The sequence below is a fragment of the Cygnus olor genome, chromosome 2 (assembly GCF_009769625.2).
Source record: "Cygnus olor isolate bCygOlo1 chromosome 2, bCygOlo1.pri.v2, whole genome shotgun sequence".
NCBI lineage: Eukaryota > Metazoa > Chordata > Aves > Anseriformes > Anatidae > Cygnus > Cygnus olor.
In genome coordinates, this window is record NC_049170.1 from 35,397,841 (window position 1) to 35,541,182 (window position 143,342).

At 41.3% G+C, this 143,342-nt stretch overlaps 3 protein-coding genes and 4 long non-coding RNA genes across 44 annotated transcripts; 4 read left to right on the plus strand and 3 right to left on the minus strand.

Annotated features, from left to right (window-relative positions):
- Positions 1-15,293: 15,293 nt before the first annotated feature.
- On the minus strand, positions 15,294-19,149 carry LOC121065976. Its single transcript, XR_005817444.1, has 3 exons — positions 17,201-19,149; positions 16,750-16,842; positions 15,294-16,014 (listed from the first exon to the last, which is right to left on the minus strand). It is a non-coding gene; the product is annotated as an uncharacterized LOC121065976 (long non-coding RNA).
- LOC121065973 lies at positions 18,989-30,215 on the plus strand. Its single transcript, XR_005817441.1, has 3 exons — positions 18,989-19,154; positions 19,272-19,380; positions 29,578-30,215. It is a non-coding gene; the product is annotated as an uncharacterized LOC121065973 (long non-coding RNA).
- A 493-nt stretch (positions 30,216-30,708) lies between these two features.
- LOC121065975 lies at positions 30,709-34,595 on the plus strand. The gene is made up of 2 exons (XR_005817443.1): positions 30,709-31,950; positions 32,072-34,595. It is a non-coding gene; the product is annotated as an uncharacterized LOC121065975 (long non-coding RNA).
- Positions 34,596-39,157: 4,562 nt separating this feature from the next.
- Positions 39,158-52,353, minus strand: HNRNPA2B1 (heterogeneous nuclear ribonucleoprotein A2/B1). Of its 29 annotated transcripts, none has more exons than XR_005817437.1 (12): positions 52,094-52,351; positions 47,475-47,585; positions 46,514-46,660; positions 44,808-45,018; positions 44,397-44,498; positions 44,226-44,306; positions 43,594-43,656; positions 42,990-43,109; positions 42,605-42,727; positions 41,803-41,885; positions 40,352-40,482; positions 39,158-39,507 (listed from the first exon to the last, which is right to left on the minus strand). XR_005817437.1 is itself a non-coding variant. In XM_040549178.1 (12 exons), exons 2-11 carry the CDS (start codon positions 50,082-50,084, stop codon positions 41,824-41,826), a joined length of 1,047 nt encoding a protein of 348 aa, XP_040405112.1. In that variant the 5' UTR covers positions 50,085-50,092; positions 50,999-51,128; the 3' UTR covers positions 41,175-41,650; positions 41,803-41,823. The 29 variants fall into 29 exon arrangements, 23 of the variants coding, with proteins under 23 accessions (XP_040405108.1, XP_040405109.1, XP_040405106.1 ...); XR_005817436.1 differs by having other exon boundaries at positions 44,217-44,306; XR_005817439.1 differs by lacking the exon at positions 52,094-52,351 and adding an exon at positions 51,136-51,521.
- CBX3 (chromobox 3) lies at positions 51,722-63,331 on the plus strand. 6 transcript variants are annotated; one of them, XM_040549199.1, is made up of 7 exons: positions 51,722-51,902; positions 53,901-53,951; positions 54,457-54,525; positions 57,816-57,958; positions 59,380-59,545; positions 60,939-61,033; positions 62,688-63,331. In XM_040549199.1, the coding sequence occupies exons 2-7, from the start codon at positions 53,928-53,930 to the stop codon at positions 62,812-62,814; spliced, it is 624 nt and encodes a 207-aa protein (XP_040405133.1). In that variant the 5' UTR covers positions 51,722-51,902; positions 53,901-53,927; the 3' UTR covers positions 62,815-63,331. The 6 variants fall into 6 exon arrangements, with proteins under 6 accessions (XP_040405133.1, XP_040405135.1, XP_040405136.1 ...); XM_040549198.1 differs by lacking the exon at positions 51,722-51,902 and adding an exon at positions 52,437-52,531; XM_040549201.1 differs by lacking the exon at positions 54,457-54,525 and having other exon boundaries at positions 51,731-51,902.
- A 1,126-nt stretch (positions 63,332-64,457) lies between these two features.
- LOC121065974 lies at positions 64,458-79,612 on the minus strand. Its single transcript, XR_005817442.1, has 3 exons — positions 79,562-79,612; positions 69,351-73,080; positions 64,458-69,081 (listed from the first exon to the last, which is right to left on the minus strand). It is a non-coding gene; the product is annotated as an uncharacterized LOC121065974 (long non-coding RNA).
- A 14-nt stretch (positions 79,613-79,626) lies between these two features.
- SNX10 (sorting nexin 10) lies at positions 79,627-116,145 on the plus strand. 5 transcript variants are annotated; one of them, XM_040549204.1, is made up of 7 exons: positions 79,627-79,870; positions 95,944-95,999; positions 104,277-104,363; positions 106,363-106,463; positions 107,140-107,238; positions 115,061-115,276; positions 115,716-116,145. In XM_040549204.1, the coding sequence occupies exons 2-7, from the start codon at positions 95,976-95,978 to the stop codon at positions 115,792-115,794; spliced, it is 606 nt and encodes a 201-aa protein (XP_040405138.1). In that variant the 5' UTR covers positions 79,627-79,870; positions 95,944-95,975; the 3' UTR covers positions 115,795-116,145. The 5 variants fall into 5 exon arrangements, with proteins under 5 accessions (XP_040405138.1, XP_040405139.1, XP_040405140.1 ...); XM_040549205.1 differs by having other exon boundaries at positions 79,746-79,865; XM_040549206.1 differs by having other exon boundaries at positions 79,754-79,870; positions 107,144-107,238.
- The last annotated feature ends 27,197 nt before the right edge of the window (positions 116,146-143,342 follow it).

The window sequence follows — 143,342 nt, forward strand, 5'->3', positions numbered from 1 at the left end:
TTCTGTAAATATTTATAAGTGCACAAACTGTGCACAAAAGAAGCATAAAACATTCCCCTTGTGAGCCGAGAGCCTTTTACATTCATTTTGCATGGGTCTGCATGACTCCACAAGTTTAGGAGCAAAGAACAGCAAGAGCAGAGCCTGAACACAATTCAGAGATAGGTAGAGGGTACAAAGGTGGTTAGTGGTACATATAGATCACATGTAGCACATATAGATCATGAGTCCAGAGAGAAAAAAATGAAGGAAGGAAAGGTAGGGAAGAGTACGGTAGAATCTGGAGAGAAGTGAAAATGAATGATGCCCAAGGACCAATTTCTAGTAAGAAATAGTTTCAAGAAAACTGTCATCTCATTGTGAACAATTTGCAAACAAAGGAGGTCTTGGATAAATTATTCATTATTCACCAAGCTCTAATTAGAAGACACCCCCACACGAGTGAAAGGGTTTGGATTGTATTTTTTTTTTTTTCTTTTCCGGCTTCTTATAAGCAGTTTTCCACCTAATGAAATGTTATAGTGGAATGCCAAAGCAAAAAACAAGGTGCCCCAAGACTTGTCTCAGACTGAAGCTTTGTTAGGATGTTTATCTCATCAAACAGTTTTGAGGGTATCCTCCCAGTGCCAAAAAAATAGACAATAATTCCCATAACAATGGAATATGGCATCCTACGTGTTGAACTGCTAATTACAGTTATGTACTTCTTGATGACCAATTATGGAATAACTTACTAGGTGTACACCTCAAGAAAAAAAAAAAAAAAGAAAAAAAAAAGAAAAAAAGGAAAAAAAAAAAAAAAGGAAAAGCTTAACAATTGCAGTCCTTTAGTGCCTGCCAGGAGAGCTGGATGCCTCAGGATGCATTCAAATAGCACTGATTCAGTAGTGCCACATACAATCCATCTGTCCAGAGACTCTATAACACAAATTTATCATTCAAGTCCAGCTTTTTGAAGATCATATTCCAAAAATCATTGCTAGACTAATATTTAATTGATAGTCTTATCTGGCAGCAGTCTTACAGCAGACTGCCTAGGCAGACTTTGAGTCAATCAGTTACCATGAGATTTGGTCTCCTATTCTGTTGATGCCTTGGCTTTTTATTTATTTATTTTTTAATTATTTTTCTTTTTTATTTTTTGATGATGCCTCTCCCTATTATACCTGCACGTGGAGAGCCACATGCATAAATGTTCCAAAAAGAGGTGTTAAGCATTTGCAATGGCTTGATTAGTATATGCAAGCAAACTAATTGCAATCAGACTTAATTTCTCTCAAAAACATGTCCAAAATTCATGCAGAAAATAAAACAAAACAATAGGTTCTAGACAATAAAATGGGATTTGGAGATTTCATAGAATCATAGAATGGCTAGGGTTGGAAGGGACCTTAAAGACCATCTAGTTCCAACCCCCTGCCATGGGCAGGGATGTTACCCACTAGATCAGGTTGCCCAGGGCCTTGTCTAACCTGGCCTTGAACACCTCCAAGGATGGGGCATTCACGACTTCTCTGGGCAGCCTGTTTCAGTGCCTCACCGCCCTCTGAGTGAAGACTTTCCTCCTAACGTCTCATCTAAATCTCCCTTCTTTTAGTTTAAAACCATTCCCCCTTGGAATGGTTTTAGGGAGGTACTTGGTGCTAGAGAACCCGAGGTGGCTGGGCACGATGTTGGTAATGTTCTTGTGCTTTAACTGTCTTAATTATGAGGCTCTGAAGAGCATTTGACCGTGACAGGTTTCGTATTCTGTTCAGGTCATAAGGCTGTGGGTGAAATAAAGTGTTTATGACATTAGCAACAGAAATATCAATGACAAACCTCTTCCAGGAGTGACACGTCACTTTGAGAAGCTTTGGAAAGAGACATTCAACTATGTGGTCAATTTTAAATAATTTAGTATTCAAATTGAAGTCTTGTTTCACCAGCACAAAGATCTCAGCCATGAGAATGTGGGCACTCGCAGAGCCAAGTCCAGCAAGTCCCCTCATGGGCCTCTGCCATGCTACCAGGGAGTTAAACTGATAGAAGCTCTCCATGTGAACAAGGGCGAGCAGCTCTATTTTCCTTCAAATCCAGTTGTGTATATTCAGGTTTTGCATTAAGAATCATCTGTATATCTGCTTAACTTTGAGAATGAACAGTCTCTTCAAAACGCATGCCCTAAGGCTCTACCGTCTTTATCATGCAAGCAAGCTACCCCTGCCTTTTCCTATACAAGCCATGAAAGGATAATGTATTCTTTTTTTTTTTTCCCCTTCATCTCATAGTGATATGTTTATACAGTGATTATAATCTTTGCAGGTAACAGATGCACTGGTTTTAAGGTTCTTAACTTGAAAAAAAATTCATCTTCTATCTGCCTCTTTCTGATATAGTCAGATATGAAAGCTTTTCTTTCAGTTATTGAAGGAGAAAGTTTTCCTCTGCTTGTCTTCTACATCACTGTCTTTTGAATAATTGAATCCCTTCTGGGGAAAAGAAGCAGAGCGTTTTCCTCTACATGCTGATCACTTCTGGAGGCAAGATACAAGGTTTGATGGACCAAAATTCCTTTTAGATCTGCATGACAAGGGCTGATCCTCTAAATTAATTAATTCCTAGTAACAAATAGCAGCCCCTCTGGCACAACATTTATTGGACTAAAACAATGCTTTATTTTGCTTTGTGGAGGAAGTGCAGAAACCACCTATGAAGAAACACCTAAGACACTGATAGAAGACTTAGAAAGGTATGCATAATTTAAGGATTACAGTAATTGACATGCCTCCTATTCTTAGACTCCTTTCAAGTCAGGGGTGTGTTTGGTAGACTTGGCTGTTAAATGGTAATGTGTGTGAATTAGCTGTTCATTCCTGTATCTAGATCTTTGCAAATCATAACACATTTATGGAAAGCAATCTCCTCCCGTGTTCTAATTGCTGAGCTTGGAGTGAGAGGGTTGGGGGGGTTGCATCTGGAGATTACACTGATAGATTTTAAATGGCGGTATCAGTTTGCTTATCCAACAGCAAAATTGCAGCTGAAATTTCAGAACAGAATTTGAAAACGTTTTCTTCTTGGCTTTTATTCTGCTAGTTCTGCAGTACTGGACATGAAAACATCCATTTTTAAGGGTGTAGGAAGCAAGATCCCTGCCCCAAGAAGAAGATAATTTAATCCAAATATAGAGGATAAGAATGAAAAGATCAAGGTGGTTGCAGATAGTGCCAAAGGGCATACCGAGTGAAGTCTAAATGGAAGGAAGACATTTGAAGAGAGTTTTGAAAGCAAAGAAGGAATTAGCTTAATGAAGGGGTGGCTGATCCAAGTGCAAAATGTTGCTTGAGGATAGATAGGACATGAGGAGAAGAGGGAAGAGACAGAGAGCATTAAGAGAGAATTAGGTGAATGCTACACCTCATCCCCATTAAAAGAGATTTGCTAGTATAACTTATGCCAATAAAAAGCGTGTGTTGCCTTTTTTATTTTTTATTTTTTGCTTGTTAATACATCAGTTCAGGAATCGATGAACAAACATCTTTACACAGATACACACACACACACACACAAACAATTATATCTACAAAACATTTGGGGTCAAAATAAGATTACAAAGACAAAAAGCAATCTTACAGTGCTAAAGACCCATGAAAGTTTTTGTGCAGACCTGGCCAAAATTATCCCAGAAGGCAGTAGAATGGACAGAAGACACCTTGCTGAAAGACTTTTCCTTCAATGCAGAAGTGTAGGCAGCCAAAGGATGATGCTGTCTTGAAAAGACAGGGCATTTATTTGAATCCCACATGTAAAAGAAGTGGAACCAAGGATGCAGGAGAAAAAAATGATTGTCAGAAGGGTAAGAGAGAAGGAGAAATAAGCTGTGAAGTCTGTGACCCAAACCATTGTGTATAGCATGTTCAAGCTGTCAACAGAGGAATATGGGCTCCAATGACATAATTTTTGTTGAAAAAATCTACTAATTCTGAAGAATGCAGAATTTTGGGTTAAAAAAAAAACACAAAGGACGTATACAGTGAAAGAATGTCATTAGCTCTTCCATTTGAAAAATGTGTGACTGTTTCAACCCACTTTTGTTTGCAAAACTGATGTGCTAGCTTTCGTGCTGGATGTGGTGCTTCATTTAATTTTAGTGCTCTCACTCACATTTATCCCTGCCCTTACAAAATTTATCTTTTTCAGCTCTGCTCCTTCTTCATCTCCTTATCAGTAAAAATAATGTTGATTACTTCACCGAGCTTCTGCTGATACTTAGAATAATGTAATCTATTTGAACAACAATAATAACCCACTAGTAAATACCTAATAATGCTGGCCAATCGTGCATTATGGATTGCATAGATTGGCATTACACTTCTGTTTAGCAGCACTGATGAAGAACTGCCACAGCCAGCACAGCTCAGGAACCAGAGTATCGTAGAATTAGGAATCAGACCTGTTTGGGGCTAGACGCTGTAGTGACCTAAATTCAAAAGCTAATCCCTCTCTCAAGGAGTTTGCGCTATAGATTATACACATGACAATGATTGTGGAAGGGGAGATTATGACTTATCTTCACAAAGCCACTTCTCCACTTTGCAAATGAGTCTTTCTGGAAAGCTATCATCAAATAAGAACATTATTTATTTATACAGCTCCCAAAAGTATGTTCAGAATTTGAGTGCACAAGCAGGCAGGATGTAAAGCAGAGGCATTTTTAAGCCTGACAGAACCAAGACTTTTCACTTCAACTGTTAATTTCCCTTTTTTTTTGTTGTCAGTTCATACAGCACAGTATGCTCGCTGTTCTTTATCTCTTGGCAGTGAAGACTGGCAGGTACTGCTAGGTGCTGTTTTAAAGGCACAGAGCATGACTACAGTATGCCAATTCAAAAAATATTAATAACTTCTTCCACTGCAGGGCCTCCAGTGTTTTATTTGAGAGGAAATGTAGTCTAGAGCATCCCATTTAATGCAAGAAAATAGCTCAGAAATTACATTCATAGATCTCTTGTAAGCCTGCCTACAAATGCTGCTTTGTTTACTGACAGACACTTAAGGCATTGCATTGACATGAGTTTATTTATCTATTTGTAAAAAAATAAAAAGTAAAAAAGGAACAACAGACATATTTCATTCTGAAATGGTACCACATGGTCCTGTAATTAATTGGGCTCAACTGCTCTGTGATTTCATTTGTTCATATTAATGCAGAGGCTTGTCAGAGCTTATAGAAAGTTAATCACTGACACTAAGACATAGAAGATATTATACAGCACAGTGCATCATTTCCCTGTTTGTGCTGAATACAAATTACTGTGCTGGGAGAAACATGAATGATGCCCCAGATGCCTCTCACCTTTGAGTGCAAATGTGCATCATTTTGACGTGTAGTGCAATGAATTAACTCATTGCTATGTGTCAGCTTGGTGGAGTTACACTGGGGATGAGTTTGACCCACTCCATGCCCAGCACAGGATGGGTCTGGTGCCCTGCTCCAGCTCACAGGCAGCTGGGCAGCTGGAATATCCCCAGCCTGACTCCCAGACAGCAGGACAGACAGGGAGGAGAACTCACTGAGAGCAGCCCTGTGGAGAGAGCTTGGGGGTTCTGGTGGACAAATGGCAGGGGGGAGTGGAACTTAGATGATTGTTAAGGTCCCTTCCAACCCGAGCCGTTCCATGATTCCATGTCTCACCTCCTCCCCATACACAGACTTATAACCAGGTGAGCTAAAGCAGGAGCTGCCATCTCTCTTTTGCATGCAGCCAAATGAGGCTGAAGATTTCCCTTCTTGTCCTACACAGGGTTCAAATTTCTCTCTTTTATAGTCAGGAAAGTACCTGGCTGCTGGCTGTGCTGGGTGGTTTGCTCAGCCTTTGAAGCCACGCCGCCGTGCAGCACTGAATGAACCACAGGTAACGCCAGCACCTGGAACACAAGGCTCCCGCCGCCCTGCTCAGTGCCGGGTGAGAGCGGCTGGCTCCCCATCAAGGTGTCATTTATTTATGCCTGTGTACTGGTCATTAAGGTGTTCTCCAAGAGACAGAAGGTTAAACCTCTTTCTAATGGGGAAGAAGGTCCGAAATTCATGTCTGCTCAGGGTGGATGTCTTAACCAAGCCAACCGTTAAATTAAAGGTAATTTAACCGCACCCACCCACACTCCTCTTTTAGTAAAATAAATGAATAAATAAAAATATGTATTCCCTGTGTTGGAAGAAGGGAATACTTCCCCACATCTGCTGATCCCAGTCTGCGGTTTTGGGGTGGCTGGCAGTGCAGACGGGCTGTCTGGAGGGGGGCAAAGGCAAGATCCGCAGGCTGGAGCTGGCCCTGCTCCTGAGATTACAGGCAGAGCAAGTAAGAGAGGAGACACAGAGAGGGGGCTTCTCTGGGGGACGTGGGCAGGGAGCAGCTCAGCACCCAGACAGAGGAGTGGAGGCTTCTCAGAATTTTGGGGCAGAAGCTGGCTCTTCAGACTGCCTTAAAACACCCTTGTGTGCAGAGAAAGCTCCCTATAAACACAGTGCCCTTTCCAGCTGGGATTTTTGCCAGGATTCTTTGCTGGAGACTGGTGTAATTGAGGACTGCAATTCCCGGCAGCCCCTGAGTTATTTTTTTTCCTGTGGCAGCTGAAAGGAAAGTAGCTGTTAACCCGCTCTGCTCGTGGGGCTCCCACTATGTTCCTTACGAGCAGAGATGGATGCAAAAAGGGATTTGTTTTTTTCCATAGTCATTCCCGGCAGCACTGCTGCTTCTCCCATGCCTGATCCCCCAACCCCTCACTTCTTCTCGTTAAAAAATAAATTATCACTGAACCTGAGGGTGCTTGTCCATGAAAGTTCCCTCCATCCTTAAAGGGCCGCACAAGACTGGCATAGGGGCAGCATGCTGCATTTTGTGTTAAACTTGCCTGCTGAGGGAAAGAGGACCTGACATGCACAGAGCAGCATTTCTGGGTGTGAGTACTGGCTGTGCTGGCTGGAGAACAGTCAGGTGAATGGGGGGAATCACGAGGACTCCATTAGATAATCACTTGGAGACCTCTTGCAGTGAAAGGCAGCAACTCCGGTGCGCCTGATCTATTTTTGACAGCTGCGAGTCTTCCCAAAGTCGCAGAAAATATTAATGCCATAGGAGGGATAATGAAAGCACAAAGGCCTAATATGATTTTCCTCGAGGTTGTCATGAATTACTTATGAAGCCAGCACTGTCCCTTCTGGTGGAGAGCAGCAGATGTTTGCTGAATCCTGTTTGTGCACACAGATGTGGTTCTGCTCATCAGGTATATTTAAAATCTAGAAGGACCCCGTGTTTCCCACAGGGATTCAGCATGAAGCATCTGCAGGTCCTTCATGCCCAATCTGCAGAAATACAATTAAAACGTAACAGAATATCATGATAATGATATGGCTAAAAACAAACAAAATTATGGCAAGTATTCAATGCTGTGTTAAGTCATAGGGTTATCAAATATTTTAATAAGCCTCACTGTTATGGTTTTCTGCCTAGTGGAAGATGTCATCATGCCTTTGCTGTATGCAAGACCTCGCTGACTCATACTGCAATAATAGCACCTTCAGTCGTCATCACTAACAGCTGGCAGATGGCCCATCTCCCAGTAAAGATATTGCACTGGGCAACAGCACAAAGCCCTGCATTTCTAAGCATTAATTATTTTACAAGATATATTACAAGGTATCACGGCCCGCAGTGGTCAGCAGTGCCAGCATTTGCGGTTTGAACTCAGTTTGGGTTCTGCCAAGTTTTGGGAGTTCCCTGCACCGCTGTGCCGATGCTCTGTACCATGACCAGCCTCATCTGCCACTGTCCCCAGGGAGGTGACTGATGCCCCGGGCTGGGGCTGCTCCCCTCACTGCTCTCCCCTGGCTGGCGATGGGACAGATCCTGCCTGTGTGGTCCTGCCCATCCCACCCCGCTGGCCCCCACAGCACCCTGGCAATTACTGTGCACTGACCATGGACTTTTATTATAGTGACTCGTTCCATAAATACTGAAAAATAATTACACCCGATTTTTTTCTGAATTGCAGTGAGGAAAAAAAAAAAAAGAAAAAAAGATTATTTGCAGCAGTGCTTTGTTGCTCGTGCAAACTAGCCTAATTCTAGACAGCCATTACTGCAGCAAAAGGATGCATGAAGGCAAACTGAGCTGGCTTTGTCCTAAAGCAGTGCACAAAACTGGGGAAATCTACAACAGTAACAACTGTTGAAGGAACCCTCCCAGATTCCTGGTAGTCAGCTCTCCTGTTAGCAATGAAGTGTAACCTGACCAAATAAAGGCACATAAAACCCAGCAGCGTTTACTACTGAATAGCTCAGGTTTGTGTACATCCCTCAGGTCTGTGTATATCCCCAAATACTTATTTTTGTCCCTCCTACAACCGCCTGATTTCAGCAGGGTAGGTGTCTGAAGGTTTGGGCTGAGAGCTCCATAGCAGTATGACAACCACAGCAAAAGCAAATAAGGAATGTTTTCTTACTCTTTGTCATAACTCAGATCATATGATATAAGGGACAATTAATAAAATTATCAGGCAGCAGACAGCCCCAAACAGTATGGGAGAACATTGGGGAGATCTAAAGTGCAAATGGGTTGAAAAGAGAATTTAATAAATTCATAGGAAATAGACCCATGAGCAGCTGATAAACATGATGGCCCAGACACAGCTTTTGGCAATGGGAAACCCTATGCTCTGCATTGCCAGAGCTGGAAGGGCTCAGCAGAGGAAGGATCCTGCCCGGCTGCCTACACTCTTTCCACCAGTGCTGGAAATAAGTAGATGTAATAAATGATATAGCTCCAGTTTATAGGCTGCAGCCATCCAAACACTAAATAACAGCAGCTGAAAGCCCTCTTATTATTAGAAATAGTAGTGAGAATGTGAATTAGAGCTTTTTTTTTCTGACGGAGCTCCAGAAAGACACTTCCCTGCAGAACCTTCTGCAGGAAGCTCCATGCAGAGGCATGTGTTGTGACACCTGGGCGAGTGCTACAAGCAAGGCCTGGGAGGTTCATCACCACTTTGGAGCAATGCTGAATGTTTTCCAGTCCTTCTCTGAGACATGTAACTCTTTCCTTCACCACTAAAGAAATACTTTCCTTTGTGTACGAATTTTTGTATAAATTTTTCACAAGTTGTTTATAAGACAGATGGATTACTTGAGTCAGTCCTTTTTTTTTTTTTAATAGTAAAATGTGATTTTTTTTCAGAAATTGAAAGAATAATTTTGATAGCTCTTCCATGAGGTCTCCTATATAGCTGAATAAAAGGATCAGAATCACACCCTATATAAGACCAGCAAAACAGTCCATTCTAGAAGAAGAGTATTTCTGACTTTAGCTGTCAGGACAGTTGTTTCAAATTTAGCTATTGCATTAACAAAAATCTGTATAATACCATATACAAATGCAGATTATAAATAGCCACATTTGGGAAAGTGTCTTTATTCCTCATTTATCTAGGGCATATGGACTAGTGTGATGATAAACTCAGTACATGCACATTCAGGATCTCTGGTTAGGCCAAATGTTTGCCTGATTCAGCATAGCATGCTTTAATAATGTAATTCAATTCTTCCTCATTTTTAATGTTATTTCAGCCCGTTAATATAATTTGGTGAGCTATTATAGTTGTTACAGCTGCTAGTTTTGCCCTTAATACTGATTTCACTTATGACCTCAGTCAGAACTAGATTTAAAGTTTGAGATGATGTAAGTGAATAAGGATTATTAGATTTATTCATATGGCAATTTAAATAAGAAACTGCCTGGCTTAGAATAAACGGTAAATGAAAAATGCATGTGATTTATAGACCTGTCCATTTTAAAGATTTATACGTGGAGTAGGATGATTAAGTAAGAGACAGACCTGATTATATGAAATATGTAATTTTTGTAATGCAATATTGGAAGCAAGCTGCTAAACAGCACCAGCATAACAATGATTGCCCAAACAGCTTTTATTACAATATTACTGTACAGCTGGTATGCAGTCATGTAAACACAAGCAGCAGGCCTCCGACCATTGCTTTTCCTTGATGACTGGTAGATGGTGTTATGTTCCCGTGAAAAGCATCATCCTCGCTCAGTCACTGCCTTGCAACCTCCCTGAAGCAGGCTCTGGGCTTTGTCTATCCCTCCTCTTCAGGAGTACAGGGGCTTCATATGTATCTCTGCTTTCATGGGAATGTGCATTCAAGTACTCCCAAAGCTGCATGCCAGGATTACTGACCTTCTTGCATTAAACTCTCCCATATCAGAAATATAGAGAGGTTTCTGAAAGCTAGCAGGAGCAATCACACCTCTCCCACAGGACCTGAGAAGGTCCAGACGCATCATCACAGAAACAACAGGACTGGCAAAAATCATTCCACTCCTACTACATACGAGAAAGGGCAAGCTATTCTTTTGCTCTCTGTTAAACTTGAAGAGCAGAAGAGAAAAAAAGAAAAAAAAAAAAAGCAGCACACCTATATTTCCTCCCATGTGTTTTAAGGCTAGAGGAAGCTGATGTACTTATTTATTCTCCCTACCTGTATGATGCAAGCCACAGACCTCCATTCCTCTTTGGTTTAGGACTGAATTAAGTCCTAATTCTTCACCACTAATAGTAAAAGGCTCTGTGAATAACACAGATGAATGGTGCTTTAACACTCTCTAGTTAGAGCATTACTGCAACCTGTTGTGTCTCCTAAGACATAGTCTGATCATGTAAGAATAAAACAGCAATGCTACTTGTGGTTATTGCGGCATTTTTATGTGTACAGATGTGGAGATTTGAAGACCGCATGGGAAATTGTGTGTAGGGATACTAGGCTCTGCCATTCTACATGAATTAATACACTTTTTATGAGAAAGCTTAATAAATGTGTTCCAAACCAGGGGGTCTTCCATAACATAATTTGCATGAAACAGAATTGACCCAGAAAATTTTAATCTAAATCCCAATCTGATTTGTATAAAGTAATTTAATTTCCCCCCTCGTAGTTATATGGATTTTATCAATTATACCAATTAAATTGTCAAGCAGATTTATTGACCAGTCATCTACAAGACACTTTCTTTGATGTACTATTCTTGTATCATCAGCTGGTCATGCATGTGTAGCCTTGGTTTTGGGTGTCATCATGTGCAGCTGAATACTCAGACGAGAAGGTTCTAATAAATGAGTTGTGTGAACCAAATTTTGAAATAGGAACGAGAATGGAAAGCTCCTTGTTTTTAAATGTAGGCACAAAACTACAGGTAATGGCAGATACGATCAGATGCTTAGCCATCCTATGTGGAAAATACACATTTGATTTCTGACCTCAGATTTGGACCTCCATGCTCTTATCTAAATGTAATCATTCTTGCTAGAATGCACATCCAGTTAATTTTAAATGTAAAAAGTGAGCCATAAAATTAAAGGTTGGCTTTGAACTTGGTAACCTCTGTTTTTCAGTCCGTTTGATTTTCTCTATTGCCTGGGTTCTAGATAAGTGGCAAATCTTTCTGAAATAACCTTATTATCCATCCTGATTAATTTTGTTATTAAAATAAATTTTAATTTGTCAGAACAAATTACTAGAATCAGACATCTTGCTTCCACTGAGGGAATCAGAGTGCAACTTCTGATTTCCTCATAACCTTTTCCTAATTTCCTTCTACAAGTTTGCCAAGAAAATGAGGATAATACTGAAAGAAGAGTAAACAAGTTACAGATCTTTATAGTCAATGAAAAAAAAAACAACCAAACAAACAAACAAAAAATACCCACAAATATATAGCTGCTAAATAGGAGGACTGCTGTGGGGCAGATTCAAAAGTCTAAAGAAAAAAGCAAATGTGAGTAATGAATTTGACTCCAGTGGGAGTGCTTGGGTCCACATTTGGTAAAAGCAGGTAGGGAATGCACAGTGGCATGCAGGCTCCTTTCCCACTGCTGGTCCAGAAAACATGGGAGATACCCAACAGTGGTTTGGTGTCCTGGGATATACTTCTAGAGTTGACTTTTTTAGAAATACTAAGCACTCAACATGAATAAGAGAATATACGGTTGTATATATCTGTATATGTCTGAGAATATACATCAATGTATATTGATGTGGTGTTGGTTACAGGGACCCCCAAATCTGGCGGTTTGTGTTATCTTCCTTTACAGCCAAAGCTAAAATTTTGTTTTTCACTGTTGGCATAGGAAGTCTGAATTTTTGGTTCATGTCACTGTAATGCTCAAACTCTATTCCTAAAATGTTTCAAGACATTTGTCAAAAGCAATAAGTGGCATGATATGGTAAACAGAGCTGACATGAAAGACAAAGACCTTGTTAAGCATTGAAGAGCCACTTGGACTATTTCTGAAATACTTGGCTGCATGCATCATCTCAGTATTTTTGGTAAGCATGCCCATGAATGTATGCTTTGGCCAACAGCTCTGTATCACTCTAGTGAGTGATGTAATGAAAGATATCTCATGATGAATATGAAACATAAGTAACAGCTAGCTATGTTAGTGCCAAACACAGAGCAAATATGCCTCCTTAGCTGCCTGATGGCTTGGAACTGTTTCCTCTTTTAAATCCGCAGCATTTCTTTGGCCTTTACACCCATTTAAAAAATAAAGAATAAGGGAAACAAAATGTTAATGCACAAGCTACCTCTCGCAAAGAGTGTGTGAGATTCATAGAATCATTTAGGTTGGAAAAGACCTTTATTATCACCAACTCCAACCATCCACCTACCACTACGAGTCCATTACCAAGCTTCCTCTTTGGACAAGCCAGCTGTGGCTGGGGGCTGACCATTGTTACAGCAGTCTGCTGGTGTCCAGCACAGCAAATACGGCTCCTGCAGGGACTATCCTGAAGGCAATAGCACCGAGGTTGGGCTGCATCAAAGCTGTGCTGAAGAGGTTAGGAAACAGGAGAAAAACATGACAACCAACCAGACCCCCGTTTTTCCTTCATAGGACTTCAGCCACCAGGCTGGTCTCCAGTACAGAGTAGGTATTTAATTCAGAGGTGTGCAGGGCAGGAAGAAGTCACACTTGCGCCTAAACACAAAAGAGCCATTATAACACGTATATTCTGTGTGGTTCCCTCCAATTTGCCAACTATTTTGTGTAGCTGGAGCAGCACAGAGCAGAAGAAGTAGAGGGTACCTCTGTGCCTGTGCTGGGGCACAAAGCAGATGCAATACGATGGGATTACTATTATTAGTTCCCATCCAGCCTAGGAATCCTTTACATACTTCAGGCTGCAGAAACTTAAGTAGCAGACAGGCAGTGACTACAATTCCCTTGTTTCTGACTCAGACATCTCACCTTGAGTAAGGCAGAAATGTTTTTACTGGGTAGTTTTATGAGACTTTCCTTCTAAAGTTCAGGGGCAAAGCCAAAGCATACACGTCAAAACGCAGGGAGCAGCTGAGCTCTTGTCATGCAGAAATCCAGGCGCTGTTTCAGGGACAACAGAACCAAAAGTGTTATTAACCTAGCTGGAGGATGCCCTGCCAGAAAAATAATGCTTTTCATTATGAAGATGACAGTGTAACACCCGTAATGGTAGGGAATATTATTATTATTTTTTAATCTACTGCAGTTGAATACTGCAATAGGTTTGATTTCAGTGAGTGCAAATGAAAGAGAATATGGCCTTCAGTGCTTAGCCTAGCTGTAATTACATGGGGCTGTGATTTAGGAGACAGTGTCTCATTCCTTTCTCCTCATCTAAGAGTAGCATAAAAAACTATATATTATTTAAAATGAAGTCAAGAACACCCTGGTATCATTTAAATGACCTGAGCAGCAGATACGGCAGGCAAGAAAGAATTATTATTAAATTAACAGTTTCATAAGGTGGTTCAGCATCAGACAGAGTTGGAAGAGGGAAGCAAAATCAGGAGGGAGGTTTCAAGAATTGTTCAAGCAGCTGACAATAATATAACTGCAGCTTAAGTAAGAAACCTCAGAGCTGAAATCTTCTTTCCAGGCATAACAAAATATTTTCTGACAGGTGTGGATTCCTAAATGCTGAAGAATCGGTCTTTAGACCCAGGAGTGTGCCTCTGCCTAAAAGAAATCATCACTTTCCAGTTGAAATCTTCAGTCTAAACTAAGCTCCTAAAATTGCTAACTCATTTAAGACTGAAGAAAGTTTCAGAGCTATGTAACTCTTCTTGTTCCAGCAAATCAACTTGAGTCAAAATGTATTTGTCATTTAGCTGTGAACACGATTGCCAGCTGGATACTGTCTTTCTAACTGCTGTGGCTGCAAAACACAATCCAATCTCCCCCTTAAACCCTGCACCATCTTGTCTTTCAATCCTGAGTTTCTGCGGTCTTGGTGATAAATTGTTCTTGGCATACCACTGCATCAATAAGTAAAATGAAAAAATATATTAAAAAGTCTTGTTTCTTCCAAGAGCTTTAGATGTAAAGCAAGCAGACCTTGAAAGCATCAAGTCTTTCTTATTTTCCTGTACTTTGGTAGTTAGTAACCAACAGTATGACAGTGCCTCAGGCTACCAAGATTATCGAGACATTGACTGCCTCCAAAAAATATCCAGACCTCTTATCACGTTAAATATCCTTGGATCCCACAGATGTTGCTACCATGAAAGTAACTGCTTCATCTGAAAAAGAAACAAAAGAAATGGAAATGTATTGATTTCTACCTATGAGTGCAAACCACATGAAGCAATGCCTTTTGTCTTCTCCCCCTCCCGACTCCCAGGCAAAATCAACCCATTCCTGCTACCTCTATCAAGGGGTTTTATTTTCTGCATTTTGGCCTATTTTGTTCTGGTTGAGATTGTTTTGAGGATTTCCTCCTTGGATTTGTGTGTGTGTGTGTATATCTTCTTTTCCTTGGCTTTCAGCTAGTGTCCCTGCTGGGAGTTTAATGTTGCTGGGTTTTGGTGGCTTAAATGTATTTATTTATTTATTTTATGGGAGAATTGGTCACTTCTCATTTATCACCTTTCCTAGGAAGACAGCAAGTGTTCCTCAGGTCTCAGCTGTTATTTCCACTAGCTCTGTACTCCAAGTGTGTCTGTGCACAGTTTCCTTCACACATGCCATTGGGACTGCATTGGTAGGAGGAATTCCCGCTGAGCTGCAGCCTCATCTGGCCCCCAACTACTATGTGAAAAAGGAAGAAAGCATTAAAGCACAGATTCAAAAAAAGCAAGCAGGTGCCTAACGCCGATCTGTAAAGAGCCACCAACTGTCCTTATACTGAAATCAGTCGATGTAAATTAAAAATACCCACAGAAGAAGAAAGGGTGTATTTTCCTGCACGAAGAACACTGGGCAAGGACAAGTGGCCTCCCTCACAGACGATGAATTGGGAGCTGGATGTTGAACTTTGGAGATCTGCTGGTTTTTGCAATTTTTGTAAAGGAAGGAACATAATACCTTCTTAGTTTTAAAATGAATTCACATTTATTTTCTTTTTTTCTGGATGATAGGGAGAAATACACAAAGTAGGTGGGCAAAGGTATCAGTTGAAAGAGAAAACCTGGGTCCATCACTTTGTGGGAGCCTGCTGTGCATCTACAGGTTGCCAGCCAGAGGAAGGGAGGGAGTTCAGGTAAGGACTTGGAGAAAGAGAGTCAACGGCTTCAGTTATCAGGATGAACTGCAAAAAGTGAGTTACAGCTTCATGTTACTTCTTGTTGCACACTTAACTAGTTGAATCTGAGTGGCTGACCTGATGTCCAGGGGACAAAGCATTTTACTTTTTCAGTATATGGAATTATGCCATTATATGTTGAGAAACAATTGACTTCCCACCCCTGAGTATAGATATTTGTGTATATCCTAGCCAACAATCAGTCGTTTACCTGTTTCTGCTATTGAGATTACCTGCCAGAGATGGCAAGGGGACAAACTGGGGGATGAGGCACCGAAGCATGTGTGCATTACATACCCGTATGGTATGAGAGAATTTAACGAGCCTCCCTTATGATCTGTGTCCAGCTCTATAAACTGTGGCCTCCAAAGCACTAATGCAGCTATTTCAGGCTCCTGCCAAAGGATTTGTACTAAGAGCTTAGTAAGATACATGATCCATCCAGGTACTTATGTGATGATTTCACTGGTGTAGTAACTGTGTATCTAACATAAACGAGAGCTGGATCAAGTCATGGGGTAAAAGTGTGAAATGTAGGAAAGTGGGTCCCAGGAGTATGATCAGCTTGTGTCATTTAATTCAGAATACACCAGATCTGGCCGCTGCAGATTCATTCTCTTTTTCTCCTTCCTATCCATGCAAACACCCTTAAGAAATTAAACTTACTCAAAGCAAGGAGCAAAAAATTGGCAACAAATTAACTAAGAATATATTTTTTCTATGTATGTGTTTTGATAGCTAACACTGTTAAGCCTGATAATTGATGCCTTTAAGCTTGGAAGGATTTTCAAGAGAGTGGTTATAGTACCAGTTATAGAATCTCTTGTCCTTAAAGAAGGATGAAGTAAAATTAAAAGAGGGGCACCCATTAGAAAAGTAATAAAAATGTTGCTACTTGGTCACAGTCAGAATGACAAGCAAATGGGATGGTGAGAAACCAGTCAGATAATAAAGTAGTAAAGTGATTATAGTCTAAAACCAGGAGACAAATTCTTGACATTCATATGTTTGTGACTGTCAGTACCTGCCTGCTCTGAATAAGAGCCTGAACTTAACACTTGCATTACTGTAGATACCTGCTGCAAAAGATCTCTACTCAGTTGCTTGGCCTCCGTTGTGAACGCTCTTACCCTGAAGAGGCCATTCCTCCTTTTCAACACTGGAAGGAAGCAAAAAGGCATGCTGGGGAGTAATGCACCCATCTAATGCAGCAGAATCAATACCTAGAAATTAAGTACCATACTTATTAATGCTAATGCCTCTCTGAGAGACAATTTTCTATAAATTACTTATCCTGATTAAAAATATGTTTCAAAGGAAGTGTATTTATAAATTGAAACAATCAAAAATGGTTCATGAAATGTCACATGGAAGAAAATTTCCTGATATGTTATTAAACAAAACAAATTATTATCAAAAGTTAGCAATAAGGAAAGAAAAAAACAAACCTCATATCTATATACTAGATTGTCTGTATTTAAGACTAGCAGAACACTTGAAATTGTTAAGAGTCTCCTTTGGAATAAACGACTACAAATGCATTTAAGAGCTGTAAATGGCTGAAATATAACCTAGCCTCACCTGCTGCTCCCAATCCTGACCCCCATGCAGCCTTTGGTGATTCAGAGCTTGGTGCTCACCCAGGCTGCATGCCCTGCTTCTCTTTCTGCAAGGATGAGTCTGGGAGACCAGATACCACAGGGACCAAGCCTCCTTTCCACATGAGTAACTCAGGAGCAACTCTTGTGAAGTTACTCTACTGCAAACCTGAAGACAGAGGTCTTCATTTTTGCTTCAGAACGTTTTTACTAATTCAGATCAAGCCTTTAGTCAGGATTAAAAAAGTTGTTTGTCTCTTCTCCCTAGTAAATGAGCTGCCAGACCACAGCAAACTGCTATCAGCTGTCACATTTGCTGTTGTGCTGAACTTGATTAAGAGGTTGGGGGAGATCTTTTGATTAAGGGATTTGGGCTAAAAGAATCATGCTACAATATCATCTATATAGTGGGATTTGCATTGATTTATTAGCAAACATGCACAGAAATAACACTGACTTTGCAAATCAGGATGAGGGGGGATGACTTTTCTGTGGCCAGTGTTTGCCATGCAGAATGGCTGACAGGACACACAAGATCTCTGATGCTGAAACCTCCTCTGTGGGATGCATTTTGAGTATAAGATTTTGGAGTCCTGAATTTTGGGAGCCAAAGAAACCTGAATACCATCCCTAAATCTACCATACAATATTCTCTGTGTGAAGTTTATTTCCAACCAAAGTTAACTGGGAGAGCCTAACAGAGGTTTTGGTCCCTCTTCAGTTACTCCTGTGTACTGCTGAGGACTAGGACTCAAAACTCAGCTCAGATAAAACACTACCAGCCAAAAACAACCGTACAGAGCTTCTGTACCCTGATAACCATTTTAAATCTACCACTTTGTTAAAGGAAAATATTAAGTGATTAAATGGGCCTACTAATGTAAAGTACATCGTTGTACTGGTTTACGGTGGCCCCAAAGAGGCTCTTGTCTCCTTTGAGGTGAGATGTGCCAAACCACACACCAAGGGCTGGGCCAGGCAGAAGAGTGCCATGTGCTGTGATACAAATAACCCTCAGGTGGTACTGGAGATTCTGCGTATTGCCAATAAAAAGTTGCGGAATGTAAGGACCGGTTCTAGTAATGTCTGTCTTTGCATTTGTCCTGTGAAACGTAATGTGAAGTCCCCTGTATTTGGGTTGAGACACACAATTTATTTTTACAATAGCAAAATAAGCATTGTTCCCTTTGGTTATACTTCTAGTTAAAAATACAGAGATGCGTGGAAAAGAAGGTGACAACAGAATCTGACTATTAGATTCCAGTTACTTTCAATTCTTGAAAGAAAATTATTTTTTTGGCATTCAAGAAATAAGGTGCAAGAGAGCACCAAGAGCATTGTAACACACCCATTGCATAGCATCGCATAGGGTAAGATGAAAAGACAAGATGTCATCTGTGACGACAGAAAACTGAGGGACTGCGTCTGTTATATATGCAGATGTTGCCGAAGAAGTGACACTGCCCAGACAGCCTCACACCTTGCAAACACCAAAACCAGTGTGAGACGCCCCGATAATCTGAAGTGGCAAGAAGCAGCAAACGGCCTTTTCAGATGATGGAGGAGACAAAAAGTTTAGTTACAGAAATAGACGGAGAACCTCTTATGCATTTTTATCTTTATTTCCCCCCAAGCTAACGAACTTCCTAACGTGTCTCCTTCACTCGCCGCCCCGGGGCTCCCCACAGCCCCCCCAAGGGCGCTGAGGCGGCGGCGACCCCCGCAGCTCCCCTCGCCTCTCCTCGCCTCAGGGCGCCGCGCCCGCGAGCAGCCGTTGGGGAGCGACCGTTAGGGGGCGGCCGTTGGAGGGCGGCCGTTGGGGGGCGGCCATTTGGGGGCGGCTATGAGGGGGCGGCCCCGGGCTCTGCGCCCCCTCAGGAGCGGTGGTGGGGCGGCCGGGGGAGGAAGAGGAGGGAGGCGGCAGCCCCATGGTGGAGGTAAGGGAGGCGGCGGGGCTGGGGCTGCGCCCCGCGGGAGGGCTCCGGAGCAACGTGCTGTCACTGCCACGGAGAGGGAGCGGGTTTGTGCCCTGAAGTAACGTTTTGCCAACCCAGGGGGTGGTTTTCGAGGCGCAGGAGCAGCGAGGGTTCGCTCCGAGCCCCCCTTGTGAGGGCACTCCCGTGTCCCGAATGCGGTGTGTGATCGGCAGGTCGGGATTGCAAGGTGAGGACTTCCGCTTTTACTCGGCATTTCCTCCTGAATTGCCTTCCTTTTCTACATGTGGGGCATACAGGCAGCTCAGGAATGTGAAATAGTTGCAGAAATACGGCTTCTCCACAGCGCGTCACAACTGTCGACTTAACCACACAGATCACCTCTTGAAGGGCACATGTATGTCACCGTCCTGTATTTACACTTGCCAGTAACATTTCTCAGTGTCACTCTAGACTTATTACGGTGCTGTGACTAAACTTTAGTCTCATTTCATGTGCCTGCATTATCAGCGTGGCACCTTGAAAAAATAAGGTAGGCAATGAATGCCTGGTGGTGATGGCCAGTTTCAGTTGTAGAGGATGCAGTCTTTACTGCACGTCTGTCTGCTTGCCCCCACTCAGACCCCACGCCTGTGGAAGTATTGTGCACATCTGTAACTTTAAAGGAGATCGGCAGAGCCATTCAGCTGCAGGGACTGCTTTTCTGGATCGAGTCACTGGCAGGCACAGAGTTTCGTTATGCCTGAATAATTTATGATCTAATGTACGATCTGATACTTTTGTGATACCCTCTGCAGATAGAAAATATGCAGTAATGCCAAGATGGTGGTTTTGTGACTTAGAAGGATAATCAGTATGTCTTGAAAGCTCAAATTGAGCTACTGAGATTTTTCAAGTTGATTTTGAATGATTACGAATACCTGTTCTTATTATGAATTACAGGACCTGCATCAACTAATACTTGCTAAATTTGTCTTGTATAGTAGATTTTCATTTTTTCCTTCCTTTTCTTTTTCCTCTCTTTTTCTTTTTTTTTTTTTCTTTTTCTATTTCCCCATGTGTTCACTTGGCTGTTTTTTTGAAAGGTAGTTGCAAAATTAGTTTCCATGCCCTAACTGTAAGGGATCACTTGTTTCCGTAGAGAGATGATGAATTTCTTTGCTAAATGTAGGTCTGGACCCCTCTCTTAATGTTTTGTTTAAGTTGAAAGAGTGATTGGACCAAGGCAAGGCAGTGTTAAGTTCTTGAGCTAAGACATAAATGGACTTCTAAGTGAAAACTACCATGTCTGTCCCACTAGACTTCTTTCGAAGTGCATGACAGGTCCAAAAAAAGAAATACAAAGGGAAAAGTTGATCTTAGTTTTAAAGCTGACCTCTGTAAGTTTGAATAAGTCTACTTGTGCTGTCAAAATGTTATTGCAACAGAGGAATGAATTTTGAAGTGTTCTTGCTGATTTATAACCTTTATTTTGCCTTTTGTAAAAATATACCAGAGGTATTATTAGCCTTTCTTTTATCTCTAATAGATCAGGACCAGACTTAGGGCTATGTGTAAACAGATCAAAGTGATGGCTTTGTTCTGCTTGTTATTGTGTGATTGCTAACTTATCAAAGCTTTACACAATCAGATTAATCCACTCCCAGATTCATTTCATTCATTGGGCTCCTGAGAATGTTGTTGGCAACACCATACGAGCTGGTGATTCTCATCCTTAGGGAACTGGTATTTCAAATGACTCTGCAAGATGAATGCAGATGAAAAAGAAAATGAATTCAGTGGCTGAAATATGCAGTTTGGGCATGCTGAAGTGTGTGGGATTGCTTTACTTTTTTTTTTTTTTTCCGTGCTGAGACGTAACACAGTGTTATAAAAGTTTGAGCACTTAGTCTGACAATGAGTAAAGCTAACAGGTGTGTTTCTGCATTTGGCTTGCTGCCCAACAGACTGAGATCAGCTCTCACCTTTGGATTAACTGTTTTAATCAAACTATTTCATTCAGCCCACTTCTGTAATAGAAGTTTGCTAATAAAATGTAAACTCTGCAATCTTTTTTATTACCTTGGTAATAAAAATAACAAAATACATTTATTCTGAAATATACCTTTTAACCAGAAAAATAAACATATGATCTCAGAGTCTTGCTGGCTGTTTTCTTAGAAGGATGTATTTAACAGGATCAGGAAAGAGTGTTTGTACCAAAGCTGAGACAGAATTAAAAACAGTTTTTTATTCTGAATTCTATACTTAATTCACTGTCCTACATTACTGCAGGTCATAGCACATGGTTTGTAGATGTGCTCATAGGGCTCAGGGTATTAGTTTAGTGGCTCCATGCGTTCCATTTTACAGATTTGATTCTCACGGATGCGTAAGATTGAGACTAAGGTACCAGGGTTCCTGCATGGGAGCCATGAGTTACATCCTTGCGGGGGGGAAAAAAAAGTGGTAAACTTGATTTGAATAAGCCAGGAAAGCATGCATCAGTTCATGCAAGGCATCTTGCAATGGAAGAACAGCATCTGTAGTAATGAAAGCTGACCTAGGTCATACCGTTTGCAGAATGCCCCAGCCCATGATATTAGGTTCCAGTGGTCATGTTTGCTAGGAAAGTAGATTAAAAAGGGTGGGTATGAACCTTATGTCTGTGCTGATTACTTCTCATTGTACTTTTTTCCTGATACAGCAGTGTTCATTACTTAGTCGTCTTCTTCATAGTTGGCTGAAAAAATAGACTGTGGTCTTGTTTTTTTAAGAAAGAATTTAACATGGAACTGCTTACTCCTTAAATGCTGACAATGTATTCTCTCTGTTTGAATTCTACTGTTGAAAACCTGTTTTTGTTGCTTGCTCACACAAGGAGGTCACATTGGGTAGGTTATTGACCTACTCATACAGGTAAAGATAGGGAAAAAATAACCAGACATTCCTGTGTGCTTGCAAATTATTATTGGATTGCTCAAGGAATGAGTTTTAATGAAAATACTAAATGGAGACACTGTGGGGATGTACATTTTAAAGCTTTAAATGTAGAAAAAGCAGTAAAACAGGAAAAAAAACAATAAAAGCAATAATAAAATAAAAATAATAAATAATAAAAACAATAAAACAGGAAAAAAAAAAAAAGGACATGCAGCTGACACGGGATGTAGGTGTGATACCAATGGGAAAAAGAGATAAGCCATCCCCCAAGCATGCAATCTGGGATGCGGTCCATACCCCACTGTGCCAAAAGAAGGCTGTGATTTCCTTAGGCTTCCCACTGTAAATCTGCCCTGACAACGCTTCTAGAAGCTGGCAGGTTGAGCCACAGGCCTGTATGCAAAATGAACAAGACGGGTTTTCCAGAGCACCTTAAAAACTGTGCGTGTGGAAGTAGTAAGCCATGGTGCTACAAGATGTGTGTAGCATAGATATAGGTCCAGTGTAAATGGTAGTAGTATTAGCAAATCCATAGAAGGTCTCAAGGAGCTTGTAGTACAGCATCTTGGCCAAAGACCTTGCAAGAGTGAAGAGCTGCCGTGCTTGATTCAATACTTTTTTTTTTCCCTATCAATCTGTGTATAGATACTTCATGTGTATATTAATATGTCTGTATATTTATGCAGACATGACGTGAAGAAAGGGAGGATAAAATTTGGATGAGTTCTTTATCTCTCAAGGAATACACACGGGGAATAATTTAGATTACTAGGGATGGACCGTGGAGCTCTTCACTTTATCTGTGGCCTGAATCTCATAGGAAAAACATTTTTATTTTCCAAATTGCATGAACCCCCCAAACACTGATGCTGTCCATAGCAGCAGATGAGCCAGTGTCTGAATGAGGGCAGCAGTTGCAGTGCTGGGTCATCAAGCAGTACGTAGGGCAGGCTCCAGCTTGGGGTGGGACAGAGAAGGAAGTCTCTGCCCCCATCCAAACCAAAAATGTTTGTCATGTGTGGATGCATTACATTCTGTACAACAGATCCTGAAGCCCTTTATAAGGGCTGAACTCCGGTGCTAGGTTAAATACTGTCTGGTGTATTTAATACTTAACAGCATAACATTGCTGTTGTTTATAAACTGAAAAAGTTAAGGAAGAAAATGTACGGTGGATAATTCTTATTGTTTGCACTGTAATCACTATGTTTGTATTTTGGCAGGGCATTTTGGAGCACGATATTTAAGACCTCTTACAAGCACAGCTTTTTGAACACTGCGCAAAGGCAGAATTTCACAGTATTAAAAATGCATTGGATGCAGTGAATCCGTCCTGGATTTTGGGCACCATTTCAAATATTTACACTGACTGAGAATACTTTGAGATACATTGTTGTTGTTCTGTTTTGTTTTCTTGGAAGGTATCAAAAGTTGTTTTTTTTTTTTTAAGTAAGTAGAAACCAGGTAGGATTTTTTCTGAAAACTTTTCTCCTGTTGAGAGCAGTCACACTGTAGCTGTGTGCTTCACTCAGAATATTTTTCAGTTTTATTTAGTTATTTTTAACATTTTAAGCACTGGGATATAACAACATTTCAGTGGAGGAATGCCTGCAAATAGTTGAACGGCACTAGTTTGTGCTCCTGGATTAGCCAGAACTTAACTAAGTTTAATAAGAGGGTTTGTGAAGGGCTGAGTGGTTTCAAAGAGAAGTGGGCTAAAAGAAGAACTTTGTGCATTTGGTGCCTTGAAGATTGTGATCTTAATTTTTGTTACGGTTTGCTGCAGAAGGTACAAGGGTTTTAAAAAGTCAAGTCCCACAAGTGGTGAAGAGGAGTATAGCCGAGTGAGTGTTGTGGCGCACACTTACACCAGCATTTTCTTGCTACCTGGAGATAGGGGAACGTATTCTGCATGCAGAGTGTGCATGAGAAGCGTACATGAGAGGGGATGAGGGGAATAGCCTGCATAAAGAAGAAAGAGTTAGTGTGGTGAGCGTGGATAATAGAAGAGGAGTTATGTATGGTGAGAAAGGAGATGTCAAGATACTCAAATCTCAGAGGAGCTAGAATACCAGACTGTGGTTTTTAACCTTTCTTTCTCCTTATTCAGATCCTGTGAGTTGGCAAGTTGGTAGGCCATTTGTTAACTACAGTGAGATGGATATATTGAGAAAGTTATGAGCTGGGTACCTGGAAAAGTATATTTAGGGGCTCAAAAGAAAGACATCTGAAAAATGGAACTGAGTTGTGGACAAAGTTTTATCAGGAAGGGTGTTCCCTGAATGCTTTTGTGTTTATTCAATGCATTATTTAGTGATTATGTCATATTAATGAGGATATATTACCGATCCAGCCTGCATAAAGGTAGAGAAAAGAAAGGAAGGAACAAAGTCTCTTACAGAATGCCAATGTTGACCACAATAGAAAGCATCTTTGGACAGTGAAGACATAAAAAGAGCTTTCTTTTTTTTTTTTTTTTAAAACTATACTCAGTCTGGAAGAGTGACTGCATAAATGTAATAACCTTTATATCAGGTTTACTGTCAGAGATGTTGCATTGGATTAATTAATGTTGCATGGATTTAATTGCTGTTGCAAAAGCCCAGCACAGGATCAAATAGAGTGTGAATGTGGTTTATGTTCTAGAAGTGGTTTAGAAGGTTCATCTTTAGGGGATATCAAACCATCTTCAAGTCAGCTTTATGAAAACTGATGTCTTAATTTAAATTAGTGATACAATTTGTGCCTGTGTCTTCATCTGATACCCTTCTGTGCCTCCCTTCTGGAAGTAGGTTGGTGCTAATTCTGTATATGTGTTGATCATGAAGAGTGCACAGACTATGCCTGTTTTACAATGCCCAACATAGCTGAGCCACACTATGTAAAGTCTTAGTGCTTTAGTTTCTAAAATGTGTGTGGCCAGGTTCTAACTCCCTGAAACAAGTGGGAGTGTCTTTAATTGCGTGCATTTGTTTGCAGCTAAGATAGTTATATTAGGGTTTAGAACAGACATCATGGAGATTTGACAGGTGCCACATTTGGACTCACAGTTATGCAGTTTGATTTACTTAAACAATTACATTGTTTAGTTAGCATGGTTTTAGTGTCATTTTTAAGCCTATCCATATACAATAAAAATATAATAAATATTACATATCATAATAAATTTTATTATGTGGGGATATTTGGTGTTTCCAACTGCCATTCCAACTTTCATGCTTCCTAAAAGCTGGTCACGTTTCACAGAATGAAATTTACTTTTCTGTTCCCAGGTATTCAGGGTGCTTTAGAGCTCATTATGAATATAGAGGGACAGCAGGGTATATTTCACTTTCTAGCTCAAATTAAGTAGATATCAATTTATGAGATTAATTATAATCACATTTAAAGTACACAAGCAAAGAGCAACATCAGGAACCCTAGAGCTACATGAAAATCATACTTAAGTCTACAAGGTTGTAAAGCAAAACTGATGGTTATGTTACTAGGTGCTGTAACTTTGCTGAACTTGTACTGGTGTGGGACAATCTTCTAGAAAAGTTACTTAATTGTTTAAAATGTGGAAAAGATCACAAGGCCTGTGACATCTTTTCAGCTAATACCAAAGAGAGTGTGTGCCAGTTATACAGAAAAGTGCAGTTTATAAAGGAGAAGGGATACAAGTTCACAGAAAAAGCACATCAGGGATCAATGACAGTACTGGAGCAATTCTGTTTGAAACTGGACAAGTAAAATGAGAAAAATGTAATTTGAAAATGGGTAATTAGAAGGAGGTATGTGAGCAGAATACATTGATAATCAGCAAGAAAAAGTAATGTCCTCTTGTAAATAATGATGGTCATATACCTTTGCACCAATGCAACAGGTATCTGTAGAGAGAACTCAAAATCTCACTGCAGAAAACTCTTTGTGGGCTAGTATACCCTGCTTCCTGGTGCCACCTGTACACTGAGACAAATTACCCTGTGTGCTCTGTCCAGCTGCAGCGAGATGCTTCTGTTACTTTAGGGAAAGATAGTTCAGATATTTCTATGTGCTTGTAGCCATGAGCTGTGTGGTTTTAGTCCTGTTTGCAAACTGCACACTTACCAATAGCTGACAATCGATTGCTTGTGTTTTCTGTTGCATCTAGAGGGGGGTCTTGTTCATCTGATCCAATGCATTGCAATAGACCTGTTCGTATTTTATCTTTACAGGTGCTGCTCCTTCCATCTTATGTTATGGACAGCAAATAATAAATGGATGGGGTGGCAAGGGGAGGAGATACGTGCAGGCAGTCTGATGTACTGTGCATCCAATTTATACTGAGATCAGTACTCCAGTGCACTTAATTGGAAACTGAAGGCTTTATATTTAACATAGTAAGATGTTTTGGAAAACTGCTGGAACAGGCAATGTTCTTCCAATTAAAGCATAGGTTGGGCTACCCATAAAATTGCAGTTTCTCTCACCTCTGCGTTGATTTTGGGGCCACCTTAAGTAGCAGTTTTGATATAAATTAATATTTTTTATGTTTCAAAGACTGACAAACTGAAGCTGATAGTTGATTTGTGGCAAGTCATATCTCAGGAAAAGGGCACGGCTAGAGCCCAGCCCTCTGTCACATGAGGCTGATAGATAACTCACTAAATCAGACTTAATCTCAGATTGTGTTCTGTAGCCCAACCAAACTAGTAAATGGCAGAAGTAAGATTAGAGTTTGAGATACTTGGATTTTTTGTTTTGTTTTGTTTTATGTACTGTAAATCTCCTGCCTTCTGCTTGTGCAGAAATCTTTCCAAATGTAAGTAGAAGGCTGTCTTCAGGTTCTGTTTTAGTTTGTAAACAGCCTGCTGTGAGGTGTGAACTTCCACACCTGCTGTTGCAATAAATGTACTTGGCTGTAATATTAAGCCTTCCACAATCAAGAGAGAAGAGAATTGGTTGTCTTCTCTGTGCAGAGACTGACTGATGTGATCCTGATCTAGATTTTGAGCTCCTGGTGGTATTATTATGAGTCTATTTCCATTTCTTCTGCTACCATTAATATGAAATAAGAAACAGGACAGAAACACTAGGTGTGGCAGTGCAGCACCAAGTAAGTAGTATTTACATGTAATCCCTTTTTGTCATTAGATGTATATTCAGACTGCAAAATTAAGCTATCTTTTAAGAAATGCTGTATTTAAAAACTTGCCATGGCTGTTTCTGGAGGAGGTCTTTCTGTTCTCCTCGTAGCAGCAGACCAACAATCATCCCAAGTGATACACAGGCTTGGAAAAAAGCATTCAGTTGCTGAGCAGTATTTTTTTTCCAGCTGTTTTTCCTCCATTGGGAAAGACTAACATCAAAGAGTAAGTCTTTAGCAGCATAATCCAGGAGATTTTTGTTAAAAAACAAAACTAAGTAATGAGGAAAAGGTTCCAGTTGTGTTATATGATTTCCATGTAGAGCACTTCACTGAAATGACCCAGAAGTTCAGAAATCCAGGTTTCCTTGTGATGTTGCTGGGAAGGACTGTCTCCATTGTGTACTTCAGCAAATTGATTTCTGAGGGTTTTAAATGATTTGTGGAGCACACTGGGGGCTTTTTACAAATTTCTGCAAGCCTTTGTTTTCCCTGGTGTTAGAATAGATTTGTACCCCTTGTCATTTTAATAGGATCCATCAAGTTGTTATCCATATACTTCCTTTGTTCAAAACCTGTGCTTACAATTAGTTTTTAGGCATCATGTTATAGATAATAAGTTTCTGTTTCCTCCATTTACCTCTTAATCAGCCAGTAGGGTGATGGATTTACTGTGTTCAGAGGTGAATACCCGACCTTACAGCAGCAGCTTTCCTTACTGCTCAGCTCAAGAGGAGCTGTTTAAGGTCTTTAATAGCTGTTGTCCTTAACTTATTTGCTTTTGATGATGATGGATTTTATCAGTTAGGATGATAATGGAGTATATTAATTGAACAAGTATTAGGATGGTGCTTTGTAATACTAAAGACTAGCCGTTATCTTGCAAACGCAGTTGAAGGAATAATTTCATGCCTACCAGTAGCTCCTCTGGACTCATTTAAATGTTTGCAAGTAGCTGGTTACTGTGTCCACAGCGTCTTCTGTAGTGAGTTCCCTCTCCTGCTCCTTCACCAGATAGAGGAGTACTGCATTTTTGTGCAATTGTGTTAGAAAAGTACATTTGTTTTTTGAGATTTGATGATAACAACTCATCTGGTCATTTTTAATTTCAAATGGCAAAGATGTGATATATTGATACGTGTGTATATATATGTGATAAAACACAAAGAAGTGATATATTGGAATAACATCTTTAGTAGGTAGAAATTGTGTTGGGCTTTGTTGAAGGCAAGTATCTCTTACATCAGAGAGAGATGAGTGCCCTATTTGTTGTTAGAAATGACTGCTTATAAAACTAAATGTCCCTTCTAATCCATGAGAAGAAATTAAGAAAAACTGAAATAGTTTAAAAATAATGTTAATGTTTTTAAAAATAAATATTTGTAATAGAATTAAAACGAATATTACTTTATTCTCAAATGTTATTTAACTTTATTCTGAGTCTTATTTTTAGACTCTTGTGTTACATTTTTGAATGTGTTTTGTATGAAAATAATTGGAAAAAATCTCATACACATTTTAATGACTGTTACAGCTGCAGTTTTTGTATAGTTTAGGCTTTGATCTCGAGAAGAGAGGACATTAAGTCATTACATTTGCTGCTGTTGAGAGCTTTTCTGCTACGGCCATAGCATTTTCCTAGGAATGTACGGAACTAATGCAGTGTAGCCACCTGGTTTCCTGGCTGCCATTCCGCGGAGTCTCACATTTTAATAGCTCAGACTTGCTCTTTAAAGCTGGAATATGACAGTTTTGTTTGTTTGTTTGTTTTGTTTTTGCTTGTTTTTTGAGTTCAGATATGCAAAATGCTTAGCAGTGATCCGTTCTCACTCCAGCAATACCCCAGCCTTAAAATAATAATAATAAAAAATCTCTGCCAATACAACTGCAGATATAACTTGAAAAATGCTTCTGAGAGCACTAAATCAGAACAAATTCATCCTTGGAGGTGAAAAAAAAATATATTTTTTTTTTGAAAGGAGGATTTTGTTAACTGGTCATGTTTCTAATTGCCTATTTTAAAATTCCATCACTTAGTATGCAACTGGTCTGGATATGTTGTTGTGGAATGACATCCAGATGACACTGAAAGCCCAGACTCTCCATGAAATCACAGCATGGTGTGTCTGTTTCAGAATAGTTCGTTGCCAGTGGTTTTGAATGTCCAGTTCTACCATGGATGGGTTCAGTGCCTGTGTACCTAAAGCAAAGCTGGTGTCTGCAGTTCTGAACTGTGACCTCGTTCAGCCCCCAAAGTCTGCGTATACTCAGTTAATTTCTGTGAATGAATTGTTCAGTGTATTTTTTACTTGAAATGCTGTAGCTGTTTAAAAATTCAGTATGTGCTTAAAGTTTTGTTAGTGTGTTTCTTAATGGGACTTTTATTTTTGTCTTCAGGATGTTGATTTGAAAGCATGTCAGGAAGGTTTGGATAACTCTTGTCCACACCAAGAAAATAATCAGTTGAAACTGGAAGAGGAGGAGGAGGAAGAAGACATAAATCAAGTAAATGATGAAAAAAATGAAAGAAGGGAAAACTCTAAAGTGGAAGTGAGGGAGAATGTAGATTTTATCAGTGAAGTAAAAGTAGTGCAAGAAACTGAGTAAATGGTTTGAAAGGAATATTTGATTTCCTCATTTAGGATTTGGAGGTGTCCTTTGCAAGGACAGGAAGGGAAGACTGACCTAGGACTATGTTTTGTAAAAGATGACCTTGTTCGCCGCCCTGAAAATCCCCCTGTTCCAGTACAGTTTATATAGATGAAATATTCTAAAGGTTACAGAAATTACTTGTAACTAACTAATTACTCAATTATTATTTTTTTCCATCATGAAGGTGCTGTGTTTGAGTAAGGGTTGTTTTTTTTAATATGCAAACGCTTGAGACATGAATGCTAAATTACACTGCTTTCACCATTTATGTGAAGCTTTATGCTTGGTTACAGAATGACATTTGGGAGACTTGATTGTTTGGATCTGAAGGTATGTATTGTAACCAGAAGTTAGAAAAAGAATCTCATGGTGTTAAACCAAAACAGATGCCCTTTGTCTTTTGTTCTGTCTGAAGGCTACTATGCAAAGTGTTTTCTTATTGAGTCCTTATAAGGGTTGAGAACATCAGATCTGGTTTTCTTGTCAGCCCCTCTGTTCACTACTCCCCTGGCACTTTGGCTTTTTTTCATCACAGTAGCGGGTGGTGCAGCCTCAAAGAAGGAAAGGTCAGTTCTGCTTTTTGGGGCGGAGTAGGGCACTATTGCCATGGAGTTGTTCTGCTCAGTGTCTCATCAGGATGAAGACTTGATGGTGGGGTCACCAGCTGTGTTTCAGCTGGTGAAATCCCAAACACCAGCTGGTTGAGGCTGGAACTAGATGATCTGGAGGTGTTCAAGACCAGGTTAGATGAGGCTCTGGGCAACCTGATCTAGTGGGTGGCATCCCTGCCCAGGGCAGATACATTGCAACTAGATGATCTTTAATGTCTCTTTCAACCTGAGCCATTCTGTGGTTCAGTGATACACAGCCGTGCTCTTTCCTGGACTTTGTGTGTTTGGTTTTTTTGTTTCTTTTTTTTTACTTTCTTTTGTGTAAGATAACTATGCTTTACAAAGTGTTTTTATTTTTTTCTGTCACAGAGCAACAGCAACTATGTAGATTCCCTTCTGTCCGTAGAGGATTATTTCCAGCTTCTGTCGTAGCAGACAGAAAACGTGCTAGAGGTAAATGTGTAAACACACGTATAACTAATGGATTGGAATACGCTCAGTGGTTATTGGATAATGATTTACTCTGTTTTATCTTATTAAAAAACAGGGAATATGTGAGCAAATCAATACAGTAAGTCCTGAAGAATTTAAACAAGCTAGTATCCACCTTGTATAGCAGCAGTCATTGGCTTGACTAGAAAATTTTCCTCAACAACTTGTTTGGGATTTGAAAACTACAAAGTCCTTTCTTTCATGTGACCTAATGTTCAAAGTTGGATGGAACTGCTATGGCTTGCTTAATTAATTCAGCTAATGATTTCCTTTCTGAAACCTAATACCAATTCATATTTACACAGCAGCTCTTAGTGTATTTCTCTAAAACAATACTAAGGTATTCAATGCTAGTAGTTAGTAAGCATTTGCAGCCAAAGGTTACAATTGTATGTACTTGACCCAGTATTTATGACAAGGAAAGTGTGTTCAAGAACAAACCTATTTTCATTGCAAGTCAGGTTGGTCAACATTAGCAGCAAAACCATTTTGTTTGCTTCGTTTATCTTTTGGACTTCTGATACTATTGTTTACTTTCTGGATGCCCATCTTCACCAAAAAAAAGAGTTAATTGGAGGTACCCTCTTCTCCCACAGCTCATAGCTGCAATCATTAGCCACGAAGCTACTCCCTACATTGCTTTTTTGCAGTACTCCAATGGCATCTTACATATGCTTCCCGTTCTAAGAGCCCTATAGGTTCATTAGTGTTTTCCATACAGTTTCTTTCTTACAGATGGAACACCTGGTCTTGGGAATCTCTAGGTTGGATAGTGCTTCCTCCCCCATAAATTAGCTGCCTCCTCTGTTCAACTTTGGTAATGCATTCCACGCTATCAGGGTTCAAAAGTTCGTCGGTACAGTTTTCCCTGTTCTTTCCATAATTCAAAAGGAATTTGGCTGTAGCCCTTATGCAGTTATAACAATATATGATTACATATTTTATTCAAGACTATCAGTGCACTGCCATCTTGTGACAATTTATCTGTTGAAAATTGAATGCTTGCTTTTACCAGGTAACAAGTTTTTACACCATGGGGGATTTTTTTAGGTATATTAACTTGCTTTTAAAAGAAATAAAATAAATTCTTTTCAAGTGCTTAAATGAAAATATCAGCTCTGTCTCTCAGACTACAGCTGGCCTAGAACACAGTAAATTCCTAGGAAAAATACAGCAAGACTTCCTTCTGTTACCTGAGCTTCCCGTAAGCTTAGTAGAGAACTTAAGACATTCTGGTATTTGTGGTGCATTGTTCCTTTTGTGTGGAAAGTACGATTTATGATGAATGTTCAGCATATTGCAGGCAGAAAAGCATTCTCCTGCACAACAGTAGGGGTGCTTAGTTATGGAGGAATCATACCATATGCTTTTTATGTGATGTATTTACAGTCTTAGCTTTTTTTTTAATTCATGTATTTTATGACTGCTTGTCAGCAAGTGCCCTGATGTAAATTTGTGCAGTAGTTCTGTACTTCTAGGAGCCAGAAACTGTAACACAGGTCTGCAAATGGGGGACCTTAATTCTACCGCAGCATTTGTTTATCATTTGGATTTCAAAGCTGAGGAGTCATGTAGCAGCTTTATTTTTGTAAACAAAAACTGAATAGTAATTTCCAGTCAGAAGACATGTGCAGAAGGTATGAATAATATGGATTTGGGGGGATATTTCCTTCAAACGGATTAGTAAGGAAGTTAAGTTGAAATCTGAAGATGATAGACCTGAGTTAAGAAGTAGCTGAGCCAAATGTGGTATTTAGCAGCCCCAAAAGCTGTTATAACCTGTGAGAAGAAAAGCAGTGATACCGTGTCAGCACGACCTTAAAATCAAGTTCCTACCCTCTTTCCCTCTCTTACATCACTATCCTCACTGGTTAAGTTCTGCAGGGCAGCTATTTATCCTCTTTTCAACATTAACTTTCTAACACTTGGACATCTTGAACCAGCTCACCCTGGAATGAAATGATGATCATCAATACCACTACCAGGGAAGGGGCAGGCAGGACCAGCAGCGCTCCTAGAGTGACCTTTTCATAGATCAGATTAGATGTAATACGTAGGCTGCAGTTTGATATGCCTTTAGCAACAATTCCATCTCTACCTCTCCCCTTTCATCAGTCCCACGCTGTCCTTGCCGCTCCTCTTCCTCACATAGAACCTTCGAATATCCCAAGTTGGAAGGGACCCATGAAGATCATAGAATCAAACTCCCTTCACTTTTCTTCAGCACCCTTCCTACTCTCTCTTGCCACATGCCAACACCAGTTGTGTTTTGTACATTCATTGTATAAAAGATCCCATTTCCCCCCTGTCATTTTTAGGGCAGTTTACTGGAAGATACTGGAGAATCAGCAACCGCTGTGGATTGAGAAACTGAAGTAAAAAGAATATTGGGGGGAGGGGGGTAACAAGGACACCAGGCTTCAGATCAAAATTACAGAGAGAAGAAAAATGTGTTTTAGGCCCAAGTACTTGATTTTTAACATCCAACGTCACCTTATTTTTTTTTCTATTATTGTTGTTTAGCAATGAAAGACCATAGCTTAAGTTCATTTTTAGTGAAATTGTACAAGAGAGATGCTGTGCTTTACCTTTGTTCAGAAAGGTTCCGCTTTTCCTTTGAGGAGAGAAGCCCAGGAGACTGTTGCATTTTTCTCATATACTTAGTTACAGCTACATGCAAACATAATGTACCAAATAAAATTACAACTAGTGTGGTCATTCTGCAAATAGATTCTGAAAAGTAATTAGTATCTGATTCAATACTTTCTTACCTCTGCAATTGTATCATTCCCAAGATTTTTGTGGATGGGGGTGGTGGTAAGTTCCTGTAGTGTTTCCTAGTCTGTGACATATACTTACGTGCCTTCCATTTTTCCCTTCCCTTTGGATACCTTTCCCAACAGAAGTACTTCAGGTTTTCGCTTTCGCTTTCTAAAATTGGTATTTTGTAAGCACCAGTTTGTGCCTTTCAGTTTATGGGTGGTGAGAAACACTTTTTCCACAGCTATCTTTAAACAACTGACTAGAATTTAATTCATTTATCTGTACTTACAATAATGAGGTTCCACTTCTCATAATGACTTTGAATGAAGAGATTTACTACCTTTTGGTTTTGATGTTTATTTGTGCTACAAAAAAGACATTCATTTACATGCTTATTCACAGTAGCTTATTCTTTTCTAAAAGATGGCCTAAAAAAGAATTGGACATGTAATAATGAGAAAGGAATGTTAGAGGGATACTAGTTTTTGAGATGTTTAAGTCATCGTTAGCATTAAGAACTAGGTAGCAACGCATACTTCTGATACCTTTTATAAGCAAAGCCCATAAAAGTGATATTAAAAGAAAAGCTCATTGGTTTTAGTATGACTGCAATATAGCAACTTTATGCTCTGGTATGTTAAAAAAGTACTCGCACCGACAAATCAGAACTAACCATATATGTAATAAAATTAAATGTCACAGGATATTTTTCAAATAAATGAAAGCACCTTTAGCATCTGAATAATGTTTGCACTGCTGTTCACACTGAGTAGCAGGTGCAGAGCAGTCAACTGGTACTTTCTAAAAAGGAAGCAGTGCCTCAGAGTACAAAATACACTAAATTATCAAGTGGTCACTTTAAACAATTTGCATTTTATATTAAAAGATTTATTCATGTATGTGTGTATCTGTTCTTTTATTGCTCAATTTTACCACACCTTCAAATTGATATGGGAAATTCATAGGGGAGTTTTCCATCAGCAAGGCCCTGCAATTTCCTGATGTTAATGATCACCGTGAAGCATATCTGTGCTTGCTGGTACTTACCAGGACTTTCTTTGATCACTAGTTCATGAACTTCTGCCAAAATCCAGAACAGATAATAGATACATAGTATTAATTGTAAGCCTCACTTCTAGAGCCAGATTTTTTTTATTTTGTATGTGCAAGTCATCATGGTTGTCATCTTTGAATTAAATGACATACATAAGAGGCATTTTAGACTCTATGCATGTAACCTTTCCAGGACCAGGTCTTAATAGGTCTTAAGGTTGACTTCATGGCCCACGTGCACAAATTCTGATGCGTACTAAGTTAGTCCCATAACTAATTAAACCAGAAGCCCTAGTATTTCTCTTTTAGGACCTCACAAAGCAAGTTTCCAGTATTAAAAAAAAGAAGGGAAAAAAAATCTAAATGCTGATGCCCACTCCTTCAGTAGCAGAAGTAGAGTGGCTCTTGAGAACTTCAGCAAAGCCAGCCACTAATGAAATGAAGCATGCATCCAGCTGGGTAAGTTACATGGTTAAATTTGGGTACATGCTGAAAATAAAGCAGCATATTGAACTCTTACAAAGAGCAATACTGCTAATCAAAAGCAGTGTACTACAGCTCATACGTAAAAAATAAATATAAAATAAGGCTCCAAGTGCACTGGTTCCAAAAATACCTGCAATTTTGCAATTGGAAGTTAGCATGAACTGACCTTAGCTAATTCCACTTCTATTATTGATCAACAACTCTATTACCTTCATAAAGTTGTTTACTAATATAAATTTCTGAGAACTCAGCTAGCAACCATACCCCTACAAAAGCTCTCAAGTGAATTACTGAGTGGACTGCAAGTTGTAACAATGCTGATGATACCTTCAACATTACCTCTGGCTGTACTACTTAATTTTCCCAAACCTTCAGGTACCTACCCCCCAGAAAAGACAAAATTATAGGCAGAATTCAGAACAAGCTCCTTTTTTTTTTTTTCTTCCTTCCAAGTAGCAAGCTGCCATTAATTTCACTTAAAAGCTGCCAATACATCTCTGAGTATCTTTCCTTTCTGCAACTGACCTGTCACTAGCATGGGAGTTTCTTTAAAACCTTTCCCATGGTAAAGCAGTCTCCATAATCCTTGAGTGCTAAAATTTTTTTGTTAAATTAATCATGAAAAACAGTATATACAAAGTTAGAAAAGGTCAGATCAAAATACAGAGAAAAACAGTAGATGGTGGGAAAAACATGACTTTCTGCATTACTGCTGGTAGCAACACTTACAGGCACTATGGAGTATTTGTCAGAGAAAAAACAACACAAGCTTAGTACTTTTTATTAGAATGCAATGCCCTCAGCGTTACGAAACCTAAGGCCAAACACTTACACAGAGGAATACTGCAAACAGTCCCTCACAGGACACAGCCTACTGCTCCAACATTGCACACACGTTGAAAGACTGCTACCATTACTGCAACAAAGTGCAGCTTTAGCTTCACATCTTTGTTTTATTCAATAAACCTTTTTTTTTAAAACCGAAGATGAATCTTATAAATTAAGACCGTTTCTGCAAAAGAGCTTACAATCTAGTTTTAGGTGTGGTAAACAGGAGTAGTTTTAGGTGTGGTAAACAGGAGTTACAAACTTCAGAGAGGAAACAGAGGACAATGCATCGATATCAGCTCGTCAGTTTGAAAAGTTTGGTACTTGTTCCAAAGTACACACGACCTATCTCAGAGCCTTCCTTTGTTTTCCGTATCAAGAATCTTGACGACAGAGTATGTAGAGGTCTATAAATGAGGCAACACAGCACTGCTTTGTAATGAAAAACTATTTATTGTAGATAAATCAAGGACCAAGATGACACACAACCGTGTGAAGCTTTCGATTACCGTAGTATACCTTGTAAACCCACTGCAACTTCAGTGATGTAGTATAGCTATGGGAAATCCATCAAATGTATCGGCCACTCATTTTCATACAAGAATGTCTAGATACCGACCAAGAGCGAGCAAGCAAAGGAGAAGAAAAAAAACACATTGGTGAAAACTTCAGTGGAAGAGCAATTTTAAAAGAACTTATCCACAAGTCACCCTATTCACACAAGGTAGCAGCATGGGAGGTCACACAGTATGTTTGTGAACTACACAGGCCCCAGTATGTTCATAGCAGTGTCAGACAAGTCACTTTCAACTGTTCATTTTTGCTGCTGATAAATTAACTAGTTCTTGGTTACATAGATTTGAATAACCTCTGTGAACACAAACTCCTGCTGCAATGCAAATGGGCACTCCTAGCTACAAAGCAAGAGGACAACTGTTGAAAGGGACAGTGTGGCTTCTGGCAAAACAGGTCAACAGGACATGAGAGGGGGGTCCCAGGGAAGCTCCTTGCATTTCTACCAGTGTCACTGTATGAACAAGAAGAGAACCTGACATCTCCTTCAAGAGAAAGAAGGAAAAAAAGAAAGTAACAACACTTAAAGGATTTCACTTGCCTCATGCATTCTGCTTTGAAACTGAATCAAAACACTGAGGTAACAGAGAATGGATGTACTGCTTCATTATGTTCCCTGCTAATCATCCTCTTTCCCATATGTGGTCAAGTTGTAAAAATGAACTCAGCTGACAGCACTGTTTAAAATTCACGTGTGTTTTTGGGGGTTTGGTTTCACAACCCCTCCCCCAGCCCCCAGTAATATTTCATCCCCCAGAAAATATGTATGTTAATCAAGACTAAAAGAATGTGATCTTCTTCCCTACACGACGGAGTTCCATCCCTACTAATTTTACAGTATCAAGAAAGATTTCTCACATTTTCTAAACAATTTTCAACACAACACTTAAAATTCAAGTAGCAGGGACTGTGAATGAAATTCAATTTTCATTGTAAATAACTGAGATCACAAAGTCTGCGTGGGTGGAATTAACCAGTATTAACCTCTTTTCACCATCACTTTTTATACATGCCAAGTCCAGCTTGCTTCAATCATGTAATGTTGCATTTTTATCAACCCCCCCACCCCAACAATGGTTACCAACAAGTTACATTGTCTTGCATGTTCAACTTATTTGCGGCAAAGGTTTGCTTTGGCAAGCTGTGGCTACAACTGACAACCTGATTTTCAGTTTTCTTAAAGTATTTCAACATACCAAACAGCAACATTACTTTCCATTTTCAAAGTAAAGGTGAGTCCACAGAGGGAGGTAAATTAAAAAGAAAAAACACACATTATCTAAAAATTAAGGAGCAGTAATTGACCAATTCAGTTTTTATTCAGAAATGCTAGCTGTATTAGGTCGACTCGATGACACGTCTCACTGAACTCATCAGCAAAACACCGATTTTCATTTGCTTTAACTGTTATGCACCAAGAAAAAGAAATCAAAGAAGTTTAACAGTAAGACAACAGGAAACTTACTCAAATGCTCCAAGCTTTCAAGACTTCAGACATCCAGTAACTTAGTTTTTGCATGCTACTACCCCCTAGAGTTAATGCCCATTCCCAGTAGATGGAAATTAAAACATTCACGTGGAAAATGTAACATACATAATTAAGGAACTTTGGAACCTTGTTGCAAACCTATTGAAAAAGCATACACATCAAACAGAAAGAATACCCTTTGAAGTACTTTTTCAGTTATGTGATCTGAATGTGGACTTGTCAACTGTAAAGAAAACTTCCATTAACTAGAATCTAAGTTCCAGGAAAGAAGGCAAATTCCTAATCAACTGGTCAACTCATTCTGCTGGAAAGAGCAAAATAAAGCAGATTTTGAATGTCTTCATTTTCTGCTTCCGTTGCAGCCCACTGGTCACCTATGCAAGTATTTCAAATTTCAACTTAAAAAACATACAAAAAATATTTTTGAATCATTAAGTAGTACTTCTGAGTTATATAAAGAAGGTTAAAGACGTCACGGTTTTACTAATATTAAGCATATACATTTCAAGTTTAGAATAAATTATGTAAGCAATACATTCCCAACCGGAGCTCTCCCAAGCTCATGCTTGTTTTTTTCAGAAGATGCAGCTATCAGTAATACAGTTCTGGTACAGCAGGAACTCTTTTTTCCATTCCGTCTTTCACTATTGATGCTAAAAGCTCTTTATAGGTAAGAAGGATAAAGTTATTGTCCTAACACATTTTGATGAACTGTCTTGTGGTTAGTTTCATTAACAGGAAGGAGGAGATATTTTTAAAAAATGATAAAAAACATAGCTATTTTAAAGCAATTTTGTCCAAAAGCAAAAAATAATCAGCATGTTTCATGTGTAGCACTGTTTCTCCCAACAGAGAACAGGTGCCTGTGTTCAGAGGTACAAGTTCTGTGCATACACTTGCCAAGTTAACGTGGTTTTTAAACCCACCTCAAAATGGCGTGTTTCAAATCATGGAAGGTCTAAAAGCTGCACATCAACATTATTTAATGTTAGACACACACTAAGTTTTATTAAGCATTACACTAGAACTATTTTGGTATAAAAATACTTTATTTTAAAGCTATGAAAGTTATAAAAATATGTAGTTAAACCTTCAACTCACAGAATGTTTGCTATTTTAACATTAGTAATTTGTTTCTCCTACCGAATCTGGATTTTATTCGAAAGGTTTACAAGACAATTATTACTATCATTTAAAAAACCCAGCATTACAGGGAGCTGTACTAATTGTGATATTTTATCAGTATTCATTTAACCTCTAGGTTTTTTTTAATGAAGGCAGCAAAAACAACTATTTTCTGATGATACAGAATTTCTTATTTCTTGAAGCGTTTCTGTGGTTGACCACTTCTTCATTAGTTACCTGCAGCATGGCACCTTCCTGCCAAAGAAAAAAAAAGTGTATCTGAAGATGTTTATCACATATGTCTAAACCAAATTACCAATAGGGGAACTTCAGCCATTTTTTTTTAAAAAAGTAATAAGCAGTTCACTGGTGTGTCTAACACAAAAGGAACAGGACTTTTGTTAGCTGAGTCCACGTTCTTCAGTAGGTAGTAGCCTGTCAAAGGCAATGGAACTTTGAAGTTAGGGTGCGGGCATTTTTTTTTGTTATTGTTGTTTTTTCTTGGTGGGTTTTGTTGATTTTAATTTAAAAAACAGATCTAATAGAGTATGCCACCCATACTCTGAATAACTCATTAGTTGGTGAGTTTTCATTAATTTGAGGAGCAAACATCGAATGCAATTGCGAGTAAGGCTGACTGAATTTGGCACTAAGGTTTATTAGCTGCAAGAACTATAAAAAATGGTGGAAACCTCATCATTCTAGCCAAATTCCAGATTAAGTAATTACATTATACACTCATAAAATACCACCTGCAGTTTCATTTGAAGTTTTCACTTCCCCTCCTAAAGAACTGCTTATGCAGTTGCTATAAGAATGGACGACACATTCCTTCACAGAGGCAGATGTATTCTGTGGTGCAATTTTTTTCCTTACACGTAAACAGTCTAAAGTTACTTGGGAACCTTCAGGATGAAATGTGTTATATAAAACAGATTACAGTAGACAAGACACATAACAACATAGTTCATTTTCAACAGCACAGAGCTACCTTCATTGCATTACCTTGCAACCACCATAATGCATAGACTCCCAAGAAAAATAAAATGTTGCAGGATGCAAAAATAAAGTTGTATGATTTAATTAACTTGTGACCTACCATTTTAACTACCAACACCAGGGATGGAACCCTTGCAAAGCTTTACTAATGGACACTTGCAGGTCTCATTTGTTCAACTGTAGCAGAGTACAGTGGCAGCAGTCTATGCTTGTCCAGGGTTCATATCATAGCTAGATTCCAGTAGGAAAAAAATATGTTAAGTAGCTGAAATTAACAAAAATTTGTTTGTAAAAAATTTAATAATACAAGAAAACAGGATTCACAAATTTCTCTTCAGTTGGTAATTGTTAACTCAATTTATTGCTATGTTAAACTACATAATGATAATCACTATACTGAAAGAATACTGTCATATAAAATTAGTTTCTCATTTTTGGAACATTAAGAAAGGAAAAAGTAAATAAGATCTTACCTAAAGAAGTTTAACTGATGCTTAGAACTAGTTTGCTCTACACCCTCAGCCTTCGTTGGCATCCTTATAACACTACCGTAGTTAAAGCTTTGCAGAAATACAGCGCAGCTTTTTAAGACTGGCTGAACTTAGTGACGTTTTCAAGAGTTCTCTTGTACTAGACCTGTGTCCCTGGAAGAGTACCTCGCTGGGGATATTTCCTTTCCTTGCCATTGAAGAAGCAGCATCTAAAAGATCTAAAAACGTGTTTCTCCTTGCAGAGATATCCCTTAAGTTATCTAGATATTTAAATCTGATCATTTACAGACAACATACTTTTTTTCTGACCAGCATTTAATTTTACATGTACAACAATAGCTTTATATTATTTGTGGGACCTTATACTACCCACTCCTTGCCTTATTTTACAATATTAAAAAAAAAATCTAAAATTACACAATATTTCCTTTAGAATTATTTTATTAAATCATAAATGTACAACAGCTTCTTAACTCTACACACGCACTTAAATTTTTAAAAGGAAAACGTTATGTCTTATTACACCATGATCCTGGCTAATAGCTTTTCAAAACTTTGAGAAAAATCTTAAAAAAGGTTTCACATGTCACCTGAAACTTACAAATTTAACATTATCAAAGGAATGCTTCTACACTTACAAAGACCACTAGAAAGAAACAACAATTAAAAAGCTAAGAAACTGTCTCAAAGGCATTTTTACAATCCTTCCTCCACAGTAAGGTAATGTTATTAAATAATCCAAATCCATTCACAAAATGGCTCTCTGCATCTGCTCTGGTGTCTTCTGCCATATCACTGCATATTTATGCATGACTGAGATAAGTGTTTCCTTAACATTGTTATTTCGATAACCTGAAGCTGTTCTGTTACCTCTGGGCTCTCATCCTCTCCTATTTATACAGTGAAGCCTGTTTCAACAGAAGTAAAGAGTAAAAAAAATAGGTTATGAAATTATTCATCTAACCATTTTTTAAAGGAAAGATAATATCCTAAAAAGCTTTTAACTCCTGCAGCTACTCTCACGAATCACTGCAATTTTAGCACTTAAAAACATACTTACCCATGGCAAGCTTGCAGAAGCTCAATAACGGCTCCTCCCTCCATATCCACCACTTCCTCCACTGCCCCCTGGACCATAGTTTCCTGCAATTACAGGAAAACAAGCAACAGAAGAGTTACATCTGTACGCTTCTCAAATCAAAAATGCTTCTGATCACTCTATCAAGATTAGCATCCAATTTACTTCCAGAGATATCCAACACAGATTTTAACATTTCACTGTCTGCATCTTACTATCACCAAAAAACTGCCACGTGTTGTAATCTTAGAAGATTCAGCAGGGCCACATGTAATTTGATGCCCTATACTGTCTTGAGACCAAGAAAGGGTTTCTTCTTTCAGTTTCCATTTCACAGGCTTTATACACCATATTAAATAACATTTAGACAACTGAAAGCAGGAAGTGACAGAAAAGAAGTGGCACTAAAACAAAAGGGAAATGGGAAAAATCTCAGGAAGTTTGGTGGACGTTAACTGGAGTATAGAGTAGACCATGAAGAGTATCCAATAAAAGCAAAGATAAAGTTTTCCTACAGATCTTTACAGATCGGTATCTGTAAGACATGTTGTAATAGTTGGGGAGGGAGAGGGATGCATTTTCCCCAGTACATGCTTTGCACTCCCAAGAACAATAAAAAATTGTAGCCAACTCACATACTACACAGAACAAACACAGGTATTGTGCATCTGTTTGTTGTTGAATCTAGCTATTTTTACCCATCAGTCTTCCCTCCCACCTCCCCAAAGAGCCAGAGCTTGCCCACTCTGTTTGGCTGGAAGGCACGTCAGGACATAAACAATACCTCCACCATATGGTCCCCCCATGTTCCTGCTGCCACCAAAATTTCCACTCTTCATTGGACCATAATTGGATGGCTGCTGGTTGTAGTTTCCAAAATCATTGTAGTTTCCACTTCCGTAATTGCCTGCATTATCAACACAAGAGAGTAGAAATGCCCAGATAAGCTAAAACACGCATGGAATTACCTCATTATTATACATTTAAAGAAAACACAAGATCATTCAATGATTCTAACAGCATATGAAATTAGCTTTTTTTTTTTTTTTTTTTTTTTACACTGTTTGGAAAGTTGATCTTGCTAACCCCACCCACACACCTCGCAAATCTCAAGCAACTTGCACTAATTTACAACTGAAACACTCTATCCTTTCAAGCCAGTAGGTTACCTCCTCCATAGTTGTCATAACCACCTCCATAGCCCCCACCCTGGTTGCCATATCCAGGTCCTCCTCCACCGTATCCTCCTCTTCCTCCTCCGTAACCAGGACTGCCACCGAAGTTGCCACCTATGACAATACAATCCTTTAAAATAAACTTTTCAGTGTAGAAGGCAACCCGATTCTAAATGGAGGATATGTTTCTGTTTACAAGTCTACAGAGGAAGAAAAGGGTGGTAGTTTTATGAAGGCACATATCCAACTCCCACCCTAACTGAATTGTGAATAAAACCCGCTAGTCAGACTGCCTAAAAGCATCGATGAAGAGACTTGAATCTCTTTTTTCCAGACAATTTAAGAAATGCTGCCATTCTAAAGAAAAGGGCATACATAGTCATCAAGATGCATCTTTATATGGCAAAACCATATGGTTATAGTGTGAGCCAACAACTAGGTGTGCTTCTTAAAGCCAACAAAATAGCTTTGGCAATTGAAATAAGTTTTACATGAATAGTAAGTGAATGTATAAGCATTTCAGAATGAAGAAAAAGAGTAAAATTGAAAAAAAAAAAAAAAAGGCAAAAACAAAACCCCACAACAGAAGTAAACTAACCTCCAGGTCCCCCACCATATCCATTATACCCATCACCAAATCCACGGCCACTCCCATATCCATCTATTGGAGGAAGAAAAAAAGATCATTTGGTACAGGTGAATTTAAGTGAATTCTTTTGTTATCCAACCCCTATGACCTTAAGAACCAAATCTCACAAGCACTTGGTTTAGAAAAATGTATGTGAAACACCTCATCTAATCATTCCTTTACCTCTTGCATTTATAAAGTACTGAGTTCACTTTGGACATAGCATACATCCAGTTAGCTTTCACATCATTTCCGTGTTCAAGAAAGAACCCCTCCACCATAAAGCTCATGAGTGCTGCATATGATTACAGACAAGAAGTCTCTAAATTCCTTAGCAGAATCATTGAGTTTACGTTAATTTTGGCATTTAATAAAATGCTTTAAAAATTAGATCGCTTGAGTTACATCAATAGCCACATAGTCAATTTGCATACTATGCAAGAGGTCTGCAAGTTATTTAAAAAAATAAAAATTAAAAAAAAACACAACACTTTAGCAGTTATAGCTGCATTTAAAGTAAACAGAAGTAGCTTACAAAGTTACCCAAAACCTGAAGGATGGTGTAAATGAGAAAAAAAGTGCTACAAACATGCCTGTCTTACCGGCTCCCCCTCTGAAATTGCTGCCAGGCCCCGGACCAAAGTTGCCACCACCTCCACGTGCATCACCAAAACCAAAGTTCCCTATTAACAGTTGAAAGTTTTAAAGCAGTGAAATCACAGGAAGCGAACACAAAAATGAACTATAAAGCACTAAGCGTTACTTGCACATACCTCCTCTCCCGCTCCTAGAGTTCTGAACTTCCTGCATTTCCTGTCTAGAGAGAGCTTTCCTTACTTCTGCATTATGGCCATTGATGGTGTGATACTTCTGCACTGTAACCACAAGAAATAAAATATGATGAGCACTGAAATACTCATCTGGAAACAAACAAGAATTGCCAACTACCAAAAATGAAGTAATTTCCAAATTAATCCACACACTTTTCATCTAATCGTTTTAAAACCCTGAATACCAAAAATATATTTAAACAAAGAATCCACTAATTATTTAAAATACGTGTTCCCACCCAACTCAGCAGAACTATGGCACGGCAAATATTCATGCACTTAAAAACTTAGCTTCACACAATTACCGTGACTGTAAACGTTATCAGATGGAACAGTGACGTTAAGATTACTCACATACGATTTTATCCACAGGATCATGGTCATCAAATGTAACAAATCCAAACCCTCTCTTTTTACCAGACTGTCTGTCAGTAATGATTTCAATAGTGTCAATTTTTCCATATTCCTCAAAGTAGTCACGAAGGTGGTGCTCTTCGGTGTCCTCTTTAATACCACCAACAAATAGTTTTTTCACAGTGACATGAGCACCAGGTTTTCCAGATTCCTGTTACAAAAATACTCCAAATTACCACAAAGAAAGGCCATTTTTTCAATTGCTATTTTGCCGGGATTTCAGGCATGCAATACTAATAAACTAAAACTTTCAGACACTGACGTTGCTCTCTTACAGTATATGTCCCTAAAACCTCTTTGTAGGGTGGAAGGCAATGCTTTTACTCCCCCAACCTGCATGGAAGTTTTAAACACCCTGATGAAGACACACATTCAAGTGCTATTAAATGCCTAAAGGTAAATAAAAGGCCTTTAAGTAGACTGAGAGAAAAATGTGCAACCAACTACTTGAAAGAACTGAAGGCATCCACTAACCGAAAATTAAAAATCGTGCTCTAGTTTAATTAAAATGGAAGTGCACCAGATTCCTCTGTCCACCTCTCCATCAGCAGTGAAGCCCACATTCCACATTTCAACAAAGCTTCAACTACAGCAAGTACAGTCATGCTCTTTAGCCTCTTCAAAATACAAATACACAACTCCTCACATTGCTTTAAAAAACAATAGAATTAAAAAGGAAAAAAACGTTTTGTTTTGAGCATGATGTTCAAGCCACTGCAGTAGGTAAGTGTGACAGCCCTAAAGCTTGTTAACAGCTTTATGCGTATGAACAGTATGTACATACACTGCTTTAATTATGATTTCCCAAATACTAATTAACCCTGCATTCTTCAGGGAATGTAAAGAAAACTGGAATCGCTAATAATAGTAATGGTTGTGGTTGTTTCCATTTTCCCTGACCTATGGGGCACTTCATTCAATTCCAGTTCATCAATCGAAATACATTAAAAAAATGGTTCAAATATTATGCGTGAACTGGTTAAATCCTCCCAGAGCTCTGACAAGGCAGCAAACAGAAGTCACCTAAAATCTGTACTTGCTCCTGAAGTATTTCTGTGCCCCAGTAACCCAGCTGAAAAGCCTACAGGTATGCTATGCTGCTTTCCTGTGCACCCACCTAATTTATAGCCTGGAGTTTAAAACCAAATATGCCTGAAGCAAAAATGTGAGTAGTCCCTAGGTTGATTTTGAACACTACCCCTGGGAAGGAAAAAAAAATAAATAATTTCAGCACTATGCTCTCTATTTTTGGTCACTTCAGTCACCTTTGAAAAATACCCAGAAGACTGACAGGAGCTCATTAATTTGAGATGTAGTAACAGTAACCATTCCAGCGAAGAGTTGGTTTGGAATTTGCATAATTACATTCAACACGTTTCAGCTAACAATACTTTCCAGGCCCCAGTTGCATCCCTTGCAGACATGATTCATAACCAAAATAACTAAGAATTTACTATAATAATAGAGGTTTATGTAATATAGTCAATTAACAAACCAAAAGCATGGGAACGGTGCCCTAGCCACACCCTTTAACGAAGAGTACATAAGCCCAGACAATTTCAAGTAAGAATGAAGCGTACCTAATCTGACCAAAACAGAGGTTCATTTCTCAAAGCACAAATATCTGCTTTCAAAACCATATTTACCTCTCTAGCCACAGCTCTCTTAGGCTCCACCACCCTTCCATCAATCGTGTGAGGTCTTGCAGCCATGGCTGCATCAACTTCAGCCATTGAGGAGAATGTTACAAAACCAAACCCCCTTGATCTTTTGCTTGCAGGATCCCTCATTACCTAAAAACAATGAACAAGTTTAAACCACATCTACATGTCTCATGTGAAGCCTAAGAGTAACAATATTTGGAGAAAACATACAAACCTAATTCGAGTATTTCTTTGTTTCAAAATACAATTATATATGAAGCAGCAAGCTATCAAGGACACAAGCAGCACTCCTTAGCATCACAGAAATTCAGAACATCACTAATTCTCTACCAGTAACTCAGAAACACTGCCAACAAAAACCCCACAGCAGCGATGCGTGTTTAGATTTATATTTGCTTTCTCTAAAATCAAGCATTTCTTCCAACCTCCCTGAAGAGCACGCTTAAAAATTGGCTCATGAAATATGGATTTACAGCTTCCTGAACAAATTCAGTGGAACGACTTCTGCAATAGAAGAAATAAACATACAGAAGATCCCAGGCTGCAGAAAGCCATCCTCCCCCAGGTTCATGGGGCTGCTTACCATGGTATCAGCTTTCTACCAAAGGTTACAGATCACACTGTTGCAGATGCAATCATGCTCTGTGTACTCCCTAATTAACTTCAGTGTCATCGCTTGAAGTGCATTTTGAACAGTCGTAACAAGTGGTTGAAGATAATGATTTTACAAAAAACAGATTGTGAATGCTTGCTAATTTTACCAGCACACTTTGCAAGAGGAAACCTGCACAAAGCTTTGATACGCTGTTACGTATGAACCAACTGTATGTACACTGAAGAAAACTGCACGCTCTCTTTGTTAAGCTGTTCAAAAAACAACTCCCCATTTTTACAATTTCTACACATTCCATGTCACTGTTGTGCATTAATATGCCAAACTTACCACGCAATCTGTAAGCTTGCCCCATTGCTCGTAGTAATTCCTCAAGCTTTCCTCTGTTGTTTCAAAGCTTAAGCCGCCAATGAACAGCTTGCGGAACTGCTCCTTTTCCCTCTATCACAGAAAAAATGATTACATTAATATAATTTACAATACTTGCCCTGCACCAGCATAATCAGACAGTAAGTAAGACTTTCTTAGAAGTCAAAAACTTTCACTAAGAGACCTTTCTCAAAATTAGGTTCGGCTCTTCAAAGCGTTCTACCAGTATTCAAGAAATTAAGCCATTTACACAATTCTCTGGGTCCAACTTTATGAAACAGATCTTAATAATGTGCTTCTCTTCCCATCTCTCCCTCCAAATATTAAAAACGAAGGGCCAAATTTAAATATTTCCAGGAGAAAAGTCCTCTCAAAGACCGGTATCAGACACCTTTTAAAACCCCATTGCAGAAAAAAACGCTCCGAAGTACCAAAGCGCCCTCATTAGAAATAACATAAATCCATTTGAACTGCCTCTTTTTATTCCAGATAGCATTCATTTTTAAAAATCATTATGGCTCAAATTATTGCACATGGATACTATTTAACCAAAGCATTAACAAATATGAATAAATATGGCTAAATATGTTCTCCAATGGGTCACTGATTCATATCCCCTCATTAATTATTAAAATGAAGGAAGCTAGACCACCTGTAAAATGTATTTTGCATTCTGAACCAGAGTTAGTGCTAACTGCATTCCCTCTCAACATCAGGGATATCACAACTAAGTGGAAACATTACATTTCCCTTTTGGGTACAAAGTATGTTTTCAATAAAAGACTATTACTTTTCAGAGCAATTTTCATTGAACTTATTCAGCAGAACTACCTACAATGACAATTATGTCATTTAAAAAAGCCCAAGACCAATCACAAGGTATTACGTTTACTATTTTGTATGCAATATTGTAACACAAAATGTCAACCTTCCAACCCTCTAAAAAATATACTAAGAAGATAGCACATCACTGTAAGCAAGAATACCACTGCATCATAGATTTCACTAGTCCACACGTCAAATACCAAACTAAAAAAAAAAAAAAAAAAAGCACCGAATATTAACCCCCTTTCACAGAACATAATAATTTCATCATCTTGTTTGATAAGAGTCAACTGTCCTGCCAGGTTTAATCCCAAAAGAACTCAAATGCAAAGATTATGTCAGCTTCATACTGGTTGGTCACTCTAAAAATGAAGAACATTTGCCTTTTTTTTTTTAAAGTAACATCTAGAAAGCAAAAAAAAAGTGCAGTGTACAAATGCTTTCAAAAGCATTAAGCCAGCCCACAGGAAGACCAACATGGTTTCTGAGGTTGTTAAAGGTAGGCATGATGTAAAAACACGTAACATGGAACAACACAATTACTAGAGACAACATCCGATCAGTTTTTGTTATTGGCCTATTACCAGCTGACACGGAACTCAACTGTTATAAAATCCATTTTTCCCCCTCCAATTAACTATTGCATTTGAGAAGATTTTATTTCAGTATCACTTAAAAGCACGACATCCAACAGCAGATTCCAAGTATTTTTTCTTCTAAGAAACACACAGGAAGCTAGCAGTATCTCCTCACTGTGCAGATGACTAAAATTAGATCGGATTGAGTTTTAAAGCAACAAACCCATGCTTTCATATCATCTCCTAAATGGAATAAAGGAAAGCATGCTGCATACCACACTCGGACTTAAGTCACACCATCATTTCTCGCTTGAGCAGACTAGCAGAGAAATTTTAAGCAATGATTGCTTAAAATGCCAAAAAACCCGCAACTAACTGCCAGAAAACCTCTCTTTAAATTGCTCCAGTACCACTGCTTGAAGATTAGGGACTACTTTATAGTTTCCTAGGCCCACAAGAGACACTTTTCCCTATAAAATCAATTCCTTTATGTCTAATAACAAAACTAGGATACAAAAACGTGAAAATCAGGCAAATTTAGAAGGCACAGTGATTCTTCCAATAAATATTAGTTACTTTTAAAAATAGTAATTCAATAGCTTCAAAAAGTAATGCCATCTTTGAGATGACTGTAACAACTACACTCACTTTTTAAAAGGCAAACATATACCATGCATTACTCATAAACATTAAACAGAGTAGCAAAACACTGGGAAGTTTCTAAGAATTCATACATCTGTCATAGAGCACATGCTGTACCTGAAGCAACATCTGAACACACACATCTGAACATGGCAAAAAGGAAATTCACTGCTTCTTAAATGAAATCTCTGTGCGACAATATCCTAAACACGCTGTTCCGCTCATACACACGCACAGCCGCTCAATGGAGAGGGACTGTCTTAACCGTATCAGTTTTAGGAGGCTCTGACTACAATCTGGGATTAAACTCCCACTAGGGTCCAGCAATCTTTGATAATCCTAAATTTACACTGAACCGGTAACATCCCTGATACAAAGTTTAATTAAGCCAGTCCCTCTCAGAATCTCGATGAAAGCACTGAGTTGTTTTAAAAAAAAAAAAAAAACAGAACACCACAACCCATTACCCATTTCCCACACCCCCCAGTATAAAAGCTGGAAGAAAGACCTCCTTAGAAGTTTCCATAGTACATGCTGTGGCAGGAACAGAACGAGAGAGAAAATGTTATGAACTCCTTGGCATCTTAATTAGAGTTTGTGTTAAACCTTCTTTCGTAGCCTTAAATCGACGCTTCACAGAACTGGAAAAACGTGAAGCCTTTACTGGAAAATTGACCATCAGAGCAATAAGATGCATTTCACGTAGTAGTAAGGCATGCATAAACACGCCGAGCTGTCCGCAGAGCTCTGCGGAGCTGGAAGCTCGAGTAACCAAAATGGTTAACGGCGAGAGGTGGGTGGGATCTCGCAACAGCTAATGGCCAAGCCCGCCAAAAGGCCGGCAGGCCCTAAGGAGGAAGGCTCTCCCGTCTCTTCAGCCCAGGCAGTAGCCCCGCTGCCCCCCTTAAGGGAGCAGATCCCCGCGGTCCCGCAGGCCGGCTCCCCCCGCAGCCCCGGCGGCGGCTCCGCCATGTGGCGGCGCCCAGACCGGCAGGGCCCCGCAGCGGGGCGAGCAAAATGGCGCCCGGCAGCTGCCGCCGCCCGCAGCCACGGCGGTGCGGCGGGAAGGCGAGCAGGGAAAAAGGGAAGGACTGCGGCAACGCCGACCCCAGATGAACCCCTGGGGCGGCGGCGAAACCCACCGCTGCGGATCTATGTGGGGGGAGAGCCCGCAGGAGCCGCTCCCCGCTCCGCAAACACCCGAGCACCGCAGCCCACCCCCCCCCCCCGGCCTCCCGCCGCCATTTTCCCCCTCCCCCTCGCGCCGCCATTTCTTAGCGGCGCCACCGCGGCCCGGCCGCGCCTCGCTCCCTGACCAGCCCCCGCGGCCGGGCCGGGAGCCACCGCCAAATTCCCGAGCCCGCCGCCCGCCCGCAGATCCACTGCCGCCTCCTCCTCCTCTGAGGGCTGCGTGGCAGCACCAACGGCCGCTTCCAGAACCTTCCTCGCCGCTAACGCTCCCCCCGCTGCGGGAGCTCCGCTCCGCTCCGAGCCCCCCCTCGTCCCGGGGAGGTTCGCTCGGTGCCCTCCTGAGGAGCCGTCCTCCTGAGGAGCCGCTCGCCGCCCTGCCCACGTACCATGTTCTTCATGGTGTCGGCGTTCCTGCCCGGGAGCACCGCGCAACCCGTCAGAAATGGCCGCCTGAGCTGTTACGTAATTTGAAATCGAGCTCCGCGCACTGCTAGCGCCCTCCTCCTCCTCCTGCCTTCCGATGGCTCGGTTTAAAAAATAAATAAAAAAAAGCTCGGATCTGGAGCTTAGATATCTCCGAAGGGGCAGTGTTTCTGTGTAACGCCCCTCTGTGTTTTTATCACGTAATAAAAAGTCATCGGCTCCGCTAGGAATGACCGCCTCCGGAATGAGCCGAAGGAGCCGTCGTCGCCGAGCTCATCCGCTTCGGCACCCGCCGGAAAGAGCCGAAGCGCGGCCGGGAGACCATTCGCCTCGCTTCGGCAATTTCCGGAACTCTCCGAAGCGGGCCAGACGGCCGCTCGGCAATTTCCGGAGAGAAAACGCCGCAGCGCCCATAGACCGCGCAGCCCGCTCGGCAATTTCCGACGGCGGAAGAGACACGCGAGACGCGCCCGAGCGGCTCCGAACCGGCTCGGCACCGCGTGCCCCCCCCTCCTCCGGAAATTACCGAAGCGCTACACCTCAGGGCGGGGGGCTATAATTAGCCGCAGGGGGCTATAACGCTGTTTTACCCCCCACAGTGCCGGTAGCGTGGCCCCTTCCCCTCACGGCCGGGCGGGAAGAAGCGGTACCGGCCCGGGAGAGCGCAGCGGGGGGGCGCGCCGGGCCGCTCCCTCCCCTCCCTGCCTCCCCACACGCCCCGCGACAAAGGGTGAGTGCCGGTATGGCGCTGCGGCCGCCCCCCGCTTCCTCCTCCTCCTCCTCCTCCTCCCCCCTCAGCCAACAGACCCCCGGGAGCCGCCGCCGGTGCCCCCCGAGCCGCTCCTCAGGGCCCCGCCGCCCTCCTCGCCTCCCTCACGGCGCCGGCCAAAATGGCGGCGGCGGCCGCCCCGCGCCGCTCACCCAGTCGCTCTCCCTGTCGCCGCGAGGCATCTTCCTTCTTTTGGACGCCTGGCGCGGTCCTGCGCTCGCCCCCCGTTGGAGAGACGTCTTGGCCCCCCTCCTGTGCCGGCGGCGACGACGGTAGGAGCTCGCAGCTGGCGCGGAGGCGGCGGCGTGCGCTCTGCCCCGTCAGCCGCCGGCGCGCACTGCTCGCCCAGCCCAGCCCCGACCGCCGCCGCGCCCGCCCTGCGCCGCCGCTCCCCTCCTCCTCCTCCTCCTCCTCCTCCTCCTCCTGCTGCTGCTGTTGCCGCTGCCGCCCTCCCTTCCCCCCCCCCCCCCCGCCTTCCCTCCGCCCCCCGCCCCAGCCCCCTCGGATGTCGCTGCCGCCGCCGCCGCTCAGTGCGCGCAGGGCGAGAGCCGCGAGGAGACGGGGGAGCGGCGCGGCCGAGCACCATTGAAGTCTGTATCCTTCAGCTCCCCCCCTTCCCCTCCCCTCCGCGGCCCCCCGCCTCGGGGCCGGCACCCCGCTTTCTCCCCCCCCCCTCCCTTTTTTATTTTATATTTATTTTTATATATATATATATTTTTTTTTTCCCTTTCGGCGGGATCCGCGGCAGGCCTTGGGGAGGGGGAGGCAGGGGGGCGGCCCCGCGGGCTGTGCCGCGGGGGAGGCAGGAAGGAGCGGGGCGGGGGGGACGAGGAGGAGGAGGAGGAAGAAGGGGGGCGCCGGGAAGACAAAGCCGGAGCCCGCCAGCGCCGAGGGGCGGCCTCCGCAGCCCGGCCTCCGCCAACAGCCTCCGGCCGGGGGAAACGTGGCGGGGTGGGGTGGGGGGGCCCCCGGGGTGCAGCACCCTCCACACACGCTATTTTCCTTTTTTTTTTTTTTTTAATTGTTATTATTTATTTATTTTCCTCTCCGTTAGCGCTGTTGGCTCTTCCCCTTCCCCCCCCCCCCCCCCCCCTTTTCTCCTTCCTTTCAAACGGGGACGAGGCGAGCCCCGCTGCGCCGGGGCCCCCGGAGGGCCCTGCTCCTACCGCCCCCGGGCCTGCCGGAGGAGAACGGGGCGGGATTGGGGAGCCCGGGGGGCTTGGCTGGCCTCGGAGGACTTCTCTCTTTTGCCTTGCCCTGGCTTATGTGGAATTCTTAAGTTTAATAGTTGGCAGTGGGGCAGGGACAATGCACGCTGAAAGAGGTGGCCGGTAATGAGAAATGCCGTGGAAAAGGGGATGGATTGTGGTCGACACAGGTTAAATCTGCCCAGGTTAAATCTGTACACCTTAGCTGAGCTAATTTTGGCGTAGGACCTGAATTCTTGTAATCCTGAGAATCAGAAGGCAACGTTACAGTTGCATTAAGAAAAATACTTGCTCATCAGGACTCACTACCACGTAGGAGTGATGGGTGACTCTGTTACACTGCAGATGTGTAGCTGCTCCCCACCAGATTCACAGTTAACACATCCAAGTATGTGTTTTAATTAACTGCTAGAATCTGAACTCTAGTTCCATTGGGTTTAAGGAAATAAGCATCCCTGATGGTCCTCCCCCTTTTCCCTAGAAACATCTCTGTGCCTTAGTAGGCCTTGGGAAAAGCCTTTTTTCAACCATATGTACCACTTTGTCAGTGTCAATTATCCTGGCTAGGTAAAAGTGTGTTGCTGGGTTATGCCGGACAAAGTAGTAATCTACTTTTTGTTCTGGATTTAATCCGTGTTAGAAATGTTATATGCAATGAATACATGGGGGTTGGAACAAGGACCATGCTTGTATTGGGATGCCTTTCTTTGAGTAATGTAAACTTCCTTTTAATTGTCATGCATTTTTCTAGTAAAAGCTCTGCAAGTCTGCAATAAAAATGGCCTCCAATAAAACTACATTGGTAAGTTCATGCACACCTAAAGTATGTAAGGATTTAATCAACATATTTTTCTTCAAACTTATAACTTGGCATCTCCATTTAAAAGATACATCCACATCTCCCCTCCCCAGCATTGTTCTGACCAAAAATTCAGATCCAGAAAGTAAGGCTACTAGAAAGGACATTATCTTTGGCTTTAACAAATCTGCCATTTCTGCAGAGATGCATTGGGAAAAAGACAAAAAAAAAAAAAAAAGGCTCTGCACAATTTCATGTGTCCTACAGTAGAAAACACTAAGGATTTTTTTAGCCTCCTTTCAGGATACCATGTAATTTATCGTATATGTAAAAATGAAATGAAAGCAATGTATTTGTTTAATTTCTTCTAGTTTATTCAGGAAAAACTAATTGTCTGAGAAAAGGCAGTCCTTACAGAAGAAAAATAACTATTGGGAAATGATGTGGTGTAGTTAAGATGCCCTCTTAAATGATTGTTAACAAATAACAGTTTCTTTGAATTTCATAGGAGCAGAGATTATCAGATGCCAACCCCTCCTGGACCTTTTTAATGATGCATTCATGGATCTCAAGTCCTGTAAAGCTTTGCTTGATGTTAAAATACGAACTTTTAAGGGCAGTTGGTTGCAAAAGTTGATTTAATTGCCATTTAATTAGTTATTTTATGTATATATGCATAGATACATGCATGTGAAAGAACTGAAAAAATTGAGCATGAGATGCATCCAAGGTTGCTTGAGGCAGGGAGCTAAGGAAGAATGCATATACACAAATCACCATTTGGGTAGCAGAACAACTGACTTGCAATGCGCTCAAAAGGCCTGTTCTTAAATTTCCTAAAATGGTTGCTAATTGACCCAGATTGAGGCACGTTAAAAACTTGCATCAACTCATGGCTTCACAGTGCAGCGCGGTGCTTGCTTTACATGATATGATAAAAAACAGCTGTAAGGATTTCATCAAGATGAATGTCTGAACTTTATGTCAGTAATTGATTGCCCGCTTTTCCCTAATTTGAGGAAGTGTAGTGGTTAGCCAGCCCAGGGAGGAGGTGCATCAGGGATGGGGAAGAGTCTGTGAATGCAGTATTTTTAATATTTTGATGTTGTTCAGGGTTTTGCTGCACAGGTCAGGAAAATCAGTTATGGTTCCCATGGGAACCGTAACTAATTCTGCTTCATTTTGTAGTTCATGCAAAACTTACATATATTAGGGGATAGCTCAGCTCTGGAACCGTAATTCTGATTTTGTTACCTCTCGTATCTTGAAACACTTCACCACAATGTCATGTCAGCGTTCTAATATTGCCCCTCAAAGAAAGAGCGATTATCCACTGAGGAACATCTGTATCTGGCACACGTAACTTCTGAATGCAGAGTGGGAAATGCGCCACAGATGAGTATCCAGTGGTTAAATGCCCAAGTTAAGTCTCAAAACAGGGCACCCTAAAGAAGGGACTCTTCAGGGCTCTCTTGGACATTTGTACCTTTTGAGTCAGCTAGTGCACTCACCTGTTAGCTGAGATTTACATGGGCTTGTATAATCTCAGAACTTAGAGTTCTTTAATGAACGTTCAATATTTCTCCAGGCGCTGCAGTTAGATATTATTTACTATGTTGGAAAGGCTCAAGAAGAGTTCGGAAAGTAGTGCTGTTCAGAAGATGTAATTAAACCCCTAATGTATAAAACGAAAAGCAACGTACCCTTGACGTTGCTTTTGCTTACTGAACTTCAAGGAAAAAAAAAAGCAGATCCGTAATGTTCATTTTCTTCTATGGAAGATTATACAGATACTTAAAGTCTTTAAAAGTTTTCAGAAATAAAGAGGTTACTTTCATACAGAGGTCCAAACCATTTAAGTGACAAGAATGAGTGAAGCTGAAAACAACATTAGAAAACGGTCTTCCACTGAATTAGAGAATTTCAGTCCAACAGGGAACACAGATTGAGATGTTCTACCTGTAGCCTGCTTGCTTCATTGCCAATAATTAGTATGATAATACCATGCTATAGTGAGTCTGTGTCACTTTTTTTCCTGCCTTTTTTTTGTTGCTGTTTTCTTCATCTCTACCCATTTCTCTTTTTAATACTTTAATTTCTTGAAATAAGCTGCCTTCTTAGATGAGTTGGGCATATTCATGCTTTTATTTAATTTTGGTCTTGCGTTCTTTTTTCATGTGCAGGCAAAAAAAAAAAAAGCCAGTGTGGTTGAGTTGACGCTTCTCAGACATGAATACTGTGTTCCGAAATACACCTGGAGTATGCAGGCAGTTAAAATCTAATTGGAAATACATGCTCTGTTTTAAATAATCCCTTCTATACTCCCAAATCAAAACAAGTGTCACACAAGTTGTATACAGAAAACTGCTGTTTGAAAGGGAAACTCGAACCTTTTCCTTGCCTTACTTTGTTGTTTGCACCTTCAGTTTATGGGTTGCTAACCAGAGTAAAGGTATTTTGGGGAGGGAGAGGAAAAATTGATTACAAAAAAAGGAAGAGCACAAAGAGTAGGCTTTGGAAAGACAGAATCAGCTTCTTCAGTTTACAAAAAGAAGACAGTTTTCTTTGCGCCTAACCGATATTTTTTTCTGCCTTTCACCACATCAAGACAGAATTCTGCAAAGCCTAAAAAATTAGTTTCAAAATCGCTTCACAGTATTCGCAAACTAACCCACGTTAATTCTAGAGAAGGCTAGAAAAATGCCATAAACATCAGTGATCCTACACATCAGAAACAAACAAGCAAAAATCATGGAAGTGCATTAGTGAGGAAGTAGTTCTCATTTAGGGTGCTGCATGACTATATAGTTTTTTTGGAGCTTAATAATGCTCCCGTTAATTTATGGCTGCCATTTTAACAATTTCCCTATAAGGAGCAATCCAAAATGGCAACCAAACTGTTCTTGGTCTGTTAATGCTCCAGAAATGTGATATGACAAGGTTACAGACCTGTTCCAACCTTTTCAAGACTGCAAACAAGGAAATTCTGAAATGTGTCCTTCTATAACTATTAAATTGTGCCTTATTAAACTGGGAATGCCTTGAGGATGATGTGGATGTAATATTTATTTTAAGAACTTGAAGAATATTATTTTAAGTATCAAATGTAAACTTAAAACACTTAAAAGTTTTTTAAGTTAGCAAAACTTCATTTACGTGTTAAGTGCTGTACTTTAAGTGTAGCTGTCTTAAAGTTTTGCACCTTTGTGACACCTGAATGTAAGTTACATCGGTGCGTGGCTAAGAATGAGAAAGGACTGCAGTAGTTGAATGCTCCTAGCATGCATCCTGGAGCATGCACCCTGTTCAATAATTATCACTCATTATTGAATACTTTGTTTATAGTAGCACTACATCATAAACTTTGCTCCCATCAGCTTCTCCTTTTTTTGGAAAACGTAGTAACCACTTTTTATTTTGAGTAGCATCCCCTTTCCGTTTTATGCATTTTCACAATTCCCTTATAACTTTTCTTTACTCTGCCTTACGCTGTTTCTTGCCCTCTGCCCTTTCACAGGCGTAGAGTTAACTTACAGAAGCTTTATAAAATTTCAAGCATGTAGCACTGGGAATGAAATTTATAAGGGGAGTGGAGGCACTGATTGTATGGACAAAATATTTCACCTTTATAAAAACTGTTAAGTGTTGGGTATCTTGTTAAGTGACTGAAGAAAACCCAAAATATTAACATGTCTTGCTCAGGTTACCCGACCTCATGCACTAACGTGAAAGGAGTCTGAGCTTCTGGCTATAGTGTGAATAAGTACACCATTCCTTGCTGTTTGTTGACCAAAGTTGGATTTGGCCAGTGAAGTAACTGTGTAAAAGCAGGAGAATGAATAATGACAATGTGAATTTCTTTTGTAGCACAAAATGGGAAAGAAACAAAATGGCAAAGGTAAAAAAGTTGAAGAGGCAGAGCCTGAAGAATTTGTTGTGGAGAAAGTCCTGGACAGACGTGTTGTGAATGGAAAGGTGGAATACTACTTGAAATGGAAAGGCTTTACAGAGTAAGGCATTCCCCGGTATTTTTTTCTGATACAATGCTAAATACTAACCATCTGTTTGAAATAACTGCGTGGATGGGGGTGTTGGATGGTGGGGGTTGCGTTTTAAAGAGTGGAAAGGGGAGGGCATCCATAAACATGTATTCAAGTGGGGCAGTCAAGTATGAAAATAAAATAGACGATATCTAGCCTAGTGTTCATGCTTCGTAAAAATGCTCCAAGGTTCCTACTAAGTCTTCGGTGATCATTCTTTTGCCATTGTTCTTTGATTTAGCTTGTGTCAATATCTATCAAGGTAAGCTAGACTGACAGTTGTCATAATATAGGTATACTTATACATGGGATGGAACGAATGTTATTTCTGAGAAATAAATTTTGCAGGGATTCAAACTGTAGGCAGCTCTGAAGTAGTGCATTCAAGGCAGATACTGTGCTTATTGTTTACTTTTTTGAACTTCTCTCGAATTAGATGAATTTACAAAAGGAATTCTCTGGCATGGTTGCCTTAATTAGACATACCCGAAAGGTACCTGTCAGTCTCTTTCCCAGACCTTGTATAAGCACAACTGTGCTTTACCAGCTGAAACAAGGGGATGCATCGCATGTTTATATAACCTAGCGTTTGAACATAAGTAGTTACATGTGCAGCTACCTTATTGTTGTGTGTCTCGCAAAGCAGTTGCATTGCAACTTTCTGCAATTCTGTCACCTGAAATCTGTGCAAAGATGAGTGCATAAACAGCGGTGTGTTTAGTATGCAGGGGTCTGGTTTAAAGTTGTAAAAATATGTTTTAGTAACTGAAAAAAATGTGTTGACACCTTGTTTGTGCTGTAGTACTGTGTCAGTATTTATACATGAGGATTTCTGGTGAAGTGCTTAATTGTTGTAGGAAATGTTCATGGGCAACTTAAACAATTATTTAATGGAGTACATGCTCACTGGAGCATTTGCAGTAGCCAGCCCTAGACCTGGAGCTTTGCTATCTGTAGTCAACGAAAGAAGGGAGATACAGTTAAGCTCAGTGCTCAGAGACTGCTTTTGAGAGCATTTCTGGTACATAGAAGGGACAGTCTTTAGGGGAACCAGGAGGGGAGTCAGTTTAATTCAGTGGGTAGGTTTTGGTAGGTTGAGAGTTGAATGTCTGAGCTCCCGCCAAGATCAAAGGACTTAACAGAGCTGCTTATTCTGTACCTTGAGTTTAAGAAGAGTTGAATAATATTCTTCACACTAGCAGAACTTACTTCTTTCAGTCGTCAAATGTTCAATATGTGAAGGTTGTGAAAGATGATGAGAGAGGCATCCTTAGGCTTAAGAAAGATGACTTACGTAATGAGAAAAAAATGACTTACTTAAGGTGAGCCATGTGGCTAGCTTTATGTTTCTCTTCTTTTCCTAGTTTTATATAAATGTGTGTATGTTTCAGTGCTGACAACACGTGGGAACCTGAAGAAAACTTAGATTGTCCAGAGCTAATTGAAGCTTTTCTGAACTCTCAGAAAGCTGGTAAAGAAAAAACAGATGGTGCCAAAAGGAAATCTTTGTCAGATAGCGAATCTGATGATAGTAAATCAAAGAAAAAACGTGATTCTGTAAGTATATGTTTGTGCGCTAAGCTTTGTTTCTCCTGTGTCTCTTCCTATCTATCGAATCCCTTGCCCCCAAAATTCTATTGTGACTTGGAGAATTGGAAACAAACGTGGGTTTAAAACTGTAAAAATTGCACAGTATCTGGAACAGTTGTTGGAAATTGTAATGATACATAGGGGTCAATGACACTGTCAAAATAGTGGGTAAAAGATGAGTGCTTGACATTCCTCTATATGACCAGAAGTTCTGACGTTGTCCCCTGATGCTTGTTGAATAATTAAAAGTAAGACTGGTTGAGAGTTACTGACAAACAGTGGGAAGTGGGTCAGTTTGTATTGGAGCAAAGTGCTCATGAATGGAACAAGGTGAAGTTCTGTTCTGGCTTTTGTATGATTAAGCACATGATTAAATAGGTAAGTGGGAAGATGGCAAAATGTGAAGACCAGGCAATCATTTAGATTATGCTGGACTTGATGGTGGAGAAAGTGTAGAAAGGGTGACTGAAGAAAACCTACCTTTACACATAAAGGTTTGGGTTTCGCCTACAGTTTAAATGAATGAACATGGTAAGTTTAGTGCTAGTAAGTGCAAAATAACACATGTATTAAAGTGTGTTCAGTAGTTCCCATTTTCCTCTCTAAGCTTTCAAACTGTAGAAATTTGAATTGAAGCTGGTTGGCAATGGCAGTGGTTTACTGAAGACAGCTGTTGGATGTGCGCTGTCAAAAATGGGTGGTGTTCAAAGGCATCAGAAGGAATACTGACGTACAGAAAACAAAATATTATTTGGAGTATTTAAAGTCAGTTGTGTGGCTTGACCTGGTGCAGTAGTGGTCACTGTCTGAAAAGGATGTTGTGAAACTAGAGGAAATAATAAAGGAAACAGTCGTAATATTCTGAACCACGGGTGTGATCTCAGTGAGCCAAGAGGAGTTGAGGTATTCCCTGTGGGTGCAGTTGCACAGTTGGCTTAAGCCAAGCTAAGTACCCAAGTCTGTTCTGCTGAAAAGGATAGGTTCTTCCCACTGCCAGGACTGCGTTTTGGCTTTGCCCGTTTTGTTGCTTTTCATAGCCATCCTTGTCTTTTTGTCTACTATAAGGATTTTAGATTGCTTGTTTCATCTATTGAGCGTTCAGAAATAACTGCTAGAAACATTGATGTAGAATTCCTTTATTCTTGCTCTGCATCTGAACGATTTGATCTGAAGACCAGTCATGAGAAAAAAAAATGTCATCTTCAGGCAATTATTATATGTAATCATAGCTTTTGTAATTATGTAAGGCTGTATTTTGTTTTGTTCTGTTACGCATGCAGACAAATGCATGTATCTAGCTCTAAAGCCAAAATACAATTTTATCTTGAAGTAGATAATGATCTTCTAACTTGCTCAATAGGTTGATAAGCCAAGAGGGTTTGCAAGGGGTCTTGATCCTGAGCGGATAATTGGGGCTACGGATAGCAGCGGAGAGCTTATGTTCCTCATGAAATGGTGAGTCGTCCATCCATAGTTCGGGTCTGTATTACAGGAGGGCAGGCAGTTGCACTTAGCTGGTTTAAAAAAAAAAAAAAAAAAAAAAAACTTCATTTCAGCAGGCAGATGCTGGTGGTCTGCTTATTAACCTTGCGTTCTTAGAAAAAACAAAACTTGTGCAATCACTCAGTACTTACTCCTCCTTTCGTCCAGAACCAAAATGACTTTAGGTTCTTTTGGTTCAGTTTTACAGAAATAGAAATTTGAACGGGAAATTCAGATAAAATATGGAGAAAATGGTATTTGTATGGAAAAGATGGATCTCGGTAGTGTTCTTGCTGAGGGAATGGCAGGCCGAACTCCGCTTTTACATAAGCAGAATCTAGCTGCTGGATAGCCAACCTTTGAATCAAACATAGTGCCTACTGTTTTGCATGCAATCATGCGGATAGAAAGTTGGAAGCAACTAGTGGAGGAAGCTGAAATTGTGATGAAGAAACAATGTGAAGGAGGAGTTTGCCATTATGGGCCTATAACAGGGAAAAAGTGATGGTGGGAGTTCGTGGTGTTGGGAGGGTAGGGGGAAAACAGTGCCATTAGCTAATGTGTTGGCAGAAGACTTGTCTTTCTGCAGTGAATAAGTAGGGTAATTTTTTTTCCAGTGTTGAGAATATAAGAGATTGAATTAGCATTTGCTGGGGGGCAGATTTCTTAAGGTGGTGGGGATGATAAGAATGATGGTTTTCAACAGCCTTTGAGAAAGACGTGGTTTTTTGAATGGTGTCAAACTGAGTGGTTTCCAGAGAATCGGTTTGTCATACAGTGTACCTGGACTGTTGAAGATCAGTGCATTGGAAGATTCTGCTTCCCTTCTGACTCTTCAAATTCTCTTTAGTATGTGGAACTCAGAGTTGGAAAATGTGGATCATGACTTCAAATTTCTGTAGGGATAGTTGGCAGAATAAAACGCAAAAGAAAACATTAAAAAGGAGCATATTTTTGTCTAGTCCAGTTGCAATTGGTTAGTTTTTCCATAACTGATTGTAAGCAACAAGCGTAGATGTAAGTACGTAAGCACAAGGCTGATTTGTAAAATCAGCATACACTTTAAAAAGGAGCCTGAAGCATGTCAGATTGGAATGTTTTTTTTGCTACCCCAAGACAGCACCAGGAATAGCAGTATAAAATGCAGCAAGTTACTTGCATAAACATTTAATACAATTTGGATGTAAATAGCACCTCTTAAGACTGATGCTACTGTGTGTTAAAAGTTTCACTTTGAATTTGAAGTTTTGATTATGCTTTAAAAGTAAAATTAGCAAAGTTTTACTTACTTCATTACGTACTGCAATTGGTAACAGTATGAATGGTTGCCTTTGAACAGCATTTTCCTTAAAATAGGAAAACCATGAGAAGGGGAAGAAGGTATGGCTATGAAATCTTGCCATTAGCATGGAAATTATTGATAGCTGTTGTGAAAGAAATACTGAAAACTGATTTCTTGCCAATACTCTTCAGAATTTTATGATGCATAAAGAGCTGCTAAGTTTCTATGAATATGTATGCTTCCTGAAACCCGTTGTTGTTAAAATAATTTAAAGTACCCTGGTATGAAAATAAGTTACTGAATTAATAATTACGCATTTTCTTAAATCCCCCTCTCCTACATCAGGAAAGACTCTGATGAGGCAGATCTGGTGCTGGCCAAAGAAGCTAACGTGAAGTGTCCTCAGATTGTAATCGCTTTTTATGAAGAGCGACTAACTTGGCATTCGTGCCCAGAAGATGAAGCACAATAATTGTTTGCATTGCTTTTTTATATATATGAATATTAAAACCTGAAATTTGATTTATTAGCAATGTGAGAAACATACATTCTAACAGGATTCAAATTTGATATTTTTTTGTAGTAGTGTGTTTTGCATCAACAGCAAGTAAATAAAAGCTTTCTGCAACTTGTTTCATTTATCATGAGAGAGCATTTGATACTACTACTTCCTCCATATTAGGTAAAAGCTTTTATAAAACATTCATAAACTTCCATAGTTATTACCGAATCATAATGAATGTCTAAACAAGCTCACAGATGTTTTGTAGTCTTCTATACTATTGATGTGCATGTATCTTCTTTACCCAAACCTAGCCCTTAAAACCTGTAGAATCATTCTTTTTAGTATTTGGGATCACTTGGTCCCAAGAAGACCAGGTGAAAACTAACTTTGTAGTAATTTGAATGTTATCAGACTGTATATTGTTTACTTTATTGTAAATACTGGTGAACAGTGGTCAATAAAATAGTTTTATATTCTTCCTTTATACTGATAGGCTGTGACTCTTTTGAAGCGGTATGATATTTCTGAACTTTTGATATGTTAAGCTCTCAATTCGTAATGTATTTAACTGTAAGTTGTTTTTGGGGGTAGATTGATTAATATTACTCCACTGCTACTCTGTAAGGACAATATCAGACCAGTACCAGGCTTTGGTTCTCTATATTTTTGGTGAACAGTGCCTGAGGTATAATTTTTTTTTCAGTCAGGAAGGGCCAACTTTTTTGTGCTGTGAAATGAATGTGCTTTGGTACTTGTTTAAGTCACAGATAGCAGCCATGCGGCCTGGGTATGGCTGTTGGTCACAAGGCCAAGTGGCCTCTGTGGTTGTATTGGGGGAAAAAAAAATGATCTGTTGACAGCATCAGCCTTTGCTCTAATTTCAGGTCTTAATACAGGGCTATACTAGCAACGGTTCAGGTAGAATTATGCTTCAAGCAGTGGCCTGAAAATACCTACATAGCCCTCTGCCTTTAAAGTCTAATATTTTAATCAAGATTCTAAGTCATATACTTTAAACGAGATTTTGTTTCTCTTTCTGATTGAATTTTAAAATGAGTTTATTATCTGCTTCTTGGGGAATGCCCTCAGAAGGGCCAAGTTAAGGGGTGGGGAACTCAGGAGGAGGAAAGTTGCCTTTTTCCACTCTTTTTCCAGTTGTCATTCCCACTTCACTAGCTTTCATCTGTGCTTGTTCTTTTATTTGTGTTCTGATTACTATGGCAGAGTTTGCATTGAGCTTTGCCTCTTTGTATCTCAATGGCCATCCTTGTTTCAGAATTCCTTTTAGTTTAGAGTTCTGACTAAAATGATCGTGTAATGTGCTGCTGGCAGAGTCCTAGGAGAGATGGTTAAGATTCCCTCAGTATGCCTTCTTAGAAAGTTTTTTTTAAAAAATGTATAAAAATATTCCTGGAAACCTCACATGGTATTTTGAAGAGCAAATGAAGGAATTTAATCTATGCTTGATGTTCTTTTGATACAGTTTCATAAATCATGACTAAAAATACTTGTTGTCATGTAGTTTCAAAAGCCTTTTACGTAGTGAATTAAAACTTGTAAAACACTTAATTGCAGTTAAACACGGGTGGTTGAACTGATGCTAAATTACCTTTTTAATATGTAACTGCCTTGTCAAGATTTTTTCTTACTGGATTTGGGCACAGTTCAGTCACTATTTGTGGCTGTGGGAAAAAAAATTGCTATCTGTGTTAGTGCAGGGGTTCCCTTACTCCAGTTAATGATAAATTTCACTGCTTGGCTAGCTTCTCTTGCCTCTTCCTTTGACAAATTACCCTGCATTTGTCATATGTGCAAGTCTTCTACAGAGTTCATGGCTTAATTCTTTGGGGTGTCTATTAGGAATATTAATACACCTCATGTATAGGATTCTTAAATCATTGCTTTTTTACCCAGTTGTCTGAGAAATAGACAGACTAAACAAGAATCCTAAAGCAGCATGCATTTTCCTGCCTGTTTCTTCAGTATGAAGTGGTTTTCAGCTCAGAGTCTTAAGGTAGTTATTTTCAAGTTTGTGTTTGATTGTCTGAACTTTGCAGTTTCGTTACATTGTTTCAAGTGTGGATATCAAGTTTATAAGAAGTTGCTGATTTGAATCAATATAGGTTAAAAAGTCAATTTATTGGTTATTGTAAGTGGTAGACGTAAAGGTTTTTGTTGAAAGGTTGATGCTCAATGATTTGTAACCTTTAAAATGTGGTTTTGCATCTAGATACAGCTTTTACATTATATTTGGTTCTTCCTTCTGACTATCCGTAAAAATGCATTGTATTCACGTTGAAATACTATACGGCTTGTTATACACTTAGAAATCTAATTTTTTACATTATGATGGTAGAAATGCTGACTGGTATGTTTCCTTTTTATTTCCCCTCAATTTGTGTCAAACTGCATTTTGACGGTAATGAAATGCAACACTTTAAAGTTACAAGTTATGTAAAATTATGCTGAATGTGCTGGGTACATATGCAAAAAGACATTATCAAATGTTATTAATTTAAAATTAACTGATTAAATAAATGAAATATCTTCTGTAGTTAGTGAGTTGTGCGGAGGTTTCTGCTCATTGTCCTTCCTCATACTGAAACAAAGATTGCAGGCTGTCTTTTCACGATCCTTCTGTGTTGATGCTACTGTCCAATACAAAACAAAAACCCACAACCCACCCCCAAAGCATCCCCCACACCCCCCAAGAAGTTGTATTTAGTTGTCTCTGCTCCTATACTACTCCTCTCCCTGACTGAAGAAAATACTCTCAATTTAAACACAACCACATTTTTTCTTGTTGAGAAATTTTAACTTCAATCAGTTTTCCAGTTGAAGAGTTTTACCAGCATGTGTTCTTTATAGGTAGTGCTAGGTTTTCCCAAATTTAAATTGTACTTAATTGTGGCATCAACCTCTCATGACCCAGTTCTTACTTCTTCACTGGGAAAGAATATCATCTTTTAGTTCTGACTGGTTTGTTCCTTAATGAACTAATCACAGAACTGCTGTTAAATGGAACAAAATGAATGTTCTTAGTATATGCAAAATAAGTTAACCAGCATTGCAAGTTAATTCTATCAGTTCAGCAGAAACCAATTTTTTATGCTTCGTGATAATTCTGGATTCATGATCCAGTTCTCTTTAAAACTGCTTGAAGTCTTCTTAACAGATTATATACATTTCGGACTCAATGTAAGTTGCTGTAATTTCAAGTGCAAACAGAACATTTTTTGTTTAACTGCAAGTTATTATTTATCATATTATTTACTCACCTAAATTAGGCTCTGGCACTCTAAAAGATTGTCCCCCTTCCCTGTTCTAAAAGCTGTCTGCAACATCCCTAGCGTTTTCCTTACCTTTGATATTTTCAGTTGGGAATTTCTTCACCAAACACCACCTCCTTTTACTCAGCTTTTGCATTGAACTGATTCCATTAAGACATGTCTGCTCTGCTGAGGGAGGCCTCTCAACCCAGACTAACAGCCGAGCCAGATGCCCCCGAGTTTGTGAGGTGCCTCCCCCCACATGAAACACCCTGCTGCACAGACTGACTGCACCTTACAAGCCAAAGTGCACCAAAACTTTGTAGGGCCAAGCAGAGCAGCGTTTCTGTTGGTTTATGAAGATGCATCTCTGGTAGCTCGAGGAGCTGTGCCACAGCGCTTCGTTTTGCAGAGCGAATACGCTGACTACTTGTTTTTATCTTTCTCAAATGTATGCTGTTTACAAGCAATTTCAGTTTAATAGTGTTTTGCTGTTTTCCCAGACTTCAGTTGCGACAGCACATGAGGTACGAGTGTTTGGTGGTACCTGCGTCTCAGCAGGACCTGGGAGGAGGTTGCAGAAGCTTTGAGCTTTACGGTGCTCATGCTGCTGTTAGGACGATTCTAGCCGTCAACTTGGGTAACATCAGAGCTTTTTGAAGTTCAAATGGAAAACATCTCCCAAAATCCATTTCAGGGACTTCTATCGAAACATTCTGAGCTCTTATTTCAAATGGTAAATGGTTGAAGCTAAAAGCAGTGCATGCAAAGCAAAACTGAAGCATTTCTCCCAAAGAGCCTGAAATTTATCTACCCCCGTACAAGAAGGAAGGGTGCTTTTCTTCCTTGGAAGGTGCTGTGGGATTTATTAACATTTACATGGTGAGAGAATTGGATATGATTCCCAGTGCTCCAGATGGCACCATCCATTTGGGAGCTCATATTCTGAAGTCTAAAGACACTGGTGTTGATGGTGTGGTGTTGGAGAATGCAATAACCTATTGCGATGAAATTTTTTATTAGATCATGGTTTAGTAAGTGGTCAAGTACTTACGTTCATTGCACTGTCTGCAAAAAGAATTTTTACCTGGTGAAAGGATAGCCCTTCTGGGTATTGTACTAGAAGGCAGGGTTACTTTTCTTTTCTTTATTGAATGTACCAATCACTCCAATTTTCTGAAGCAGGGGAGGCATCGTTAGCTTCTGGATCGAATTCCTCCTTCCCCAGAATGGTTTCCTTCAGGTGCATTGTTATGCACAGAGTTGAGATGTGTATGTATTTTTGCTTCAAAATCTTCCTCAAAAAGCTCTGAGCCTTGGTCAACAATCAGAAAGTTTTGTCTTCATGTAGAAAAGGCATATTACTGAAACTCGGACAGAATGAGACTGCTAATTTTTTTTTTCTGTAATATCTGAAATACAAAGAGTGCTTGAACTACTTCCCCACCTTTTAAAATAACAATCAAAAGACAGGGAATTAATTTTGATGTTGGTTTTCTTAGAACCGCGAAATGTTGCTTACGCTAAATATATTGAGAAGCTAAAGAACTGAAACCATTTGCCTCTTCCATCACTGAGCCCAGGTAGCGTAGGCAAGATGCGACATTTCTGAACAAAAGCCAGATGAAACCCTTCCATTCACCTGAGTGCCACTCCACTGTTAATAATTATAGTATTAATAAGCCAGGTGGAGGTGTTTAAAGCTATTGCTTTAATAAAATAATACACTGTAGATCTTAGATTTAAATATATATATATATATATATTTGGGAGGTTGCATATCTGCAGAATTCGTGGGCTTCCCTTTGAAATTCTGTTGTTTTGTCACAGACCCTAGGATGTCAGTATTCTGCAGATCACTGCTCAGAAAATGTATGCTTTCCCCTCAGATTAGGGAAAAAAAATAGTTAAGCATATCTTTTTTGAATGAGATGCTGGCTTGCGGGGTGATTCAAGATGCGGCTTCTGGGTTTAAGCATGCAAGCGTGTCTGGTGATTCAATAGATGGCACTCCAGGCTGAGTCGTGCATCTGCCTGCACCCTGTCCTCTCCAGCAGGTGGGGCGCCTGCACCCGTGCTGCCTGGGGAGACCCTGAGGAACGCGTGATGGGGAACCACAGGAGCTCTCCAAGCACACCTGCTTGTGTATGACCTGTAAGGTGTCTGGAGCCTTGCAGGGAGTCAGCCACCCTGCGGCAGCCACCCTGCGGCCATCCCACTGCTGGCTCCCCCAAAGTGTCACGGCCAAAGGGACCCGCGGCTGGTGCGTTCTACCAGCAGATTGCCCCACTCTGTTCCTCCCCTCTCAGAAGGGCAATGATGCCTGGGAGGTGAAGTTGTCTGTTCTTCCCACTGCGAAGAACTCATAGCCCGTGTGCTGCGTTGCAGTGTTGTACCTTTGACAGCACCACAGGATGCAGTTTCCAACCTACTGGAATATTCCGGACTGGGGGCAAATGAACCAAGTAGCCTTTCTCCAGTTTCAGTGCTCCACAGTGAATTTGCTGCTGAGAGTCTCGGTGCCGTTTCCAAAGCGCTGCGCACCATCTTTCTGAAAGCCGTTAATACCAAAAAGTTCTTCGGGTGTATGGCCTTGTTTTGGTGGACGACCTTGAAGAGGTGGAAGATGCCAGTACCCTGTCCACTGTGGTGTAACGGGGACAGCCATTGGAGAAGAGGGATCGTGAAAGTGGATATTTCTGGACGGCCTTCTCCTTGTGATGCTCCTCTTGGGACAAGAGAGTACCAAGAACGGAATGGGAAGCAGTGCCCTGGGGATTTCAGAGGCGAACAGTGACTTCCCTCAAGATGGTTCCAGGCCATCCTTCAGGAATCTAATCCTGCTCGCTGCTTTCTAGTGGCTAGTCAATTCGCTGCCAGTAGATCAGCAGTCGGAGCTCCTGTCGTGAAGATTTGTGCCTCCATTAAGAGGATGTTGTGTTCATTCAGAGGGAAGTAACTGGGCCTGGGGAATAAAGGTAGTATTACGTGTTCAATATTAACTGCTTAATTATGGTTCAGGGTTGGAATAAAGAGATACCGGTTTTCTTTATCCCATGGCAGACATGCAACATCCATGCTGAAGCTTCCAAATGTATTGTTAGGATAAAAAATGACTAAATGATAACATTTAAGTTATGGCAGCATTTTGAATCTTGAATAAATACGTAAGGTAACGTTAATTAATATTACAAACCCTTAGCAGAGAGAAGATATTGTAATGGAATAGCTTACACCACCAATAATTCTTGTGAGAAATAACAGCTTCTCAAGATGGTTTTTGTGACAGCCATGGCTACATTCTTGCTGCCAGTTTCATGGCTGGTATTCACATTGGTGGTGGTGTGATGTCCTAGGAGATCCAACTTACTATTTGCTCCCTTGGCAACTAACTGGCTTTACTGAACTTTTGGACAGGAGACCGGAGCTGTTTAATTTCATCTGGGACAGCTGTGGAGTAGCAGCAGACAGCAAACATGGGGACTGCAGGGTAGCTGTTCTGTAGCAATGCTGAGCACTAGGAGAATCCATTTGCTTCCTGTGCGAGAACAACAAAACAGCCACAGTAAATGCTGGTAAGCAGATTTGGGAAAGTGTCTTAGCAGTTGGAAATGTTGCCTCCGTAAAATGCAGATATTCCAAACTGGCTGAAAGATTACACATTGATAAATGGCTCTCTTTCCAAGAAAGTTCTTGTGCTAAAATAGCACTTGAAACAGTTCTGACTGAAATATTCCCCATCCTTTTGCAATACCACTGGTAAATACTGGACTGGACTCACAGAGCTGACCTGCTGATGCAAGGCTGAGGATGCAGTAGGGTGGCTGAAGAAAAATGATGCAAATAGCAGAGGGAGCTTTACCCATTTGGATGGAGTGATTGTAGCATATATTGGGGATGTTACGTGGAAAAAAGACATATGGGGTATTTCTCATGTCTTATGGTTATTGCAAAAACCCTACAATGCTGAGACCATTGCAGGCTCAATTCCTAGTCCCCCACTCTTTCAAATGATAGATATTAACTTCTCTTAAAATAAGAGATGCTTTTTTTTTTTTTTTTTAAGAGGCAATTTGATTTGTTAGGCAGTGCATTGCAAAGGCAAAACTGAAGTTAAAGGCAGTACTAAAACTTGAATTTGTGGAGGACAATGTATGTACATAAATCCAGCAGTACTGGAGAACATTTCAAAGACACAATTACGAACTTAAAAGATACTTTGTAGTACTGGAGAAATGAAATTCAAACAATTAAAGGCTTCCTGCTCTTCCTTATCATCCTCTGTATTACTTGCTATCTGAAACTGCTGAATTACAGCAGTACAGACTGCTCACTGCCTGTGTCTATTTTGAATGCAGCAACTTTATGGGGAAAAAATCTATGCAACAAGACTTACTTCCTTGCTTAATTGTGCTAATGAAGTGAGAACGGCACAGAGCAGCATGGAAATATTTATTTGAAATTGTAGCAAGTGCACGAGGGAATCCCCTGTCGCAAGCTGATTGAAGACAGGACGCATTGCAATCCTCCTTACTAACATTACTGCACCAACTAATCCTAAGGCCAGACCAAAGGGTTTTGTAGCTATTTGACTAGGAAATTCTTACCACTCTTTCCACCACAGAAGTTCCCCTGATACACTGGATACACTGGTGATTACAAGGTAATTAAAAAAATAAAAAATATATATTTTGGAATTTGGAATCAGAAAGAAGTAATTTAGGCATAAGCAGAAACTGAGGAGTCCCTCAATTACTTGAAAGCATATCTAATTAAGCAACACATCTGTCACAGAGTCTTTGACCTTAGCTTGTTTGGCCACACAGTATAATGAATAAACTTCCCATTAAAGTCATTAAGGCAGACAAAGTAACGATGTACACCCTAGGACTTGCCTGCACAGGAAATAGCTCAGACCAGCTACAGCAGAGGATCTATTCTGCAACACCTCCCTTGGGGAGCACTTTTTTTGCAATAAGTATGCATTTGTGTGGTTTAACTTAATACACATGAGAAGTGAAATATGTTAAAAGCAAACAAAAGCATTTGTCATGTAAAACAAGTGTATCTACATGAGGAACTGTTGCACAGTGCCTGCTGGGCTTTGAATTCCCCACTTTAGATCATTTCACAGTAACCACCTTATATAGATCAATGCAAAGTAGCACAAAGCGCACTGCTCCTTCATCGTAAATTTACAAGGCGAAGGAAATCGACCCATTGAATGCATGGCTTCATGATGAGGTAATAGCTAGCCAGAAGCTGCTTGGGGTGCTGAGATATTGCTGCAAGTCAACCATGCAGCTCACAAAGTTAAGTCTGCTGATTGCCAAGAAGCAACAGCAGTTCGGCACCACTTGCACCCTAGAATGTGTTTTCTGTCTGTTTATGGGACAATCAAAACGCCATTTCAAATATACTAGTGCATATGATGTAAATTTTATCACAAATTTAAATATTACATGAGTATAACTGCTTATTCCATACAGACTTGAAAAAAAATGCATTTATTTGGTGCAGTGCCTTTAAGGCAATGGATGCACTCCTCCGAAATGTGCAGAGTACACGGTCAAGAAGGAGGGCGAAACCTGCCTGATGTAGCTGTGCTGAGCAGCAGCAGGTATCTGATACACTTGACTAACTGCTGAGAGACTAAACAAGACCCCTTGAGACGAACCTAAAATAGAGTTAAGAGGGGATTCTAAGCACCAGACGTTTTTGCTTGCCATCTCCTCTGGTTAACATCAGCTGGCTCAGTAGGCTTCACCCACATGTACTTGAGATTTTTTTTTGCAGCAACGAGGTATTGATATAATTGAAAGTGACAGCCATTGACATGTTAAATGCTGGGCTGGATTTTGTCTACAGATGAGAGTAGTACCCCTGTATGAGAGTTGTACAATTCTAACTATGCAGGTATGTCTAAAACAATACCACCTTGTCAAAGATTTCATTAAATTGGCACTAGATAAGCTTATGTCTGTGCTAAGGAAAAGGGTAAGTTATATTTATTTGCAATAGCTGCAAAACAGCATAATACATTAGTACTAGGAATTGTACTGGTGTATTTATTCCGGTAAAAGGTTAGCCCCCCAAATGACAGGTACAATAGCATAAATCCATGTAGACTGTGCAATGGGGCTAAGGGAAGATAATGGCACAAGAATTCCTGCAAAGTAGCAGGAATATGCTCTTTGAGCTGTGGAAGCTGCCCACAGACCATGATCTCAAAGAAGGGAATGCAAGATGATAGCATTCACTTAAATCTTTCTTGTTTCCTGCTAAATTAGATAGTACGATATGGCATTTCAATGAACCAACACCAGTTATTGTAACTCAGTTGATGTGTGGTAACTTGTTCAGCTGCTGGGTCTTTGACACAGATTTAAGTCCTGACCCTTTGCTGTCAAAGTACCAGCGGGAAACGTTCTTTCTTCTCTGTGTGTGATTAGAACAAGTGTACATGCTTTAGCTGTTATGAAAAGCGGTCACTTCCCCAGTAACACCACTGTTCTGTCAGTAATGCCAGGCCCAGCAGGTCTTTGTGTTTCCAAACCTGCTTCTCCTAATTACCCACCTTGCTGTTCTTAAACTTCCAACTTCATTTGTAGCCACCTTGCTACAGTTTCTCTTAAAATATTCTCTGCCAACTTGGTCCCCACTGTCTGTGCTCATCTCGGATAAAAACCATCGACCCAAATGCCTCTCGAAACCACTCATTCCTCCTGGCCTTTTTATTGGCTTCCCTTCAGGCTTCCCCTGGCTCCCCTTGCTAGTTGCTCTCAACTCCTTTTGCCTGTGGGCAACAAAAAGTTGTCTTAGCAAGTCATTGCATGGACACTGCCTGGAAGTCCACTGCAGAAGTCATGGCAGCGGGTCAGCCCCACCTCTGTTCCTCTGGCTCTGGGTGAGGTTGGTAGGAGAGACATGTTCCACAGGCTTCCGTAGCGTGGTGAAAATTAACCTGCCAAATGAAACAGATGCTCATTTAGAAGTACACATATACAATCTGCTCAAAACAGGTCTCCCTCTAAGGCTGACAAAGGATGGATAATGTTGTCATGGTTTTTCAGATGTGGAATAAATAAATAAATGGCGCATGGGAATTTTCTTTCCATCAAAAGAAAAAGAAAAAGGATATAAATACACGAAATGTTAACCAAGAATCCTTGGATTGGCAAAATTGCAAGTTTGTTCTTATTCTACCTCTTTTTATGAACGTATCAGAACAATGGTGGGGAGTGAAGAGTAGCCCACATCCCTAGTCCGTATACCTTTCACGTGCCACGCAGTTTCTGTGGTAACCAAATGGCCAATGGCTCATGGCTAAGCCAAAAGAAAAAACTATCATTTACAGACAGTCTGACCCAGATGCCTCCCTCTTGAGGTATAAAATTGTCCTTTGCCTTTACAGACACTGGAGCCCAGGTGTTTTTAGAGGACAAATTAAATTGTACTCAACCTGAAATGTCTGAAGGAGATGTTTGTATCTGCCCTGACCACGGAGGCTGAGGGACTACTGAGTCCCTGGTGTAGGCAGGGAAAATAGGGCAGTCAGTGAGTTGGCCTTGGTGCCTTGCATCCTAGTACACAGAGCCAGAAGTAGGAGGGAAAACTGGGAAATAAGAAAATACAACACTTATCTAGAATCCTTCTATTCAAGAACAACCACCATACACGTCTATTTCAGAAGAAGCCAGCAAAGAACCAGAAAGAAACTACCGATGGAAAAACAGCACCTGAGACTCTTCCAGCAAACCACTGTTTTACACCGTTATCATCTGCTCTGAAATAGTCCTAAGTATCAAGCAGGACTTGAAGGCTGTGTATTTTGTTGCTCAGGCATTTGCTCTGGGTGCTGATTTTGTCAGCCTGGTGGATCTGTGCAAATAAATACAGTGATTCTCTGTTAATCTGTTAAACCTGACCTAGAAAAACAAAAGTAAACAGAACCAAAATTGGCCAGAAATAAAGCGAGGAATCAACAAACACCTTGTAGGAAACAAAGTTAGAAAGGAGAAGGGAAAAGGAAGTCTGTATTCCTTTGCTGCTATCAAATGTGTAAAGGAGAAGTCCCTTTAAAAATATTCTTGTTTATTTCATGCTGGCTTATTTGTTCTTCAGAAAATCATGCAAGACTTGCAGTTTGGCCAGCTAACTCTCTGCAACAGCAAGGATGGCAATGGATTGTAGCTCTTTTTGATGGTTTCCAGTTTTTAATAAAGCATTTGGTTTCTGCTGGAGTTGAAAAGATAGCGTGCAGTTTTCACTAATTGTTCTTCTCATTTGATACCTTTCTTCCTCCTCACTCTAGAAACACAGAGGCCTTCCATTTTAGCTTGTCTTCACATGAGATATAATACAGAAAATTGGAATTATTTAAGGGGGAAAAACTGAAACAAAATAAACAGTCCATGTTCCATGTGAATGCTAATAATTCTCTCCCTCCCTCCCTCCCTCCCTCCCTCTTTCCCTTCCTCACTCCCTCCGTCTGACCCAATTTTGCTTGAGCAGACTTTGTTTTTCTATGGCAGGCACCTTTGAGACTGCAAACTTAGCAGATGCTGCTGAGAGCACTGCATTTGCAAAATCAAGTTTAAAGCTACTACGCTAATGACATTAAAATTTCCAGTGTACTACTGACTTGCTTGTTCTGTTTTCATCAAAACTCCTCCCTTAGCTACGCTCACTTAAAAAGGAGAACCCAAGGTTAAGGGTTTCATTCCTCCAGCAACTTTAGGTATCAGAACATCTGTCCAACCTGCTCGAAGGAATGCTGTGCTCGTGGATATGAGTATTTAAATCTATTCAACTGCTTACTGTTATACATGCACCTAGAAAAGGGCTAAAAACTACTAGTACCAGCAAATGTGTTCATTTCATGCTTTACTGCAAACAAGCTACAAAATAAATAAATAAATAAATAAATACTTGCCAAATACAAAATGACAACATTGTTGAGGGGAAAATTGTTTTCCACCGTAGAACACAAACAAATAACAGGAAATATTGGAAGAGCTCCTTTCTTTCTTCTCACTCTTTTCTTAACCCTTACACCTCCCACAACACCGAAGCACCAAGCATCTTTTAAAACTGCAAGCACTAACTCAGCTACTGTCATTGTTTGTTTGGGCTTCCTAAGTATAATGTTTAAGAATCCCACCATAGACTAATGCTGCATGATCACCTCCCCTCTTTGGCTACGAAGAGGAGATTACAGGAGTTTTAAAAACATGTTTATTTTTATGTCCACAATGCTCCCTGTGTGCTTGTTTTCTAACTCTAGTTCAAGGAAGTGAACTACTTACTTGTGAACTCAGTAATTTTCTTTTGTATCTGAAATTATTTTTTCATAATGTGATCAGGCAGTCTGGATCCAAGCAGTCCTGCAGCATCTTCTATGTTGAGCTTTATCCCAGCCTAGTGAAATAGCTGAGGCCATAAACATGGGGCTAGCAGCACTGGTGTTTTAATCACGGCGTGACTTAGGCGATGCCTGTGTTAGCACGCAGGATGACACAACAGGAAGAGCTCTGCACTGCACCCTAGTTTGAGCGGAAGACCAGCCTCCACACTGTGCTTGCTTCGTCGGGTTTGTATTTCCAGGGCACTCCATTTGTGGCTGGAGCACAGCTTCCTGCTACATTTCAGGTGAAACATTTCCTCTGCATGTCGTGGGGATGCTCCACCAAACGGGACAAAGAGGAGGAGAGGATGTCAACCCAATTTGCTTCAAAACTATGTAACAGAACTGAAATAAAACGCTAACATAGATGCACACTTAGGTTTGCTCTTCCGAGACAATGGATTGCCATAGCTGTAGCAGTTTTAATCTGAAATAAGTTGAACTGATGTCACGATAGCAGGGTAGTACTTTATTTCAGTGCACATTTTAAGAGCTATTGTAGAATCAAGTCCCCCTTGTTTGTCTGAAGCAGGGAGAAAACATCTTACGCTTCAGTAACTGGAATTGGTTTATTACAGCATTAAGAAGCTGTAGGTGTAGACAGAGAAATCCCCTCAGATCAGCGGGTTAGATAATGTCAGCAGCAAGCCTCCACCGTTCACACCAGCACCAGAGCTGCATCCCTGGGAAGCTGTCAGAGAAACCTTGGTGGAAATGCATTCTTGAGCATCATGTCATGGCACAACGCCACTGGTGTGAAAACAGTTGGGCAAAAATAGTATGAGAACTTCACAGAAAACGTAGTTACGGCAACAGAACTAGCCTAAGTCATAGCTTTCCCTTGTTTACACCAGTTTTATAAGACTCCACTTACCTCTCATTTCTATCCCTTTCCTCAGTATATTTATTCTCTTTTCCCTGTCCTTTTGGTCTTTTTTTCCCCTATTTTTCCTCCTGTTTTCTCAGACTTTCCTGATGTTTTCCTAGGATGCTATGTTTTATACTAATAGATTCTTTCCTGTAAATATTTTATTTAGCAGATGCAATTATCCCAAATTTTGCTTGTTGAATTGATAGCTGTTTCCCCTGCAGTAGCACAGGCATAGATGCTCCTAGCAATATCCAACAGGTCCCTCTGGAGCTCTCACCAGACAGCATTACATAGCTCAATGCAAACCGAGAGCCTGTTTTGCTGGCAAAAGGAAGAATGGAAAGGAGTTGGAGCATATGGCCCCAGTCATCCATGAATAAGTAGAGAACAGAACATAAAATAGGAAATTTCAGTGCAGATGACTGAGATTACTAAAATTTTCTGTGCGCGACAAGTGGGTGAATTAAGCTATAAAATAAATAAATAAATAGATCCCCCACAAAAGAACACACTTCTCTGAAGAAACTCATCAAGGAGGTCTCGGACAGATCTTCCACTTCAGAACCACAAAATGTGGATGCTATGATGATCAGCAGCCGGTCCTTTTATATGCATGCTCTGCTGCTCAGTGCAAACAGTCATCTTGGTTAAGTTCTGATGTTTTCCTATCTCATTTCTTTCCTGGAAAATATCTGCACACCATACCCTTATAGAAAGAGGTAATGCAATATGACACTGAAATGGGACACAACAACAAAAAAAAGCCTTAAAAAGGAATTGAGCACTGAAATGGTATAAACAAACAGTTTGGAAGCTTGAACAGAACTCTGAAAGAGACATGTGTTCCCTATCATAATGATTTTTTCCCTTTTTCATTAAGAACACTTGCTTGTGCATCTTTTGTTTGCTAAATGTGACTGTATCTAATTGGGATTTTTTGCTGGCAAAATTGTGTGGTTTAGAGGCAGCATTATTTCACACATATGCTGAAATAACGGAGAGATTTATAAATCTCATTGATAATCATCTTCATTATGTTAAAGTATAAAAAGAACTTGCCTTCTGAAAACTAGCTTACACTAGCAATCCTGCAGAAAGCTATTTAATTGCCAGCTAGCCTTGGTCTTCCTTTTTCACTTGTCTTTTCTATCTGGCCTTTCTTTGTCAATCATTTCTCAGAACCAAAATGGTTGCTCAGAACACTGTCTGGCAGTAAGTAACAGCCACAAAATCTGATGGCCAACCTTGGAACTCTCACCATCCTCTCACAAAAATTGGCTGTAAATACCTTTACAGGACAGACAGATGCCAGCAGCCACTTGTAGCCCTGTATAGACTACAGGAGGTTTCCAGTGCCATCGTTGTTGAACCAAAAGTGACAAATGTTTCAGAACAAAAAGGTCGATGCAGACACCTTTATCTAACACTCCTGGAATTCTCTGTACTTCATCATTATGAATAAGTTGTTGTTCATATTGATCTCTACACGCTTCTGTACTATTTTGCATAATGGCTCCTATCCGATGAAAATTTTGGGCTTTTCTGCTGCAAAACAAATTAATAATTTTTCTTTTTTTTAATTCCAGAACTTGCTTCATATTTTCATATCTTATGGGAAAAATCAACGCACAGATTACATGAAAAGACTAAGACAATATCGTACTTTTTCAATATTTAGGAATGAAGTAAACATATATTCAAATCACTTCTCCTTTTTAAGAATCAGAGAAGTTGCTCAGATTCTTTGGTGATTCTTTAACACCACATAGATAAGAAAAGAGTATTTCAGCACTTCGGAAGTAGAAACCCTTACTACTTGTTGTAACAGAAAAGTAATACCTTCCACTCTAATTAGTGTATATTCCCTAAGGTGCTTTTATTTATTACTCTTAAAATAATTTCAGCACACAGGAAGAACCTTAGCTTTACCTTCCTAGCCTATTCATTCAGAGAATTCCTCCTGACAAGCTTCTGCTGCTTCAAGTAATTCCATTCACTTAAAGCAAAATTAAAATCACTGTAATAGATACACCTCTACTCTGAATAAATGTCAGCAAAAAATGAAGGGAACTCCTAGAGATAACACAGTTAGCTGGGTCCTCACACGTGAAGCCTGACTACAAGTTAAGTCTGTGTATAACAGGAGCTCAAAGGCCCTGTTTGTACTTTGTTTATCCTTCCCTCTATAGCAGTAAACTGTACGTGAGCAGAACTATTCTCTGGTAACAGAGGGCAGCTGCTCTGACACAGCCCCTGTCCATTTCAGTAATCTTGGTTCTGCTCCAGAGCAGTGGTCCAAAGAAGTTGTACGTTGGGACTAGCTCCTGAGCCATGCTAAGTCCCCAGACGTCCCTGGAAATTGGCATAGGCCAGAGGTGCGCAGCGCTGCTCCAGCACCCAGAAGCATTTTCCAGGACTGCCGATTCACAAGGAAGATGCTGCCTGCAAATCTGCTTTCCCTGCGCATGTCGGGAAACACGTCTGGGAGCTCCAAGGGCACGAGGCGCTCCAGCCTTCCCTGTCTTTGCGGGTGGAGGAACTGGGGGAAGAACAGAAAAGACATGTTTATCGTTAGCAGCAAGAGACCAACATTCTCACAGGGAAACGATTTCCTTAAGCTCATTAAGGCAGATTTTAGAAGCCAGACTGCACTACCTTTAGTTACTTTTTAGAAGCCTGATTGCACTACCCAAGGATGGGCTATTGCAGAGATGGGGCATGAAGTCACAGTGCTGTTTCCAGGCCCATCTCCAATATTTCACACAGTATCAGTCATTATTTAAAAAAAAAAAAAAAAAAAAAAAAAAAAGGAACTCTTGAAAGGATAACATCTAGCTCTCAAAGATGTGATTGGGGTAAAAAAAAAAAAAAAAAAAAAAGTGAAAACCAACCAAAATTACTGGTATTTTGATTTCCTGAGGGAATAAACATTCAGGAGAGATTTCATTCCTCCTCTAAAAGATATATATATATATATATATATATATATATATATATATATAAAATTTATTGGGTTTATCGGTCCTAATTACTATTTCTTTTAATCCCTTAGCTAAAAGGCCCCCAAACCACCTTTCTGTACGAGCCCCTCAGCAGCCCCACGCCGCAGCTCCCGCAGACCTCGTCTCCACGCCTGCGCAGGGAGCTCCCCGGCAGTCCCAATTTTACCTTTTTTTCGCTCATTTTCGCCTCCTGCCGAGGGGACGGGCCCCAGGTGACGGCGGCGGCCGGGCGGGGACAACGACGGGGACAGGGACAGGGACAGGGACAGGGACAGGGGCCGGGGGGGCCCTGCCGCTGCCGCTGACGTGCGAGGCACCGCCCGGCTTAGGGGCGGCTCCGGCTGCGGTTGCTGAGCAGACGGACACACGGGCAGACAGACAGACGGGCGGACAAACCGACAGAACGACAGACAGACCGACCCAGGGTGCGTTACCGAGGCTTGCTGGCGGGGGGCTCGCTGCGCCCCGAGGTGAGGTGGGTGTCGGTGCCGGCAGCGGGCAGCGCCGGGCAGCTCGGCGCTGTGTAATATATATACTCTATGCACATAATTACGTGTGTTATATATAAATTTATGATGTATTTATATGTATTAATGCATAATAATGTGTTTTTAATGCATCGTATTTATCTTTTTGTTAATCTGGAGACGGCCTTATTTTGCGCCTAATCGTGTGCTGCCTAAAGCGATGAGGATTTGGGGAAATGTCGGAAGCGAGCTGGTGGCGATATGTTTAAAACAACATAAAACCTGTAAAAGGAAGGAGGTGCCAACAGCAGGCTTCGTGCTGCTGGCTTCTTGCTCAGCCGGGTGCTGGAGCTGGGCATGGTGACCTGTGGATGGAGGGATGGAGGGATGAAGGGTTGGCTGCCTCCTCGCTTCTTGTCCTGCACCCGCCGACCTGGCCCAGCATCCTCACGGCCCCCTCAGGTGTGTGCCACTTCTGGTGTGTGACAGTTCTGGGGCCATGTTGCCAAATTCTGATGGCACACGGAGCGCAGAGTGGCACCATGGAGGGTTAGGGTCTGGACCGTGCTCGGGATCCCTGCCTGGCCCACGGCCACATCGCCGATCACCCCATGTCTCGTCCCACATGGCGTAACGCTGCGTTGCTCGTGTGGGCTTGCTTGGGCATCGCGCAAGGGGAGTAGCGGCCTGGGTTTGCGTCTTCCAGTTGTGTGTCAGATTGAGAGGAACTCGATGGAGTAGAGAGGACGTTCTTCCTATACCTGCGGGGGGAAACTGAAACCAAAAGTAATGCAGGAAAAGCCTGAGTGACTCAAGCTGAACACGCCGTCCCATAAAAAAGCTGAAATACTGATGTCTTCTAGGTGTAGAAGATGAGAGTAATACTTAGGGTTTCAAATCCTTAAGTGTGTTGTTTATCATGGATATTTTATTCTGAGTCTAAGCAGGATTTATCTTTAATGAATTTCAATTTGAAGATCTTATATCGGTGTACCATACTTGTATGAACATACTTCTAAGGGCTTGTAGTATACGTGAGCTTTATTATAGACTATTATGATTCTAAATTTTATTTGCAGAAATAAAATGCTTCCGTTTTTTAAAAGGAGAAATATGTTCTGCAAATATTATTACTAAAGCACTAACAACATAATCTCTCCAATGCTGTGGTGTCATTAGAAGAGAGTAGCACCTAGAAGCCTTATTCATTTACTTGTGCCCTGTGGTAGAAGCTGTACAAACACAGGCAAACAGGCAGTCATTGGTCCCAAAGAATTTATGAAATAAAAAGAAAACAACAGACTTTAAACATAGACAAAAAATTATTTGTTTAATGAAATACCTCCAAATGTTCATACAAGTCAAAATCCATTATAAATTACATGGGTGTCATAGTTCCTATTTTGTTTATATCTGTATATATGGCTTAACTGCGGTTATCTGCTGGGCTACTGGAGTTAATGATTAATGCCCCTACACCACTGGAAAACAGTACTTGCCAGCTAGCAGATACTCCTTCCTAAAATCAGCTGTTTTGCGACAGAACCTGCCGCAATAATTCTTACAGTTCCATAAGATGGTAATTGATTTGCATGCTGCATTTTTCTTTTTCTTATTTTTCTCTTTAAAGATGTGCTCATGCTCAGTCAGTCAGGGACAGCCCAGTAGAAAGCTGCAGCAGAACCACTACAGTGTTTGACGAAACGTTGCCTGGATCCCATCTCAGCAGCCCTTCAGGTTTCTGTTTTTCCCTCATTCCCTGCCTCGCAGGCAGAGCTGGGTAAACATTGCCCTTACTCTTCAAGGCCTCTCCCTTTGACCTTTCATACACTTAGAAGTTGTTTTCAGTTGTGCGTTTCCACGTTAGCTAATGAAGAGCAGCTCTTCTCAAGGCAGCACCTGTACAGAGCTCTGTACATCCACTTGCAGCACACAGGCAGTGCTGGGGTCTGAAACCAGCAGAGCGGTGCTCAGCTGCAGGCTCCGAGTGCTCTGGGGTCCCCTTCCGAAGCAATGTGCAGTATAGAGCAACAGCCTCTTGGCGGTTGGGTCAAACGGAGTGATTCTCAGGCACGGGAAGGGATGGCGCATTGAATCATCAGCTGATAAAAACGTGATGTGAATGCTCTTGGAGAACTGTCACCATCCAGTGGGGACCAGTGACATGGTGTAAGGTAGTAGCACTGTGTGGGTGAGGACCAGATCATAGTAAGGTCAAAGGTGAGGTTCTTAGACATTTTTACAGAGCTCATGCTGCTGCTGCTTCACGTGACGCTCGTACAAAATAGCTTTTCCTACCCAGAGAGGGTCGTGGCAGGTGCTGCTTTGAGGTTTCCTGCATCCTGTTCCTAGCTGAGCAACCCTGCAGCACTTCTTGCTGCTTCCCTCCTTTCCCCTGTTGCTTATTCCCCCTGCACAGAGCAGCATTCCCTCTCACCCAAGGGCTGCACCTGCCCATGCCAAATATGCTTGCTTCACCTGTTATTCTGCTATTCCTCTGATCCTGGGTAATAAAACATTCCTGTCAAGAGCATTGGTATAAAAGTTGGGCACTTCTGACAGTAAAGAGCTGAATCATAATTGCAGCCCCATTTCAGTCAATTTTTGCTCAGTACTTTTCCCCATTACCATAATTTCAAGCAACTGAAACCTTTGCTTTTATCATTTGGTTTTATAATTTATTCGTATGAAAGAAGGAAACACTTCTCTGGCATTTCTTTTTTTTTGTGTGTGTGTGTGTGTGTGTGTGTGTGTTTTGGTGGTGATATTTTTTGTTTGTTTGTTTGTTTTTAAAGTTAATCCCAAAGAAGGCAGTGAGCATCTGCTCAGCAGCACGGGCTGCTGGAGGAAGCTTTCCTTGCCTCCTGGGAGTTGATAGGTAGGATAGGAAAGGTGACAAATGCAGTGCGTCATGTCTCTGCAATGTATCACATGGATCTTATTTCCATGCATGTGGTGTATAGTAGGCATAGGCTTTTGTTTTTTGTAAACAGATAAATGCAGGATCTGGTTAATTTAGGATATTGTGATTATTTTTTCTACTTGTTAGACATTTTGTATCTTTTTATTATCTGAAGAAACTAACTCAGCAACTTGTTTTGTTTTTCTGTTACTAAAAATACTAAGAGGAAAGCACAGCTTTGTGTCCTCTAGGAATTTTCTGACTTGTTGGCAGAATAACTCTTGGGGTGGAGCAGCAAATCATGCTATATTTGCTTGTTCTTAAAAACAAACAAACAAAACCTTAGTTAAAGAGAACTACATGTACAAGTATGATGCATGCTATTTGGCACCAGGCCTGTGTATTTGTAATATTACTTGCTAAATCTGCACAGTGTTTAAGAATAGAAATGCTTTTAATGAGCTTTCCCTAGCCTGGAAAAAAAAAACTAAAAACACCACCCCCTTGATTAATTTATATGGTTATGAAACATTCACGATTTGCATACAGAGAGACATTGGGAAACAGGGAAGCAAAAATAAAAAGCTTGTCATCTCAGTAGTGGCTGCAAGAGTGGTCACAGCACTTGAGCAAGAAGGCTGTCACCACGCTCTGCTCCTCAGCAGAAGCTCCAACATATTCACAGCCATGGTCAGCAGCTCTTTGGGCTTTTGAAGTCAAGCCCCAGTGGGAGGGGAGGAACAAGAGGAGGGACTGCAGAGAGACCTCAGAGCCAAAACCCACTGCGACAGTCCAAGCATAGAGAGCGAGCCTCGTGGTGGGAGAGGCTGCAGTGCGTAGGGATGGCACTACATTGCCTTGACACAGGTGACTGGGGCCATTCGAGGGCTGTCCAGGGGGACCCAGATGTCCGTATGAGGCTGGTGTCATGACACTTGACCAGCAGCTGGTCCACCTTTTTCTTGGGCAGCACCTGAAGAGTAAGTACAGTACCTAGCGAACATCCACAAAGACACAGAACGCTTATGGTTAGGTATCTGAATTCTACTTATCTGGGTTTCTGCAGGACAGGGGGATTGTTGGGACACTTAAGAGAACATAATGCAAGAAAAACATTGCAAATGGTCCTGCACTTCCCACCATGTTACTTGGGTGATTCTCGTTCAACTTAGAGAAATTCAAAATGATATTTCTCTTCTTGAGGTCTAATTAGTGGTAAGTCTTCACAGAAACCTTAAGTGCCTGAAGGGTTTCTGGTCCCAGAGAAGGATTTCTGGTCTCAGAAAGCAATCTCCTCTTGGCCTTTGCTGGTCATGTTCTCCACAGAGTGTGTGCTAAAGAAGCCAGTAGCCCGTGCTCTGTCTGCCAACCTCTCTGCTGGCTCTGTGCTCACTTCCAGCTCTATGTGCTTCTTCACTGCTTGGGGGATGGTTGTGTAAATAATGTAGATCCTGTGCTCTTGCTTGTTCTCTTCTACCAGAAGCCTGTCTTTGAACAGGTTTTGTCTTGGGATTGGTGTTGCGCAAGTAGGTGTCTGTAGGCTGGCAGGGTTTGCTTTCTTGCTGGCACTTCAGCACAGGTTATTTCAGGTGTGTCCCTCAGAACGTGCCCCAGAGGAGAGGTACATTCATTGGTAGACCTGAACCTTGCACACACCTTTACTCAGCATGACCCTGTGGGTCTGGCCCAAGAGGAAGGGCTTGATCATTTTGAAAGGCTTTTTATTTTTGAAAGGAAATAAAAGAATTTCTTTTTGCTCCAGCATCTTTGTGAGAGCGGTATTTGTGACTGACACGATGGATTGCCACAGAGTGCTTCGGCAGGGTGCAAGTTGACGAGTTTCATTTGTTTAAGAACAAATAAACCAAGAATGATTTTGTTACGGTAACTGTTGTATTTAGAAAGAGAATGCAGTTTACTTTCAGTGTTGGCTTTTTGTGCCGAGTGGTATGAAGAAATTCCTGTTCCCTGGTATTTAAAAGTTTTGTGGCTTAAGAAAATTACTCCTCGCTCTCCCTTTCTTCTCTGCCGGAGAGTTGTCTCGGAGGGCACGCTCACATAGGGGTATTTTGTACTTCAGAGCAGAAGATCAGGTGCTTTTCTCCTTCCCGTAACAAAGCCTCCATTTTACTGCAAAGCTGGGGAAGAGCAGCACACCCTGACCTTCCTGTCAGCAGGCTCTTGGAGTTCACGTTCCTGCCCCTCTTTTCCCCCGGGGCCTACCTGCTGGCCTACCTTGCTGCGTCAGTCACAGGGTTATAACTTGGGGCACTCTAATAGCCTTGCCATTTTAATTGCATAATGGGACCGTGTGGGTTTTGGTTAGTCATGACTTTGGTACCTGTTTGATGAGATCTCCAGCTGTCTTCCTACAGGAGAAGGCTTTGTTTTCCCAGGAGCGGTGTGCTTCTTCCCAGAAGAAATTAAATTCTACTCATGAGGCATTCAAAAGCAAGGTTAGAAGTTGTGTGCTAGGGTTTGTTTACAGGGAGAAGGAAAATAGCTAAGAAATACATAGCTGTGAGCCTTGTGTGCTGTGGAGCATTTTGATAATACCAGAACCCGTGACATACTGGGCATTCACACATATAAATAGTCGCATCAGTGCGCGGTGTCATTGCGATCATACTCGTGCTGAGAACAGCCAAATGTAATAGCCTTGTCTCTGGTGGTGTGGAGGAGCACAGCCCAAAGTGCCCTCACGTGTCTTCAGGCGTGAAATAATGAGGCCTGCATTTGATGACTGTGACACGAGTCGGTCTGCTGCCTGAGAATTTACGGCTTCCTTACGTTTGGTGGGTCACTGCGAGGACTGGTCGCTGTGTAACTATGAGGGGCTGAATCAGCAGGGCTGCTGGGCAGCCAGGAAGGGAAATTCATGGTAAGATCAAAGGTCCTTGTGGGGGCTGCCATGAAGATGATGGGGAAAGCAACCAGGTGGCTGGCTTACACGGTCCCTCCTCCTCCCAGACTGTGACTCTGGTTCGGGGCAGTAAGATCCAAGAATCAGGGGTTTTATAGCCAAAATGCCCCCTTGGGGGATTTAATGGAGAACTGCTTGACACACAAATGGTTGCACAGAAACTAAGCCTTCTGACTAACCTTCTGACTGCCGTTTCTAATCTAATAATCACAGGTATAATAAACTAATAATCACAGGTGGATTTGGAAGGAAGATCTCTTTGGCCTGCTGGCCAGGAAGAGGGCACCTAGCCCTAGTGTGTAGTCTGAGCTAACGTCTTGAGGTGGGGATGCAAGATTGTCTCCCAGAGAAGGTCTTTTCAGTGAGTTTTTCATAGCTAAATCATGGGGATTTAATGCATACCCTGGCAAGTAGGTGCTAATAGTTCAGGTCAGCTTTCAAAGGAAACATTTTGACTTTTTCAGTACAACTCTACCCTTCAGTAAGTACACCAAACTGTGTAAGTAGTGCAATGCAACTGAAAGGAGTATTTGCAGTACTGTAGGCTATCTTTAAGAAAGTCTAAAGTCTTCAGATTTCAGTCAGCAGACAGATATCTTCTACCTTTTTGCCATTACATATTTGAGTTTAAATACAAGATTTGAAAAACTATGTTAATATATTATACTATAGTATATGGGTAAAAGCAATGGTTTTATTTCAAAAATGATTCTTCCGTGTTCTCCAGGCTCTTCAGAGCCAGGGAACTCCTTATCCAAGGCAAGCTTTTTGGGTTAAATATTTTTTATTAGACTAACAAGTCTGCTTGGAAAAAATGCAGCTTTGGCATTTACAATCCCAGCAATTTAACTGACTATGAAACTGAGAGTTTATTTATTTGTTCTTTTTCTCCAAGTATACTGCTGACCTCTCATAAAAGACTCTGCCTCTGCTTACAGCACTGTGTTGCCAATATTTTTAGATGATGACAGTGACAATCACTAGCATGTTTCTGAACGTGGCAGAATTATTTTGACCAACCGAGGATCACTAGAGCTTCCGTAGTTCTAACCCTGGGTGCTGACCGGCTTGCCCTAACCGTCTGAGATGTGAGTCTGCAGGCAATGTGCAAAATGATAACTGGTTTCGGTGTATCTGATACCTGATCTGATGCCGGATTTTTAGCAAAGTTTAATTCTGAGGAGCGCTGTTATTTCTGTGGCTGTTGGCCATAGCAGCCTCATTGCATCAGTTTTTCAGGAAAGTTGCTGGTGGTGATGGGTTAGGATGGATACCCCCTCATCCAAACAGGATTCCTCTACTGTTTTCCATCTACAGCAGATGTGTGGCTGCTGCTGCCCGTTTTGGACCTTTCCTGTAGCTGAGTTGCTTCAGTTGCTGTTTGATTTCGAGATGTGTGTTTAACTCCAAGCTGAAAGCCACTGTCCCTGCAGCATCCTCACCTTTCTTCAGGGCAGCAGAGCTGGGGAGGAGCTTGTAGGTGTTGGCAGCTCCCAGCAGCCGCCAGACAGACACTTACTGAGGATTTGCCCGCAGGACCACAAACTAGAACTTCAGATATGTCCAAATGACAAACCGGGCTACAGCTTGTTTAACTAATGGTGTGATTATATAAATTGATGCTGTCGTTCCAGCTTGAGACCCTCTTCCATCCACAGAGGGAAATCTGGCCATATATGCAAACAGGACTGATCGCAGAGCTGCATGGGTGTAATAACCGTGTTATTTGTGTTTGTGTTTGTCATGTCTCCTGCTGTTCTCTCTTAGCTTCTGAAAGGAGTTTTCCATACTAGAAGACTTCTTCCTATGCTGATAGTTGGCCAGGGTCTGATGCCAACCTTGTGAGGTCGTGGTGCAACAGTGGTAAGAACTGTAACCTAGGTGAATGTACCCCAAATGACATCTTAACATTTACTAGGCACAGAAGAAATGAAAAAAAAAAAGAAAAAAAGAAAAAAAAAGAAAATCCAGTGGTAATGGATGAATCTCTGATTTTCAGTTTGAATTTCTTTCTTGGACATTCTCATGAATAGCTCCTCCTGCCAAATGCTGTTTGTTCTTCAGAACTGTCTGCTTTAGTAATGAGTAAAATTATGTAAAAGCTATTTGCTTCCAAAATATTGTTTTCATGCTGCAAAAGGCTAGCAGAGTTAGAGAAAGAGAACAAAGCCTGATCAACGAGCAAGCTGCCCAGCTGAATTCACTGTCAATACGTTATTAAATGGTTAACTGTTAGTAAATCTAGCTGACAAACAAGTGCAATGTATGAGTGCAGCAACACGAATGCAACACGACTAAGTTTTTGCAGTAGTGATAGGCCATTTGATGAGCTCTTCAGTGGAAGAGAGCGTGAGTGAGTTGCCCCTGTGTTAGGGACTGGTCACAGGTAGGACATCCAGCTGGATCATTGTAATGATCTCTTATGGGCTTGGTCAACTTAAAGACCTAAGAAAGACAGCACTTTGAACAGACCTGATCAAAATGCTTGGTGAACTTGCTGTATTGGCTGAGTATGTATCTTCCCCGCTGCTTTGAGCTGCAGTTATCGAGACTGTTTAGGATTGATTTGTCTCGGGGCATAATTACTTAACTGATAATTTTATTTTTGTCTGTATCTGTGCTCTGTCACACGTCCATCTCTCCAGATGCATGTGATTAGACTGGTAGTTTTTATTCTGTGGTTGCAACCAAGACTGTCACTTGTGCTTCACTTTCTTCTTTAGGGACAAGAGCAAGTACCGCCACTTCCTGTATGTGACCAGGTTGTGCTTCACAAAAATAACGGTTTTGTTAGAATAAGGAAATCCCCAGCAGGAAGAAAGCCAACATAAGACATGTTGTGATACCTATCAGCAATTTAAGCAGCAGAGAGCTTGACAGCAGAGAAAAATCATATGATAAATTAAAAGCATTTGAAATACGCAATAATGAGAAATTTCTGACACGTGAGATTCAAAATGTTACAGGGAGTGAGTCAGGAAAGAAGGGGTCAGGTGATGTCAGCATTTGCATTTATGAGACAAAAAGAAATGTTGCAATAAGCCTTCGCTGCGTTTGCTGACTTCTGCTGTGCTTATTCAGCAGTAAAGCTTCTATCAACCCATCTTTCCTGTGGTAAGTAAAACTTACTTATTAAAGAGAGATACCTTGGGGAAGATGATATTTTTAGGGTAGTTTCATTTGCTTTGATGAAATAAAATATTTAATTCCTGTAAGAAACATGAAGTTCTGGAAGGAAGCAAAACATACATTCTCTGAACGGAGACCCTTTTCCATAAGCAGCATTTAAGATCTTACGAGACAGGATTTTAATCAGTGTTCTGGAGTCCTGATACTTCAGCATCTATCAGTTTTTCTTAGTTTGTAGAAAAGGGATCTCCAAAATTCCCTAAAGCAAGGATGCTTATTAAGAATTTATCCTGAAGGTCACCAACACTTCCATTCAGACTGCCTCATCTATTACTGGCAGTCTGAAAACGCCCCAGCAACAAACCCTACAATTTGTCACGCTGCAGAATCATGTAGTGTAGTTTAAGCTTTTTATTACACACTACTTATTACACACTTCCCATATATTTGGAAAGAGTTGCAGAGGTAGGCTGACATGGCAGACCAGGTTTATACACTGCCTGCAGAGCACAGGAGCCTGAGCTGAAGGAGAATTTTGTGCAGTCCCCACATAGTTTGTGGAAGTCATGACAAACATCAGCCCTGAGTAATAACTAGTTAGCAAGATGAAGACTGGCACATACTGTCCTGTCAGGGTCTTTCCCCACAATTTCCCCTCTCTAGTCATTGCCTAAATCCGAATCTCCCAGAGTTAGCCTTATCAGTATTTTCTAGTGGGAGAAAAACAATGTAATAGTTGTCTTGGGATCAGCAACCCACTGAGGCTGCAGAATATATGTGAAGTCCTTTGGGTGAGCTAAGTCTGCAATTAGAGACTCTAATAGGAACAGGAGAGTGAAGAAACCCAATGCCTCCTTGTACTGTGAACGTTTTTCTTGGTACTTCTTCCTTGTTTATCTTTAAGCTCTTAGAAGCTTCAAAGAGGCTTGACATGTGAGTCACTCCGCTGTCCAGCAATATGTTATTAAGTTCATCCAATTCAAAGTGTGCTCTAATGTTACTGAAACTGGATATCTGTGACCCACACCTGACACTGTAATCCATGTAGTGTATTTATTGTGGAGGGTGAAGGGGAAATTGGTACGTTTGGCTGATTACTTGATTCTCAAGTTTCTCCAAAATGAATGAAAATTTCTTTCATAATTTGTTTTTTTAATGGATCAAATTCATTCTCTGGATAAAACAGGTCTTAAGAGCTGGGAAGATTGCATCACAAAAAAAGAAAATGGCAGCATAGTATTTAAAGAGGAGTTGTCTTCTACCTGGTGGCTGTAAACAAGCATTTCGCAACCAAATGGAGTGAAATCCTGTAGGGGAAGAGCAGTTAACTAAGCACCTTGACAGTGGCAGCTGGAGGTCAGAATTTTAAGCACAGCCACAAAGGCATGATTTTTGCAAGTGTGTATCTGTATAGTGTTGTGGTTGGAGGGAAGGCCTCTGACTTCTGTTGGTGATTCAGAAAGCTCTTGTTCTTTTAAAAGCTCTTTAGACGGTGTCCTTGCGTCCTGCTCAGCAATGAAGTGACTCCGCTGCTTCTGTGGTACTTCACTAGTGAAGAGGGTACTTTTAGCCTGGGAAGTGAGCTGGATTTGCTGGAGGGGTGCTTTGTTTTTGTGGACATCACTAAGCAGTCTGCAGACATCTGAGCGCTGTGCAGAGTTAACGTAAAAATGCTTATGGTTTTCATATGTTTTTTACTTCTAACAAGTCGACCCTTACAGTGATTTGCAGGGGGAAGGTGAAGCAGATAACCAGCAGGATGTATGAAGGGAGGAAGGATGTGCCATGACCTGGACAACCCAAGGTTACAGTCCTCACCCTCCTGTTTATGTACTTTGTGCAGAGGAGAGCTCACGACTCCTCTCCTGAATGCAGTCAGATTGACCCTGGGTATTAAGCTGGACCAGGTGAACTAGAAGGCGTCTACATACTCAGGGTTACCCCAAATACCTGGAGAACAGCTTTTGAGTAAGATGCAGAGGAGGTAAAACTGGCTGCAGCAGTGCAAAACTGCAAAAAAAACCAGTGCAAAACTGGCTGCAACTGGCTGCAACCACCACTGCTGGTGGTGGGCACAACTGCCTCTTGTAATACACTTAAAAGCTACAATATGCCAACGTGATGGTGCTGAAAACTGAAGGTTGCTGTTTTGTGGCATGATGTTTTTGCTTATGTCAGCAGGGCTGCCTCGCTAGGCGTGCTGAGATTGCTAACTTCAGCCCGTGACCAGAGCCACTGCTGCCTGTCCACAGCTTGTATCCCTGGGCTTCCGCAGCATTTTTTTGGCTGTGAACCATCCGGTTCGGTCTGGAGCAATGGACTAGTCCTGGGCTGGGGTTTTCAGCTGATATGACGTGTGGTCCTTTACTGATGCACACCCGTACTCTGAAAATGGAGCCCACTGCTCTTGCAGAAATGTTTGTACTTCTGAGGTCGGTTGCTGACTCCCATCAACGAGAGCAGTAGTTCTGTGATGATGGTGACTGTGTACTGAAATCCTGTAAATGCCAGGCTATGTTATGATGCGGTCATCACAAAACGGTATATTTTTTATGTGTTAATATATGCTACCTTTACGTCGTTTTCAGAATATTTTCTCCAAAACTAGGGAATAAGCAGTCAAAAGTTTCTTTTTCTTATCCTCTGAGGCTCCACTACAAGTCACCAACTAAGTTGCTGCTGGACTAGAAGGACATTTCAGTCAATAAATACAGTATGGCTGCTGTTAGTTTGTTCCATAAACAAGTCAACATTGCTTTCTGCTGCTTGTTATCCTTTCATCTGAAACAGCTATAGCGACCTTCTTCTATATGGTCACTTCTATATGACTGAGTCTTCTGCAAATCCAGCACATGCTCCCCAGGAGAAATCTGCATTATCCTCTTCTGAGCCTAAGTGCTACTTACATTTTAGCATGGAAGTATTTCAGTTTAGTACAGTTACTGATAAACTCTCCAGAGCTAGCATCTTTTTTTAATTACAGCTCCATTCTTCATGCCTTTCCCTTTCCTCTTCCCACCCCCTGCATGTTTATTTTCCTTACAAATCCATATGGATGACATGCCTTTTGGGAACAAGACCTAAAATGTGGGAAAGATCTTTATGCATTTAAAGATTTAATTGTGATCTCTCTCTTGGTCACCTGAAGCCTTGAAAGCAAGTTTCATTTGATACTGATGACAGAACAACCTTGAAAGTGCAGCTGAGGACTTTGCCTGCAATTGGATAGGACTTTCAGTCATGACCAAAGCCTAAAAATAAACCACTCTTCCCTCCTAAAGCTTGACGGTGGATATTTAGCTGTATTTTCAGAGATAACCAAAGGTGGGTGGGTGAGTGGATGGATGGATGGATAGTTCTTGAGCTGAAGATCAACACTGGCTACGTGCCATTGCCGAGCAAGCCCAGAGCAGACAAACGTACTGCCTGTGCCACTACCTAGCAATGGGCTGGTGGCGAAACCTCAGTGCAACGAAGCACAGCTGCTAGCAAGGCAGCCGGGAGGGCTGCGCTCAGGTACCGGCTTGGAGACACCGGTCCCCAGGCTGAATCAGCTCCCGAGGCCGAGAGCAGCAGGTGCCCCTTGCTCGGCTTTGTTTGTGCAGGTCTCGTAGCTCGCTGTCATGTACTTTGCCTCTTGCTTTAGTTGTAATCTTTCATCCTGGGAATGTAGGTGAGAAGTTACTTCCTCCTTTGAGAGGAGGAAGACGAAAGGGTATTCCCCAGTAATATAGCTTCTTTTAATTTAGATTTTAAAATATAAAAGCAACTTTAATATATGACATAAAGTATAATACTTAATAGCACGTATGTATTATCCCTAAGAAAAACACTGAGGTATTTGTTTGGTTTTGGTCCTGGTGTTTGTGTAGTGTTTCTTCTTTTTTTCCTTTCTCCTACGGGCAAGCCATCCTACCTAACCTTCTTGCTTTTGGGTTGGCAGTTGTGAAGCCGTTCCCTGGGGGTTTCTTTGGTTATGCAATTAAGAGCTGTCAAAAACATGCACTGAAAGGAACAGGTGTTGCATTAAGTCTGTGAAACTAAGTAATAGTAATAATAATAAAAACAGATCAGAAACAGAAGAAAAACTTACTTGGTGATGTGTTTTTTTCCAGTCACAGTAGAAAACAGTTTATCAAAACCATACCTACCGTTGACTTTTCTGATTCTTTTTTTTGCAGCACTGGTTCATTTCTCTGCCAGTGGAATTTTTTTGAGTAAAAAGACCAGCAACCTTCTGCTCGTCTTTTGAAAACTACTCTCCATCACTGGTATTTTGGGTAGGGTTTTTCTGTAGGCAGACACATCTTAAGCGGGCAGTTGAACTGTTCTGCTTCACCAACTTCTACTTATGCTAAAGAAGTCCTGGTCTTGCCACACAACCAAATACTTAATTCAGTACGTTTTAAACTACCTGCAGGGTGATTGGGATGATTTTGGACTTGCTGAAGTCAGTGTAATTTAAAAAAATGTAGCTTTGGTGGGCTTGCGTTGAGGTTAATCCCAGTGGAAGTTGCTGTGCTGACAGCCTGCCTGCCTGTAGCATGTGCGATGGAAGATGCATTTTGCTGTTCCAATATTTGAATTTTTAAAGCTGTGAATGAGGTTTTGTATCTCTTTCCTAAAGCAAGAGAACCTTTGCTATTAAATTAGCTAAGGATAATATTTGCAGTGCAGCAGCTTAGAAAGTTTATTCCCTTTTGCATCCAGTTTCTTGGTTTGTCGTAGGTTCTTGTCTGCTCAGACAATGTATCCGTGTGTACAGCCAAGTACCAGGGTATTTTTCTGCTTCTGTAATTCCGTTTTTCAGATTGCTTGATGAAAAAATGATGTGTTCTGAATATTTTAGGAAGCTTTTTGGTGGTGAAATGCTAACTTTAGTCATTAAATATTTAGAATTGCAGTGGCTGTTTGGAGTTTAAACTCTTCTTTCTAACCTGCACCAGCCCGTAACTTGGTCATTAGAAAGGAGAAGACAAAACCCAATGTGTTATTTCAGCCCAGTCATTTACAAACAGTGTCAGGAATGAGCTATTTTGGGCTTGCGTAATTACTTGCTTAAATCAGTTAAGAGACTGAAGAGAAAGAGGCTGCAGAATCTGACAGAATAAAAATATATAACTGGAAAAACATGAGTTTCCATTTTAAAAAATACATTTTTGGGGGGTTTAGAACCAAAAAAAGTTCTTTTTTTTTTTTTTTTTTTTTTTATTTGGTTTAGGTAACAGGCAGAAGCAGTCCTTCCTCTGGTGACAGCCTGAGGCCTGCACAGTGCTTTCTGCGCTGTGGGCTGAAGGAAAGCTCCAAACCTGCCATACCTCTGTGTTTATAACAATAATAAATGATGAGCCAAATTCTTGCGGCCTGGTTTGGCTATTTTGTGCCACTTCAGCCACACCAAATAGCTGAATATCTGACTTGCTTACCTTCCTGAAGGCCCCTTAATTGCATTGTTTGGCACTGACAGCAACCTGTTGCCAGCACCCTGCAGATGAGTTAAGTGTAAAGCCATGGAGAAAAAAAAATTAGTGGGAGTGTTTTGTATGGTCCTGTGTTTTTATCCGTTAAGTTCCAGCTACAGAATTCAAAGAGCAGAAATAAAATGGTGGCATCATCTTCATGGAGATGGGAGCTGTGCTGGTGGCACCATCTCTGAAGCCTGGCGTATGGACATTTGGAGCGAGAATATCCTTTTTTTTTTGTTGTTATAACTGAGCCTACAGGAATCTGACAAAGATGTGTTTGTTTCAAAAAATAAATAAATTGTAAGACCAGGAAATTGAGTGTGCATATCTTTGTATTTTATTAACATAGGTAGAGTTGTATTTTGACAGCTAGGTGTGTTTGTAAGAGGCATTGAGCAAGTATTGAGTTGGGCTTCACCTAAATACGTAATTATGCAATAGCTTGTGCGTCTCCAAGTTCAGTACAGCTAAACCTAAACCTTCTGTATCTCCCCTTTTCACATGTAGACATTTGTGTAAGAAAGCTGCAAGTTCACTTTTTACAATATGAGGGTTTTGCTCAGCTTCCCTGGGTTGAGGTTTACCTGCCCCGTGCGTTCCCAGCAGGGAGCTGTGCTCTGGTGATGCAGGAGGAGGAGGAGGGAAGCTTTTGGCTGTATTTGGTTTGGAAAGGGGAAGCTGGCATTTAAAAGCCGATGAGGAAATTGCACAATTCTGTAGCTGGGGGGGGTCAGTGGATGTGTTACCTGAGGGTGACTGGGTGGCATGTGGGAGAGGTAAAGGGGAATGGCAAAATGCAAATCCTTTTCCCCGTGGCCATTGTATGTACACACAGGCAGTGTGTATGCAAACCGGCACTAAATAAATCTGCCTTGATCTTCCCTGTGGTATCTATCCTGAGCAAACTGGCTGCTTTGTGCAATGGCAGAAGTAGTTAAGATCTTATCAGGATTTCCAGTAAGAGTGGATTTAAAATGCAAGTTAATTACAGGATTTTTGGATTTGGTCTAATTATGTACTTTCCCCACACGGAGTTTTTAAAACCACAAATGCTGTGAAATTTAGCCAGAGTTTTAGCATGCATGCAGAGTCTGAAGGGTTCGTCTCTCTGCTTTTCTCTGTTTCAGAGAAGTGATTTAGAGAGGCTTTTTGATTCTGCCAACTTCGTGTATTCCCTGAGGGAGCATCCACAGCCCAGCTAACATGGATGGCACCGCCTTGTAGCGTATCCCAGACCTCGGCTGTAGTCATGCAGACCCAGCAAGGCATGGGCAGTGCTGCCTCCACTGTATTTTCACAAAGGATAAGCCAAGGGGTGTCCGCTGTGGATGCTGGATGCGTGGAGCTGTTGGGAGCTTGGTGCAGAGCATCAGTGCCACGATGAGCACTGGGTTATGGCCGGGTATATTACAAGCAGCCCCAGAAAGGGACTAAGGCAGTGCTTCTGCCACAGCTAAGCAGAGAACCTGCCCACCACGAATCCAAAGGGCATGGAAATGGGATATTTTAATGAACACATTCTTAGTTCTGGTGCAAACGTGTTTTTTGCCACATATAGACCTGAGTGTGGCTCTTCCGACAGTTTACTGACATCTAGCAAAAGCGATAATGACCTTTTAAGTAACTCTTAAATGGCATGCTGATGTCTGTTTTGTTTTTCAGATCAATTTTTACTGTAATACAAGACATTGAAGATGACACCAAAACATGAAAAACAAGTAAGTGACATAACCTTTAATAAAAAAGGATTTTATTTTGATGGTTGTGGAGTGCATTTCATTGAGATTTACCGTTTGTCATCTGTCAGATTAAGTAAAATAATTGGTCGTGGCAATTTTTTTTTTAACATTTACCACTAGCTGTGTACTGCATAATTCCAAGGAAAGCCATCTATTTCTTCAATATAGCAGACCAAACCTGAAGTCAGAATGACTTTTCTTTGGAGAATCTCCACTTAAAAATGCAGTGAAGTCTCCGGAGTGCTCGGATGTTGGTGATTAGGATGTGCTATATAAAAGAGGTGCAATGCTGGGAACAAACCATGGCATGATGCTCCACCTTGGGGTAAACACCAAGAATTTCAGAGTTATGCCATGCTATACTTCTGACAGTGTCCCAGTCCCCAGAGTAGTCTGTGGGCACTGCAAGATAAAAAGGAAAGGAAAAGAAGTTTCTGGGGCTAAACAGACTGAATTTGGTTTGTCTTACATGCTGCTTCGAAACTGACTTCCTTGAAGCAGTTTTAAATCGACTCTTTCATATGCCCTCAGTTCCACCATTGGCTTTGAGACTGTGATTGCTTTTACTTACACAAATCCATCGTAACATTGGCTGCTTTCATTTTGATGTGATTAGGAATAGTTAGCTGCCTGAATGACACAGTGCAGACTTTAGTAGTTACCATGAACATCCTAAGGAAGATCCTGAAAATCCTGTAATTCTTACCGTTTGGCATTTCTAGGTAAGGGTGTTCCAGCCTATTCAGGAGGACCCTTTGACACCAAAAGACAGTTTCATGAAATTTGCCATATTGCTTTCTTCATTGAAGAGACATGCAAGATTTCTTAGAATTATTAAAAAAAAAATCAAGCAAGACAGTTATCTTAAGGACTGATGGTGCAATATCATTACTGTTAATATTTTAAACTATTTTCGGTAAAATTTGCAACCTAAACTTTGTATCATATTAAAACAAGAGGAGTGAGAAGTGAAACTGACTTTCTGCCTAAACTGAGAAATGCAGTTTCCTGCCCCCCAGTCCTCTTAATTTGTGTACATGAGGGCTGATGTTAGCCAAAGGAAGGCAATCGGATAGGATATTTAAACCCCACCTGATCCTATTCTGAAATTGCACTAAAGGCAGCACTGCAGAATTTTTTGTCAGACAGTGCTGCCTGGGTAGAAAGAGAAAACACATAATTGGTGTTTTGTAACTTCCAGTGTGGTTATCTCATTTTAGGACCTGAATTAAATGAAATTAAAATGGATCTAGGTAATATATGGCAAATGGTGGTTCCTGTTTTGCAGGCTCAGGTCAACATGTTTGAGCAATGCCAGTAAATGAAGTGGGTTTAATCAGATACAACTAATAAGGGTCTATCAAATACTCACCTATTTTACCACCATTTCTTTTGATATTTGTATTTATTTAAAATTTGTGCTGCAGAACAAAGATGTGAATAAGGTCCCATTGATTTAAGTGTGCTGGAGAAACACAGGAAAAAGAGACCTCAAAGACCACTCATGTCCATGAGAGACAAAAGCTTTTCATTTGTGGCAGTACCCATGTCTGCTGTCACTGGTGGTGCAATACTAATGGACAGCTGTAGGTAAAAATTTTCTGAAAACAGTAATTCTTATTGAAAATAGTAATATTTTGCTGTTCAAACCATTTAAAGTCAGAAACCATTTCATTGAAATAATACATTAAAATGAGTTTACAGAAGCATTCAAGGATACAAATTGTTTTGCAATTAAAATATATATATGGATGAGTCTTTGAATGCAATGAATTTACTGACAAAATTGAATCAACATTAGTATTCTGTAGTAATGTTTGGAGCCAGACCTTATCCACAGCCCGCAGGGAAAACAGGTTAATAGGACTGAAGAACAAACCCTGCAGGCAGTTTTGAGGAAGGATTCCTTTGAAATGCACATCTGCTACTTGTTCCACTGCTGTGGTTCATGTCCTCAAGAACCACAGTGACGCTTTGTTTCCTCCTTTTTCAAGTGCTGTTGAGTAGGCTCCATGACTGGTTTGTTTTTAGCAAGGCACTAGTAAAATGCTTCTGTTTAACCAACGAACACTAAGAATTCTCTGCTGCAGCTAATTGCTAGTGTGCATCCTGGCCTGGAATTCAATGTGGGGATGCATAGGAGTGTGAGAAGCTGGATTCACCTGGCACACAGAGAGAAGACAGTGTATATATATTCCATGGAGGTACTGCTCTTTTTTATAATGGAGTTGGATTTTAGGAAACAAGCTGGAGCCCTGACTCTGCTTCTGCTGCAGCTGACCCCGCAGGGATCCCTTGTTCTTTGTGGTTTGTTTTAGCCCAAACCCAACTCAGTTAGTTATACAATGGTTACAGCAGTCTAACTCCTGATTACTGATTTAGCAGAGAATCTCTGTATGATCTAATTATTGCCACATAGGAAACCCACGTACTTGAACCAGATATTATAGTGCTTGAACTGACATGCCCCGAGGTTGTTAGCACATTGCAAGAAGAGTTAAAAGCAGCTGACCACTGGAGCTTTACAGGAGCAGCACCTTCTGGAGAGTCAGTCTTTTACCATTGCTACCATCAGTGAAATCAGGAGAACTGACAATTTGCACCTTTGATATTTTGGCTGTCATATGGTTGTGTTGGATATTTATGTTCTAAATAGCAGAAATAATGTCAATATTCACAGAAAACTAGCGTATACATGTCTTTTAGTTTAGCTGTGTGCTGTTAAATCCAAAACTTAGCTCTCAGCACCCCTCAGGCAGTTGCTTCATATACGTGTGGCAATAGCTCCATTCCAGAAGTGTCTAAGCCTTCTTCAGGATAAAGATTTAATGAGCACCAGCAAATCTGCATGGGCTGGTCTGGACACTGCTGAGTAACTTATTGCTTGACTTGTGAGCTTTTTCAGGGCTGATAAAGGAGAAGCTTTCAGGGCTGATTAAGGAGATGCTTTCTGCCTCTCTCACCTGCATGCCAATACTGGACAAATATAATAAACCTCCTGTTGCACCTGGTGTAATATGCCGGGGGGTATGTCTTTTCTTACCTTCTCTTTCTCTTTATCCACCAAAAGAGTGGCTTAGGGCATTCACACGGGCCAGGAAATGTTTGTTTTCATCTTTATGGTTAAATTGTCAAACTCCAGAATATTCTGGAGTGATGCACTGCCAGTTCCTTCAATATTCAGTGGATCAGAGAGGAAGAAAGTAAATGACTCTGCATAAGTGATTCAGACACGCATGTGGGAGAGAAGGACTTGGATTTCAGTCTTCTCTCCATCAGTCATCAGGTATTTTTTAAGACGTAATGATCTGAGTGAGGCTTGAGCTCTGATTTCCAGATGAATGTGGACCACAAGTATCATAGTTGCACATTCTCTTTTGCTCAGTGCCAGTGAACTCAAAGTTTAAACAAATCATTTTATCTCAGCTGTTCGTTTCTTTCCAGCCTTACTATTCAGCATGCGTGAAGATCCCAATACTCCCAGTGTGAAAAGCCCCATTTCATTTGTGATTGATCCTTTTACTAATAGACAACCTGTTGGGAAACTCTTTTTCTAGGAGGCTTTATGGAAAATGACTCTTTGGAGGTTATTGACTAATCTGACACGTAACAGTGGCACCATGGAGCATGAGGTTATCACCTGATGCTGTCCTGAGCACACAGATTTGAATTAAACGCAGCTGGAATGAATGAAGCACATAATCATCCAATGCAAGATTATTTTTATTCCTCCCTGTTGTGGCAGATTGTTCCCATATTAAAAATAGATGTTTCCATGTCAGATTTCCTATTTTCCTAATGGGAAAATAAAAATAGACTTCTCAGAAACATAGTTCTTGTGGTCAAATTCTACATATTGGAGCCTCTAGTTTATGCCTTATTTCTGAGCAATCCCTTGCATTGTTGAAAAATATCTCCAACAGGAGATTTTTATTTTTTAAGAAAAAGTCTTCTGTTTGCTTCAGCAGCTTTTATGGCAAACTCCTCTTTTGTGAGAGAAACAGTTGAGTCTTCAGTGCTTGTGTCTACATGACCTTAGTACTGCCCTTTTCCTCTGCTGCCAGCACTCCTGTTCTTTGTACGGGACTGTAACTATGAGAGGTAGGTACCCACCAGCCCTCGGGCTCGCTTTGGCCATTTCGTCATTTATATTTGACCCTAACAACTTGGACTGCTCCACTTCTTAACGACAGAGTAGTGAAGTGCCCATGGTGCCAAGCCTAGGCTGGCAGGCACAGAAATCACAGCCCTTTTAGAATTAAGAGGCACATCCCGCCAGAGAAGCTGCTCTGCTTATTCCTGTTTGCTAAGTAGTGATGACTACTTTTTGTACTCATGTGTTTGGTTTGCTTGCACGTACAGTAACTCTGCAGAGTTGTTTTACACAAGAGACAGACATGGCTTTCTGTTTTTCATCAGTCATCCTCAACAAAATTCCTTGTGAATTCAGTTTTGGGGCGGATGTGAAGTTGTTCATGAGGATATTTGGGCCAGTGTGATGGCTGGAACCCAGCTGAAAATTATAGTACTAGCAGTTTGGATAGGAAATGTTTTGCTTACGAATTTCACAATTTCCAGGGAGAAGGAATAAACAGAGATGCCACTCACTAGTAACTTTCTGTTGAGTCTGTATAGTTCCCAATGCAGGAGGCTTCCACTGCCAAGTTTAGGCACTTTGGGCTGTCAGCAGTAAATTCTGGTCTGCATTAGGCATTGCAGAAAACATACTGTTCTTGCATGTATAATAGACATATCCATATATTGTGTCCCTCAGAAAAAAAAAAAAAAAAAATAAAAAAACAGGCAAAGCATATATAATGTGGTGTCATAGTTAGATCTGCAATTCTGGAAAAAACAAACTGAACTGGGAAGGAGAAGAAGGCACCTTGAAAAGGATTGCAGCTGATTGTAGTAAAACCTCCCTGAATCTTTGGTTCTCTGTGGGTTCTGCTTCCCCATTCGTAAGGCTGGCCTGCAACGCAGTCCTGTGACAGAAGACGAAGCTGGTCTTCATGTGGTCTGTGGGTGAAGAGTTCAGCCTCACCCATCCCAGGTGAACAGCAGATTATTTGAAGACAGATGCCTACTAAGGGTATCCTAATTTTTGTAGCAAGATTGGGAGGGAGCAGAGTACATACAGAAGAGGAAGGTAGTTATTACTTCAAGCTGCTTTATCTGTGTAACGTTTGTGACCAGTGGACTGAGCTTACAAAAGCCATCTCCCAGGGGAATATGCCATCACCTAACTCTGCTTAAGCCCTAACATAGCCTGTGCGTGAATATTGGCCTTGTACAAGCTGGTGGCCATGTAAATGCCTTTTGTGGTGTCCACAGTCAACAGTTCGGGCTGGTTGGATTCAACCAATGTTGTTATTCAAGTGGGATTTTGTATATAGGAGAAGGCTCAAAGGAAAAGGGGTGGTTCACGTGTGTAATATGGCTTTTCCAGAGCAGCAGCAAGTGTAGCAAGAACTTGAAGGAGAACTTGTTGGATTCACGGTGGCTGGAAGGGAAGTACTGGAGGTCTTGAGAAAGGCTGGACATTTTAGCTTTCTTTTCTAATTGCTTAATGTCTGTCTTGCTTCATTCTGACCTCAGCCTTGGCTTGGCTTCAGTAAATGAAGGGGACATCCAGTATTCTGCTGAAATTAAGGCGTTTAAATTGGAGCTCACACTGACTTTATTTGAACGTGGCAGCTTACTGAGGTGCTCTGCTGTAACCGTAAAACACTTGTACTCCTGGGGCAGTGATTTGCTACCCGGACACCTGACTGCCACAACAAGCACAGTGGGTCTTGTTTCTTGTATAGATGGAGCCTGAAAGGTGTTTGACTTCTGTAGTATTGATACTTGGGGGCCATCTAACTGGAAATTAAAAGTGCACAGGATTTCGTGTGGAAATCATGTGGCCTGGAACCATTTGCAAGGTATCCCATAGCTATCCCACGGCATATCCAATAGTAGCTTTCTGTCATAATATTTTGGTATAATAGAGGTTTTAAAGGAGTAGTTCACTTATTTTGACTCCTTGAGAAGGAGAAGGTTGCTTGGAAATGAAATAATTTGAGGAATTTAGGCAACAGCAAGCATAACGGGAAGATGATATGGCAATGGATGGCAGGAAGGGAACCTGAGGCTCGGCTGTAACAGCCTATTTACAGTTCTGACTCCTGGGCTGCAGTAGCTGAGGGGAAGAGGAGAGCATTGCCCTGCTTGAAGCTTCCTGGCATAGTTGTCTTCTTCAGGCTTGCCGTACTGATGCACTTGGGGCTCAGAAAAAAAAAAAAGTTTATAAGTGTTTGCAGCTCTGGGAAGAGTGGGACACGGGGAAAGAGAAGGCTGGGGAAAAACAAAAAAAAATAGGAGAAAATAAGACTATGGATATGAAAAGTTGTTGCAATGGGACTGAAGGTATGCTACGATGAAAGCTGAGGCAGGAGGAAAAGACAAACTGGACTGAAAATGATTTTATATCCTTTGTTTAGCACATTGCTCAGGATCTGCTCAGGAGGGGGAATAACCCACTGGTGTCATTCTGTTAGCAAAGGCATGACCCTCAGCTGGTAGAAATGGTCACAACTCTGTTCTTTGATTCCTTTTGTACCAGGTTGGCACGGAGTTAAAAATCAGCAGAGAGTGCAGAGCGGAGGAGGATCAGGCCTCCAGGCTCTTCAGTGAGGAAAGAAGCAGTAGAGGTGATGGGAGACTTTTAAGCAGGCTTTATTTGGCAAGGAACTCCTGACAGACCCCAAAATGGTACCCAGCAATAGTGCAGAAAGTACCCTTGTGACTAAGAGCCGGGCTACATGAGATAAAACTTGGGGCTCCATCAGGCCGCAGGTTCCTCATCTCTGAAACAGTTCTGCCATGAAATCAGCTGCTCCTGCATGATAAATGATTGAATTGAGACCACAAACACCTCCCTGCCACGTACAGAGGGCAATGACCGGTCAGGAAAAATGCATCTTTTCCTGTTGAGGATGTCCTTGTGCTCCTGCTGGTCTGTTCCACGTTTGCTGCTGGTGGTGCGCATGGTGGGGAGAGAGGGTGGAGGGGACCTAGCTGAAGGGTAAAGGTTTTATTTCTGACATCCGTGGTTTGGGCAAGGAGACACATTTTGAGAGCTTTCAAATTTAAGATTTCTTCATTTATGAAAAGAGAACTGCTAAAAAAGCATGTTATTTGTCAGAAACTTTGTCCTTCATCCTGTAGTCGACTCCTGTACTTAGATTTGGAGCACAGTGCCTTCCTCTTAGGAAAAATATATCTACAGCTTAAAATGATATGCTTTTCTTTAAGTCATTATTTAAGTGGTTGGCTTAGCTCTTTGGGGTAATCACTTATTTAGACAATTGAATTTGGGCAGCCTCTTCTTTTCCTGTGGAAATAATGGGTAGTTAGAGACACTTCCAACCTTCGGATTTTAAAGAAACCTTTTCCATCTTAGTATGAACACACAGGTTTACCGTCTTTGTTTTGATACAGGGTATCACGTTGTTATTAGCTGATGATACGCAGAGGCGTGTGATTCTTCAGCTGCTCCCAATTACTATTAATGATGCCTAATTATGTTCCAGTAATACCCACAGGCCTCTCTCACTCCTTTGGGATCACTGTTAGGTTGTTTGGGAATGCTCTAGGTTGTTGTGTAAACATATGATTTATAAGGAAATAGGCTAGATATGACAACATCTAGGATAAATATTCTCTATTGTCCCCTGAAAATGGAGAATACCATACTTTTCTAGTGGGCTGGAGCAAGAAATTTTAAGTTCAGGACAAAAGCAGGGCTTCAGCCCCTTGTGGAGGTACTGAGCACTTACCTCAGATCCCTGAAATTGATGGGTATAAATACTTGATTTTAAAAGAAGGTAGATAAAATGACAGAAGAAATTTGGGGTCAAATAAAAGGCTATGTGAATGCTGAATACAAGGGTGGGTTTTTTTGTTTGTAGTTACCAAGATAACCAACTCTCCCACACATGAAGCGTGCATGTAACTTCACAGTATTACTTAATCTGAAATATTCCTCTTCAGCTAGCAGTTTGGCAAGGAATTTCCTGGGCATGTGGTATAGCTCAGATGATTCATTGCTTTTTGCTTCTCCTTTTATAGGCTTGCAAAATTCAATAGAACAGCAGTTCAGCTTTTAATCTGAGCACAGTAGTTTGTGGAACAGCAGAGCAATCAAGAGAGTCTTTCAGGCTCCCTTTGTCTTCTGAAATTAATTGCTTGATTTTTATTATGCACTTGCAGGAATTTGTTACTGTCTTGGTGCGAGACCCCAGGACACAGAAAGAAGACTCATGGCATTCTTACATAGACTACGAGATATTTATTCACGTGAGTATAAAAACATCGCTAGAGATTATTTGGACTCATACTGCTGTTTCTGTCTGAGCTGGGGCTCGCTTCGGGTATTAATGGAATTTCTTTACAACGCTTATGGGAGACTGCAGGTTATTATTCTCCTTTTAACAGCTGAGATGCAGTGGAACAGGTAAGGGTAGAGTGGCCAGAAAGACCGTGCAGAAAAGTCTATAAAAGAGCTGGGAGTAGGACCTGGTGTTGCATTCACACTTGCATTCCACTGTGTATTGCAACAGACGCTATTCTTAGCTTTACTTATCAACTAGAAGACTGTCATGGTCAGTGATATCTTACAGTTATAAAAGAATTTTGATGTTCAGGTGTTCACATTGAAAACAACTTTGTTTTCAGGTAAGTATCTGGTTATTTTTCCTTTAAATTCTCCTCAGCTCTTCTATTTGCCAAGTTACTTGGTGCTCCAATCTGTTTGTTTTCATCATACCTTGATATTCATATTATACCACCTTAGTGGTGATGGTATATGTCAAGTAAGTACATTCAGGTTCATAATTGTAGTCTAGTTAATGGGAGTGCGCTTAGAGTCATGTTTTTTTTTGTCTTAAATCTGTCCTGTACATCATTTTATTTTGTCGATTGTTCTTATTTGGTGGATGATATATGGAAGGAATTATCCTAATTTCCTAAATCTAGATCCAGGGTTTTTAACTACAATGTAAATAAATTTTCTGAAGTGCATCAGCTATCCAGCGAGGTGTTTGAGAGCACCAAGTTGCATAGTTGATGGTTTGGCACAGGGCAGAGAGCATTTCCCTTCTGTGTGGGAAAGCTAAACACTTAGTGTAATGTGAGCAAACAGTCAAACGATTGCTTGTTCAATATCTATCAAGACAAGTACTTTCACCCTGTGCGGCAATCAGCTGTTAAACTTCTGCAGTGTGGTATAAGTACTGATATAAAAGCAATTATATTTTTGACTTCTGCTAAAGAGACATTCTGTAGATTTGGTGATGGGTGGGGTAGACATTGGTGTTTCTCAATAAAAGTGTATTACCATCTTTCTCAGCAACTGCTAAGTCGGGGTGAAGTCACTTAGACATACTGTTATGTGACTCAGTGCTGGGCATCTCAGAAGCTGACAGGCAACATCTACCAGAACATTGTTGGGACTTTCAGAGACCAAGTCTATGTCAGTCCTAACTCCCAGGTTACTAGCTGTATTTGAAGTCTTGCATCTGCGAGATTCTTAGAACAGCTGGATACCCCTTCTGCCCAGCTCCTGGAGTATTTGGTTTCTTAAGCTGTGAGATAGCCAGGATCTATTCTAGAAAGCTGGCACCTTTGGGCCCTGCACAATCTGCATTATGTGCCTGTGTAAGAGCCGTGGCTCCTGGCAGGCTATTGAGGGCTGGCTGGACTGCAGGCAATTTTATAATGGAGTCCTGTCTGGGAGGCTGGGTTTCACTTAAATGTATGCTCCTTCAGAAAAGTTGGAAAAAGCATCTCATTTCCATGAATTGTTTCTCTTTTGATGAATTGGCATTTTCTAGTGGAGTAGTAGTGTTCTGTGGGAAAGTTTCCAAATGCTGCTGCTTGCAGAAAGGAGTTATGTCAGTTCCTTTGATTTAAGGTGGATTGCACACTGTCAGAACAGCTGTTCGCAGGATTTTAACTAGAAAACTATATATATATTTTTTTTTCCTAGCAAAGTTTGGCATTGTCTGCTAAAATTTTTCTTTGAGATTTTTTTTCTCGTTACTGCAAGTTGTGCCATTATCCTGATCTCTTCCTTTAAAAAGGAAAAAAAAAAAGATGAATATATTTCACTGAGAAACTATAGAAACTGTCATCAGTACTGTCTGAGATAAACCATAGTCCTTAACCTAAACTGAATTAATTATCAAGTTTTCCATTGGTGTGTCAAGGCTTAGAATCTCAGATTATTTTTGATATCATGCCTGCATGTCAGGTTAATCTGCTTTACAAGTAATTTTTTTTTTTAATTTCTCAACAGACAAACAGTATGTGCTTTACAAGGAAAACATCCTGTGTCAGACGACGCTTTCGAGAATTTGTTTGGCTTCGGCAGAGGCTTCAGAGCAATGCTGTGCTCATGTGAGCAACTTTTTATGATTGGTTTGTTTCATTAGATATCTACAAAATAATCTGTCAGTAAGATGTGGAAGAGGAGCATTGTTTTATCTTAATTCTGAGAACTGTAAAAATGAGAAGTATGAATGCAGGATGCTTTCTAGAAGTGCACCCTTGCACTCATACAAGTTTATTCCTTACAAGGCATTTTCTGTGCTTTAAATCCAGAAAAAGTGATTTGTACTGATGGCCTTTATTTGGTGAGCCCCAGTCTAATTTCTAACAGATCTGAGCTGTGTTTCCTTCTGCTACATACAGGTAGCAGAAAGGACAATCTGGCCAAGGCAGGCTACTAGGCCGTGTTGAGCTGAGGTTTTTCTGCTTAAACTGACTGGTAACAACAGCACAGGTGTACCTCCTCTGTGTGCTTTAGGATGTGCTTAGGTTCTTCAAAGGCCGTAAGTGACCTAGCCAGCCACACCTGCAGGCCTAACAGCTGGACCAGAAAAAGTTATTTTTCCTCTCGAGGTGTGTCAGAAGCCCTCCAGTTTCTCAACCGTGCATTCTCCAGTTCAGTTTCATGAGCTTCTAGAACCTGGCTCATGAATTTCAAATGCTTGGGGTTGGCATTTTCTTGCAGCATTTTTCTCCACTGTTTTGGGTTTGGTTTTAACTGTGTGTTTGCTTGTTGTTTATAAAGACAGTTGCCCGAACTGCCATCTAAATCTCCCTTTTTCAATATGAACAATCCGCATCACGTGGACCATCGTCGGCAGGGTCTGCAAGAATTCCTGGAAAAGTAAGTACAGCTTATCATAGAGATGTTGGCATTTTTATGATGTCATCAATTTTCCGATTGAACATAACTCATCTCCGGTGCGTGAGAGCCACCTTGTGGTCATCTAGATATGCAACTCGTTTGGTTTTATTTTTTGCTTTATTTGCACAAAGTCATATTTCACATACGTGCCTTCAGCTCTGCTGGTTGCAAGGAAACCTCAACTTGGGCTTTTCCATTGTGTTTCATTGACTGATTAAAATTAATTGCTTTGGATTTATGTTGCATTGTGATTCAGTACTAAGGTTGAAAGGTCTTTCATAGCGATGTCTATCTATAGCTTCCAAGAAAGAGCTAGATGTTCTTATAAAATAAATAGACTTCTTTCCATCTTTATATTCATCGAAAGTGAATGTCTCTGTGTGCTAAAACACTGGGGGCTTGGGAAAATTCTACAGTGAGATCTCCTAACACATATATTTCCTATAATGCCAGTTACTGTGTTTACCAGCCCCACTGACATAAACAAGCTCTAGCAGCTGTGATAATTTTCACTACAGCTGCAGTCTGTATAAGATCATTCATCTGTGCGGTTATGTAAAGGGGTAGTGTAAAGGAGCAGTGCAATCTTAGCTAGCCTCTGACTTGAGTTACAAGGAGGCACTGTGTTAGTTTTAGTACTGCAAAGCTGTAACCTCCTTACCATCTGCAGTGGCAGGGACCCTGTCAGTGTAATCTTCTGCTTTCTCTGCCATTCTCTTAATATCCTGCCACTGCTGCTATGAGTGCAGATCTGTTCAGGGTTGCTATGGCAGGAACTGTGAGCGAGTTTGGAGGTTGTCTTTAGCCACTGTTTGGGTTAAGGGCATGGTAAAACAGAACAGAGACATTCATCTTCTTTTATTATCAGTGTTTCCATGAATCAAAACTGCGTAAGCAAAGGAAAAAATAATCATTTTAGTAGGTTTTAGGCCTTGTGGTCAGGGGGGCAGAAGAATACTGGACCCACTGTTTTTCCACTCAGTATGTTATAATTACAGGTTTCCATAACAGACAAGAAATGATTGGTCCTAAGGTATGTATGTTAGGCTAAATAACTGAAGGCAGGAGGAGCTAGCCATTGCAGGAGCTGCAGGAATGTTTCTGTGTACAGTTATATACAGGATCTGTGCCAAAAGGGTGGTCACTACATACTGGTTGAGGGCATGTAAGATGAGGAAAGGAAAGGAGAAAAGGATTAGAGTTATTTTTCTTCACCTCACGAGAGAAAAACAGAGAAATAGTGACTGTGCTTCTAGGGGTGTTTGTACTAACGGTCAGCTAGAGTATGGTAGTTCAGGTCCCTGTGTCTGAGCAATTTTAAACTGTGCTTACACAGCCTTAGGTGTGCTGCCCCACGGAGCAGTGCGTTTTCAAAATCGCTCACATTTTAAAATAGCGAAGAGGCTCATCTGTTAACACGGTACAATATTGCAGCATCAGAAATATTTACAGCTGCTGTCAGTGCTTCAGAAGGCAAAGCGCAGAGGTAGATTCTCTAAAAACAGATGATCACTCTCCAATTTTGTGGATGTCTGTGTCTTAAATGGGTATTGACAGAAGAAAATGACAGCGTGTTGAGCGTTTTACCTTGCTGCCGTTAGTGCAGGAGTGAGAAAAGAGGCATCTCTGTTGTAAGGAGATGATTTAAATGTTTGAACTTGGATGCCATTTAGAAAGGTGTTGGCTTTTCTCTCAGCCCGGGGGAATAGTTGGAAGGAATTTGCAGAGATACAGTTGTGTTGTGATGAATTGGCTTGGCAAATTATGTGCCGTACCATTGCCCTCTGCTGGCTGGCATGTCAGATGTACTGCTATTTATAGAAGGCATGTTTTTATTGGCTGAACTAGACTGCCATGATGCTTTTTTCTTTTTTTATTCTTTTTTTTTAATAAGTCTCAACCAAAGGTTATGATTTCTTTCTCTTGTGGAACTCGTTGACGATTGCAATATCTTTAAATCTTGCATGTGATTACTGCTGATTTTGGACTTGCTCCAGCTAGTACTGCTGACACCATTCCAGTTCTTCTGTCTTTACATATTGGCAGTTTATGTATAGAGTTGTGTATATATATATAGTTTATGCAAAGGCAGAAGAAATATGTGTGTGTGTGTATGTATGTGTATATATATATATATATATATATATATATATTGACAGAGTTGATTTTAGGTAAGGTCCGGGTCTGGATGCTACAAGTTCTCTAGTGTGGCAGCGACAAGGGAAGGGAGGACACCCCTGGTATGTTGGGAAGGGAGTGGGAAAGGAGCCAGGACACAGTTGTGTTGCGTGGTGTCACTCAGAACCACAAAGCTGAGTGCCTCATTCCCCCCAGCAATGGCAGCAGTCATCGTGCACAAGCTCTCAGCCCTTGCTGATATTTCTTTGTGACAGAGGGAAGAAATTGGATCCTAACCTATGTGTATCTGTCAAGGTGATACAGGAACCCAAGCTATATTCAGTACACTCTGAGAGCATCAGGATCCGAGCCATACCCGACAGTGGAGTTCAGATTTTAAACCATTTCTGTTTCTGCCCATTGCTGAGTGTGAGAAGGTTGCTGCAGCCTCTGCCAGGACGGTAGCCACGTGCCAGAGGAGTCAGTTCCTGTCTGTGACCCTGGGAGCACCTTCGCATCGCCTGTATGTAGGCAGCTATAGAGTTCTCCTGTCCTCCTTCACATGCCACTATGGAACTAGGTAGCATGGTGAGGCACTTAGAAAGGGCCTTTTTGTAGCTTCTTCATGCTGAGCATGCCAAAAGCTGGAAACTAAACCGAAGCCTTAGAGTTTGGTGAAGTCTGGAAGTGGGTTTCGCGTTTTGATTTGGCTTTACCACACAAATACAGGGTAGGACCTGCTTGTCTTATAGGTTATTATCTCTGAATGATGAAGAGCTGTAAGGCTTACTTCTTGTCTGGGCATAATTTAATATTTCAAAAGCCCATTTGCATTAACGGAAGCCAGCCAGCCCATTTTCAATTATGAATTACTTTGTAAGAATAAGGAAAATGATGTATGTTTTTTTTTTCTGGTAGGTATCCTCAGGGATTTGAGGATGTCTGTAGATTCACTGGAAAAGCTTATTCTTAAATTGGAGGTCAAATTAAAACACTACCTTATAATACTGGGTTCTGTAAGATCCCTTCTGCATTCATCCCTGTTTAGCTGCACAGGTTTAACTTTGGGATTTAGATTTCCTGTGGTCCCGCAAGCACAAGCTGGTGTAGGGGTTGAGAAGTCCCCATGGGGACAGGCAGATATGGAAAGTGGGAGACAGGGTCCAAAGAGGATGGATCCGAGCCTGCCAGGGCCTCAGAGGCTCCTTTCTCAGCGCAGAACAGGCAGCAGCACTGGTGGCCATGGGGCAGATAGGATTTCCTCCAGTGGATGGTGGCTGCCTTTTTCCAGTGGAGCTGTTCTGAGCAAAACCTTGAAACTATTTCCTCTCTGGCGAGGGAAGCAAATCCATTGCAGTGAATAATGCTTTGCAGGCATGTGTCGGTTAATTCCTAAATGTATTCATTATCAGATCCTAAACAGTTGCTTCACAGTTGCTTGCTATCAGTAACATTTCCTCTGTTATAAAAAATGAATGAGGAGACGCAGTAGGCTTTTTAAAAGGAGGAAATGAAGCTTTGTTTGCTGCGGGCTGTGGAGCCCTGTGCTCGCTGCGAGAGGCTGAGCGGATGTTCGATAGAGGGCACCACAGCCCAGGCTGTGATCTGTTGTCTCTCAAGTTTTACTTTCCCCTTTCCCTCATGATATGATGTAAATGGGCAGAGTAAATTTGTTGAAAACAAAATCGGAGTGTTAACCTTCCACACACATACAAGTGTGCATCTGTCATTGTATTAGGTTACAGTAGATACAGGAAATCTTTAGTTAGGATTAAGTTGTACTGTTCGGCCATATGTTGCTCTCCTCCAGCAGAACAGTGTATAATATACCTAATAAAATCATGTTGAAGAAAACCAGATTTTGGACCCTGTCCAAATAAGACAAAGCACATGTTTTGTCTTTCGTAAATGCTCTGCTGTAACATGGGGAGGGAGAAATGCTCCTCATATACTACCCGGTGTTTCCTCAAAAATGACCTTATTTCTTCGGGTTGGAAAGTTGCATTTTCTGCCCTTCTTCTTTAAAGGTCTAGAGATCACGGGCATTTACTGAAAGCTTACAAACAAAGATTCGCATGGCCACGAATAAAAAATGATTTTATTATCTCTAATTCAAATGTAGAGCCTTATCCTGCAGCCCCCTTAATCACATAAGCAGTCATTATGCATGTGAGCAATCTGGCAGAGAGGAGTGAGATCTCTGACAAGTAATGACTACTGATGTGATAAAGACTTGCAGGATTTAGCCTTGCATTCTTATTCTAGGCATGCATAGAAAGTCTGTTGTTCTCTTGAACGCGTCCAGTCAGTTTATAGGAATTAGCACAGTGAGCCATGACTCTTGCATTAGCACGACTGCGGAGAGAACTGACTCACATCACTGTAACTGCAGCTCGGCATTGACGCTCGCTGCAATAAAACTGCTCGAGAAACACTGCGAGTGCTACTGGTTGCATTCAAACCACACACACGTGTATCTGAGTATGAACATCAGGGTGTTTGACCTTTTCTCCTGCCTTTCTCATTTGTATGTTGCATTCTGAAATTTTGATTTTGAAGGCCTTGGAGCCAAATCTGTTTTTCCCAACAGCTCACACAACGTGTCCCCAGGACAGTGAAGGCCCTTAAGGGCGACTGCTGTACCAGCACTTAATGCTACTACAACATCTGGTGACAAACGTGTGGTTGTTTCCTTGCAATGGGAGCATTTCCAACAGGAAAATGTAATGCTTAGGGATAGCACAGCATTTATTTTTCATTTTGATTGCTTGTAGGATGCAATTAAAAAGCGATCTAACCTGTTGGTTCAGGTGAGGGGGGAAAGCAGAAGTTATTTTTTAATTAAAAGAAGGAAGAAATGTTTCAAGGGTATATGACTGGGTGAAAGGTGTTGGTATATTTGCTTGCAGGAGGGTTTTAAACAAATTGCTTGTTTGGTGTCCTACAGTCCGCCCCCAAATGTACATGTGGGATTAGCTTTACCCACATTTCTATTTCTTCCCTTTGGTTTCCCTTCACTCATTCCACCTCCAGATGGCACTGTGAAGCAGAAAAGAAAATGACTGTGAAATAATGAGTCCAATGTAAAGTAAAATTGGAAATTGAATTATAGCTGCAGAAAAAGGACGGTAGCCTTGAGGTCCTGATCAGTCTGTACTCTTATCACTTTTGTTTGCTGTTCCCTGTGTTAGGTTACCGCTGAGTTAATAACAGGGCTTTAGCAGTTCAAGGCTTAGCAGAATTGTACTGGACATGAAATAAAGCTAAAATGAATTTGTGTCCAATATCATTGACATTAGTGCTCATTACTTCTCTGGTGTAATGCCTCAAACCATCTAAAATCAATTTTAAAGATTACCCATTATTTTATAAAGAAAATAAAATACATTTCAAGCAGCAACAAAGCTGTAAGTGTAGTGTAATCTCATGAGCAGTTAGTTACTCGTGTTTTTGCTGGTTGGCAGGAAACTTTTGAAGGTAGAGGAAGAGGAAAATCTGTGAAACTGAATGCCATGGGCAGAATTTAATATCTTGGCTTTTGCTGTGTTACTTTGTATTAGACACGCAAATGTTAGAATTGCAGCAATGTGCATCCCCTCATTGTGCTCCCAAGCCTGGGAAAACTAGTAACTCATAGTTACTCCAGAGTAAGCTCCAAGATGTTATTTTTTTATACTTTTTTTTTTGTTTTTAAGAGGAGGAAGAGAGGGAGGAGAAAATTTACTCCTCCAAGTGCATAAACTATAAGCATGGATTTATTGTGTGGGATGATATTTTGTCTTTTACTTTTTGTCGCAATGTTTGTCGTCTTTCGGAATTTGTGTTTATCAAGAGTCAAGGCTGAGATCCTCTTTTAGTGGCCAGTGAATGATGACTTTTCAAACTATTCATGAGGCTGTTGCTGTCAAGGTGTGTAGACTTGTAAATTCTGTGCTTTGGATCATTTTTACTCAGTGTTTGGTTGCTTCTTTGACTGCTAAGTTTTTCAGTGTATTTAAACACTGCATGCATTGATTTCACAGAGGTATACTCTATTTGCTATATTTATTTTTAAGTAAAGTTGCAAGACTTTATATAGGATTAAAAAGACTATGGAGGTATGAAAATGTGTTTGAGTTTTAGCAAAATCTGGTCCTTCTGAGACTGAATTTTATACACACCTGGTTGATCATTAGACTCATTGAAGATATTTCCTCATTGAAAGATAACAAAGTTTGAATTATGTGGTTGGGAGTGTGTGTGTGTTTTCTTAGGCAAATGAAATATGCAAGTACAGAAATATCCTACGTTTTCAGTTAGATATCTCTTATTATTTATTTCGATTTGACAGAATTTTATAGGCTTAGATAAAGCCAGACATTTTTTAGTATATTAATTAAATGTTGTTGTAATGTTGGCTACGTTAGAGCATGGATTTCAGAATGTATTTGTATTTTAAAATGTTACAGTCCAAGCACATCATTAATTTTGTTTGATAGAAGGAACTAATCACTTATACATTTCGTTTTAGTTGGAGTACCTATCAAATGCACAATTTCTTACTGCTTTTACTACTTCTTGCATTAATGTCATTTCTTGTTTCCTGTTGCATGGTGTGATGACTTCTTGGGTAACTGCTTGTAACCTAAGTGGGTAGAAATAGGTACATAATGACTTTAATAGTTATGGTTTGCTTAAAGATATTTAAGTAATTTTCATGGAGCATTATTTGGCATGGTCACAGGCTCCGATGACTTTAGTCATATGAATAAAAAAAAATTACATGTACACGTAAACAAAAAGTCTCTTGTTATATATTCTAGGATATATGTGTTGAAGAATTCCTTCTGTAGATAAATGCTGCAGGAAGGTTGCATTTTTTTTTCAAAATAGTGATAATAATCTGCAGTTCTCACTCCTTGTAAAAGTACCTCTACAACTTTCTGTGTTACTGGAATGTGTTGTACTCTCTTTACTCATACTGTATGTAAGTAAATGCTCTGTGCTAAATGTATTTGAAGACTTGACTTGGAATATATATATGGTAAATATAAAAATGGGCTTTTGAAAAGCATAGCTAGAATGAAATAGTATTTAAGGTTCCCTGAAAACAGTTTATAGATGCATTTAAAATATTGTTCAGTACCAGCATTTTCACTCTAGCTTAAACATACGTATCTGTAAAAGTGTAAACAGATTTTGGCGAGTGTCAGCCCTATTGCTTACAGGCATTTCAAAGTCCTGGCATTGAGTGTGTCTTAAGTCCTCTGTCTCTGTACACATTTCTTTCCCCCCTCCAAAGAAAAAAGAAAAGCTTAGCCATTTAAAAATGTATATAGACAGTTATCAATCAGAGAGCAAATTTTCATAAGAATATATACCTCCAACTGCCTAAAAATCATTAATTGATCCATGTGGTAATAACAGATGGTTAAATGGGAGAAATGTCCTTGAAGTTATTCTTGTAGCAGATGTGCTTAACTATTAGCCTCGTGTTTTTACTCACCTAAAACTCCAAATAATGTAGTAAGTAAGTAACACACACCTAATCATTTTAATATGTTCATTACCTTCTGTAACTGATTTAGGATTCATATAAAAACTTAAAAGCAGGACATCATTTAGAATTTGTTCTGGTAAAACGTTTCAAATGCGTGTGTGTATCTCTATAAAAACATTTCGCTTTTCTTTTTCTTTTTTCCAGGATTCTACAAAATGCATTATTGCTTTCAGACAGTAGGCTTCACCTCTTCCTACAGACTCAGCTAAGTCCAGAAGATATGGAAGCTTGTGTATCTGGACAAACCAAATATTCTGTCGCTGATGCGATTCATAAGTTTGCCTCTTTGAACAGACGTTTTCCTATAGAAGATGAAGAGAGAAAAAAAGGAAAAAACAATGCAGACTCTGATTCGGAGAGGTGATTTCTGTATTTCCTTACTTTCTGAGATTATATATACATACACATGCGCATGCTTCACTTTTTTGTTGATGTAATACTAAGATAATGAAAAAATTAATTGACTGAGATTTTATTGAGCTGTGACAGCTCATCATAGAAGTCTTCACACACACCTCCACACTGAATTAATGAATGCAGTAGAAATTCAATTATCTGCATTCTGATTATGTGAATTTCATTTAGTCAGACTTGAATTATTCGCGTTTAAATTATCTTGCTAAAAAAAATATCCAACTGCACTCCAAATGGCTAATTAAAAGTCCAAATTTCCTGTCTCTCTTTGTGACTGGAGATAATTAAAGTTCTCCTCTGTTACTCAGGCTTTGAGTGTGTTGTGAAAACCAATTTCCTCCTTTTTTTTTCTTTTTTTTTTTTTCCCCTCTCCCCTTTTCTGCAGTTCATCCTCCAGGCTTGGACCTAGTGATGACAGCATTTCTTGTGGATGTAAAGCAAGCCCAGCTTCTGAAGAATCATGAAAAATCATTTCTGTATTCCTATCCCAAGGACAGCACAGAGTAGTTTCTGATGTATTTCCTAGTTAAGTATACCACGTAAATGCAACTTGCTAGTAACACGTACCTAAAGGACTCGTTGCCAATACAACCACATGTCCTTACAGAATTTTCCAAACAGACCTTGATGTTATTCCTTTGATTTATTATAAGCGTCGATTCAGGTCTACATGTTACCTATTACATTTAGTTTTCTGTAACTGTTAAAATCTCAATATTGGGTCAGTCATGTTCCATTGACTGGCATGGCTGTGAAAATATTTCTCGTAGTGAGTGCATGTCTTAGATCTGGAAAAATAAAGATAACTTAATTCCTCAGCTTGAAAGTTGGTCATATCAAATATATTCAAAACATCTTTTTGTAATTTGCAACAGAGAAGTTTCATCTTTAGAAGTCATTTGACATTGGTGATGAAATTACATACCCCACAAGGTATTAACTTTTTCAAGTAGCTCAGCAACATCAGCAAAACAACATTTGTACAAACTATATGCTGCTGACAATTCAAGATATAAATATATCTTCCTCTGGTCTTTCTGTAATGTTTATGGAAAGCCTAGTTTTATTGCGTATGAGAACTGAAGGCCAAAATTCTTGAGTACGGTTGCTTAGAAGTTGGAAATGTTAATAAAAATGACATCATTTCTGGGGTTACTGAAGATTCTCAATTCCCAGGGAAATTATGGATACTCATTCCCAGTGAAAAATCTTGGATGAAGTCCATTAATTAAGACCAGCGGCTGAATTTTCCACTGGCTGCACGAGGGCCAGGATTCCGCCCAACGTGTTTTAACTTCAGGCACCTCCATGAAGATGTCAGGAGGGATGTTTTAGTTCGGCAGCTTAAATGGAGGATATCTGCCACCCCGAGATGACGATCATCACGCAGCTGTAACGTGCTGCACAAACGTGGGCCTCCAGTCCTTGGGAATAACTGGAGCTGCTGCTTTCGTTGTCGCTGTAGTTAGCACGTTGCGATACTGACTTTTTTTTTTCCCCCACAAACAAAAGGCAGGCTTGAGCACAACGTCGTAACCACCAACGCTTATTTTGATTAAACGTCAGTTTTGTTCTTTATTGTTAACAGCAGCTGCGCAGTGTCTTGTCCCAGGCTCTGTCAAAGGAGTATGTTTCGCCGTGGTGTTGTATTTATATTTGACATTTAACTGCTATTAAAAAGAGCTAGGGGGTCCAATTGCCCCAGCGCAGCTCCCATATACTTCAGCACCCGGCCTAAAAATGGAAATACGTATATTTTTAAGAAATACGTACATTTTTTAAAAATCTGTGGATACTTTCAAAGAAGGAGCGTTTTAAGCCCGTGAATTACAACAACAATAGATTAATAAATGGCCACCTAATAAAGGGTAGCATAGGCATGTGTGAGCATGGTTTTTTAAAGCATCCAGCTGGGAATTTGTGTAATTTTAGAAACATGTTTTAATAGCCTGAGGATAGCAACTCTTAGGTAACTGCTTTAAGCCACTGTTTTCTGTTGATGGTAGCACTTTCATAAGATAAATACCCCTGTTTCCTTTTGCTTAGTCTTATTGAATTGCACAAATGTATCTATTCACCATCTCAGCTTGTGTGCAAGTTAGCAGCAAAGCTATTTTAATGCAAAAGTGATAACATTTAATTAAAGCAACAAGTTATCACTAAAAGTAGCTTAAAAATTGCTATTACTGCCACATGGAGATGGTTTGATTGCTCAATTATTTTTTTTAAGGTGGTAAATTACTAGAAAAAATCGTTTAGAAAATTTATTTAAAAGATGGGGAAAATATAAAAACCAAAACCTGGAATCGTATCTGAGAAATATATTAATGCTTTTATTTAACACAGGACTTGGGTAGGGTAGTGGTTTTTTTATTTTTATTATTATTATTATTTTTAATTTTTAATTATTATATTGTTTTAAAAGATTGAATTAAACAATGCACTTTACAATTCTGCCCTGCTACCATGTCCTCAGTATCTGACACATGTTGCAGAAACGCAAGGACTGGCCAGCCTTTGTGGCTATTTTTTTTGCCATTCTAGGAGCTGATCTGTGTTTGTATGCTGGCACGTGTTTTCCAAATGGAGATGTTTCTGAAATAAATATTTGTTTTCTAATAGCTCTGTTGTTATTCTGTTATTTCCTTTGTCACTGTTCAAAAACGAGAGTACTGTAGCAGAACTTTCTTCCTGCCTTTGACATAAATTTGTTTAAATATTTATCTTTCGAATGTTGTTTGTATAGCTAGTAGTACTGGAATTTTTCCTTTTAAAGGGGAAGGTAAAGCATTCTATGTTCTAGTATTTCTTTTTGCATCAACTACATGTAAGGGCATGTAAATTCCTTAGGACATCTTAATTGGGAACATTTAAATGCATTATAAATTTATATTTAAATATAAAACATTCAGTGTCTTTTGTGACGAGTGATGTGGTGATTTTTCAACACCATCATGTGCTTTGATTTTAGAAAAACGGCAGTGGTATTTTGATTCTTACTCCTTAGTTGTGAATAATACTATTTCCTGCTAGTTTTTCAAACAGGCTAAGCTCTGGTTTGCTAGTTTCATCTCATTGCTGTTGCCAATTTCACCTAATGGCAATAATTCTGTACTCAAGTAATTGCACTCAAACGCTGCGCTTTATCTCTGTGTAGATGAGACATTCTCATTTTATGGGATGATTTCTTGAAAGTTTTTAATTAATTAAATCATGTAACCATTTTTATCCTGTGTTTAAACCTGCCATTAAGGTTTCCTTATTTTTTTCCCTCTATCAATATCCTATTCACTTTATGACTTACCCTGTATAATTACTCGTCAACTGTTTTTGTGATGTGTACATATGTAGTAAGTTGCTTTTGGTTGCCCTTTTTTTTTTTTTTTGGTAAAATAAAAATAACTCCAGTCATCTATACTATCAAATTGTGTAACGTGTAACTTCAGGATACTATGAGCTAGTATTAAGCAACCTGTTACTTATATGGGGTCATGAAATATGCTCTCTAGGAAGATGTGAAACTGTCCTAGGGAAAGAAAATCCTAATTTAAAGAAGGGTGCAGTTTTGTAAGCATTAAGAAAGTTTATACTCTTAAATCCTACTTTGTAACACTGCAATGCTTTGTGCCTGAGGTTCTTTATTTTTTTTTTTGACATGTGATATGTTGCAGTTATTTTCGGTATGATATTTAAATGATAGAGGTACACAGCATTTGTGACGTGTCAAAATATAGGATATATAGATACAGCCACTGTGTTCGGCGGTGACTGGAATAAAGCCGTGCGTGTTTCCTTGTAGCTGAAGGATCAGGATCAGTGGAGGTGTCACTGCAGAGGGTTTTTCCCCGTTGGATTTTACAGTGCTGCCCCAAACGTAAATGAGGATTTCCAGTCCCAAGCTGGTTCTCTCTGAGGAAGGCCCCAGTGCTCGAGGGAAGAGAGGAGGGCAGAGCCAGGGCACGGCTCGGGCCAGACAGACCTCTCGGCTCCTTGAGCTCCTCTCTGCTGCTCCGGCTGCTCGGTGCTGCCCTGGGATAAAACCTCAACACCTGGGATAAAAGGGATAAAACCTTCCCGGCCAGGATAACACCTCCCTGCTGGGACCCCGGCATCGCTGCTTGGAGATGTGCCCACCGCAGGCTGGGCTTCGTAAAAGGGGAGGGGGGGAAGAACAAAAAAAGAAAAAAAGGAGGAAGAAAAAGGGGGAAAAGGGAAAAAAGGGAAAAAGAGAGGAGAGGTAAAAAAAAAAAAAAGAAAGGAAAAAGGAAAAAAAAGGGAAAAGTAAAAAAAGGGGGGAAGGAATAAAAAGGGGAAAAGGGAAGAGGGACAAGAGGGGAAAGGGGAAAAGGGGGGGGAAGAGGGAATAAAAGGGAGGAAAAAGGGAAAAGTGAGAAAAGAGGGAAAAAAAGGGGAAAGGGAGAAAATAGGGGAAAAGGGAGAAAGGGAGGGGAAAGGAAAAAAATGGGGGGAAAGGGAGAGGAAAGGAAAAAAATGGGAAAGGGAGAAAGGGGGAGAAGGGAGAAAAGAAGGATAAAAGGGGAAAAACGGGGAGAGGAGAAAAGGGGAAAAAGGGGAAAGAAGAAAATAGAAAAAAAATGGGAAAAGGGGGAAAAAGGGAGAAAGGGGAAAATGAGGAGAAAAAGGAAAAGAGGAAAAAGGAAAAAAATGGAAAAAAGGGAAAAAAAAACACAAGGGGGACGCACCAAAAAAGGGGACGAGGACGACCCCGGCAGGCAGCACCCCGGGTCGTGCCCCCCCCCCCCCCCCCCCCCCAGCCCCTTCCCGGTGCCCGCGGCCCGGCCTTACCTGGTCCCGCCGCGCTCCGCCCCGCCCCGCCCCCCCCCCCGTGTCCCCGTGTGCTCCCCCCCTACGCGTGTGCCCGCGGCCCCCCGGGGGGGGGGGGGCAGGCAGGGAGCGCGGCCCCGCTCCCGTAACCCGTGGCAACCGCTGCCCGTGGCAACCGCGGGGGGGGGGGGCGCGCCTCCGCGCGGGCACGGAGGGGGCGGAGACGCCGGGCCCCGCCCCGCCCCGCCGCGCCGCCAGGGGGCGCTGTGGGGCAGCGGGAGCGGCAAGGGCGGGGCGGGGCCGCTCGCTCAAAGCGCGCTCCCGGAACGCGGCGCTGCGCGGGGCCATGGGCTGCTGTGCTGCTGAGCCCCGCCGCGATCTGATCGGATTTTCTTATTTTTTCCCTTTTTTCTTTTTTTTTTTTCCCTTTTTTTCCCCTTTTTTCTAATTTTTTCCCTTTTTTCTTTTTTCTTTTTTTCTTTTTCCCTTTTTTCTTGTATTGCCTCCTCTTTTCTTTTCTTTTCTTTTCTTTTCTTTTCTTTTCTTTTCTTTTCTTTTCTTTTCTTTTCTTTTCTTTTCTTTTCTTTTTCCTTTCCTTTCCTTTCCTTTCCTTTCCTTTCCTTTCCTTTCCTTTCCTTTCCTTTCCTTTCCTTTCCTTTCCTTTTTCCTTTCTCTTTGTTATTATTTTTTATTAATTTGTTTTACATTTTATTTTATTTTGTTTTATTTTATTTTATTTTATTTTATTATTTTATTTCATTATATTTTATTTTATTTTAATCTTATTTTACTTATTTTACATTATTTTATTTTACTTTATATTATTTTATTTTGCTTTATTTTTCATACTTTTATTATTATTTCTGTGACCCGATCTAGCTGTTCCCGCTCCGGCAGGGGGCTTGGACTAGATGATCTTTCAAGGCCCCTTCCACTCCCTAACATTCTGTGAAATTTCTGTGAAATGTTATGTCATTTTTCCTATGTATTTCACCATACCCTATTTCATTACCCATGCACGTATCTATTTACACACAGTACGGCATCATGTCGGGTCCCATTCCGACAGGAGCGGTTCTGGGGAGGCTGACATGGCACTGGGCACCCCCATGGCCTCCCGGAGGACGGAGCCTCCCCATGGCACCAGGGGGGGTCGGGGGCCTGGTGTCGCCGCGTTATGTAAGGCACAATCCCGCCCAAAAACGCACAATGAGTCGGGGAGGATTTGTGTAATTAATTGACCAGTCTTAACCTGTTATCGTGATGTAAGGAATTTGGAACTCATTAATTTGGGCCCTGACAGATTTCATATTAGAGCTGGCAAATATGGATTGAGCCTCTTATTCCTGCAGCAGCTGGAGTTTCCGTGACAGTGAGGATTAGTGAAGAAGACCTATTGCTGGAGTCAAGCTGCCTCTTTTGTAATCAGCAGCCCTGCTCGGCATTACAGGGGGAATGGGAAAGAGGAGAAAAATAAATAAAAAAAGTGAAAAAGAGAAATGTGCTTGTGTATGGAGCGGAGCATGGGAGGGAGAGGAGGACGAGCGCTGGCAGTCCTGTGCTGGCCGGAGGCGATGGCAGGGGGCTGTGCTCCATTTGGGGCTCTCATCCTTCCATGGGAGGCCTGGGGTGAGGCCTGGGCTCTGTGCTGTGGTCTCTGCTGGCAGCCTGATCCTGGGCACGCGGTCCCCAGGCTTCCAGGAGGCACCGTTGTGTTTTTGCTGCAGACGGGTACCCGCTCCCAGGCCGACGCCACTTGATGGTGGCGGGGCGTTTTCCCTTTTCTGGTCATTTCTTGGCTCGATGTTTTTCGGTGACCCCACCGTGGTCACTCAGGTCCGCCTGTGGGTCATTTCTGGATAACAGCCGGGGGAAAAGCACGAACAAGGAAGGGGGGGACCGGCAGGAGAACCACAGCCATTCAAAGCAGTGGTGCCAGGTGCCAGCTGAGGACAGAAAGCAGCAAGCAGGGCTGTGAGGCCCAAATCCCCTGGACGGCCTCACCTGGGCCCCTTGGTGCTGTCTCCTGCCATCGTGCTGGGATGATCGGACTCAGCCACAGTTTGGGGTCGAGTGCTTGGTGCTGGGGACCTGCTTATGCCACGCTGTCCCCCAACGGGAGGGCGAGCTCACTCATTCATTGCGTGCAGCCACCAGACGATGGCCGGGCTGGGCCTTGGTCAGCCCAGTCTCTGCGTGTTTGTTCACGACCAGGAGTGGCCAAGCACGTGGCTTCTACAGCAGCTACACACTTTTTGCTCTAATCCTTCTGTTAAAATGTTGATCAGGCAGAACTAATTTCCATGCTAAATTAAACGTGCTGGCGTGCTGGCGTATGTCCGAGCTTAGCATTGTTTAAAAGAACCAAACAAAGCATTTTAAAACTCATCTGGGTATTGTGATTATAAGTGTTTGTGCTTTGGCTGATTCTTTCCATGGGTATATTTTAAATATACCACGGCGGTATAACTTGTCAGTGTCACCCATGATTTTGGTGCTTGCAAAATAAATAGTTAATATTCATTACTAGCAGTGTCTTCCCCTCCTCTATTGCTTGTAGGTAAGAGAACAGTCATCAGCTGAGATTGGTGGTTGGTCTGACCCTTACACTAAGTTTATTCTTTTATGGTTAGTTGCAGAGTAAAAACAGAGTACAGAAACAGAGTACAGAAAACTATCAACCAAATAACCCACCACAGTTACACCTTCTGAACAAAACCATCTTTGCTTTGGATATTTTGTACCTTATCCCAGTACAGAAGGCCTGGTTCAGTTTATGTGTAAATGCAAAATGGAAATTTCAGAGTAGAAATGGTTAAGAAATATCAATGGCTGGTTCAGCTGAAGTCAATGGAAAAAAAGCATTGTGCTGCTCACACTGAAGTTGAAAAAATCTTGTCTTCTGAATGCCATTCAGATTAAAAATTATATTCTTGTTTGAACCAATAGGTGGCCTTTGTGAATGTGTTATGGTTAGTTTTTTTTCCTGAAAGCAGAAAAATACCTGCTTTGAATTAAAGAACATTTTCAAACAGTAATTTCCAACTGCAATTAAAATGCATGTCTGTTTCTGAAAGACAATCAGTAGTGCGTGAAGTTCTAGATTTGTTTCCTACTATTCTAAAAATTCATGTTTTTGGTGTACCTATGTGTACTTTAAGTCCTGAGTCCTCAATGCATGATAATGGTTAATAATTATAGAACCATTTAGGTTGGAAAAGACCTCTAAGATCAATTGCTCTATGTGAGCAATACACACTAAAAAAGGTTTTCTGCCAGCAGCCATAGGTAGGTAAGGTCTCTTAAAAGCCTGGGTCAGGTGAGGATGTCAAACACTTGACCATGAGGCCCTGAGTTCCTCACAACACCTCTCACTTGAGTCTGGACCCCCTGAGATATTTTAGCACCTCATTCCCTGCACTGGGTTTTCATGGATACATGACTATTTCTTGCTTTTGATTGCCAAATTCTGGCCTTGTGCTTTTGCCCCCATGAAGGCAGTGTGAGGCTGAGAGCCGGGCAGGTGCCCAGGGAAGGAAGCATCACTCTGTGCCTGAGGTCTTCTCTTGGTACTTGCTGGTGTCTCCCGTCCAAGAGCAGATTCAGTGGTTTTGTGGACCATGGATATTGCTTCGGCCAGTTCTTTGAGGTGAAGGCCATCAGGTGGTAACATACAACTTGGTCTTCACCCACCACTCTCACCATGAAACTGGGCTTTAATTCAGCTGGTGGGAATTTTGAGGTCTTAGCATGGGACAGGATTTCACCCACAAAATCCAGTGTTCCCATTTGTGTCTGTATTTGCTGCCTATGTTCATTTAAAGGCTCCATTATTTCATATTATGAGACTGAGGTACCCAAGGTGTCGGGAGAGCTATTCTCCAAGGCTGAATTTCGCATAGGGAGGCTGTCTATCCAGATATTGTTGCTTCGGCTCATCCTCTGAAGGAGACCATCACTCCCCTGACATGTCGCCCCTTGGGTGCCCCAACAGGAAAACAAATCTATGCATGTCCACCTTGGACAGCAGTACTTAGCCCCAAGAGAGTTCTTTGGTGGAAGAGTAAACGGTACATAGCAATAGGATGGCTTCCTATTATAAGGCAAAAAAAAATCCTTATATGTGCTGTTTATATGAATCTTCTCCTTTATTTTTTTCCCCTCTGTAGAAGATCCACAGCTCTTGCTGTTTGTACAGGCTGAGGGCACTGGGAGGGGAGGTGGGGTGTGGCTGTCTGTCCATCCATCAAAATGCTGCAAACACAATCACACAAGAAAAGGGACTTCTGAAGCAAGTTTGACTTTTGGATGGCTTGAATTTGTTAGGAAGTCAAAGCAACCCCTTGGCATCACAGCCTGCATATCAATGGCTGGATATAGGAAGTCACTAATTCTTCTGTGTTTATGATAAAGCTTTCCTGCCTGAATTCTCAAAGTCCCTTGCAATGAGGGATTAATTCAGCCTTGCGTGCCATAAACAGGATCTGCTATTTTACAGCTGGGGAAACTGAGGAATGGTGAGGTGACGTGTGGGGATGTCCGGGGGATCTGCTGCAGACAAGGGAGGAGCCGGGACCCTTCCTCTCCCCTGACGGCAGGGACCAAGCGCCGAGCTCCTCCCAAAAAATCTCGCCCTCACCACCAGCACGAAGCATTTGGAGGAGGTAGTGGCGGGGCCCTGGTTTTTGATGTTTGACTTGAAACACCTGAAAGGAATTTGCTTCACTCTGAACTCCAGCGCTGGGAAACCAAACTCCCCCAGACATCTGTTGCATCTGGAAACTTGGGCCTAATTATCCCTCAGGTTGCAGCATTCGGGACAGAGATTTATGCCCAGTTTGGAAAAAAAGGGGGTTATTTGTACTGCTTGCAATTAAAAAAATAAAATAAAAAACAGAGGTGAGAAGAAAGAGGCAATTAGGGCACCTTGTTTATGGTGGTTAAATAAGCTGCACTGACAGAATTTTCTCAGAGGGACCCATACAGCAGTGCCGCAGTCCCGTTAATGTTGGTGTTATCGTTGGAACTGGACTGAAGGAAGAAGGGCTGACACTGTCTGTAAAACTACAGTAAAACTTTTCAGTAAAACTACAGGACAGATTGATTTTGGCCTGCTCTTTCAGTCTTTACTCATCCATCCATGAGAACTTATTAAAATAATTTGGGACTGCTGGCAGGGGTAAGACTGTTTGTGTGAACTAAAGCTGCAAACCTGGGCTTTAACCTCACCATATAAAAGCTGTGTTCCCTGTTCTGCTGGTGCAGATCTCACACCTGGGGGATTTGTTTTGCCGATGGGAAGCACAACATGGCCTCCCATCCCACTGTAAAAGCAAGTCTCAGAAATTGACTCCAAACATTTAGAAATACATATATTTTTTTTCTAGATTGCAACAACCCATTTAATTAAAACCAAGATGAATCTTATAAGGTTCATATTTTGCTTTCATATTTTTCTTTTTATTTTCTCTGGGTGGTGACAGAGATGCTTCACCAGAAGGCCCTGCGAGCTTGCGCCCGGTTCTGTGTTGTTTGTACCAAGTGACGGTGACTTCTGAGCAGGAGGCGAAGACCGTGCCAAGGCCAGAGCATTGTGCTGTGCCTGGAGCTTTAGGGGCTCTTCCCTCCTGCCCTGCTTCTTGCTAATCACCACGGCTTCCTACAACGCATTTATCAGCCCGGGCCACTGCCTGTAAATAAGCAAGCTCTCGTCCTTTCCAAAAGCCCCAAGTACAATGTTATCTTTCCTCTTTCCCACAGAAGAGACACGTTAGGAAATGCCTTGGTTTAGTTTGTCCCTCCTTGTTCCTGGATGATGTTGGAGCCATTGTGAAAAGGCGAGGCTTGCATTTCCTTCTGAGGATGGCAAATTCATTGACATGTGGGATTGATGAGTTGGATGTGCGCTGATGTGCTGCATCCTGCTAGCAGATGAGATTTCTGCGCTTATAAGCCTACAAAGCGTTTTGCTGGGCTGTGAACCGAGTACTTGGGATTTCCCTGGGTGAAACCCAGGAAAGCGTAGGCCTGGCTGCTAAACTTAGTGAAAAATGGTTTGGGCAGTCAGTGCATGGCATCGGTGGTGATGTGCTTGCACTTGTGGCCATCACCCTTCACAGCACCTGGAATCTCTTTGGAGGCATTGCCCTACTTCCCAGCTGCAGTGTGGGGTGATAATGTGAGAAGGAGGCCCCAAAGATATGGATTCCCGAAGTGAAATGTAGATCCTAGAGAATATCCTCCACAGCTTTCTGCTTCTGTGTCCTTCCCAGACGGCAAGGGGGAGCCCAAGGTGTCGCTGTCCTCCACGTCCCTGGGCACCTCCACAGTTGCGGGTCGTGTTGGGGATGTGACCTGTGGCTGGGTCACCTGCTCCTGCTTGTCCCCTCCTTGCACTGCTTTGATGGGGTTTTTCGAGCAGCAGTTCCTCAGGGAGTAGTGCTGAGAGGCGGCACCGTCCTGGGAGCCACTTGCCTGTTTCCACTGCTGGATTGTGTGGTGCTTTGCAGTTTTCCTGGGCGAGTTCCCTGGGGAGTTCAAGCTCCCCTCTTGCAGAGGCAGGTATTGACACAGTGCACGTGCAGAAACCCCACAGGCAGATAAAGGATTTTTCTTTCCTTGAGCCCCTGCTCCTCCTGCTACTGCGCGCAGCGCTGGCTGCGAGACAACAGCCACCTGCGGGCTGCAGCACCGAGGGGGAATATTAATCAGGCCTCCAAAGGGCTCACTGCTGCCTTCAGAGGGAAGGTTTCCTACAAAACTCCCAGGAGACTGGCAGAGAAAGCACTCCCACCGAGAGGAGCGGTGTCATCCCATCGCATTGTCCACGTGTCACCGCGTGGGGCTGATGCGCCGCTCTCTGCCGCTGCAGCTTGTGCTGCTGGATGTAATTTCCGTGGCTGAACATCTTTATTTCAGGTTTGGAGTGAGGTAGTGACTAGTTTGCCTGTGCCTAACAGTTCCCTGTTTGTGGTTTAGGTGGCAGTCTCCTTAATGTTAAGGTCAGTTATATGCTTGCTTTCCGTGTTCGTTTTTGTATCACAACATGTAAAAAAATAAAAAAATAAAATCTTCTGTGGCATATTTCCACCCCAGCTAAGGGGATGTGGCTGTGACAAGGAACCCAGAAATGCACCTCATTGAGTCATGGACACTTTGAGCCCTGCAGCTGAGAAGAGGAGAAGGCAGAGACAGAAAAACCCAATGCAGCCGATGGGGCTCATTGCTCCCAGGCGAGCTGGTGCCATGCTGCTTGTGGGGCTGATCCCGTGAGCTGCCAGGGATCCTCGTCCCAGCCCAGCAGCTGCCTGTGCAGAACCTGGCCTTTGCTGCTCTTATCTCCATGTTCAGGGAGACAACCCTTGATCAGAGGCAGGAGGCTGCGAGCTGGCTCTGTCAGCAGGTGCTCGCTGGGCAACGTGGGGGTGGCCCGCAGCTTGCCATGCCTTTTATTGCTCGTCCATCCATCCTGTACGCATTTATGTAGCTGAATAAGCTCAGCACTTTAAGAAGTTTGACTAATGTGTCTATTGCATCATCCAGACGTAACTTTTAATATGGAAGAGTGCTTTGTTTTTGTGTTTTCGAGCAATAAATCCCCGACAACCGCATAAGGCACAGGGAGTTTTTGTTTCATTTTGTTTTCGGATTGAAACTGAGACGCTGGTGTACATGAGTTGGCCTGTTCTGAATCTTTGTCATCTTAGACAGCCCTGCTTATTGCCAGCTCATTTCACCAAGATCTATTTCAAATCAACTCATAAATTATTAATACTACACGTGTAGGTCAGAGCAACACTAACCCTGACAATCACACCCTAATATTCTCTCTTTAGCATCAGAAATAAGAAAGGAGATGTGAATAATCAATATTCAGCAACTGAGGTACATCTCATGCAGATATGCTATATGCACCTAGGAAAAAAAAAAGAAAAAAAAAAAACAGAAAAAACACGGATCTTTGCAAAACCTGTCAGGCTGGCATTAATCTTGCATGATGAATAATGTGGCAATCTATGAATTTTTAACACCTTTAAAATGATGGAATCGTGGGATGTGATATCCAAAAGTAAATTTGTTCAAATTGGAGAATATTCTTGATCAAATGGAGATATTGAATAGCGTGTATAAAAATATTTAAGCACCAATTTAAATTGCGCAGCAAGCAAGACGGTTCATATGGGTTTGTGGCTGGGAGCAGCTTTCCGTCACAAATAATTCGCCTGAAGAATTTGGGGCTGAATTGGGAGCAATCCTGAGAAGGGACCTGGCTCTGGAGGCCCTGGGCAGCTGCTCCTGCACGGGGGATGCACCAGGAGGGGCAGGAGCTGAATTTCGCCTGGCGTTTGCAGCGGGGCTGAACCCCAGGGGTGCTGTGCACACAGGGCTCCTCTCCACCCCCAGGCACTCAGTGCAGGGCAGGATCAGGCCCTCGTGCAACTGATGCAGCCCCGTGGCTGGGGGAGAATTTGGGGTTTTAGGCTGGAAAAATGAACTGCTAACGTGTGGGAAATAATGGGCTGGATGCTGCCCTGCCTGAAGTCGGTATGAATTTGCTGTTGACATTCCTGGGGACGGGATTAGACTTTACATTTGAAGTCACATCCCTCTGAGGTTTCCTGACAAACACTAATGCAAAATGTTTCATTTAGGAACCGTCAAAAAGGAATTACTAACCTTTTATGCTTATTAAAATTGCTGTGTGCTTTCCTGGAAAGGGACTGGATAGCAGCTGGACATTTTAATTTTCACTCTATGCAAAATAAAACTGACAGTAGAGAACTTTACCTACTTTTTAAATCCTTCTAATGAAAGCATTTTATTTTGTTTTTATTGAACAGAAGATAAAATGTGTTTGTTTCCCCAGATTTGAGTAGAATTAACGTGTATCTGATTGTTAATATTTGATCCTTCTTTAATTATTTATGATATCAAGGAATGAATCTGTCAAGTAAATAATGAAATGCGTACATGCAGCATATGTAATTAGGTTAGGTGCATAAATCCAAAGTGTTCACTTTATAGTTGTCAGTGCAAAATTTATTAATAATGAGAAATGCTAAGTGAAGAAAATCCCTAACAGTCTACTCATTAGTGTAGGTTAGAGCAGTCGCCGAGAAGGAAAGTTACCATTGCTCCCTCTCTGCATTTCATCACTTAAGGGTGTTAGTAAATCGCTACCCATTCTCCTCGTCACCACTTTATATCTGTAATAAGAGGAGTCTTTAAGTTGCTCTGGGAAGGTGTGCTGGGTGTCAGGCTGCAAACAGACGTCTCTCAGCGTGGAGCTCTTCAGCAGCTGCATGTCATTTCAAGCCAATGCACGGCCCAGCTCTCGCTTCCCTTGGGACACGGGAGCTCTTTTGGTGTGATCATGAACCCTCCTGAGCTGCCCAAGGTGGGTGGCCACAGCCAGGAGCTGCCTGGAGTCAGGACTGCACAAGCCAAACCGCTGGATTTGGCAACCGGGCAGTGGCCCACGTTGCCCTCCCTGCTCCTCGCTTGCCATCAAGTTGTTCCTGCTTTCTGCAGATTAAGGAGAGAAAAAAAAAAGTCCTTGTTAATAAAAAACAAAGCAAAATTAATCTGTGAGTTTGTGCCTCTTGGGACCTCAGGGGGATGCGTGAGATAGATGAAACACCTGTTTGAGAGAGAGAACTGCCATTGTGGGACCATGAAGAATATTCCTCAGTCCCAAAAGGTATTTTTGAGAGCTCCCACTCCAAAAGAAGATTCGATTGCTAAATGTATATTTAAAAAAATATTTCAAGATCATTTTGAAGCTTATCATTAGCACGAGCTCTTCACAGGCTAATTCCCTACATCCAAAGACAGGCATTCACCCCATCTTGCTTTAGCTGTTGAAAATTAGGTATCTCATCTGAATTAGTCATCTGGGCTCCCTGCACAGCCATTGAGACCCATGCTGTGCTAAAGCTTGTGCTTGAGGCTAAGCCTAAGACACGGGAGGTGAATCACCCTCCAGAGACACCCAGGATCTCCTTGGGCTGCAGAAAGCTCAGGCTGGAAGCCCAGTTCTTGGGCTGCTCCAGGAGAGGAGCTGAATGCCACGCTGCAAATTGTGCTGGACCCAAATTCCATGGGGAGATGAGAGGGGAGGGCGTCATACTGTGGTCCTGAGTTAGCCGGAGCTCTTGGGGACCGACCACACAGCCACAGCAAAGTGCTTACGCTTGCTGTGCCTCATTTTATTTATTTTTTTTTTCCCAAAGCATTAAAATAAGGAGGACAAGGCTTGCTGATCAGCAGAAGCTGGCCTCAGTCTGGACTGTCAACGAAAGCCCCCAACCCGAAGCTGCTCTCCTATATCCCTCCCTTCTTCTGCTGGCCTCAGCATCCATGCAGCTCCGCAGGCAGCTGCTCTGAGAGCTGATTTGGCTGAGCGCACGTCTTCAGGGGGTGTCGCAGGGTAAGTTCGCATTTTTAGGGATCTAGCTGACCATGCAGCCCCGCCACCACTTAGTGCTGGCCCAAGGGAGAAGGTAAGGGAAGGTAGGGCTTGCCAGCATCGCGGGCTGGGAGGGTCGCTGCTGTTGGTAGCCCTGCAAAATTAAGTGGGTTGTGAAATTGAGCCATGAACGAGAGGATACTGACAGCCCTTCATTACATTTTGCATCACACTGTTAGATTTTAATCACAACGTTTGGGATCAGAATCACAAATCCTCTTATCTGCCGTAAGAGCTTCTTTCGAGCTGAACATTTTTATGCCCCATGTAAGATGCAACAATATTCATCTCTGCTAGTCAAGCTTAGAAATGCATTAAACTGCCCAACCAGAAAATCGGGAACAGGCATTTAGTGATGCAAAATGGTCATTCTGCAACCTAATGCCTAGGGGACAGATCAGTCATCACAGCCTCCCACTTCTGCCTGAAAAGACCAATTAGGTGACTCTGCCTATTCAACTATCAATACAGGATTGCTCCCAACAGGATATTCCCCTGTGCTTTCCCCAGTCTAATTTTAAATTACTCAAGTGCCAAGACTTCTATCGCTTCCCTGGGGTGACCATTACACAATTGAAGGCCTCACGGTGAGGAAATGTTTCCTGATATTCTGTCACAATTTTCCTATGCTCAGCCTCATCCCATTTTGTCCAGTTACACATTCTTGAGCAGCTCTGACTTCTTTGATGGCCACGGCGCTGCAAAATATAATGACAGCTAACGCATTCTATTTTATTTTATTCTATTTTTTTGCATAATCATTCCGTTAGGCATTAGACACAGGAAAAGTCAGTCATCTCCACTGCTGGTATCAGCGTTGATGCTGTTCCAGCGCTGAGGTGCCCTGATCACCCAGCACCAAACAAAGCTTCTGGGAGAGGAACTGCTGCCTGCGCACATCCTTTGAGGAAGGATGACGGAGGCTAAACAAAGGGAGGTTGAGAAAGAAAACAATCAACCCGAGGTGTTACATACCACCGTGGAAAGAGGAATCTGCTACTCACATTCACTAATAATGAATAATTAGGATGAAACTGCTCATGGGAAAAGCTTACAGCTTGGTCTGTAGGCTTTGGCAGGCAGGTAAATGATGGAGCCTGGAGGGCTGTGGCTGGCAGGGCCAAGAGGCAGCAAGAGGCAGCTCTTAGGTACCATTGCCCAAGGGAATTGGACCTGGCCGCATGCTGTGCAGCAGGAGGGTACTTGTCTCCAAACATCTTGGGCAGAGGAACAGCAGGTCTCCTCCTCACCAGTCTTTTCATGCTCAGCAAAAGGGCAGCAAGGTGATGCTGCTGCTCCTTTCATCTGAATCAATGCCACCCTGCATTTTGGGTCCCATGTGTTCAGGATGAGCTTCCACAAGGTCATCGCAGGACCTCTCAGCCTGCTTGAGGTCACATTTCTTTGGGATTTTTTCCCCCGCCACAGTGAGTGTCAGATAGCCAAACCCTTCATCTGTTTTATCAGACAAGCAGAACTGGGAGTCTGATATCTTTTAAAAAAAGATACAGCTCTCTGATTAACTGAAGAGTAATAGCATGAAATTCTAGTCTCCAATAAGTAACATATTGATGCTTATGTCTAATTTAATCAGCATCAGGGGGGACGGGGGTGCCCATTCCTTCACCATCAGTTATGCAGCAGTTCAAGGTGATAAATCCTATCTGCGGAATGATATTCCGTCGACATTTCTATAATATTAATTAGATCACCATGTCAGGCTGTAGGAAATTTGCTTAACATTCATTAGAAATTTCTTATAGATAGATGGGCATCCCTCCCTCCCTCTCCCCCCGCTTTCTTTCTCCCCTGATTGACAGAGGAGGTCAAGCTGGAGACAGCCCCCTCCCTCCCCGAGCCTGAAAAGCCGGGTCACCGGACTCCATAATGCATGGGGAGCGGGAGGGAAGGATCATGCCTCCAAGAGATATCCTATTAAATTGGACAAAAGCTCGTCTGCCTCCGGGCCCCGTCATTGCCGGCTCTCCTCGGCCTGCAGCCGGCACGCAGGATGCGGGCGAGCGCACGCTGCACGAGCCATTTGCATTACCCTGCAGTCATTTTTATACGCGGAGGTAATGAAGTTGTCAGCGGAGCCCCGAGTGTGGCAGAGCCTGATATTCAAATAGACCTGCCAGCTCTCCCCCTGCCTCCCCGCCGCCCCCCTCGCTCCCCCCAGCCCCGCAGCTGATCTACTGACTCCCTGGATTACTGCTTGGCTGGCTCCCCAGCTCCTGCTGCGCTTGCACTCTTGCCCCTGTCAAGTGCTTTTGTTTCCAAGCCGGGGAGCATGCAGCTGAGGCTGCTGCACGCCCACCCGTGCCCACATATACACAGGTATCACGGGAGTCGTGAGCAGTGAGCAACCCAGGCGGCCACGCCTTGCCCACACTGGATTTGCAAGGAAAGCCCCCCAAAACATCATTCTCAGCCCAGGCTGAGAGCCCACAGCATTTTGTCGTAGTCTTAAGGAAGAGGAGGGCTTTGGCTTTGGGTAGATTTACTAGGTGAGGAAGGTTCGTGTTTTGCGCGTGCCGTGCCCTGCTGCTGAGCGCACGGCTGGGAGGGAGGCAGCAGCTGAGTGGTGCTCACCGGTGGCAAGGGGCATCACTGACATACTCCATCCTCATAAAAGAAACCGCAGGATCGTAAATAACAAGGCAGGTCAGACTGGCCTTCAGTAATTTTTAAGTCAATTTTTGAAAAGAAAAAAAGAAAAAAGAAAAAAAGAAAAATTCCCTGTGGCAAAGCTGCCTGGTAAGCAAAAGATCTGATTCAACCCCATTAGCCTTGGAAACTAGTTTTTACTAAATATGGGGCTAGGCTGTCAGCTGGTGTTAATTGGCATAAACCCACTGAAGTCAATGGAATGACAGTGATTTATACCAGGCTGAAGACTGGAGGGTGGATATTTAAAAGGAGAGCTGTCTTTTTCCTCCTTTCAGTAACTGGATCCACTTGTGGTTGCAACACCATAGGAGCAAATGATGGCTTTTCGACTGGAAGAGCAGATGTCATTAGGTAGCTGGGCGTCTGCAAGTTCTCCAATGTGTGCAGTGAAACTGAAGGCCACTTAAAAATAAAAATCATCACCTGGGTAAGTATTTAGCCGCCACAATTTTCACATTTTTGGATCACCGACTCATTCATTATTTGCAGAAAAGGATACCTTCTGTGCTTTTATGAAAATGATCAATGATCCTTTAGCACAGAAGGCCCGCGGGATTAATTTATTTTGTAAGCAGCATGTTAAAAAGACTGCTCAAGCATTTTTTTAAAACTTGCAGGAGGGTCAGAAACACACAGGTTACAGCCACAGCTTTTTTTTGGCCTTTGTTCTTACAATGAGATTTTGAAAGATCCCCTAGAACCCAGCAAGCTATGGATTTTTATGACATGATGCATCATTGTGCCACTGGAATCTGTATGCCTTCAGGAGGTCCTTTTTGAGCAAACTGAAATTTATTCAAGAAAGTGAAATTTGTGTCTACACTACAACAAGTCTACAACTATTTTTAGTATACAGGGCCACTCTAAATGCACCAACCTGCAGATTAAAGGCTCCCCGAGTATAAATTGGCACGATGCACTGTAAATGATTCACAAATGGAGGAGTCCCTAAGTGTGCATTGACTCGCTACACCATAACATCTCCTACAGAGATTTTACAGCATTGTATGCCAATGATCCATGGATTAAGGACTCCCTAAGTGCACATTGACACGATAGACTGGAGCTGTTTTGGTCTATTGTGTCAATGATCCGGGGATAATGACAGTGTCTTGTGCAGATCCACTGAGACCGGAGTTGTTGTGGTTCCTAGTGGAAGAACCCAAATTGGCCCACTTCAGGCATATTTACCTTTCTGGGTGCTGCAGGAACATGGACACTCTTCTCATCCTTTCTACCAATTGAGGAATGTCTTCAACAGTGCCCTTCTGTAGACTGGACAGCTTATATTTGTGTATGCACATGCATATACAGATCTGTATAAAGAAACTGTGGATAAATACACATTTATATTTCTCCATACAGTGTTCACAAAACAGCAGGATGTCACACCAAAGTTTTGCCACTGTCATCTAGGGTGCCAAGAGTCAAAGTGAGGAAAAGTCATTCCAGGTAGAGATCAACTTCTTATGCAAGAGAGAAAAACTCTCTGTCGTACAGAGCAGGATAGGAAGGGATGAAGAGCAGGATGAGAAGGGATGCAGACCCAAGCCATAATAATGCCTATTTATTCTGTGACTTCCATCTCCAAAAATACCTCTCCAATATTTGTAAACTTCCTCTTGAACAGGTGAGGAACTGGACAAAAAGAGCTGAAATGATTTGGTAAAACCCATGACCAATGTGCAGCTAGGACAGAACACATACTTTTCTAATATGTCTCAACCCTTACAGCAATGGTTTAACAGGTTTAGGATAAGTAGTTCCTGTGCCACAGCCATGAAGACCATGCAGAAGAAGACTGGAATGCCTTCAGAAACAGGTAAGAAGTCAGTGTTGGTGTTTATCCTCCAGAAAGGGTCTCTTGCTTGCAGCAGCCTTGGTCCCTTACACAGGCTTTAGAATTGCAAGGACTGGAGAAAAGATGACAAAAAACCATGTTGTAAATGCAACTCCAGGAGAGGCACAGTCAAAGAAAAAATCAATAGTCTGAAGGTAGAAAAAGGTCCTTTCAGGGCCATGCTATCTATTTACTTCTGCTTGGCAGGTTCTACCTGATCCATCCAGACAGCAGAACCCCTGCACAGACAGGTAAAAGGAGTCTGATGCTTAAACCACACTTCACGTTAGAAATTTCCCTTCTGACTGCTAAAGCAGATGTTTCAGAGAAGATTTCTGAGTTGGCATTGCATCTTAAATCATGGACTTGTTTCTTTTCGAAAGAAGGAATGCCGCAGAAGACTGACAGAAAAAGGCCAGGAGAAAACCAGTGCACAAGATGGAAGCAGGCAGAAAATGAAAAAGGAGCAAGTCTGGAAGACGGCAGCTGCTGCAGTTACAGCGAATGTTGTTTCTGTAGAAAGAAATAGGGGTCCAATTTCACTGTAGAGGAGTAGCTTTAGTGAACTGCAAGAAAGACAACCTTTATGTCCTAGTGGAACATTACTTCTGTGTTATATAATTTCTCTTAATTTTCCTGAGTTTCTGCAAGAGTTAAGCTGATTTCTATATTAGGATGAAATTAGAGGGGGTATAGTACAAAATTAAATGGGTTGAAGTGGGTACAGGACAGGATTATAAACATCAGCGAATGCATCTAGGATTAGAGTGAGCAGGTTGATGAGCTGTTTACAGAGAATAAAGTAAGGGTGTTTTATGGACGAAGGAGAAATAAGCGCTACTGATGTTTGCTCTGAGTAATAAAATTTGAATGATCTTCAAACAAACACTCATGAGATGTCTGCCCATCTAGAAACACAACTTGTGGATCAAGCTTTTTAATGTTTCAGTTGGCCTGGCCACTGAAGTGGCCTGAAGCTGTGTCTGAAGTCACTAGAACATACCAGGTTCAACATTAATTTCTAAAATTGAGCCTCAGATAACAACTGCCAAAGAAAATTACCCATATGTGTGCAACACCATCTTTTTTTCCAGCTGTGGTCATTCACTTCTCACTTTTCCTGTAAGAGGAGGACCTATGGAAAGTAATAGTGTAACAACAATTGCTAAGTGCAGAGCACTAGTAAATGTTAATGCATTTAGCGTGGGCCAGATCATTTTTATCATTGCAGGTAGATTTGTCTTTAGAGTGGGAAAATATGTTGGGAGCTTGATTTTTTTTAATAAATAAGATGATACTGAAGGTTCCAAGATGAGTGGAAAAGAAAACATAAAATTTTAAATAGAGATTTAAAATTGGAGGCCCATCAGCCTCCTCAGAGCTGTCTCAGAAGACACTCATAATACTCTGAATATGTTTAATTGAAAAGGAAGAAAGTCTTTGACTGCAATTACAACTTAAATTAATACATTATACATTGACAATTGGACCCTATGGTGAAAGGCTGTTTAAAGTTGCAATATATTGGCTTCTCAGGTCCACTGAAGTTCATTATAAAAATTCCATTAGAATATACTATTTTCTAAAAAGTTTAAACTCCTTGACTTCTGACAGTCAAGAGAAAAGATGCGTATTAAGAATATTAGGAGCATTTTCATTTTCTACATAGTTTTACCTTCATAGGCAGAAAAGTCTGACCTCATTTTATCTTTGGAGGTAAAATGCGTGCTACTGAGATCCAAAGAAAACTAAGGAAGATCCAGAGATCATCAACAATATTCAGGAACTTAAATCCAAAATAGCCATTTCTACTTATATTCCTGTGACAAAATTTATAAAGTTTGCAATTTTATTGGAGGATATCACCTTATTTATAGTGCACATAACACTACTTTAATCACGTTCAAAAGGATCAGTAATGTCTAATCAATTGCCATATTTCTTAATGCATGAGGTAAGAGTATTCCCTTCCCAGGATTTCACTAATTGATTTTCAAGAGTGATCTGCTCCAGCCTGCCCATTCCTAGAAGAGAGCTGGGGATGTTCAGCCTGGAGAACAGAAGGCTCTGGGAGACCTCATTGTGGCCTTTCAATACTTAGAAGGGTCTTATAAAAAGGATAGAGAGGGACTCTTTACTAGGGTAGATAGTGATAGGACAAGGGGGAATGGTCTTAAACTAAAAGAGGATAGATTTAGATTAGACTTTAGGAGGAAATTCTTCACTCAGAGGGTGGTAAGGCTCTGGAACAGGTTGCCCAGAGAAGCTGTGGATGCCCCATCCCTGGAGGTGTTCAAGGCCAGGTTGGATGGGGCCCTGGGCAACCTGATCTAGTGGGTGGCATCCCTGACCATGGCAGGGGGTTGGAGTTAGATGGTCTTTAAGGTCCCTTCCAACCCTAGCCATTCTATGACTCTATGAAGTGGGAAGTGTTCCAAAATGGGAAAAAATCATTGGAAAAGCTCTTCACAAAATCTGTCTTTGGCTGCTTCACAATATGCCTCCAAACAAATGTTTAGGTCAGACCATCTCAGCTGACTATTAAAGATGATGCTGGTGTTCAGGGATCCCAAATATCAGAACTGATGTCCTTGTTGCATTTAGGTAGAAATTACTCAACCCAACTCCGTATGAGACAATCTTTATTACTACTGCAAACATCCCCAGCACATTCCATACGCATATATACTATGAGTTCACCCTATCTTGATAATTTTGAAGACTGTTACTGCTCAAGAACTTCCTTCCCACAAATCTTAGCACCATTTTTAGCCAACAGCCCTTTTCACTCCTTCACTCATAAGCATGTGCATCATGAAATTGAAATATGCAAGAAAAAGCACATATACACCAAACACTGAAAAGCTTTGCAGCCTTTCACCACTGCTAAGAGGAAGGGAAGTATCCCCAAGTGTTAAGCCACAGATAGTTAAAATGGATGCTCCAGGAAGGTATCTAGGCTCATTTTGAAGACAAAAATAGGCAAGAACTCCTCCACTGCCCACAGTGTTTACGTCTTAAAAAGTAATTATGCAATCATTTTGATAAGCTAACCAGATCAAGCCACTTACATGTCTTGCTCTAAGGCATTTTTGCCAGTCCCTAATGTATATAGAAATGTACTAAAGATCTGACCCAAGCTGTCTGAAATCCAAGGAGTCACTATTATTAAGTTCAGTAAGGCTGCGGTGAGGCACAAAAAAAATCTTTTTTTTTTTTTTTTCTGTTAAGGAAGATGAAGAGAATGGTTAGCATGAAGACACAGCTGTAAATTTCTACCTTCTCCCCAGACATCTGAGGTTTTTTAAATGTTTATTTATTTATTTATGTTTGTTTGTTTATTTGTTGAGCTGTGCAGAGTTATCTGTGCTATGCCTACATAAGCACACAGTGCTGCCCAATAGAAGCAGATGTGCAGAGTAAAATAGTCAGTGCTGAGGACCTGACATGTACTCTTCATGCACTTTTGGATTGTACTTGAGATTAGCATATAAATATAATTTTACAATGAATTCCTGAGGAGGTTCCTAGCTACACCAGTCAGTTTGGGGAGAATACTGTGGGGTTTTTTTGCCATGTTAGTAGGAAATGATGCAATAGTATAAAACCTAACATGGATCTGATGTGGCCCATATAGGATTTGAGAAGCAGGATACATATATATGATCTTCCCTTCCTGAGAAATGAAGAGAAAAGGAAAAGTATCATTTCATTTTGGCAGTCAGGATCTAACTGTATCTGAGAGAGAATCAGGGCAGGAAAGGGTCTGAGGCTTACTTTTCCTCAGAAGTGGGGAAGGAAAGGAAAGCATGAAATCTATAGCTACCTCAGAAGTGCTTTTTTCAGCTGGTGAGACCCACTTTTTGGTGGGTATCTGAAGAAGAGCGGAGCCCTGAAGAGCTCCAATGGACTGAGTTATGTGATGTCTTCCGGGCTAACACTGCACAAGATGTGTCTGAAGATAGGTGGGTGAAGTTCAGTTATCCACACAGGGTGTCTAGTACCATTGGAGATGTCCTTGGCCACTCGAGGGGGCTGTTCTGGCTGCCTAGGAGACCCAGGCCTTTCTGGAGTGGTAGATGAAGGCTAGCATAGCTGCCCAAGGGCATCTCAGGTGGCATCAGCCCCTTTGTCTGGGTGACAGAATCAATTCCATAAAAACTGCACATCTTGCTGCAAACCTGGTGCTTTGCATATGCAATTTATAGCTGTTCTAAGAACCTTTAATGCCTGTGCACATGCTTGAGATAAATATACTCTGAGAAAAAAAAAAAATCCTTCTTTTCCTTTTTTTACACTTCCAGATTTCTGACATTTGCACTCCTAGCATTTAATTTTGAGGTGAAGGGAACCTGGCTTCTTTACACAGACAGAAAGTACACTAAAATTCTCTCTTATGAAAGATCTTTCAAACATTATTTGAACAATTTTTGTCCATTTGACCATCTGAGTAATTACTTTAGAATGTCTTTTCCTGCATTTCTTTGCTAGCAGTCAGACCTCTGTAGTAAAATATTATGCTCAAAATATATTTTAGAAGAAAGGTATATAATCCTATTAATGGATTTCTTTAAATTCTCTATACGTGTTTTGCAATGAAATAAGCATATCCATAGCAATTTTTAAAGTTCTGCTTCAGGATTTATGCACTCTTAATGGACGGAGATTATTTCTTTGGATAATATAAATATCCCAGAGATTTAATGAAGCCATAAAGACATTCATTAGACTTCTGTAATTAGAGTTATAGTTACAAAACCTTCAGTGTGCTAAATATACCTGCAATATTTCATTGTTTCAAGTTTTCAGTAAACAGCTTTCATCCAGGGAAGAACTCAGAGCTGTGAGGATGGAACTCATCTCCAACTTGGCAAGAGGGTACCCAACATCACCTCACCTCAAACTGGGCAAAAAACCTGTGAAAGTACATTTATGGATAAATTGCTCCCCCAGGCCACCTGCAGTTTGCTGAAATCCTCTCTTGGGGAACTGCCATGCAGCCTGCTTCAATAAATGTCGTCTCCAACTTGCAGCAAAGCCTGAAGACAGATTCCTTCTTTCTTGGTGAGATGTGTACTTGATGTCAGATCAGGACCACAGATGTGTTTTGGAAATCACTTGGAAGCTTTGCACAACCATATTTGTAAATGTTGGGATGAAATTTGGCCCTAACTTCTCACTGGAACTAGGGAAAGGTCATAAATTTTTAATGGATGTTGTAAGTCAAGCCATTTCTGGATTTGTGTAGGCCATTGTACTCCCATGCAAATGTTTTGTCTGTTTTCTATGCAGAGAACAGCAATGACATGGAGCCCAGTGGTGACGTCTCAGAATCCAATCAGAAAACCTGCATAAAGATGAAAGGTCTTACCAACAAGAACTGAGCTTGCTAAACTACACCTTTCAATGAATTCGGACAAAACTGAAAAATGTTGTTGATATCAGATCCTTAGGCTGATTACTGAAGCGTTCGATTTTTCAGCATGTCAATTCATCACTGTCTACCTGGTTATATTTAACACTTTCTCCTGTTTCCATCCTGTCTGCTGAGATAGGCAATCTCTGTCACATGGTATCTGCTTCACCAGAAGGTCAATAGACCATTGTGGAAGCCCATGAGTCCTGTTCCCAAGCCGTCCTGATTCTCTCCATGACATTGCTGGAGGCAGATGGAGCTTCCACGTCTTGTGGCATCTAAAATACTAATGAGATTAGAACTTCCATCCTTCAAGCAGTTCAGTGTGTCCTTTTTGGTGCTTTGCAATTATGCAGCCAGTCACTGGAACACAAAACCTTCATACTGATGGTCGGTGCCCTGTGCTGGTGTTACCAAAATGTTGTATTAATTACAATGGTGTTTATTTTCTTCAAGAAAATGCTACTTTTCATTTTAAGCCAGCCATAGATTCAAAGTTTCTGTGTTAGATATTAAGCTTTGAGCCCGGGAGCTGAGGGGTATGGGATGTTTGTGTTTGGATACAGCTCATCTATTCCAGCCAAATTATGCAAAATGTATATAGGGAAGTAGTGGCTCACAACTTCCATCTGCACTGGCCTGTTTTTGGGGATAGCTGGGAGTAGTCCTTAGACTTCCCTAACTCTGGCCTGTCTGAGGCTACCTGTGGTACCACAGCTGCGTTGTGGGACTGAAGAAAATCGAACTACCTTCTTTTCCTTTGCTATCTCATCGTCAGTGAGGAATCAGACCTGCTGCACAACCTGTTAGTTTGCCTCCTTGTTTCTGTCAGGTTATCCTTCATTATGTACTTGGATCCTCGCCTTCTTGTTTCTGGCAGATTATCCTTGATTAGGTACTTGTATCCTGGGCACGTATACATACACACATGTAAAGCTTTAAAAATAGGCATATATATATATATATATATATATATATATATGCGCACACACAGAGAATGGTCATTCACTGATTAATAGGCATTTACTGTTAAAACTTACTGATAGTTTAGCATAAAGTGGCTTCACAGGTGTTCTGGATTAGGTTTATGTTCCAGTGTGGGTCTTGAACCAAAATCAGGATCTGGGTCTTTCTGGATGTTAGGGAAATCGCCCGTTTGGTATTTGGCTTCTCCCCTTTGCAAAACTATAATCATGCAACTTGCCTGGCTTTGTAAAGTGCTTTGAGATCTACGGGTGAGACGTGCTATAGTCATTCTAAACATGATTTATTTCCTTGCAGGGCCTATCCCTAAGTGGCTCATTGAAGGAACAACATTTATAAATATGCATAGCTTCCTGGTATAGAATTTTTCCTATTCTTTTCAGAATATACAGGCTAAGCCGTTATTATTCACTTTTCCATTTTTAGAATCAACGATTAAATTGCACAGCACTGCTGTGTTGTACCAATTAAAATAACTACTGTCTATTTGGCAGTCCTTTAATGGGAAATGAAATTCACTTTTAGGCATATATCATGGTAATACATATATCATATGGTATACAATTTAGATCATTTTGGAGGACAGTAGCTGTATTAGTTCATATTCCCCTACCTAGTCCTGGTTACGAGCATCAATTTTGTTAATTAAGAATTTTAAACCCTGTGAATTTATAGTACAATTATGTTTTACTTCATAAGTAGGTCTTTACCCCTCTACAACTATTAACAAAATGTCCACTTATATTATTTGCTGATGGTTTCAAAGGCTGATGAATTTTGTATGAAGATTTGCTGTTTTTTCTAAGCTTTGCTCACTGCATATCAGCTGTTTGTCAGCAAAACGTAACAGTGAAGACTTTTGACTTAAATCTTATTTTTCTTTTTTTTTAAAGAAAAGCCAATTCATCAGGTAGGAAAGACTGCTGCTCACACTCTCGAGTCCTGCCAAAGACAAATGGCTGTAAAAATTTAAAATCAATCATTAACAGATTAGCTGTTGGTCCAAAGTAAATAGCAATCACTTATTAGGCATCAGGCAGAGTGAGATAAAGGGAAGAGTTATTGAAAATGAGATGTTTGCTGGGGCTGTGCTGATGGAGCAGAACAGGAAAGGCTGTTTCTTTGTTGCTCTAATTACAAATGGAAAATAACCTACAGTGCTGAAGAAGTTGAGCTCCCTAGCTGAATTGAATGGAGCATAGTGCTTATGTTCTACGTCATGGCTTGATTTATCTTGATTACCAGTAATTTGCACTACTTCTTCCCCTCTCCAAAAGGACCAGTTTGGCATTCTCGTACACTGAAGTAAATGCAATTTTTGTCTCTGCAAAGAATGGGGTGGAGATGGAGGGGTTACCACAGTAGAAATATCCTTCTCATCCAAATCTATAATTTCCATACAGGAAATTCTTCTCATATGATGGAATTCTGTTTGTGGCAGGATTTCATCATGGTAAGCAACAAATTGCCGGTGACTAAATCACAGCTGGCTGTGTGCCACAGTTGTACTCAGACACAACGAAATTCTGCAAAGCAGATCAATTCAGAAATGGGGATGTTGTGAGAGGAAATGGGGAAGGAGAAAAAGGCTGAGAAGACAGACACGATCAAAGTTGGGTAGGAAGTGAAGCTGACAGAGATGAAGAAGAAAAACAATAGCTGAGAGTAAAAGGAGATGAGGAAGCAAAAAGAGACACAAAGAAGTGAAGTAGGAAGTAGGAAGAAATGGGTACAAGTTAAAGTTGAGGACAAAACCTTTTTTTTAATCAAGTAAATACTTCAGTGTTTGCACAGACAGTAATTGACCATGAGAATGGTTTAATGGAAGCTGGGGACGCTTCTCCATTAC

Coding starts and splice junctions, on each gene's coding strand:
- SNX10 (XM_040549204.1), top strand. CDS start 95,976: ATGACACCAAAACATGAAAAACAA. Junction 104,364..106,362: donor ACTACGAGATATTTATTCAC/GTGAGTATAAAA, acceptor ATTTCTCAACAG/ACAAACAGTATGTGCTTTAC. Junction 106,464..107,139: donor CAGAGCAATGCTGTGCTCAT/GTGAGCAACTTT, acceptor TTGTTTATAAAG/ACAGTTGCCCGAACTGCCAT.
- CBX3 (XM_040549199.1), top strand. CDS start 53,928: ATGGCCTCCAATAAAACTACATTG. Junction 53,952..54,456: donor CCTCCAATAAAACTACATTG/GTAAGTTCATGC, acceptor TGAATTTCATAG/GAGCAGAGATTATCAGATGC. Junction 57,959..59,379: donor AAATGGAAAGGCTTTACAGA/GTAAGGCATTCC, acceptor TGTATGTTTCAG/TGCTGACAACACGTGGGAAC.
- HNRNPA2B1 (XM_040549172.1), bottom strand. CDS start 52,123: ATGCCTCGCGGCGACAGGGAGAGCGACTGG. Junction 46,661..47,474: donor GCAAGCTTACAGATTGCGTG/GTAAGTTTGGCA, acceptor CATTGTTTTTAG/GTAATGAGGGATCCTGCAAG. Junction 41,886..42,604: donor GGGGGGACCATATGGTGGAG/GTATTGTTTATG, acceptor CTGTAATTGCAG/GAAACTATGGTCCAGGGGGC.